Raw genomic sequence first — 144,179 nt, 5'->3', positions numbered from 1 at the left:
AAACACACAAACATCACAGCCAGAAGTTATCTTTCATCTCAGCGTAAACTCCCCCCATGGCTTCTCAGATAGATCAAAGCTGTGTTTTTTAAAGGGAATGCTTAACCAGTCCTGTTCAAAATCATTTGCATGGCTCTGCAGCTGGGCTCATACTCAGCCCTCTAATATGCACTGTCTCGCTGCAGGCAAGAGAACCTGGTAGGTGGACAAGTGTTTATATGCAATGGGGAGGGGCTGTGTGTGCATGTGTGTGTGTGTGTGTGTGTGTGTGTGTGTGTGTGTGTGTGTGTGTTAGAGGCTTGATAGTGATGGGAGCAGGAAAGCGGTTACATTTCATGCACCTGCCCTCATACACCTTCCAGGGAGGGGAGAGAACCAGCTGCTTTTTGAGCACCTCTCTTCCCTTCCACCTAAATGAGACCTTTACCATCTTCCCATCACTGTCCTTGCCATGTCACATAATCTAGTCATTTCAGCCCCTACACACAACATTACCATCATAACATTTAAGTACCTGTACCTATAGGTTACTCTTTTTCTCTTTCCACAAGCAGAAATTCCAGCACGGTTTGCTCAAATTTTGCATACAATATCTCCGGGGTTCTTACACATTTTCATAGACAAAATTTCAAAACATTTCTTTCAAGGTTCCACAATAAAATTTCCATATCAAAAAAAGCATGTGCTTCATTGTGTCTGAGGCACTTGCCAGCCCAGTTCTGTTTTCTTTTCTACACACACAGGCAGGAGAGTCTCACTTTCCACAACAAACGCTGTCGCACTACGTCCCGTTTACACGTAACCCGTTTTAAATTGGGAAAGCTTGGTCAGTATAAGTCATGGAAAATAAGACCAACGCAAGTTTTCCTTTTGTATCAAGCAGAAATGAAGTTGTCTGAGTAAATTTTGCCTTACTTGACACTGCACATTCTGTAATGCGACAATTGCTGTTGCAATGTCGATGCTGAAACTATATATTGCGCAGCCCTAATTGATGAGTATTAGAGTTAAGTGAACAGCTAACTTACAGAAAATACATTTGCTGTTTTGTTACATTGGGTGGAAGATTATCTGCAGAAGATTACTATAAAAATTCTTTTCATTATCCACAACAAAATTTCATGACTTTTCCAAAACTTTCAATGATTTTTACTAATTTCTTGACTTTTCCAGGCCTAGAAAACGAGATTGTAAAATTCCATGACTTTCCCAGGTTTTCCATGACCATGGGAACCCCTGTGTAGCTCTCCCATTCCAATTCGGGGTACAAACAGGTGAGAAATCATGCATGATCACATACACACAAATGTACCAGAAGCAAGTCCTGGCAAGCCCAGACGCTGACCCTGACATTGATGTCCTTTATTGACACAGTGTCCAATAATAGCCCTGGAAGGGAAACAAAGTCTGCAAGGCCGCCATTCACATGCCAGCAGCAGCAGCAAGCCTGCATTAATATGAGGAAGTCTTCTATAGAAAGATGAGGTCATACGGGGAACAGCCTCCCCCTCCTCTGACAAAGACTCCTATCATATAGGGCTTGGTCGACCGGTGCAACTTAGTATTGGATCCATGCAGACCGCTCTGCTTTGATGACACTGTTTCATCAGATGCGGGGAAATCTCAGACCAAAGGTTTGGATTTAATCGTAGCCTGCTGGAAGTGCTCCACACCCAAATAACATGTTGCTGCTGCTGCTGCCAGCAGTGCTTCCCACCACCTGTCATTAGCTTTAGCTGCTGTTTGAAGCTGCCAACTGCCCGCTCCCATGGGCCTCACTTATAAGAATAGTCGGGGATTTCATCTTCATCTCAGGATCGCTTTTCAGCTCATGCCGTCACCTGAGATATACAGGAAGAAGGGAAATGCAGATGAGAAAGGTTTTGGATTACACCTACTGTTTATTTTATGTGTTATGTTTCCAGCAAATTGACTAAATAAGCTAATAAGCTCCAACACAGGACGATCAACGGACTCTTTTAAAACAAATATTAACGTAAGATGAACTTCAATCAATTTTGTTTTAATTTTATATTCAAGTAATTATAAACTTTCAATATTTTCTTCACAGTTTCTTAAACATGAATTCCAACAGGTCGAGGCTACATAAGCATCCTCTAGCCAACAGACCTGAACATCTGACCCAACTGTCAATGGTTGCATTGTGGGTAAGGGAGGTACCAGGCTTTGACAAGACGAGTGCGTGGAATAAGAAAGCGATGATTAAAAAAAATTAAACTGTTCATTGTAATTGCGATAATGCTATAATGTCAGGTTCACACTTGACACGGAAGCACCACAATTTAGAAAGGAGCGCTGCCTGCTTTCTTTCAGGGCCGATGTTAACCGGTACGGCTGTTCAATGCCCTGCACTTATACTCAAATGGCTGCCTCCTTTAGGTTTTTCACTATTCCAATCATAAATGACATGCATGTATCTCAAGTCATAATTCACTAATTATAAAAAGCACATATTGGTGTGGATTACAATTTGCACTAATCAGATTTGAGGGTGAAACTAATCTATGGCTTTCCCAGATGAACGGTAACCCCCTTAATCCCATCCAACCCCTCCTTCTGTCTGCCCAGTCAGCTGTCTGCCTTCTGACGTCAGGCACATGAAATGCATCTATCTACTCAGCATATGTAGTATGCATGTGGTATTTTTTTTCCTGAAGAGGTTGGGGGGCACCATTGGAGCTGCAGAGGAAATCCAGTAAGCGTGGTAACTGGCTAGTCCCACCTAAGAATAGATCAGTTGGTGGACAGACCAAGGGTTAGACATAAAAATGTAGACAAAGGCTTCTGATCAACAGGGCCACAGTAAGAGGTGTTAACACACTGGAATTCTTCACCAGTTTGACTCGACTGATCAGACAGCAGACGGGAATATTCCAGGTAACAGGTGGCAGCTGTCATATCTAGTTTCCTCTCTCTGAATTTTATGCAGCTGTGACTTTCATGACCGCACCACAGTTCTTCACAGTCCTCTGTGCGATCAAGTGTTCCCCTCCTTAATCATGCAAAAAAGATGCCATTTAAATCTTGCCAAAGCCGCGGGGGCCTCAGCAACACAGCCAGTGGTCTGCTTTACATGAGTGAAACAGTAGGAGGGGGCTGTATATTCCTTGAACACCTCTGGAGCTCTGACAGCAGCAGATCCATCAAAAAGCTTTCTTGCGGAGGAAAGTCTGCATCCCACTCTCCTCCACCTCCTGCTCTTCGTCATCGTCCTCTCTAGCTCATAAATCAACCCATAATTATCAGGGAGGGTGGTGACTAAGTCTTGAGACCATGTGGCTCAACAGCTGACCACAGCACAGGGGACTGGGTTGCGTCTTCACTCAGACCCACAGACTTCAGCTTCAAGACATCAGCCTCTTGCCAGCTACACCCAATGACCAAAGCAGCACGCTTTGCCATGTTTCAAAGAGGAAAACTATTAAAAAGAAAGACGAGCCAGAAGGCAACAGCTGGAAAATGGCATTATGGAACCGTGTGGCTGAGATAATCTTTTCAGTTTAAAGAGAGAGTGATACTTCCATGCAACACTGCCACACACAGGGGCCCACAATCTGGCTGAGCGGGAGGACAGATGGGTGAAGCACATAGACAAACACACATCTTGTTAAAGGGAGGCTGTTACGGAAAAGACTGGTCCACCGTGTTCATCAGTTTACCGTGATTGATTTTTTACACAGTGTTTAACAGTCACAACTCTGCATCATATCGTCCCGAGGGTTTAACACCTTCAACAACGTGCACACACACTCTCTTTCTCAGACACACACAGTCCTCAGCCTCTGAATGAGCCCATCTGTGAGCCCCTGTGAAACAAAAGCAGAGTTTTGTGGGTTGACACAGGCAGAGTTATGCTCTTGTTTGCCCCTCAGCGATGTTCTGTCACACCAAGCAGAAGAAGCTTTACAGACTGTTGTCCTCTCTGTCTCCTCACTGCTCTTTCCCGTCTGCGCATTACGACGCTTGTGTTTCTCCCTCTTTTACCTTTTCTTGTCTTTAATATTACGAACAAACTGGCAGACTCTGCACACTTCACACAACCACACAGCGTTTGGGTGAAAGCTGCCCAAGGTCCTCTGAATCTGGGACGATTCCCAACTGACATCCAGAACCCCAAAGGCTTTTTGGAGGAGAGTGTGTTTGTGTGTGCAGTGATCAAGCCAACAAACCTGTTTTCCTTTTTCTGTGCTGCCAGCCAGCACACATGCAACATCTCAGGGCAAACAACAGCACGCAAGAACGGGGGAAAAAAGGAAAAGAAACAAAGGACAGTCTACAAACAGACGGTGGCCATTTAAAAGGAAGAACTGGTCTTTAACTTGGAGAACATATAAACCAGAATGGATGCAGACAGAGGTGGACATTTCGCTCTTTGTAAGACGTGTGTTCAGTTACAGACAGACACGCAAAGAATAAAGCATTCAAAAAACAAATTGCCAATAACCAAACACCATCAGGCCTTGTGCGAGTGATAAACACAGAGAAACTCACACACAGCTTACCAACACTCACGGACAAACAGGAGACAAGTGACACCGTACCTCACTGTAACATTTCCCCCGTAGTTCTTGATGCTTTCTTTCCAGCTAGGAAATAACATCCAGAGACAATCTGGTCTCAGCTGCAAAGATCTGAAACACTCAAAGAGAGACAGAAAGAGAGAGAGAGAGAGAGAGAGAGAGAGAGAGAGAGAGAGAGAGAGAAATCAACTCCCAGCTCTCTCTACTTCTACACCCATAGGCTAAAATCCTCCACTGACATCCCATCAGAGAAAAGGGGAGAGAGAGGGGAGTGTGCCAGTTTGGGTGAATGAAGGGGGAGTAGTTGAAAGGGAGAGAGAGCATGAGTCAGTGAGGCAGAGAGAGAGAGAGAGCGAGAGAGAGAGAGAGATTTAGGAGTAGTGTGTGTATGTGAGAGAGAAAAACAGAGAGTGAGACCGGAGTTTTAAATCTCTAATTACAACTGCTTATCACAAGCCCATAAGCAGCTGGTGGGAATGAGTGACACAGTAGTTCATACACACGACTACACTCTGTTGCGCCTGGATCATGTGTGCGTGTGCATGCTAGGGGGGAGGAGAACCCAACATTCAAACAATGGTCTGAAAGTGAAACCATATATAGTGAAAACAGGACAATAAAGCATCACAGAGCAGATGTGCCAACCAAAAAGACAACTCCTACCTACTACGAAGCACCACTTTCTTCTCATCCCCTTAACTCCAAGGATGGAAAGTGAACCAGAATATTTTATTCAAGTAAAAGAACTACTTGTCCAAAAATGTACTGAGATAGAAACAAAAAGTAGGTCAGTGATTTTACATGACTATTATATCAAAGAACACATTGAAGCAACATCGTAAAGTGCACTGATATCTTGACGTATACGCAAATACAGTAATACCTGTACCTTGAGTGTAAATAAGGTGCCATAGTAGGTATACTGTGGTATGAAAATTGATAGTTCATACTGTGTACATTCCTAGATCTATGCTTTTAAAAAAAATACAGCTGGGCAGAGAATCTCACCTTGTTTTAGTTATTTCAAAGGGGAAACTTTTTACACATAGTTTCCATCACATATAGGAATAAAACCTTTGTTTAAGTTTTTTAAAAAAAATCAGTTTTCATTAATTTAAGGGTCAATGTAACTGACACTAATAATACTTATGTAATAACTTACTACCATGATAGTTTTCTGAGACATTTATCATACCATGAAAATCTAATAACCTTGCAACCCTTTGCCAGAGTGCATAAAAAGTATCAAAATAGAGCTTGTTTATCAAAAAAAAAAAAAAAAAGGTGGACCTAATAACATAAGTTCAAGCTAACCCCACAGTGTCTTCAAATCCTAGAAAAAACCCTGCACACACCTTATATATTCCAGGATGCTGCACTGGATTTGCCTCCATTATTCATTTTTTTCTGAAAAGTATAACAGCTAATGTTTGTTACCTAGCTGAGCCCTGTCCTCATGTCATTTTGCAATCTGTCCATATAATTGGTAATAATTTATCAATACAAGATTTAATTTTTTTATCGATTAACATTTAACAAAAAGAGCCATGGACATTGCAGCAGGTTCAAGAAGCACAGACCTTTTTTAAACCAGACATTTTGACATGTAATAGTGGACAAAGCATGTACGTATTCAATATCAATAATAACTTACATTTAGGGGAGGCCCTGCTATTGTGCATCCTGGCTCACTGGAAAAGCTTACTGAAACACTAAATGGAACTAAGCCATCATTAATAATATCAATTTCACCTGTGTTTTCTTGCTATGACAAGTTTAAATGTCTATGAAATATATTATGAGGTAACCTGTCTCTTTAACAGTATATTTACACACCACAAATGTAGCCAACAGAAGTGTAAAAACATTATAAACTCGACAGCAACTACAGCCCACAAACAAATGAATAAAAATCTAAATAACACCGTGCAGCGCGCGCACACACATCGCTACGTTTCTAGGCAACGCAGTGGTTCAAAACCTTCAGCGATTTTTTCGAGCTAATGCTAGCAGCCAGTGCTAGCTAGCCACGTCCTTCGGAAAATATATGGAAACACGGAAGAAGTTTGTTGTTGTTACTTTATACTATATAAAATAAGTTTGTGTTGTAACATCACTCACCTGTCTGAAGCTGTCGCTGTCAGAGCTCTGTGCACCGCGAGGTCACCCTCAATCTGCTTCAGTTTCTTCCTCTGCTCCTTAGTTCTTCATGCATATTTACATCCGGTCCGCTCAGCCTCTCTGGTCCCGCTGCACTCCTCAAAATCAAAAAGTTTGTCTGCAGAAAAGTTTAACACACCTAGCTGAAGGTAGACGCTTGTAGGCAAATGTAAAACTCATTTTGGAGCAGGAGCAATCACCACCTGCAGCTTAGCAGCATAGACTTGTAGCGTTTATGCTATCTTGTTATCCCAGCATGCACCTGTGCAAGCAGTGATTAATTAATGTAGATATGAAAATAATTCACATTTACAAAAATAGACTAATTATTTATGATTGTGGTGACCATAGAGGATATAGCAATATTTTTTTCCTTTTTTGTTCAACTTTCTTAAAAAGATAAATGCATAGGCAGACGTCATAAAAAGTGCCAAAATGAGAAGTGACAGACTAAAATTGAACAATAAAGAAAAAAAAACAAGCAAACAACAAGGGGGAAAAAACACAAACAGACAGGTTTTTAAGATAATGGAGAACATAAATTAACAAATAGGTTAAAATGATATAGGGTTGAAATAGCTATTTTTCTTGTTATTTAAAGATATTTCATTAAACTAAAAAAAAAACTTCTAAAGGGGGGAATGATTTTGCAAGTTTAGATATGAGAATATTAAATTTACTTATCGAGATCAAGAGGTTTGTCATAAAAATCATTTAGTTACCATGGCTTTCAAAACAAACAATAATATATTTGAGATTGAATTGTGACCAGTGACCAGTATTCCTTAAAATAGGATATATAAATTCAAGATCTGACAAAAATAAGACAAAAATGGTGCATGGGTGGTGTCTTTCTTTTAGCCATGTTTACATGGGTCAGTGGATTGGTCCAGTCTGAAATATTATGAAAACAATTGGACCTCAACAACATCAGCTTTGTGTTTACTGCTAATTAGCAAATATAAAAAATAATAAAAAAGCAACATACTTAAATGCTAAACTAAAATTATGGACTTGATAAAAATTATACCTTCATAACAACAATTAGCATTGACATTGTGAGCACGCTAGCATGCTGACATTAGAAATTAGCTCAAAGCACTATTGTGCATAGGCCTATAAAACATTTTTATAAAATCAGATTTCTCCCATTCTATGCCGTTTTTGACACTGAAATAGGACTATTAGAAATTGACAATACAAATGATTAAAATTAACAAAAAAGGGGAATTCTGGGATGGATAGTAAATACTTAAAATATCATTCATCTGTCTTCTTTTAGGCTTTATCATCAGTGTTTTGTTTGTTGTGTTCATGCTTTCGTGTTTGCATGTTCCTTGTATGTTTTTAAATGAGCTGGTGGAGAGATCTGGGTACAGATAACAAAAAGTTACAGTTTACAGTGTATACAAACTGCACACTCAGTCCTGCAGCCCCTAGATTTGTGTGACGGAGGGGGGGCATTTAAGCACGACACAAAAACAGAGCTAGACAAATGTTGCTGGCTTTCTGTGTGCCTCAGCCAAAGCTCCATCTTGGAGCCATAAAGCCGAGTGTGGGAGGCAGGAGATGGAGAAAGGAAGAGGGGGGGGCACAGTTGTGGCAAACCAAAATCCTTTCCTCCTCTCATCCATTTGATGTGTTCCCTCTCCTCTGTAATAGGCTGAGGTTCTTGAGAAAAACAGCGAGGGAAAAAAAAGCCAAGATTCACCAAGATGAGCTCGAACACAGACAACTTTTAAATCTGCTCTTACTTTTCCTGCACACATGCAGATTGCAAGCCTGCCGTTTCATCGTGGTTTGATCCCAGGCAGAGGCAGAGCCATATGAATTATAGATCAGCTTATATTCCATCAGATCCTATGTAGTCAGATGGAGACGAAATTAAATCAGATCTGTTAAAAACAAATAAACCTCTCATTCTGCCGGGTCAGTCACGTTTTTCAGATCAAAAACAATTAGTGTCATCTTAGGCTGAATCGATTAATAATCTACAGCATGGCAGGCACAGAACATGGTGTTTAGACTTTAGAGTAATGGATGGCACAATCCAATCCAGTTTGTTGATAAACCAAATCCTCACTTAAATGAGAAATCCACGCTGCTGCCAGTTCAGCTGGAGGGCTCTGGATCAGCCTGATTACTTTGGTCTGACTGCTGCAGATCAAAGTAATCCCCGAATACTAGGGGAGTACATACACAGAGCAACCATGTAGTACACCGAAGCATAGTGAGTGTTTGATGTACATTTTGTCTTTAGGGGAGGCGTATGAATGTGTATACGCATGTGCAAATCTATGTCCTCAAAAGCCGCAGTGTGTGTGTTTGTGGTGGTCTGCCGCAGAAACAGAGCACGCTGGGTTTTATAATCAGGATTCAGGGATCACCTTTAGCCCCCGTCATCAGTCAGACCTGTCCTAAAGCTCCCAAACAGGGAGCAAGGGAGGAGGGAGGAAATGAAAAGGACAGATGAGGACACAGAGATGCTAAGGTCCACGTCTAAAACAAGTGATGCAGCCTAAAAATGGGAGGATGAAGGAGACAGACTCTGAGGAACTGATGTTTCTGCAGAAATTCACCCCTCTTTTCTACAAATGAGCAAAATATTCTGTCCTCTTGAGAAATTGATTAATATCAAACAAAAAATCTAAATATCAGGGTTGTTATTTTGCTTACTGGACCTCCTGTGGATATTTTTGCAGTGAAGACTGCCTATTAAAACATAAGAGATTATTAAAAAAAAAACATTATTGAGGGTTGTTTTTCTTACTCAGTTTTTTAAGATTGGTTTGATTCTTCATAAAAAGCTAAGTCTCTACACTCGACAGATGTTTTTATATCAGTGACAACCATTGAACATGGGGGTTGTATGGAGTTTCTATCTATAAACAGTATATTACAGACAGTAAATATCAGTCAATCTCCCCCAGTTTGGAGAAGCAGGCTGTAGTATGACATGGAAGCTAAGCAATGCATTGCTGTGGAGGGGTCAGTAACAAAGCTTACTTTAGCCACCTAAAAAAGTCCCGCCTAAAAAAATCAATATCAGTTTAAGTGTGTACTATATTGAGAATATTTTAACTGCTTTACTTTCAAGTCAGTGATTTCCAACTAGAAAATTAAGTTAATTTATATTGCTATCTGTAAAGCCAGACCCCACTGAGAAAAACAATGATTATATATTGATGATCACAGGAGCTGCTGGTTTACCACTGCCTGTAAATAGTTAGTTTATCTGTGTTATTGTGTGACTTTGGCATTTTAAAGGCTTAGTTCGGATTCACTAAAGTCACACAGTAACACACACTAACTGATCGGAGAAGGCGTAGACCAGCAGCTCCTGTGATTGGCAAGCTAAAATTACTGTTTTTCTCAGTGTAGTCTGGTGGCTTTGACGAGAGCATAGATGGAGAACTGAAGTGATTAACGATTTCCCCATTGGAACGGACTGTCTGAGTGGTGAAAATACGTGTTAAAGTTTTTTGTTGCTGACTCCTATTCACAGCAACACATTGCTTAGCTTCTGTGTTGGACTCCAGCCTGCTTCTCCAAACTGGGGGCGTACTAACTGACATCTACTGTGTGTAATACACTGACTCTAAATAAGTATCCCATTATGACCCTACACCAACAACAACAACAACAACAACAAAAAAAACAAAAAAACAGACCTATCCCTTTAATTATTCTAATACAAATTGTGCTCAAACTATTAATTATCTGCTAAAAAACAAAACTTTACGATTATAAACATTATGACTTTGTTTTCTCGTTTTTTACCCTGAGATATATATCTGTCTGCTTTTTCTCTGTGTGTAATAACACGGCTGTGTGCACTCACCACATGTGTGTGCGTGTGTGAACTATACACAGTGCCAGCATGTGTACACAGCAGGTCTCATTTCCTGATTCTCCGGTCAGATGCTGGTTTCTCTTTTGAGAGGCGAGCCCACAATGACATCAGCTTCCGCCAACACACCAGCCGTCACCATGGCACCACACAAAGACATTTCTGGCCAAGAGGGAGGGGGAGCATCATGCTTGACACGTTTATAGGGGAGGTCTGTGCTCCCCGCTTCTCTTATACCCTCCTCCCCCCTCCTCCCCCCTTTTTTTTTTTTTTGGTTCGTTGTTTGTACAGCCGCCTGCTCTGTTTACCAGATCATCAAAGAGCTTCTCTGACTTCCATGGCTGTAGTAGCCTGGACCTGGCCTGCTCTCTCTATCTGTTTTAGCCTCACAGCATCTCTCTTCTTGCTCTTCCACTAATGGCTACTGCTATCCATTAAGTCCATTTGAAATTTTTCTTTCTCAGTCTTCTATTTTAGACTCTCTTCCTCCCTCCCCCTCTTTCAGTCTCTCTTCTTGTCAAATGGAGCCATGACTCCAAGGGCAAAATGCCTAGTGAAGAAGTGACCACCCACTGGGCTTTGTCTAACTCTTTGCCCCAACGGACAGAGGGCCTGTGTGTGTGTGAGTGTGTGAGTCAGAGAGAGGGAGAAGCAGACGGGGCAGAGTGTGACAGGTAGGGGAGAACCCCAGTGCAAAACTATTCCAAATATCTTTTTAATATGAGCCAGTTAAAAAATATTTGGCTAAAAAATACAAGATGCTGACCTATCTGGGGCAATACAGGGAGGCATGTTGTCATATCTCTTTTATGCCGAGGAAATGAACATATTTTGAAAGTTAATTTGAATAGGCTACTTTCACGTGGTTTAGTTTTGAAAAGTTTAGGCCTTAAATAAAACAAAATAAAACATGTTTTCAAACATGTAATGTGTATCATATTTTTTTAAATTTAAATCAACATGTATGACTAATTGATGGTTCATTCTTTTTTAATATATTTTTTGTTACTTTCTGTAAATACATTTTAGTAAGCAGTTTGTAAGTGCTCTATGCAACAACAAAAAAATCCCCACATGTTCATTTTTATATAATTCTCAGGAAAAACAACTTTTGTATCACAAAAATACATATTTCACAATGTATTTTTGTTTCTGTTTGACAAAACACACAGATGCGTCAAAACCAACAGAGAAAAGTCAAGAAAAGTCAAATGTTAATATCTGCAAGTGAAATGGACAAGTATAAATCTGTGTAGGCAACACATAGAAATCGGGTTTACTAACACTGCACAAGCTGAGTTATATGTGGGTGGGCTTTTTGTCCCGTAGGGGCCTGTGCCATGGAACACACCTCTGCATCCAAAACTGATGATTTTTCTGTTTTAGTTGTTTTAGTAGTTCCCTGACAGCAGATAGCAGCCAGAAACATAGTTCAGACTATATTTCCTGACATTTATTTGTGTTTATGTAAAGTGTATTATATATACTAAGGGTGGGTGATAAGCTAAAAAAAAAATCACACTACTTATATTTTAACATTATCTAAAATAATATGCCAAATTTATGCATAACGGCATTGCATAGTATACTATCACAACACAATTCCCTATTTAATTAAAAACAGAAATAATTGGGGTACCCAGTAGCTCAGTTGAGGGGGCATCGTATGTACAGAGGCTATGTCCTCGCAACAGCGGCTGCAGGTTCCAATTTAACCTTGGTAAAAATAATCATTGCCCAGTCCTACTTTTTTATTGTGCTTAATTATGGAGGTTCATTCTGACACCACATTTTATAGGTCATTTTCATTTACATATTGAATTCCCAGATTGATCGCTTATGAAAATTTGAATAAAATAATGTCAGTCCATTGATCAATATGTGTTTGAATCCTTCTGTGTAACTCCCTCTAGCTTTAAAATGACAACTAATCCACTGAGGACATTTTCCTGTTTACAACTTTCAGGCTTAACAGGCAATTCAAATTCACTGAGCAGCAGCTACTTTGAATATGCAGCCATGCACTGCCTGTACTGTTGTGCCTCAATCTAAAAATAGACACTTTTCACCTGAGTTCGACTGTCGCTACTCAACCTTAACTTCATTTGTCTTTTTGCTGCCTGACAGGATGTTCTGCCACACTGAAGTCATCCTTCTTGTGGCCAACAAAGGAACAACAATCTCCATCCAGATTTCAGATGATGTCATACCTTGTACTGTCACTTTATTGCATCAAAATTCAGTTTGAAATATAGTGTGAAGGTAAGCTTAAATGAAATCATGCCATTAAGATAAAAAATCACACCACTCTTTTTTAAGTGAAAATGTCTAAAATGATAAAGCAGATGAGAGGGACTATTTCAGTAATGCTGCTGCTACAGGATGAAAGACTATTGATCAAAACAGTGTAAGAATGACACACAAGTAACACGTCTCTTACAAGCCAGACTTTGCCATGTCTTTGTGATTATTTAAAGGAAAAAGTACTTGATTCTGATGGTTTTACATATCTTGTCTTGGTGTGTGTTAGAAATGAATATATTACAGCTGTAACTATAAGGTGGATGTATTTTTAAAGGTATAGTTCATCCCCAAAAAGACATTGCATTTGAGTTTTTAAAATATATTGTAGAGTGCCATCTAGCTCTATTATATTCAAGAGAAGGCAGTCATCTCTACAGCTTATATTTCCAACACTGCAACTCACACCAAAACAATCTAGCACTACAAGAAAGAGGGAAAATATTAATTTTGGATTTGGGGATAAACTATCCCCATAAGAGTAGAGCTTGAGCCATCTCATAGTTCCCTTAATGTCCCCTCAGGCTGAACGTGCAAGGAGTCACACAGTCTATCATTCAGCCAGAACAGAAATGGCCACTTCCTGTATTTTTCTCACCTCCCATCACATATTCCCATCACCCAAAGTCACGCGAGGTCACCAGAACTGTGCCTTGTTGCTCACTTCCCTCCAGTCATGGCACCTCTTTCCCATCGCGGCAGCATCCCTTGGGCTCCAAATTGAGGTGGCATACTTTAAGCCAGTTTGACAGCACCCAGGAAGGTGGAGTCTCCAAACAGGGAGACGTTGGCTGTGGAACGAGGGATCAGCAGCTCCAAGTGGTCCCCGGCTTCCAGCTTCACAATACCTGAGGGATGAAAATGCACATTTCAAACCTTGAATTGCAATTGTCATTTTTTCTACCTCAAACAGCTATCAGCCATACTAAACTACTGACACACATATGCAGCCCCCCCCCCCCCCCCCCCCCCCCCACCCACACACACACGCTTGAGAGCTCTACTACAAAACACGGGCTGACCTCCATAACAGCTGCTGTAAAACAGGGTGAGCATAGCTTGACATAAACAGTAACTCAGGCTCACCTCCTGTGAAGCAGGTGTTGTAAGGGTGAACAGGGTTCATGTTCTGGATGCAGCGGAACAAGATCACAGACTGAGGCTCGTCTCCCACCACATTCCTCTTCCTCCGAATCACCACATGACCCATTGCAAAGGTGCTGTCTATGTAGTACACCTGAGCACAACAGAAATACTGGGTTAAATCTATGGTACGAGGCATGGGTTTTAAACATATAAACAGTCTGGTGGGTGGTATATCATTTGCCACTTCATTTATTCTGCGTGCATCGTTTGCATGTTCTTTGACCTTTCTTCAAGGTCTGTTAACCGACTGCATGCTTGGATCAAGCACACCCTTTTTTCCTGCAATGTATGTACACAGATCCCCCTCCTATGTATAATCTGGTGATTAGCAAACAGGCTAGCAGCACCACCCTGTGGAAAAACTATCAAATGACAACAAATACACCTACCTGACCGTACACAAAGTAGAAGCCCTCCTCCCTGACTAGCATGCAGTCTCCATCTGCCTCCAGGGCAGATCCTCGTTTCAGCCCAGCCTGCCAGGGGATACCTGTGTGCGGCTCAGACTTATATTCTGATTCAAGAAACAGGAATATGTCAGAAAACATGTCAAACATTGGTATATGTTTACACACATTTATACAAATTATTTGAAATATATCTAACTGTAATATTAAAGCTCTGTTTGGTAACTTTTAAAAAATTAACTTTTAATACTATTTTCTGAAACTTTCACTACATACTCACTAATATGTAATACAGATAGTCTAAGAAAAGTCATTTCCTTTCTCCTCCTCCTCCTATTGCATCTAATGGCATTTACTAGAGTCTCTGACACAGCTGTCAATCATGATTGTGAACATCGGTCAAACTGTCAAACTGGGCAGCGCTGATCGAATATGAATGAATATTGTTATTGCATTGCCTAGTTCTCACGTCAAATGTTTTCAGAAACTTATTATAGTGTAAAGTTCGTCTAGCCAGTGAGCGATACTTTTAATGCCAAATAAAAGCAATTACAAATCACCAAAATATCACGGCAGTCGGATGTACTGTACCTTTCCTGAAGGTTTTCCTGATACTGCTTGCCAACAACTGCAAGCAAGGCTGAGAAACTGTGGAAAAAATAAGAGAAATTTATTTTTCCATGTCTGTCTATGTACTTCCTCTTTTCAATTTGTTGCAAAATTCCATTGACAAAACCAGCACTTAAGCAACAGTATAGCATACTGTACACTTTGGTTTCCCGAACCCCCCAGGAACTGTTACTGTAACTGTAACTTGAGCTGGTAAGCACGTTCACAAAATATAGTTAATAGTGAGCACAAATGAATGGTATCATCATTTTACCATATTCAACTTCTTCTTTCCAAATGGCTGTCACCAAAACTAATGTGTCATGCGCACTTGGCAATTATTACATTGTATTCAAGTGTACGATGTTATAGACAGTTTTTTAAGGTTTGTTGTATGTATGTACAGATTATAAAGCCCTCTGAAACATTTTAGGATATTTAGCTATAAAACAAACTTGACTTTAAATTGACATAGAAAATATAAAATTAAAGAATGGATAGAAGACCTTCATAGACACATTTAACACTAGAAATATGCCACAGTCTCTACATATCTTTTTGCAAATGAATCAACAGGTTTGTGAAATCATCAATCTTGCACTCCAGGCAAACAACAGAAAATAGCATCATTAACTGTCAAACTCAGGTGCAGCCTAGCACGTCTTACCCAATGTCTCTGATCCAGAGACCAACCTTCTCGTCCTCATCAGGCTGATAGCATCTTGAGACCCGGGTTGGTGTAGGGGCTCTTGGCTGCTTCTCCTACTGATGTTCTCGGTCTGAAAATACAAAGTAAAGTGTTAAGAAAAAGAATACATGCTGCTAAAATGTCTTTATAATCCTGTGCAGATGAAAATGTCCTTTGTTGTCTTACCTGGCCTGCATGCATGGCCTCTTGTCCCTCTTCCCTCCTGCGATAAACCTCCGATTTGAGTCCCTCTACTTCGGCTCTGAGAGCCACCAGCTGGTACAGCGACAAAGCTGAAAGAGAGGAGGAGGTGACAGCAACTAGCGTCAGCAGAAAAACTGGCCAGGACAGTCTCCTTTTGGATGTCCTTTGTCCGGTTCCAGGCTCAACACCTGCCATTGCAGGGCCCATACAATGTCCAGAGAGCTCACACTGGCAGCATGACCTGTCTCAGGCCTGAACTACGCTACGTATGGTTGATGTTTGCTTCTGTCATCAATGTTGTCTCTGTCCTCTGGCTTTACCGCATTGCCTGTTGTAAAAGTATCACTGACTTCCTTGACTTTCGATCTGTCCTTCAGTAGTCTCTTCAGTCTACAGGACTATGCAGAACAAATACTGTACAAAAAAGGTCAAAACAGCTTCCCCTCTACTGTTCCGCTCAGCTAACCACACACGCAGCTTCCTGCCTGACCAACAGCCCTGACAAGTCTCTCCCTTTTTTCTTCATTTTGCTCCATTAACATACCTCAGGTTCCACACATTTAAGACACCATGTGGTTTTTAAAAAGTTGAAACAGGAAGGACAGGTTGGCAGTTGGACACGAGCGACAGTCCGGTAGAGAAATAGGGGAACAGAGAAAAGAAGAAATAGACATTATTAATGACACGGTTATATTTATAAGTGACAGCTCAAGGAGCAAACGAGTACTGAAAAAAGGAAGTACAAAAATTACTTCAACTTTCAACAGCAACAATACATGGCAAAACAAACAAACTTCAATACCCAGAATACAAAAAGTGAAGTGATGCCAGGTTGTATACATGACATTGGAAGATTTACATTGAAATAAACCTTTTACAGCAACAACAACAAAAAAGTCTAACAGCAATTTTAACGTATCAATTTATTGCATGTTACAGTACAGAAAATAGAAAGTGGAAATGTGTGCTTACAAAAGAAGTTGTTGACATTGTTTGTTTTGAAATAGAAAAAAAACAGATACAATGGAAAATCCCTCGTATTCACTGCTTCATACTGATGATAAAGATGAGTCATACAGATGTCTGACAGTACAGATATCCCATCAATCGTTCTCCCAAATCATGGTAGATGGACACAAATTATGTCAACACTGTGCAGGTCCATTACGGAAATATGCCAAGACTCAATGTAATCACATGCCAGCTCGCAAATGCAAATTCCAAACACTTTCAACAGCATTCATTCCTGTCTGTTAACAATTATGAGCAGATAAAAATATGTTCCATAGTGCATTTGCTGAATACCTGGCAAATGATTTTCTTTATAAAAAAAAATAAATATGAAGAGACATTCAGTTTGACTCCATTTCTTTTCATCGACAGGGTGTTGGAGAGTAACAATACATTAGGATAGGATGAAACCCCAATATTGTAGTTGTTACTAATTTTGTTTTAGGCCAGCCATCGAAACAATAAATCAAGTGAATGATACCAAGTTTTGACATCTTTTCTTAAATGAAGGGATTGCACAATGCAAACAAACAGTGTGTAAAGCAAAGCATGAGAAACTAAATGAGTGTACACTCGAGTGGTTGAATTCAGATGTGCTTTCACAACATAGGATGGGATAACTCAGCTTATGATTTCATAGAATACAAAGTGTCTGAAACTATTCAGTGCCGATGGTGGCAAAAAGTCACACAAAAAAAAAAGAGAAAAAGAGAAAAAAGACCATCTATACATTATTTCTCATAAAGCACACTTGTTAACTTTAGACCACAATTTACATTCATAGTAGCCTTTAGACCATTCTTTTCCAAGTTCATATTGACACAAACAAATTTGATCTTTTGATGTTTGTTAAATTTAGCGTACTGTTTACAAACAGTATCAAATATGGCTAAGGAGATCTGTATTTTAAATGGCTTTCAGACCACTGCAGTGCAGCATGCTGCATTTGGAAAGCAGGAGCAGATAACGGTGTTTGAATCATCGGGCTCTGCTCCACCCCCTGGAAGACATGCAGGAAAGGTTAATTAGCTCATTAAAAGCCCTCCAAGTGAGTAAAGCCATTTTGCTATATAAGCATGGGGTGAGACAAGAACAGAGAATCATCCAATCAATAATTATGATGCTGATAACAGCAAACAAATAATCACTACAGTTCATTAAAAACTCTCACACTTTATTTTTAGTTCTTAAAGGGTAGCTTGATTTTTTTTTTTTTTTTTAACAAGACTGTCTTATTACAATAGTCACATGCCAGTATGTATGTTGACAGAGTGGTTGGTTGTTGTAATCGTTTACAACAACCCTTCCTTGTGTAATTTGAGTAAAAGAGATGGGAGACAAAATCTAGAGTTCTTAATCTGAAGTCTCAGTCTGAGTAGGACAAATTATTTTTCTTTCTTTCCAAAATCTATTTTGGAAAACCCAGACTGTGTTTCTTTGTTGATCTGGGTGGAGGTACAGCAATTTTGAAACCCATCAGCTATCGGTCTGATAATGACAAGCCTCTGGCGGAAGGGGCCAATATTTCCGGCATGTTCAATCTCAAAACGGTGTGCACCGTTTGGCTATGGTTTTCAGATTGAACATGTTTCCTCGAAACAGTGCTCAACAGGTTTTGAGGTACGTTTTCTCTAATTTGGTGGGTGTGTCAGATGTGTTACTCAATCAGTAGTGACATGTATATAAATAACAGTCCAGTAGATCTTTTTCGAATATCCAGGCCAAAACTTCCTCTACTGTGCACCAGTCATTGCTAGTCATTTTTTTCTTATTTTATTTCTCTACAAAGAAATAGCTGCATGTGGATTCAGATAAATAAATATATATTTTTTAAACTAATAAAATGCTACCTCATGGTCAGACAATAGTAAATGGGTTTAGAAATTGCATTTTGGCCAACACTTTCCACCCCTCCACTTGGACTATTTACTTGCCGTTCAAACATGATTGGTCAATAGAGCTACAACTCGGATTACAAACAGAAACCACAACACTTCTGATACCAAAATCCTGCCCCATTGCCTACAGACTGTGCATACATTTGCAGAATCTGTTTATAGACACTAGAGTAACAGTAACAGAAGGAGAAGATTTTCTACTAAATGGACTTTACATTGGAAAATATCCAGTGAATTTTTCCCACTTAGACTGCTGAGGACTGCACATTTTGTCACGCATCTCTTTTTGGGTTATCTTGGAATTACGTTAGAAATGTATTTCTTTACAATAAGTAGAGACAAGAGAATTACAGCGACCAATAACATGTCAGAGTACATACGAGCATGTGTTACAGTGTTGTACTAAGACAGACTTGAAGAAATCAGCACCAATCCTTTAATAACAAACCACACACAAAGCAAATGCTCCTTACCAAACTACAGGAGCCAGAGTTCCTAAATAGTAACTTGAGCCCATTTAAGAGTAAAGACGATCCTGTGTGCTAGTTGTGTTTGGACAGGACACAGTAATGGAGAAGATCTCGTACCTTATTAAAATCAAATTTGATAGGCAGAAGTAACAAACATGTCAACATTATTTTACTGACCACTGCACCTCAGCCAACACTTCATATGGCTGAAAATAATTACTCAGCAGCACACATTTTTTATGCTATTGTGCCAGAAAAAAAGGGTATATATAAATATTAATCACTACAATGTCATGTCATGCCAAGCTGCAACAGGGACTCTTAATATGAATGTTCCTTACCAAAGCGGGAGAAAAAAACATCCTTATGCTCCTCAAAGTATTGCTCAGAAGATGTTTGCCTACATCACTCAACACTTGGGTAAATCTGAACAAAAAAGTGCAATGTAATGTATTAACAAAGATATATACAGTATAAGCCTACATGTTATCAGTGTCTCATTTTGTATATCAGAAGTGTATTTCTAATTCCAGTAGTAATCAGTTTTTATTGTAATATTTGTAGGTCCTCATATGATCACTATATTATGAGCAACTGTTTCAGTGATTTTAATTAATTTCAGTAGACCCATTACAGCAAATATTTTGTGGTTGTGAGAAGGTTGTCTTGCAGTGTGGGCATGTATGCTCTGGCTTCATTCATTTAAGGTCATAAATACATGCATTCATAGCTGCAACACAAAAAAAATCCATGAGAGCATTGTCACCCTCTTTTAAAATCTTGAAATAATCAAATCATTAACAAATATGTTACATTTACAGAAAGGTAGAAAGAGTAAAATAAAACAGAAACCCAGACAAAAGCATAAAAAATGTACATTCTTTCCAAAAATCCAAAAGTCCATCCAATTCCTGTGACAGAATTCACTCCCTCCAGCCCATATTCTGTAGTCAACGCTCCCTGATTTCAGATAATGGTGACACTCGCTGAGGGCTGAGCACTCTCCTCATGGGCGTGGCTCTTCAGCAGGTCTTTCATGAACTGCTCCAAAGCAGCGAAGTAGCCCTGACACTGCCATGTGTCGTTGTGCGTGCCCTCTGGAAAGATAGCCAGGCGTTTAGTCCGCGCAGGAGACAGCTCATACAGTTGTTTCATCATGACTGGTGGGATGAGCTGGTCCGACAGACCGGACACAAACAGCGAGGGCATGCGGCACAACGCCACCTGTCGATAGGACAGGAACTGATTCCTGTAGCACCACAAGGGCAGCAGGCGCATGGGCATGAAGGAGAAGAGAGTGGCTGCCATGTGGGGTATGCTGAGGAAGGTGTTTTCAACAATGATGGCTGCTACACGGTGAGGGTTGACCGATGCCAAGCGCACAGCCACAGCACCCCCCAGTGAGCGTCCAAATAGTACAACTTTTGTTTTGTCCAGATCAGGACGGGTCATGACATAGTCCAGTGTGGCCTCAGCATCCAGATACAGCCCATCCTCACTGGGCTCACCCTCACTCTTTCCATAGCCACGGTAGTCCACAAGCACCACGTTGGCTTTCAGATTGACGAGCATCAGCAGGGCGTTTGGTACCCTGTGACCAATATTACCTGCATTACCATGGAAATAAAGGATGGTAGGCGGAGCAGAGGAAGTGGGGCTGCTCTGGTTGCCAGGGGTGACTCCAGGAGGTGTGTCCCCTCCTGTGTAGCGAAGAAGGATGAGGTTAAGCTTCACACCGTCTTTGGTGCGAATGTACACATTCTCGTGCGGGATTCCTGTTGGCATGGGAACATAAAGGCGAGAGGAGGAGGGCTGGTCAGGGAAGTAGAGGAGCACATCCTGGAATTTGTAAAGGATGCCTGCCACAGAGGCTAGGATAAGAGCAAGGAGAAAGAATCCTCCATACAGGTGGAAGGTGAGGATGAGGGCCAAAAGGGAGACTCGACAAGCACCCCAGGACCAGGAGGCCAGAGTCAGGGTACAACGTTCCATCGCCCCCCACAGCCTCCAGGGCTTCTCCATGGCTACACAGGAGCTGAGTCACACAACACACACACTGCAAACACAGAGAGAACCAAAGACAGAGGAGAGAAGGGAACATGGTTGAATATACATGATTAAGGAGCGTATACAGAAAAACATCAAAATTGTATACTATGCAGGATATGTTGGCTTGTGTTGGCTCCTGTTTGTAAACAGTATTGCCATATCTGCATTTTTTGACACTTTGTCCCTGATTTTTGTAGTTTCCTCTTGGATGCTACTGCTCATGGTCTGGCACCTGTTTGCTAACCTTTTATAAAGTCCCGGATGGTCATTCAAGTTTGCCAAGGAATGTCCCTAACACAGCAAATATGAAGACAAAAAAAAAAAAATACAGGCTGAGAGCAGGGTCTCTGCAGATTAATACACTGCCACACACCTATAACAGGTCATTAGTGATGATTGAGAGGGATTATTTTTCTTTTGAGCCCATACATTTTGTAAAAAAGCCCTGCATAGAAAACTTTTATGTTTTAGTGATAAAGAAATGGTCTTACAAAGGACACAAATTCCGTATTTAAAAAATACTATAGATACAAAACATCTGACCAGCATCATAATGCACATTTTCATCATTATTAATTATTTAATTTGTTTGTATTTTATAAAAAGATGATGACAAATACCCATCAGAGCCCAAAGTGATGATTGAAAATTCTTATTTAATCTAAAACTGTAAAAACTAAACGTACATTGATAACAATACAAGGAATGGCAAAAAAATCTGACATTAAAAAATCTTTTACTATTTAATATCTGGTATATTTATGGCAAATAACTTATTATCAAAATTTCCACCCATAAATGTTTACACAAACAGCAGACAAAGTCATAACACCACAAGGTTGTGGAAAACTGTCCGGTTAGCTCACTCTAGGCTATCGGTTATATAAATCCTGTCTTTGACAGGTGAAATGGAGAGGTAAATGCTAAAAAGCAAATACTCGCTTATTTTCACTTGAATTACTTAAAGCTTACTTAATTAGATTAAATTAAATTAAGTACAGGCTATTTTTGATAAAATCTTTTACAGAGGTAAGTCATTAGAATGAAATAAAACTCGGGGTCTAATAATACATTGATCTACAATGATATAGCGATTCAGTGATCATGATTCAAGATTATCAATGAAAAGTAAAAACACTGACACATCTCATTATCTTTGATACACCTCTATTTTGAAATTTCCATCACATGTTTGTGTCACAATCTCCATCCAAGCAAAACTCCTTCCTAAACATTCAAAGAGAGCTAGTAGCCTAGAGCAAGGCAGACAGTAGCAAGCAGCCAGGAAACAGAAATCGAGAATTTTTACTGGTAACGTCTTGTGTCAATCACGGGCCACTGGATAATCAAACTGAAATCTTATGGTGGCTGACTCTGTGATAACAAAAAAAAAGTATTGTTGTCCAAAGAATCAATATATTATTATATAATGCTGATTTACACAGCTGGGTAAAACATGAATCCTTCAAAGGAAAGGGCCTTACACTATTGTCATAAAAAAGTTGGAAGATTTGACCCCCGACAGACAATTGTTTAACACTCTAATAACTAAAAACCCCAAATTGTGCCACAAATTCTGTCACTCAAACCACTCAGCTACTGGAGACAGCACCGTCCATGTCCGTCCTGTTTTAGGGGAAAACTAACCCGAAATACTAAATCGTGCCAGACAATTGCAATTGCAACCAGCTTCATCCATCACTTGACTGACTGTCTGTTACAGGCAGATGGAGGTGGTGGTCACGCCTGGCGCTGGAGAGCCTCAGCATAGCACATCTAACCTGCTGCACCAACTCACGTTTTGGTGTTTTAGGTGTGTTTTAGCCAATTCAAACGGCTGGCAGGCACCAACACTTGAACTGAAACCCCCAACTTTATCTTAGCAGGTGTGGGCAGAGTAAACACAGCTGTAACCAGCATGCAACGTTATGCAGAGGTGTGGCTCTCCAGAAGCAGGAATAAGCACCACCGAAAAGAAGGCGTTAAATTAAACGATAACGTTGCTGGGGAAAATCTACTGATATATTGATAAATATTACAAGGCTGAAAAATAGCTTGACCCCACACAGACAAGGAAGAGATGGTGACAGCTACTGCCAACTTCACGAAAACCAAATATCAAACAGATACAATTAGCTTCGACGAACCATTAGAGGGCTTTGACAGTTAGCGGTAGCCAGCTAACGTTAACTATCATTTGACGTTAGCGACGGCTATCACTTAGCAATACATTTCTGAACTGTCAAAACAAGCTGTATCTGAGACGGTGAAATACCAAGCTCTAAAGTAACTACCCCCAAAACACACGAATCTCTTTAAAAATGACGTTAGCTAGCGTAGCTACGAATTAGCTCCGTAACAAGCATGCTAAGCTACTAGTGTTATCAGCATTGTTTTACCGTTTAGTTTAGCCACCTATCTTTTCAATGGTTAGCAAGGTAGCCACATACTCACCCTTCTCTCATTTTTAGCGCCTCAGCTGCACGAATATTTTGCAAAACAGCAACGCATAGACAGCACGGTCACTGTCATGCAGTTATGAAACAGTTCAGTAATATACAGTGAAAGTTAGCTGGTGATAACGCAAGGAGATTAACTGCCAGTAAACCGGCGAGGCTAGCTGTCTAGCTACACAGCTGGTTAGCATTACTGGTGTAGCCTTCATGAGTTCCGTGTTGAGATCAGCACATGAAACAAGGGTTCCACTTCCACAGCAGAAGAAATGCATTTTTAGATCTTGGGAAAATAAATAAATAAATAAATAAATAATGAAAATTTAAAAATTAAAAATGCATACATAATCATATTAATAGTAATAATAATAATAATAATAATAATAATAATAAGAAGAAGAATAACAACTAGAGAATGCAATTTCTGTTCCTTTCAATGAATCTTTTCCTATGATCTACTGTTTCCTGAGCATCAGTTGGATGTCCTGGTAACGTCGAAATACAAAGTTAAAAACAGGTCTTTTTGTTATACTGACTCACTAAAATAATAATTTCAACAAGGTCTAGAAATGTAAATATATATATATATAATAACTACATATTGCAACTACAATCTGGAGTTAAAATATGCTCCAGGAGCCACTGTCTCTAAATTTTGGAGCATCTTGAAATACTAGAGAGCAGCAACCATAACAAATGTCTCCTATCAATTACATAATATCTATAACATTGTGTCACACATGACGAAACATTCTGGTTTAAAAAAAAAACCGTGCTTTGACTGAAAGTTGAGCTATTACCATTTCATGTGCTATTCATTTTTTTTCCACCAGTGTTGCTATTAGAGAGAACATAATACAGGCAAGTGAAGGTTGATTTAACAGGTTAAAGGAAAAGATGAAAGAAAATAATAATGATAATAATAGTAATTATAATAATAAAAACAATACAAAAAAGTAAAATCAACATTTTTATGGCAGTGGGATGCTACATGAATAACCTACAATGCCACAGTGCACAAATAGACAGGAAATTGTAACTATCATTCACGCATGTTGTTGATGTAAAGTAAGCCTGTAACTTGACAGATTAAATAAAACATGGTTTTACGTGTTGGAGTTGGAACTGACACATCTCACTGTCCATATAAATAGTTCAAAATTTCGATGTGACTGCCAAAACACTGCTGACAGGTACTGTGTGCTGAGTATGTATGTCAACCTGTAGGCTGATCTCAGTAACCTGTTTACTTTGAAGACTGACTCACAGTCTGCTTTGACAATTGTTTGCACTGTATACGGTAAGGTCAGCACAACTAACAAAGGCACAATTGAGCTGACTGATTGGGACTGTATGTACTCAAACTGGTATTTGTCGATTTTTGACCCTCTTCCCACCTTGAATATTGTATTGCTGCTTTTGACAGCTTGCTCACACTCAGTGTGACCTTGGAGGAAACAGACAGATTATGTGCAGACCAGCACAGCTGTTGGCCGTTCAGCTCTGTCCTTGAGGTTCATTGGTTTGATTCTGTTGTGTCAATGTCAGCATCAAAACCCTTGATGAAGCATATTTCTATTCCGGCAGATAAAAACTTCATTTAGTACGCCACCAAATAAAGAAGCATTTCAACGCTAGAAAGATGGTTATTTTAATATCAGTAGCCTGTCTATAAAAGTATGAAAGGAGGGTAGAGTTTTTTTTTTTTTTTTAGCCAAATCAATCATGCATATTATATTTTGTTAAAATGATAACCAAATTAATGACATTTTCTTCATCATCTGAGAAGTTGGGATTGAAAATTTAAAAGTCATCAATTTAAATAGGCAAAACTAACATTTGAGTTTTTTAATCTTTATAGCAGACCCTGGAGGTTTCTCATTTTTCTGTTTCTTTTTTTCTCTACATTTTATTTATTATGAAAACGATTTTTTAAATTATGAAATATTATTATCCAACTTTTATTCTGAAAATATGGAATGCATGTGTTGAATGGTTTTGTTTGAGGAAAAAAATACAGGTATGGAACTAAAATATGTTTCTGAAGATATTTTAGGCTAAAACGAAGAAATATTATAACTGAATATTGGTTCATATTTAGCAGCACGGCTTCGTTTTGCCGTGTGACGATTCAATCTCAGTTTTTTTTAGCGTCCGTTTTTACGACACGGTAGTATGGCGCCCACTTCCTGTTTACAAATTCTTGTATTACAGCCTAATTGTGAATATATTTTACACAAAAATAAGCAATGTAGTAACACAATAGTGCTTATATTAAATCAGCCAAGTGTTACAGTTTAATAATAGTTTGGTCAGAGTTTGAGAGCGCGCGAGAGGGGTGGATATCTTTCTCGATCCGCCTGTTTACTCTTTGTACTCTTTCTCTTGGCGGCTAAATGAAAATACGGAAGTACGATCCGTAACTTTATTTCATGAATTGGCGATTTCGAGCATAGACAACAGCCATAAAGGTATTTGGAGACTACAGCCAGAGAGACAACAAAACATTTTTAGATGGGAGATGGGCAGGTAAGTTGGAAAACAGTTTTTCGTAGTTTATTTTTACACGAAAATGACACGAAAAGTATCCAGAAAGGTCACCTAAAATATAGGCTAGTCTGCTTGTGAAAGCATATGGTGACTGTTCATTAACAGACCTTTTGCACAGGAGACATTTTGACATTCCATTTTTGTCTTTGCGGGAAAAGCACAGGTGTGTTTAATTATAGTAATGATAGCTGCTTTCTACTTAGAGGAGGCCTTGGTATTGTCCATGCTGGCTCACTGATATAGCTAACTTGAAAACCTAATGGAACTAAGCCATCGTTAACTTTACCGGTTTCACCTGTGCTTTTCATACTATAACAAATAAGAAGAACGTGTATGAATGCTGCTTTACTGTGACTGTCATGACTTGCTGATGGTGACGCATATTACATTGGAAATAGTTGTTATTAGGAGATGATGTCATATTTAATGCTTACTAAATTAATTCAGGCCCTGTGGAGTTATGGTCGACACCATAGACTGTATACACTGTTGACTTTTTATATACAGTCTATTGTGGACACCTATTAATCTGCCCTGTGGAGTTTGAATGCACATAAATTTGGTGCAAGTCACCCTGTGCACAGATTAATGTCATTAATGTTAATTTGCTTTTTAATTTTGTTCACAAAACGTTCACAGAGCTCCATTTTATGTGAGAATTTACCTGGAAAATGGGCTTTAAAGGGAAAAATGTTTATTTGAACCAAGTTGTCCAGATTGAGGAATGAAAGCGTGTAGGCTATTTTATTCTATTTTGATTTTATTTTATTTTCTTATGTCCATGTTTTAGCTCCTTTTATTATTTGGACTCAGTTGCAAAAAAAAAAAGAAGGAAAAGCTAATAACAGGGAGTGCTGCATTCTGATGGATTCAATGTATACCGTCAGAGACTGACAGCTGGCAAGTTCACTCTCTCTTTCCTTCGACTCAATTACCTTTGACATGCCAGTCAAAACATCTATCACACACACACACACACATGCACACATGCACACGCACACACACTTGCGCACACACACACTCCAACTCTCATACACACTTACACATGCACACTCTGTGGCTCAACCCTCAGACGCCACGACTCAATTACTTGAAATATAGCACTCCAAACAGCTGGAGGGCTTGAGCTCAATAATACAAATTCAGAGCTGCTACAGGACGAGGAGAGACTGTGATGACCTCGCTGGGAATATGATATCATCAGGCCAGGGGACAGGCTTGTCATTCACCTCACGCGAGGCGCCCAATGGCCAAGCAATTGATACACATCGATTTCTCTGTCAGTCAGCATCTTTTTTGACTGGTGCTGTGACTTTATAACTTCGTGTGTAAGAGTTGCCGTCATTGCATTTTTTGCTGGGTTTGTGAAAGACGTATTTGAGCTCATCTGACATCATTGTGAGTGATGCCTCTTTCATTTGCAAGTCACTGAATGCCATGCACGAGGTGATAGATGTGGTGTCCATGGCTACAATGTAAATGTGTTGTCACCTTGGAGACAGAGCATTGCTTTGAGTCAGAGAGGACAGCTACATAATGGCAACTCTTCATTTTAAACACATCTCAGATGCAGCCAGGAGTTACATGTCACTGCAGTACCTAAAACTGCTTTTTTTCTTTTTATGCTGATTTGTAATTAACAAAGTAAGAGCTGCTGGAGCTCTTCCATTTGTATTGTAGTGTCAGTCAACATGGTTTAATGAGATTGTTCATTCTGCAATAATGGCTTAATCAGCACATTGAAATAAGCAGATGTACCTGGAGCAAAAAGCGCCCTATACACTATACCTGCCAAGAATACATTAGGTGGAAATTGCTGTATGTCTCAGGCAGCAATTAGATGGCCTCCTGTGGTGAGGCGGTTGACATTTCATAAGGGCTGTATTTCCCTCAGCTCCCCTGTAAATAAACCTTCTGTCACATATTCGATGATATCTATCATTCTAATTAACCTGCAGGTTTGTTTATACACATGTCTATATGTGTGTGCACTCCTGTGTGAAATTTGGGACCCAAAGTTCAGAAGTAGTGAGGATTTGGAGAATAAGGGCCCTGAAACACCAAGCCAATAATCAGGCGCTGGGCAGTATTTCACCACTGGTGTGTGTCTGTCATCCTAGCTTTGGTGGTGTGTCCCATACTGTTGGCACTAATCAGCTAATATTGTCTTTGTTTTGGTTAATTTAGCATGTTGAGTCAGTGTTGGAGTCTGCAGCTCTTTTAACCTTCGAGATCTTTAGCAGAAAATATTTGAAGTTGTGTTATTGTTTGCTAGCGCAACGATGTGCTAACTGGCTAATTAGCATATTGAATCCATTGTGTCAGTTTCCTGGTTTCCTTTTTTGAACCATGAATACAGACCACTACAACCTACTGGTGTGCACAGTTATTTCCTCTCATGCAAGAACAGAACCTATATGCTACTTATATGCTGTTGGTTATTACCTTTGCAATGTGTTCAGCTGCAACTTTTTGGCTGAGATACAGCTGACGTGCCACTAGTTCTTTGATATCAGTTTTTCGAGTCTGGGCCTTGAGGTTAAAAAGCATCCATCCTAAGCCAAAACCATTCAGTGACGTATGTATTTTGAGTGTTTCCTAAATACTGTGCAGGTGTTGTCAAGTTGATGTTTTCGTGTGTAATCAAGCTGGCGAAGATGTTTCTCCGTTTGCTTTTATTGTGTCTATTTGCAGTGAGTTGAGCTCTCAGGGTCACCGTGCATTTGGCCATTGTGCCAAAAATAAAGCTGAAAAGACTTTCAGGGAAGAGCTTTTCTTTGGCTCGCCAGACACCTTGAACTGCCTCCACAGTTGTAACATCACTTGCCAGAACTGCTAAATCAAGCAGCCTTCAAGTGGTTTGTTAATGTGATTCAAGTGTTTATTTTTTTGAGATGAGTACGAATGCCAGCTTTTGTCAAATCAAGTTAATGTTATTTATATTGTTGAATATCACACAAATTTGCCTCAGGGGTATTTACAATCTGTATAGCATACAACACTTGCAATCGGTAGACCCTAGATAATAAAATAACAAACAAAAATTCCCTTTAACAGAGAAAAATAAACCTCAGGAAAAGCAGCAGGGGAGGGATCCCTCTTTGACAGATGGGTACACAATAGATGTCCGACATCACAGAGTAACAGCTGAAGGAATAGTTTGACATTAAATGAGAAGATCAATACCACTTCCATTACTGTGCATTAGGCATGAAGCTAAAGCCAGGAGGCTATTGGCATAGCTTAGCCTAAAGTCTGGAAACAGAGAGTAAGAGCTATCTTGGCCCTCCAAAGATCAAAAATATGCCTAGCAGCACCTATAAAGCTCACTCATTAACATGTGAACTTTGCCGGTAGCATATTTTTGAAAAAACTATACTTGCCCTTTCCCCTTCTCTCGGTCTTTATGCTACGAGCTAATCACCTGCTGTTTCCAGCTACAAACATGAGAGTGGTATCGATCTCTGAGAAGGAAAGCGAATAATCATATTTCATGAAATGCCAAACTGTTCCTCTGAGGCAATAACCACCTCAGCTGCCCCCACCACAGTAATCCTCATCATCGTTATCATCATTATTAATCAGTAATACAGTAACAGCTACCTTGTGTCCAGAGCCCATCACATTGGGAAAAGCCTAAACACGTCTCTCTGTGAAGGACATTTTCTTTTTGAAGGTGGTGTAACCATGAAATAGTGTCAGCAGCGAGCCCTATTTGAAAAAGTGCAATATCAAGGGCATGCTGTAATTACAATGTGTTCAATTTGGCCTGTGGAGACTTGAGTCTCTGCAGAGAAGTAGAACCCACTGTCCTTGAAAAATGCAGCCACATTGTCTGAGGGAAGTCAAGAGGTTTCTAAAGGTGCGCTAAACTGTAGGAATTTGAGTGCATATAGGGTCATGGTGATAACTGCTATCCACTTAGAGAGTAAATTCTCTCCATTTAGAGAAAACTCAGTCACTTTGTGAAGGTCAGTCAGACCAGCAGTAATAAGTGATTGTTTGAGTTGTTTTGGGAGATCACTCCTGACTGAGCTGATACCAGAGGACATGTGGACTCTGGTCGCCAGTACAAAAAGACAGGGTTGTGGTCCAGATTAAAGGTTACTGTTTTATCCTGTAGGGATGGAAAGGCCATCTTTCATTTCTCATTTCATAAGTGTGTGTGCATGTCAGTGTGGGTCTGTATGGGTATGTGAATGAGCAAAAATGGTTGGTTTAAGAAGAAAGGGTAAAGAATCTTATTTCTAATTTAGGTTTTTGACCTTTAGTAAACTGATATGAAAAGCGAAGTAAGGCCAATCAGTGGTGTTTGGATAATACAGAAATGATCAAATTAAGAGCACTTACAACATGGCTCTTCAAATTAAAGCTTACACTGCACAAAAATGTTGCTGTACGTGCATTGCTAAAAACAGTTTCACCGAGACCTACATAAAACTTTATTTCTGATGCCAATTTCAGCTGCTTCAAATATATATAGTAAAACCTTTGAAACCTGGGCAAATTGGCGTGATTTCTTTTACAAATATGGGAAAAAGGCAATGAACAACTTCAGAAGGACAATTAGCCAAAAATTAGATAAAAGTACAAAAAAATAAGTTCAATTTTTAAATATCTAATTATGGTAATTATAGGTATAGCTATCTGGACATTTTTCCAAATTTTAAAAAAAATAATTTTCTTAATTAACTAATGTCTTGCCGTTTTAGGGACATTTCTTGCCAAGTTGCCCGTTGCCTTTTTCCCATGTACCCATGCAGTTTGTCAGGGTTCAGAGGGTTAAACACGATAGTCTAAACCTATATGATGCTGCTTCTATGGTTATTTCATGTAATGCGTTGCTTTGTGTCTTTGATGAACCGAACCCACCGGCACAGAAGCTAAGCAATGTTCTCCTGTGAACGGGGGCCAAAGAAAAACATATTTTAACCACCTAAAAGACCAACCTAAAAAAATCAATATCAGTTAAAGTGTACACTACTTTTGCAATATTTTCACAGCCTTATCTTACATGCTAACAGATTGAGGTAGCGGTAGACCATAAACTTCACTGTTCTGTAAAGCGATATTACTATTTTTGTTGATGGATGGTGGCAGCTTTGAGATGACAGCCTCAGTTTTCTGTCAGAGGGCTGTCTGACAGTAAGGTAAAGCAATAAAAACATTCTAAATACAGTGTATACACTTACACTGATAACTACCCGATTAAGCCAGTGTTTGCTCAGCACTGTATAATTTTATATACATTATGCAGGGTTTTCCATCTGGACGTTATTGTAAACAAACCTGATGGTGCTTATAGAATGAGGGTTCTTGTAAATTTCCAATACACACATTGTCATTTACTAATGCATGCCCTCGTGGCATTGAAAGTAATGCTTCTTGTGATGGAAGTGGGAGGGAAAGGTACTCATTCATTAGTGTGTCAGCAGGTCATGCTCTAAAGCGATCCTGCAGAAGTGTGTTGCAAATAAAGACAAATAGCCCAGCTGGGGCCAAATAAGTCCACTAACGCTGAAACAATGCTTTGTAGGCACCACATGTTTAACAGCTATCCATCCAATGAAGATCTTGTTGCATACACACTGGACTGACCGACCAGTGCTACCATTTATACGTCCATCAAATACACGGCAACTTATGTAAGGTGGCTGCAACAAATGTAATTATTATGTAATAATTATGAGTAAATATGGCCTAGCATGTGATTTTCAGAACATATTTACTCAAAGATGGTCAGCGCTCTCCAGGTAGAGGAGGTAGTGTGAAAAAAGACTACACTAAGACAAGAATGATTGAGAGGAGGGGCCAACATACAGGTCCATGCCATGATATACGTGTCCGGTTTCCTATATCTCTCCCTTTCCTGACCCTGTAGTAAGTCAGCGTTATAGCTCAGGGAGCCATGTGATTTAAAGACACGAGTTTCAACCTGTGAATCTGGACTATATATCACTGAGAGCGCTCCTCATCTTCCTCATTTATCTCCACACTTGGCCCTTAGTTGTTGTCTGCTTCAAGCTGTTTCTCCCTCTCTCTCTTGACTGTGCCCTCTCCCACAGTCACACACACATGCAGGGAGACACACAGTCCCAGGCACCTCCCCTCCTCACCCCTGAGGCCCACACAATAAGAGCTTAATGAAAAGGTACTTTACACTGGCGGCTGTGCACCAGGGAGATATCTTTAAATGTCGCTGTTAATGGGAGGAATTAGCGGAGAGCAGGGTGTTATGTGTCTGTGTGTGAACGTGTGCATCCTGATGGCAACGTATGATACCTGCATAAATGAGTTATGTGTCCCACAGTGTGTGTGTGTGTGTGTGTGTGTGTGAGTGAGTGTGAGAGAGAGAAAGAGTGTATGGTAGCTCACCATGGCAGTTCATGCGGTTGATTTATGCTCCCCAGGCCTCGACTCTTATGACCCCAGCTTGATTACACTGTATCACTGCAGCTACTGCCGTGACCCCAATGTGACCCCATAAATTAGCCCCCGCTGCATGATGGGAGCTTGCAAAATCAGATGATGCCGATCTTCTCAAGCTGATTGATTTAACTGTAGCTATAATTTCAGCATATCATTTATTCTGCCCTAGTCTCCTTCCTGTAAATGGAGCATCTCGGTGGTGCAATGCATCACAGCTCCAGCGAGCCTAGAGGACCAGGAGGATTGATGCTCCTCCATGGCTCATTGCTGAAAGGGCCGCTTAATGGTTACAGCGATGGTTTACATGCTTGATAGGCAGGTGTTAGAAAAATGAAGGCAGATCATGTTGCTCCTGTCTTATAATCTCGGCTGATGAAAACATGATACACTGAGGTGGAACTCTGGGTACTTTCTCAAACTCTGGCTTTACACGGATACATAGTTGATGGTGCCATTGCGAAATTTATCACTTTTGACCTTTTCCTGAACTTTACTCTGTCTGTGGCAGATATTTACAGAGCCTCACAGAGAGGAGCTTGACTGATGGAGAGAGAGGGATAAGTGTCCAAGAGAGAAAAGAGGGTGGTTGTTTAGGGAGGAAGGAGGTCACAAGTGTGCGTGTGTGCTGCTGTTGATGAGGCAAGCATCCTTGATATCACAGCAGCTTTTAGGGAGCAGTTAGCAGAGCTGCAAATAGGCGGATAACACAATTAACGGTGACACCATCTTTACATTTAACATGGCTCCTGGGTAACTGGATTTACAGTGGCGCACCTAACAAGCAACTTGCGAACAGCCGCTAATGGATGGCACTCCTCCTTCGATTGTCTCACTTAGACGTAGATTTGAAATTGCCAGGAGAAGCACAGATGTGTGCTGTGATCAGAAGTAGAACAAGCCACTACAGGGAGAGAGGGAGAGATTTGCACGTGACTGGTAGACTGCAGAGTGTGTCTGCAAAGTCATCTGAGGTCGGCCAGTCTGTGCGATGAGATAGATGATGCAGAGTAAGGGCTTAGGCCGAGTACAGCACAGTGCCACGCGGGCCCGGGCTCGCACACAGAACGAACCACCATGCATACTAGATTAGATAGTGACTGAACCCTGGCTTTATTTGCAAACAAGAAATCCACACAGAGAGTGTTACCTGAGGAGCTGTACTACTCGATCGCAAGACTAAGAGTCTACAGCCCCATGGCAGCTCTGTGAGGGTGTGCTTGGCAGACCCCCAGGAAAGCCGCTAATTCTTGCCTCCAGTTTTCTGCAGCAAAAAAATCTTGTGGCCCAAAAAGCATTTTTCTCTAAAGCCACCATTGTAAATAAAACTAAAACTCTTGACAAGATACCTCAAACTGCAAATAAGGTCAATAATGATTCTTTCTATTTTGATTTTTTTCCAAACATCAGTTATGGGTCTCGTTAACTACTAATAATCGGTATCGGCCCAGAAAAACCAACATCAGTCAACTCCTATCCCATGCTGTGCAAGTAAACCTAAAAGCTGGGAACGTTTTTGGCGTATGCGCCTGTTGAGCTACTCCACAGGAATGAGTAGCACCATCTTGGCATCTGGTATCTAGTTATCATTATAAATCTGTGGTGCTTGAGCACAGTGGTGCCTTGAGCAGAATTCAAATGTTAAGATGCTAACATGTTCGCAATGACAACACTAACATTTGCAGGTATAATGTTAAGCATGTTCAACATCTTAACAAAGCATGGAACCATGCTAACATTTGCTAATTAGCACTGAACACAATGTACAGTTGAGGCTGATGGGGATCAACCTCCCAGGAACAGCACCAGGCTTTGAAACCAATTTCACATAACAGCCAACCAAAATGTAGCTAAATGTATGTAATAAATGCTGTGATAGTTCACTTAATGAGTGAACACATTGACCTTTGTGGTAGTGAGGCAAAGCCAGGGGTCCTCCAAAGTCGTTAGGATTCATCCTTTGGGGACCATGAATGTTTCTGAACAAAATTTCATGCTGATCCACTGAACAGTTGTTGAGATATTTTAGTCTGGACTAAAGTGATGGAGCAACAGACTGACTGACAGCATACAGACAGGCACAGCTGGTATGATTAAAAATGATAACAAAGCTGGTCCAGCACCAAATTAGATGCATAAGGCTGCCAAAAAACAGCAAGAGCAAATTTAATTGTAAAATAAGTCACCTTTGCTGATTATATTTTATCGGATCTAAGCAATTTCCACTGCAGATCATTTTTGCAATTACGCAGTATGACAGTGATGACATGAGTGAGACAGAGATTGAAGCGATGAAATTGGTATGTAGCCGCGTGATTAGCCCTGTGAGCTGTGTTATAACACAGTGGCAGGGACTGCTCGGTGATGTTGTAAGGCTCAGCACGCTAACACTCAGAGCGGAAGAGAGGAGGAGAGGGAAGGAGAGATGAGGCTGGGGGATTGGAGCGGAGCTACCCTGGCCTTTCTCCAGCCCCATCCCAGGCACAATCTGGGTAGCTGCTGTATGTTTATTCCTGTGAACACACCACTCCTACAGGATGAGAGGTGACTGGATCTCAGCACTGGATGCAGCTCAAGTTTCACGTTAGCCTGGATTTGACTTGATAATACATAACCCCTCCTCCTGTCACACACACACATACACACACTTTCCTGTTGGATCCAGGAGCAGACATATCCCTTTCATCAGGAGGTGCTTTTCTCTAACAGCACAGATTAGTGAGAGGCAAATGCATTTAGAAATGCCAGGCTCATTTTCCTTGCTCAAACACTGAGCCTTTACTGCGCTTTGCATTAATAAATGGTTCATCCAGGGCCTTCTATCTGTTGTCCCATTACATTTAGCCATATGAAATTTTTATATAAGCTCACATCATATGAGGAATACTGAGCTCAAGTGATACCAATAGCTCAGTGCAGGAGAACAGCTCCTTCAAATCAGTTTGATCTCTATTTTTAAGTCAGTGGAACTTAATGTACAGATAGAGACTTGGAGGAGAGGATAGACAGACGGGGGAGGTAATGTAGGTTCAGCTCAGGTTGGTGTTGACAGCAGGGATGCTTGGTGACAAAAACCCCTTTGGGCTCACTCTGCTGGAGTGAGGAGTCTCAGTCTCAGCCCTGGAGTTCCTGTAAATCCTGCCTTCTGCTGTTTACACTAGGGCTAGAGCTGATGTTACAGGGGCCCGCTCCTTCCATCTGGAGGAAGCAGGCGATGGGGCTGATCAAGACACTCCTTGAATTCAAGATCCCCCGCAGAAAAAATGTGCACATATCTTTGGTTTCATTAAACATATTTGGGACATAAATTAGTTTGCTTGAAATATTTTCTGAATGCTTTTTTGTTTGAATTTTGTATTTTTTTAATTTTTTTTTGCCTATGGTGCCCCCTTTTATGTGGAATCAACTAAAGTAGTCTTTTGCCACGTATGACATTTGTACCAGGCCCCCAGAAAGTGTGCTGGACTTTGAAACCAAGTTGACATAGTGGCTTAACCATGTAGCTACAACATCCAGCTGTCACATGATGCAATTTGGCTCAAAAGGACTTTTTTCCATAGACTTAAATTCGAAAAGAGACTTCTGTAAATCAGTGGATACAATTTTTTTCAGTGTCAAAACATTGCAAAATGGCATTCAGTATTAGGATTTAATCTGTTTGGTCCAATAACATTTTAAAAGTCTTAAAGAGCTGCACAGTTTAATCATTTTATCCCCATTCAAGTTTGTGGAGGGCTTAACTAGATGTTAGCTGCTCGGCCAGAGAAGTCTCTAGTGCTCCTGCTCTGTGGGCCTACCAGTAAGGAAGATGTCAGTTATTTTATTCATGAAGCCAAAAAAGTCAAACTTTTTTTTCCCTTGATCCTCCTTGCTTCCTTGAGTGACTGGGGAAAATGCATGACCCTTCCTCCACCATAAATAACCATATTCACAGTTTATAGTGATGATAAATTGCGTGATTTTAGAGGTTTTTAAATGAATGAAAATACAGCCATTTAAAGTATTATGTCCCTCCCCTAAACTAAACTTAAAAAAACACAACTCAGTCTTGTCAGTGCTTAAAAATATTTGAAGTGCCGCCTCCATTTTGTACCACCTTCTCCCCTATCATAGATAATAAACAGTTCCTTAAATGTTTAAACATGTAGTATTTAATTCTAGAAATTAATAGCTGATTATCAAATAAAGATGCTTTGGATTGATGGTTCATTTCAACTACCAGCCCAGGGTCTTTGGTATTGTGCAACCTGGGAATTAGACTCAAAAATCAACTACCTTTCTCCAGAGTTGCAAATTGAACCTCAAAGATAATTTCACATTACAAATCTTGTGCAAAAAATAAAACATTTAACTTACTGCGTCAAGAGACAGTGTTTTGAAAATGTTATGCTGTTAGAGAAAGAAAAGTTAAACCCACTTTGTTATTTTCATTTCTACAGCGTGTCAGTCTTTTCCCAGAGAGAGCAATCACTCCCGGTGTAAGAGATTGTGTAGAGACTACGAGATCATCAGGATACAGTGTCGGGCCATCAGTGATGTAACATCAGGGTAAGAGAGGATGACGACAAACACACATAAACACGTTCAAGGATATTTTGCTCATATTTGATAGTGTTTCATATGACTGTTGTGATAGTGTCATTGCCAGAAGATACTCCCGACAAGAATTTTGTGTGTTGTACAATTTTTAAAATCAGACCACAAGAGGGCATAAAAAAGGTATAAATAAGCTGCTGAAGTTACTAGTCAAACATGACAATTCACAAAATACTGCAAGGGGCTTGACATCCGTAGATTTTAGTCCAACACAAACAAAGTCTCTGCCATGTATTTGTATTCTGCATGTTTCCTTGTCGGGGTAAAAGCTGCCTTTCCTGACAGCTACATTTCCTTTGAAGCGGGAGGCAGGTTGAGTGCAGAGATCTGGCTGTACGGTGGGAATATAGGCTAGGAATCCAGGATCATGGATATGGGAATAGGCAGTGTCCTTGGGAAAGTGAGCTGTGTTGATAAACTGCTTAGAGATTCCTGGAATGGAAATGGGGTGAGCCAATTGATCAGGAGAGTAAAACCCTGAGGCGGAGCAGAGGTGGTGCTGGGTGGTACGTTGAACTGCATGACGGTATCTCCATCATCGGCCTAATCCCCCCTCGAGTCCAGTGACCAATTGAGCAGTCTGCAGAGTGTACATTTGTTTCATCACATACGAGCAAGGAGCACACCAGTGAAGCGGTGTATCTAATCCCATCCCATGGTAAATCAAGTATAATTTACATCACTGCTGAATATTTGGCAAATCGTGCTCAAGTGTTTCAAATTTTTACATGTTTTCACCTCCAGGCAGCCATTGGTTTCCATTCATGCCTGTACGGTTGGAAATCCATTGGTTGACATTTTTTGGTTATGTAGTCCATCACAGTGAACAATGCATTTGTTTTTGTCAAAGTTGTATTATAGTTGTAAGGAAAGGCAGCGCACACCAGTTTAAGAAATGTAATGACATATCACATATAAGAAGAGAGGAGATGTTGTGACTACAATGGACTAAGATGTGTATATTTCAAGAATATTGTAATTGATTTTTCATACCTTAAGTAGCTGTGTGAAAAGTTAGACAAGTACATTGAAAAATCTAAAGCTTTATAGAATATTTGGTCAACTTGTCAGCACCAAAATTACACCTGATCTGAAGAGCCAAAACTTACTAAGATATAATAAAATCAAAAGTATTTTAATATACAGTAATTGTTATTACACATATATTACACAAATGACCACCTGTTATCACATAGTGACGTAAGTTCAATACTTATGCTACATGATTTCACTGAGCAAGTCCAATTCACTAATGTGAGATGCGGTTGAAAGCGTCTTGGGCTAAAGGAAAAGTTGACTCCCTAAATGACCATTGCTATATCAATTCCTATCTGTGTTAAGTTGAATTTAAACTGTGCTTTTCTTGTTTGCCACCATGCTGAATGAACAAATGATTTCAAAAATGGAGAAAATTCTCGATTAATTGAAGTCGTACGTTCCTGCATTTCACAACAGCAAAACTGTCAAAACATCCATTTAAAAAACTCTCATAAAACGTGTGCAGTTTAATCTAAGTGTCATTTATTCAGTCATATGCCCAGTGTTTCCCAAAAACACAACCTTTTCTGATGTGAACTGACTAGAAAGTAAAACTTATCAATGCTTTCTAAAAAAAGCCAGACTCCGCCAAACAGTAATTTTACCACTCTGAACACAGGAGCTGCTGGTCTACTGCTCCCTCAGTTGGTAGTTTGTTTGTGTTAGTGTGTGACTTTGGTGAACCCTAACTAATGTTTTAAAACACCAAAGTCACACAAAAACACAAATGAACTAAATGACTGAGGCAGTGGCAGACCCACAGCCCCCGTGTTCAGCTTGATAAAATAACATTTTTGGTCAATGGAGTCTGGCTTTGAAGAGAGCATTAAAAAGTTTTACTTTCTGTTCAGGTCTTTGTCAAATAGGACTGTTTGTTTGGTAACTACTGAGCATATGACTGGATAATGGAAGATTATACTGCACAAGTTGTGTGAGAGTTTGTAAATTAATGTATTGATTTTACTGTTTTTACTCTTGGACCCCAATGACTTCAATTCATCAAGAATTTATGTCAGTTTTTGGATTCTTTATTCACTGCTGAGGCATGCCAAAAAAGGTTTTGTTTACAAATTCAACCCAAAACAGGGTGAGTAATTGATATACAAACCATTAATCATGGGGTGAAGTGATCCTTTAATTTTTTTTTGTCAAGCTAATACTCCTATCGTCGAGAATGGACTTTTGCATTCAGCTAATAATTATATTAACACACTGGCTCACACTCAGAGCAGCAGAACACAAACAAAATAGACATTAAGTGTTTAACACAAACATACGGTAAATTTGCAGCTCCATACACATATTTGCACTTGAGTGGGATAATGCACTAATCCTTAAATCACACATCTTGTCAGTTTGTAACATCCAGTCAGCACAGTAAGCCGGGGCTGAGGGTGCTGTCTTCCCCGACCAATCAGAGAGGCTGAGCCTGTCTCTTTCTCCTCTCTGACGTCAGGCAGATGAAAGCACAGAAAGAGAGTGAGACTGAGAGACAGAAGACGACAGCGAGAGCTTAAAGAAGAGTCATATCAGAAGAGTCGAACGGGGTCAGCTGAGTGGGAGAAGAGAGAAGAGAAGGACGGAGAGAGATGGTGGCAGGGAAGAAAGAAAATGCTGACAGATCATCAAAAAGGGAGAAAAAGATGAATAAGGAAGAGGAGGGAAGAGAATGAAGAACATGCATCTTCAATCTAGAAAGGGCGAACAGGAGAGGGGAAGAGATATAGTGACAGATTCACTTAAAGAGGTCCAGTTCCACGCTGACACGGGAGGTGTGAAGGTTGTGGATTTGACACAAGTTTGCACAGTTGGCTGATGTCACCTGTCTCTTTTCTGTCACCCAATTCTCTTCTTCCTCTGATTGTCGTCAGATCCAGTCTAACAGCCACCTCTGTCTTCCTCTGTAGCTGTATCCCTCTGTCAGGAATGCCGATAGGTGGGGAAACACATCATGATAATGAGATAGTGAACATCAGGGTGCAAAAAGCTTAAAATGCTCATGAAATATTGATTTGTTTAAAGAGGCAATGTTGTCAGCATCAGTTTAAGCTTCCTGTGTGACTCAAGGAAAACAATACAGAATGGGGTTACTTTTTATAGTTGGAACTGGATCAGATTCAGACTTAAAAAGCTTCAAACTGAGTGCTGAAAAGGCGATGAACCCTCCACTCGGTTATTTTGGATTTGTTTATAAAACATTTTTAAATAGGCATTTATAAATAGATGTTCGAGCTTTGACAAGCCAGACAGAACAATGATATAAAAATAGATAAAACAGGAGGGTTTGATATTGAATGATACATTTATTTTCTACTTTTGATTTCCTGCAAAGTTAAACAGAAAAAGAAGTGCAATACACTCAATTCTGCACATGTATGTACAGATGTTTCAGATTGGACACACATGCACAAACACACTTAAGATCCCTGGCATGGGTAGTGGATGAGTCATGTCTGCCAGCCCTTACTGTTACTGTGATGGCTCCAGATTTAAGGGCCAGCAATCTGCATTCATCTCACAGACACACACGCTCTCGCTCTCGCTCTCTCTCTCTCTTTGGCAGTGACTCTCTACTCTGTCTTACTCTTGCCCTCACACTACTTCTGTCTCCTTTACAGACACATACACAAACAAACACACAGGTAGGGAAAGTGTTGGGAGTGGTGTGAAACTGACGACTCTCTGCTGTGCCAGCCAAACACTCCATATGTTGTTGATTGGCCACCTCTCAGGAGCTGACATAAGTCAGGCGTTCAGCTCGAACCAATCAAAATGCAGATCTGGAAATGGTATTATGAAACTCCTGGCAAGGTCTCCTATATCCATCCATACGTCTCCCGATTAAATTGCAGGAGGGGGGGCAGAAGCACACGTATGCACAAACACACACACAGTCAGGGTCAGAGACGGAGCATAAAATTGAGCAACTGACTACAATTTAAGGAAGACTAGACAATCCCAGCCGAAGTAGGACATCTATCCCCGCGAGGCATGATCACAGCATCCTGCAGTGACATAATATGTGAGAGCAATGAGTGATGAATGATGAGCATTCAAGCATCCTTAGCAATGACACAACAGATGTTTGCCACAACACCATCCGCTGTTACAAATTCAGTCAATGTTCCCACCAAAATTCAGGCCCTGTGCAGTGGATTTTCAGCTATGATCAGAGGTGAATCAGAGACGGAGAGGTTTAAAAACATCATGCAAATTCAATCTCCTTGCATGAGCAGCACCTGCTGACATTTGGTGATAAATCAGCAAATTACGTTAGTGGCAAAACATGACCCCACACACACACACACACACACACACACTCTCAGAGCATAACAGAGATGACCTATATCACTGGCTTTCTTCTTCTTCTTCTCCTTTTTGTTGTGTTTGAGGACGGTTTCACAAAGCAAACCCCTGCGACACTAAACTAAGTAAACCACAGCTTCCGCACAGATAACATCGAGTGTATTAAGTCCTGATATCTCACAGGAAAGAAAAACACAATGTAAAACATTTCATTTATTTCCCATCACTGTTCAGTATTTTGTGGCATAATTTTTTTTTGGCAGGGGGACACCGACTGCTCTAAAACTAATTGGATTGGTGTTGGATGAGCACTTTTCCCCCCTCAACAACAAATTGTAGAATAAGTTGCCTCCCGCCCTGCCTTAAGCACGAATTAATCAGGTAATCATCTCCTGTCTTATTCCCAATATACAGCCCATTAACATTAAGCAACAATCTCTTTGGTGGCACTCCAAGCCATGCACACTGACAATGATTAGTCGCTCCGAGGACGAGGATAAATACTGTAATTTACTTTCAGCACCCTAAGAGCAACTACCTCTCCCTCCCCACTTTTTCTCTTTCTGTTACACACAGGTACATTACATACAGAGCCATACTGTAAGTGTTTGTTTTAAACCCGCTTACCAAACACAACAGAGCTGATAAGATGGGACCTATGCAGGGAACAAGTACATTATATTGTTGAACCTACAAGCACAAACCCTGCTTGCTCAGCTGCCAGTTGTCAGTGTTATCAAAGCTTTAATTTCCCTAGCAGACCTATTTATATCTGTGTCTCCTTTGGGGAAGAAAAACACTGTTCAATTTGAAAATTTACAGTCTGCATTGCGTGTATTAAACGAGCGAGATCAATGAAATCCAAATGACTGGAACAGTTAGAGTGATGTCTTAACTGCATTGTTGTTCTTGTGAATGGACTCGCGTCTATCCTGCACCAAAAGCAAGATGTCGCCAAAAGTGTGAGTTTGTGCCCTGCCAGGACAACATTTGGGGACTATTACTCATGAAGAGCAGAGAGGATAGCCTAAACACCCTTAACCACCTTTCTGTGTGTCTGTGCTCTCTCTCCCTCTCCCTCCCTGCGCGTGTGTGTATGTCTCTGCGTGTGTTTGTGTGCATATAGGTAATAAGCTGCTCCGCCACTGCGCAACGATGGAGCTATCGCAACGATGGAGATGACGCAAACCGACCCAGCTCTCCGAAAAAGTGTTTCAAGACGAACATGGCGGCAACTTAACCGCGGTCCAAGATGACAATGGCCAACGGGAGACAGGATTCTAGGCTTTCCGCCCAGGCACCGGACAGTGTGCGTGCATCGAAAGGGCTCGTTGCTCTCCTTTAAGTGAATCTGCAAAGCGAACGGCGGGGCAGACGCGCAGCATCAGCACCGAGAGGCTCGCAACAGCTGGTCTCCCTGCGCCCCCGACGAGAGAACAAACCCGGGAGAGGGACGGTAGGGAGAGGGGGGCATGCGGTCAAAGAGGACGCCGTTTCCCCCCGGAGAGCCATGGAGAACCGGGATGCGGCAGCGCGAAGCTTAATCTGTGCGGGCGCGCTAATTGGATCGGAATAGCACCGATTGCTGCGGGCGCGATAGAGGAGCGCCCTGGACCGGCGGAGGCACGGCACCCCACCGTTACAGAGGAGAACCAACCGGAGTCCGTCTCCCCCTCAAGTCAATGAGTATTGTGGCAGAGCAGCCCCCGCGGTGGAGTCGGCCAGGGCAGCACTTTCCTAAAATATGACCAGGGGTGCTTGGATGCGTCGGCAGCATGATGAGGGCTTAAAATACTGGTTTGCACCCCGAGAGAACGAGAAGCCATTTACCGAGTCGGAGCGGGCCCAGAGATGGCGACTGTCGCTGGCCTCTCTGCTCTTCATCACCGTCCTGCTCTCTGATCACTTGTGGTTCTGCGCCGAGGCGAAACTGACGCGAACCCGAGACAAGCGGTCGGACGAGGGGCTTGCATTTACGGACATGGGCGAGTACCCAAACTCCCTCCACCGACACCACATCCCAACATCACCTGACCCCAACCGTCTCGCCAGAGGGGAAAATGATATTTTTCTAGGGAATTCTACTCTGTGGCGAATGGACACCTGTCATCCAGACAGCCTGTCCAAAGACTGCTTTACTTTCACGGACGCGGCGACCGTGTGCCGCCTGGGCCTCTCCGGTGGAGGGGAAAAGGGGACACAGTTGGCGTACGTGAATCTGAGCGATTTGTACCTTTCTTTTTGTAATACCTACTCACTTTTGGATTTGTTTTACGGGTTTACGAGTCCGGAGGTTGTGAATTGCACCCTGGATATGGCCATGGGGGTGGACCAGGATGGATGCACCGAGTGTGTCCGGGCTTATCAGCTTCTTGACCAGCTGGCGGAGGACAACTACCGGGAGTTTGAACTGCTGGTTCAGAAATACGAGACGGATGCATACTCGGTTAGGACGTGCATGGAGGAATGCAAGGTAGGACTAACGAGGCACGCACACGCACACGCACAAGTGCATTTAAGGGGGTGGGTTCATAGTCGTCATGGCAACCGTTGGGCATATCTGTCAGTATATTGGTATTCATATTTTTTTTTTGTAGAGATCAGGCTACCGGTGCTTTTTACTGCATCAGTTGGCCTGTCAGGGTTTACACAAACACACTGCTGCACCACATGACAATAGCACTGGGGACCAGAGGACAAGTCTCCTGCAGTCCTTCAACACTCTTTCTCCTTCTATTTTCCCCTTCTTTCCCTAATCCTTTAACCCTTTGACACCTGAGAGACATCACTTTTCTTTTGCTGCTTTCAGACACCTCTCACAGGTATTTAAACCTTTGAACCCTAAGCAAATTGGTGCGATTTCCTTCAAAAACATGGGGGAAATAACAATCAGCTACTTGGCGAGAAATGTTTCACAAATTGCAAGACATTCCTAGATTTAGAAAATGATTTTTAAAAAAGCTAGGGAACTATATCTAGGGGGAAAAAGCTAGAGAAAAATTATGTTACAAAATTATTATATTTTTAAACACTTTTTTGAATGTAATTTCTTTGTTTGGGGTTTTTAAACTTTATTGTTCGTAAAACAAATCTTAACTAATTTTCAAGTAATTTTGTTGTACTTTTTAAATTTTTTTTTTTTTTTTTTTACAAATTTCTTGCTCATTCTGGGGTCATGCATTCTTTCATTGCTCATTGCTTTCTTCCTATGTTTTTGGAAGCAATCCAGCCAATTTGCTCATGTTTCAAAGGGTTAATATGGACTACTTTGTGAACTGTGACTGTGGAAGTGATGTTTGACATTTGGAGCAAAAGGCTGCAGCTCTATCAGATGAGGGGAGAGAGGGCTGTTGAGTGGTGCTCATTTCAATATCGTTAATAGCACACCAGTGATTTCTGCACCTAATCCAGGCTTTGTATTGTCCCCGGTTTGCTTGTTGTTTCAATAACATTGCAGCCTTAGACAGCACATATCTCAGGCGGTGCATTACATGTTGTGCATGTCAACAGCTTAACATACCTGGGTCTACATCGTCTCACAGAGAAACACTTCGTCTTGTGTTACTTTAGGCATCAAAGCCCACTCGGCTGTGTTGAGCAAAGAAAATGTACCTGTAAATAGTAACATGGTGGGGATGCACTGGTTATTACACTTCAATCTGGATCATTTGTTGTGCGCTGGACTGTTGCAGAGGCTCCATCTCCCCCAACAGCTGTGCATCCCCCTGTGCTCACTGGTTAAAGAAAGCCCTGCAAAAGGCCTTTCAGGAGGACATGCTTGTTCCTGTAGCTGTGTAGTTATGAAACAATTGATTTAATTAGTCTGGCAGTGACGTATGGTTGTTTTTGTTGACTTTGTTGACGAATTTGCACAGAGAACAGCCTCATATCTCAAACAAAGCAGACACTACATGTTTTCTGTCTTTCCCACCTCTATCTATATCTGATTAGCTAAATCGAGTGGGTTCATGTGTTTCTGTTTGGCTGAAAGCACATGAAAGATGGAAAATATGGGTTATGCGGGTCTTTCATTAACAGGGTGGAGAATTGCTGGTATGTTAAATATGGAATGTAATGACATTAGGAATGTGGAATATGGCCTGACAGGAATACAAGAGATTTACTGTATGTTAGTGAGGCTTGTAGTGGCTCTGGTACTGTGCTGTACCTATGCTATAGCTTTAATTATGCTTGGCAGATGAACTTTTCACCCTTGCTGTAACATGTTCTCATATTAACCAATTTCCTCGTCCTGAACATTAACATTTTGAAGATTTATAATTACAGTAAAACATGTCCATGGCCAGAGGAGCTGCTGCATCACCACAGCAGCACTCCATAGTAACAAGTCAGGGAGTGAACTTTAGAAAACAGGAAATCTTCTTTCAAAACTGCCCTTGTAATGATCCTGCAACCCAAACCCATTTCTACGAGATGGATGTTGAAGAGCGGCATATGGTGAGAGTGCTGATAATCCGTGTGTGTGTGTGTGTCAAAAGGAAGGACAGTTAGTGGGAAGATATGCAGACGATAAACCTTCACAATGGATTCAAGTGTTGTTTACATGTCTGCTTCTTGTAACTCATAATTTAATGTTAGGCCTGTTTGTCAGAGACTGTGTGCATGCATGTACGCATGTGCATGAAACCGCGTCCTATAACATCTTATAGCTGCCTCCTTCTTGTACCGTCTAATCACGAGTGTGCATTTGCACTCCTACTCTTTGCTAATGTGATCAGACTCAGGCAGGGCTACAGCAGCCTTTTAGCCCCTTTAGCCCAATCTGAATTGCTAATCTGCTCCAGTGTTCGTGTGACCTTTGTGAAAGCACAGCACCCCGGGCCTGCATCGCAAACCACCGCTACTTAAAGAACCACTCTGCTGGACAATAAAAGGACATTAGACAGCTTGAAATCATAATTGTTGCTATTCACGCCTATCTCTCTTATATCTCTAATCTCAGACATTTTTGCTTCTTCATCCAAATTTTAAACAACCACTTAAAGTGTATTTTGGAATGGTTTAAAGGGACAGTTCACCACAAAATCTGAAATACATGTTTTTTTCTCTTACATGTTTATCAATCTAGATTGTTTTGGTGTTAGTTGCCAAGTGTTGGAGATATTGGCTGTAGAGATGTCTGCCTTCTCTCCAGTGTAGTGGAACTAGATTGCCTCTGGTGCTCAAAGCACCCAAAAAAACAACAATAAAATAAAAATAAAAAAAATAAAAATAGAAAAAAATTCAACAGTAACGTCTCCAGAAATCATGCAATTATGATGCCATTAATTTTGTCATCTTGTGCCAGGGTTTCTCACACTTTCATTTATTTGTGGCGGGCCACCACATTCAAAACACCCGCCGCCACAATTAGTTTTAGAGCTGGGCCATTCCTTAAGAGTGCTGTTGAAATACACACCCTGTTCAGTTATGCATTGCACCACACTCGGATATCAGAGAGTAACTGTTGTCACAGATGGGGTAGAAGAACACCAGGCGCAGTGAAACGTTCACTGTGCAGGGTCTAAAAGTTTACTTTTACTCACTCAGCAGTAGCATCTCCACTTGTCCATCGATCTGATCAGCTCTGACCAGATCAGCTATCCATGACTCAAGCTGCTGCTGAGGGATAAAAATAATTAAGGATGAGTTTCGCCTCTGCCGCATTCACAGACAAAAATGTCCAAATTTAGAGATGGGGTACAGAATAATAAAAAAGGGACTTACACACAAGGTAACACCCCCTACCCCACTGTCGTCAGCCACCGCCACTTGTGATTCTGTGGGAAACACTCAGAAAGCAGACATCATTACAGCCGATATCTCCAACACTCTGTAACTCACACCAAAACAATCTAGACTGATAAATCTAGGTATGAGGGTATGAGGGAGAAATATGAAGCTTTGATTTGGGGGTGAACTGTCCCTTTAAAATGAATTTAAACTGTATCATCACGTGGTATTTGTTTATGCTGTAGACGTGTGTTGTCAGTATTGTTTATGTTAAGGGAATAGGAGAACAGGTAAGCAGTTGGATGAGAAGAAAGGAGAAGAAATAATGGTAAATATGAGGAAGCCTATGCAAATTCAAAGAGGCATCAACATCAATAACACAAATACTGTAAACAGAACACACACACACACACACACACACACACACACACACACACACACACACACACACACGCACGCACATAATATGACATAACAAGTCTACTAATCTTCATGGACAGATGTAAACTGCTGATGTCGTTATCATTCAAACCAGCTAGTTTTCATCAGGATGCTGTTTGGCACTGGGCCGCCCTTGTTTGCTGTCAGAGAGTGATGTGTTACTAGAGTTTACTGGCAAGTGTTACCTGTGTAGCTCAAGCCTCATAGAGCATATTTCTCTGTGTCATGGACCTCCATTGTTGCCCGAAATGTATTAAAAACACATCAGTGAGCCACACTGTTGTTCTAGGTGACATGTTTCTCTGTTTCCATGAAAGTAGGCCCTGTAGTTTATTTAGAGTCAATCCACATACCCCGTCCTGCTGTCGTGAATACTCATTAGAGCTCTGAGTGTGTATTTATCTGTTGGATAGTCCCCAACAAATGCACTATATACTTCTTTTTGCTTATCATTTGATAAAAACTACAGTGCACAGCTGTTTTAGAAAATGACAGAAAAAACAACTATACATTTGTGACATGTTTTTAAAGATATAAATCCTTAGAAGGAGCAGATCGGGCTGAGTGCCAAAGACAGAGTAGAGAAATTGTTATTATCAGATGCTGCTTTTGACTGAGTTGGGTCTTTCTTGATTTGACTTGGGGCTCACAGGCCCCACTTCCTGAAAGTGTGTGTACAAATTATTACCAAGACCACAGCAAGCACGTATTTTTATTAACTCACTCTAAACCAAAATAAGATTATTTGGTGAGCCTTGTTCTGATTGGCATCTTCCCTAGTCAGACCTAATTGAGACTCGACTCGAGCACTACCACCCCTGGCTATATCTTCCGTCTTTGTTACCTGTTTTTTTTCTGTCAATACCTTTTCCTTCTTCTGTTCTTTACACCTTTTGATCTCTGTATGTACCTGTTTATATCACACAGACATGTGGTTATACACACACATATACACACACACGCACACAAAGAGCCCCATGTGCAGTGTTTCCTGCAGGTCCAGACCTGACTGTCCCTTCCGGTGTAATTTAATTTGCACTCCCATAATTCTCTGCTTCTCTGGTGGCTGTGTCTCCAGGGCTCTGTCTCAACATGTTGATCTCCTTTCTCCCTCTATCTGTCATTGTCTCTCGCTCACTTTCACATCCTTTCCCTCTTTGTCTTTCCCCCATCTGTGTCAGAGCTCTGAGGAACCAACCTCACATGTACACATGTGTCCAGTATCTGTCTCTACATCACCTCCACCCCTCTCTCCCTCCTCCTTATAGACTTACTTCCCATCAGGGGCCTTGTTTTCGCTCTCCCTCTCCCTTCCTAGAAATATGTGGGTGTTGAGCTCTCTTTTGCTGCTGGAGTGATAGATACTGATCTAGGTTAAGGTCCTTTCCTTCCCTTGAATTACAGCCCTGTCCACACAAATCCCATCGTGTGCTCCCTCACCCAGTCTCTGTCCCTCTGCTTTTTAAATCACCTTTTCACCTCTATCACTTGTTATTTCTTCAAGACTTTTCAGTTAAGCATCTATTTAATTTAGCTGTTTATGTTTGAACAGTGAAGATGGGAGGACTGTGTTTTACATGAATTAAAACAGAAACAAAAAGTGCCTGCTAGAGTCTTAGTGTATGTCAAAGTAAAACCATACAAAAGATAAGACAAAACTTTATTGATAATTTCGTGTGTCAGTGATGACAGTGCTTACATGTTAATGTTTAGTTAAACATGGTCACTACCTTTGTTTTTTGTGCGCTAACATGCTAATATTGGCTAAGTAGCACTAATCACAAAGTACAGCTGAGGCTGTTGGGAATGTCATTGGTCTTGCAGGTATTTTGTGTTAATCAAAGAATTTGAACAAATTTAAATTTGATCTGATGATGTTTGAAGGAAAAAATCAAGTTCTGAAGAAGACAAATCAACCAGGCAACAAAAGGACTTGATAAAAGTAACATCTAATTCATGTATACATGGGTAGATCAACAGAGCAGAAGGCACATCAGTGAATCTATAACAAGAACAAAGAACGGGCTGGGTGTTCAGACATAAAGGTGTCTGATGAAAAGATAGAAGTGTGTATGTGTAAGCATGTGCGTGTCTGAATATGTCTGTCTGCTGATGAGCTGGTGTGTCGGTTTTGTGCTTGGATGTTTGTGAGTGTGGGGATGTAGATATGTGTATGTTTTGACAATGTGAGATGCAGATGAAGCAGTCAAAGTCAAAGTCAACTTTATTGTCAACTCTGCGCTATGTACAAGGCATAAACAGGATTGAAGTTCCATTTTTCACAGGCCCCCAATGTAAACATGCAAGAACACAAACAAAAGAATAGAAAAAAGTTTTTAAAAAAGTACTAAATATACGTAATAAAATTACAGTTAAAGTCCAGGTAAAGTGATAATTAAAATGTGTTCTGAGTTTGTCACATCACAGATGTGTAAACACCTGGTCAAATTTGAATGACCAAAAAAAATCGCGAAGTATGGAAAAGAAGGTCTCAAAATCATGAATAAATGCACAGTATTCTCTGATCTTAAACTCTGGGGGCGTGTCAGCTGGAGGACTGGAGACCACGCCCAATCGCTGGACTATGCTAATGATGCTCCTCGTTTTTATACTGCTACATTGTCAGTGGCCGGGTTATGCTGAGTATAGCTTCATTGCATCATCGAGCTATGGTTTTAGGCTCGCCCAAAAAATTTTAAACAGGAAAATGGTGAAAAAACAGTCAACTGTCGAACTCCACAATTCAGTACTATATAGTAAAGGGTCTTTGTAACATGTTTTCAGCAATCAGTTTCCAACATTTAGAATGTGTTTTGAAACAAATCTCTAAATTCACTTTACTCTGACTTTAAAGAAAGCCACACAAATTAAAAACACACAAGCAACAACTTCAAGTTATGAAACCAGCTCTCCAGCTCTCAGTATGGATGTGGTGTAGCTCACAATGCTAACACCTGTAACAGTGCTGAGAGAAGACGCTTTTACACAGAGATCGCATTATAGGTTTTCAACTAAGTCCCCTCTTTTTACTGCATTTTTACACAGAACCAAACAATGGCGGTATCATTCCGCTGCATCGCGGCATCCCGCGATCTAAAGAGGCATGATGGGTGTGATGTTTAACACACAATCTTCTGCCTCTGGTGTGATTTAACATACATGTTGGTGGCGCTTTCTAAACAATCTCGCCTGGTTGTGAATGTTCGTAAGTGCACCGAATGAGTTTGTGTACCTGATTGTTTGTTTTATACTTGAGGAGCTATGTTGAAAATTCAATAACACATTTATTTAAAAAAGTTGAGATTGTGTGATACAATTGAAAAGCTCCAGAGGAGTTACTAAATAAGTGCGTGGTGAGTTTGTTTTTGTCAGTCCATCTAAAAATTCACTCTGAACCAAAACAAAGTGAGGAGAACAGCAGGATCAATAGTACCCATTGTCGGGGGACCATAAATGTGTGTACAAAAATGTGATGGCAATCCCAGTATTCGTAGAGATAAGTGATCAATCAGCAGACATTGCCATCCCTGGAATGGATATTAAAAAATAAATAAATGAGAGCATGTAGCACATGAACAATTGCCCTGATATTTTCAGCTCAAAGTAGATATATATGCAGTATACAGGATTTATATATTTCTATGAGTTTTGGACACATTCAGACGTAGAAACATACAGACTCAGCGTATGTTTCTGTTAACACATTTTGCTGTAATATGAGTGAATGTTGTGCTAAACGAACAGCTTTTCCATGTAAATTAAATAAAAGTAGGCTTTGATGGAGCACATAATGCTCAGATTATTCTGCTATCAACGCAGACAGCATGGCCTTACTGCAAGTCCTGCACTTTTCTCTCTCTCCCTCAAATTCAATTAGGGCTCTGTTGCTTCTCGACGCAGCTCAAATAGATCCAGGGAAACTCCCCTTCATATGAGCTGCCAGTGTTTGTTTCTCCCCAGGCAGGAGATAAGGGAATGTGTCTGTTCGAGAAGAACACAGCAGCACTCCCATGGAAACGCCTCCTCGTCGTCCTCGATTCCCCGTCTACGCAGCACAATGAGACCATACAGCTCCCTCCTTCGCTGCCTTGGGCCTTAGCTCCAATCAACACGTCCACACCCATTTCATTCTATCCACATATTTTTCTCCTTTTTTTCGGCGCTACTCTGAAAAAAGTCCTCTCCCTCATTCAGAGGAGTGCTGTCCTGTTTGCCTGCTGCGTGGGTACCTTTTAGGTCAGCTGAAAAAAGTCAAAGAAAAACAGTATGTGCCTGTCTATGTGTGTGACTGTGTGCAGTAAGAAGCTGCATGCATCTAGCCAGTCACTGTGGATCAGCCCCACTCATAATGAGATAGAAAGTTGCAGTAATGCATCCAATTCAATCAGATCTATGGCATAAACAAATTATGACTTTTACAAATGCACACTTGCTATCTGTCTCTTCTCTCCTCTGTCTCACTGGTATGCTTAGTTGAATGATTTGATGAGTGGGTGATGTGTTATGTTTGATTTTCTGTGACAAAGTGAGGAGAAGGAAGGAGCGAGAGAGAACGGAAATGGCTGCTATTGATAACTGACTCCATACAAAATGCATTAAACTCTCCGATAAAATCGGTAAACATCAGGCATTTATTTATTTAAGAGGATTTTTTTGTGTTAGACAGCCTGTTTCTATATCAAATAATAAACGTCTCCACGACTTACATAGAATATCCGGTGTGCTTCTGTGCAACCGATTTTGCACTTGTGTCCAGGATACGGCGGATGTCTGTTATTTTAGTTTTATGCAGTGTTAGTTGATGGCAAACAAAAGGAAGATGACAATTAGATTCACAAAAACCACAATGTGAGGAGACTGATTTTAAAGCACAAACCATTAGAGATACAGAAGTGCCACTATGACAGCCCAGCACTGATTCACATTTCTGGTCTCAAGGTCTTTTGTGTTAAGATGCACATCTTAATTTAGTTCTTGTGCGTAAGCATGACATTGATCTGTAGACTCAGTTGTTTATTTGAAAGGAAGAGAAAATGTGCCTTTTAATAGAGTAAGTCATTGATAAAAGTGGAATTCATTTAATCAGAACTTCATTGAAGGGATTTATAAAGCAGAGAGTGCAAGTGAGTGCTCCATAGACACTATTTTTAGAGCAATGTCAGTTTGCTTTTTGATGGTGTTCATATTGGGTGAGAAACTGAATGGAACAGTACATTACATTTCATATCCTGAAGGTAAAAGCATCTGAATTATGAGTGCAGGTGAACAGGTTCTTCACATGAAATTTCTCTGTACAATAGTTCAATGAATGAAATGTTTGTTTATTGGTCTTGGGGAGTACTGTATATGTCAAAAATATAAAAAGCCTTTTGCGGTTCCAGAAGGTGCTGCGCTAAATCTGATATATTGCTAATGTGGGTTGGATCTGAAGCAAGCCCTAGAAAGCCGCTCTTCCAAGTTTTTCCAATGGCCACTTGTGGTATTGCGGTGAAAAAATCCCCCATGACCTAAAAAGCTTTTTCCCCATAGACCGCCATTGTAAAAGACACATCAATGAAATAGTTGAGAGATTGCCTTGAATAGCAAACAAGGTAGATTATGACTCTTTCTATTGTGATTTTTTTAGCTGTTGAGGTTCATATTTGTAAAACTTCACTCAAGCCGAGAAAAGCAATTTAAAAATCAGTGACATTATCACAATGTAAAGTCTATGAGCTGAGCTAGAACTGGCAGGCAGGGCTGTTGGGAGAAACATTGCTTTGCTTATGCAGTAGGCCTCATGCTGCAGAGGTAAACCCGGAAGCTAGAAGATGTTTTTTTGTGTATCTGCTCCATTGGTGCCATCTTGCTATCCAGAATCTCGTTATTATAATACATCTATGATATGAAGACTTTAAGTTTGAAAAATAAATAAATCTGAAGATGTAGAGTTAGAAAGAAGTGGCCTTTCAAGGGCCATAAGGAGCCCAACAATATTTTAACAAAAGAATGTTATCTTGGAGTAGTTGTTTATCACCCAAGAACATTGTATTTGAGTGAGCAAAAACTGTATAAATTAGGCTGCTGCATGTTTTTCTTTTTCAGTCAGCATCTGATTCATGTGAATGTGGCTTCCTGTATATACTGTTGATGCTGCTGGAAACTGCCCAAGTTGACTGTAGCTTTTTGTCACCTCCCCCAGCTGCAACCACCAGACGAGAATGGATTCATCTTAAACAACATTTTCTCAAATCTCCAACCCCTTCCTGCTTACATGCAGGAATCGCAGGGTAGTTTGTTCACTTCAGCTTGACTCTTGCAAAAGCACTTCTTCTCAGGCTGTTTACAAATCCTACATGTCCTCCGAAACCACCCTAAATCATCTCAAGCCTGAACTTAACCACTGTGAAGCTAAACCCATACTGGGTTTGCATGGGACATTTTCAGGCTCCTATCTGAATTCATGTTCTCTTTGTTTTGTCATTATGGTTTGCTATTCATTCTGTTTTTGTCATTTCATCATCTGGGTTATGTGCTGACTTCCTATTGGTTCCTGCCGCTGTATGGGTGGGGCCATATCTATAATGTGAATGTTTATAAAGTGCTGACGAAGACTGGTAGTGATCGAAAGATGCTGTCTTTTTTAACGATTTGTGCACTACAATAGAGGCATTTTCATGTATTTCCTCCTTGTTTTTTCCCCCATGTTTTTCACGTGTTTGGAATGCCTGGATTTCATTCCTGTTCATCCTAAACCTATAGTAGATTCATTGGTGGTTGTGGTTAAGCCTCATTGTTTTTAGTATTTAGTTATTGTCAGATAAAATACAGGGCACCACTGTTTATGATGTATAGTCTGGACTTGGGGTAAGAGGGAAAATTTGTAAAAAAAAAAAAATTTCAAAGCTGACCTCAGACCCTTTTGACACTTAAAAACTTCAAGAGTCTCTGGTGGATCAGATAGCAACAGCATGAGATACCAGAAAAGTGTAAATGCCAAAAAGAATGAAAAGCATTCTTGCCAGATACTGAAAAGGTATCAATACATCTATCTCTCCAAGAAGCAAATGTAATTTTGTGCTCCCAAGTGTAACTATGTCAGTAAGCGGCCTGTGGAAGCAGCTATTTACAGGGCCGATTCCCTGTGATAATGGCAGCTGAAGTGACACTGAAATTACACTGACATTTTCCATCATTGTTCCTGTCACATTAAAAGCAGCAGGAAGAAAGCTGTGATTGCAACACATAAGGTCAGACAGAAAACATAATGTGCTATTGTGGTGTTTATCTGATCCCTGATCAGTGCGACCGCTGAATGATCTGTGTGGGTTAAAGAGCATTGATCTGTTATCGGTGAGAAGGGATGTGAGTAATGAAGAGCAAAACTTTTGTCTTGTTCGTTAATCCAAATGAGTAATCCATGTGTTTTGGCTGGTTCTTGGATAGTTGTTAGCCACCTAGCTAAGCTACTTATGTTTTTGCACTAGTTATTCTTCTCCAAGTGTTTTTCAGCCAAATAACTTCATGTCTGTTGCAACCACCATTTGGACTGAAATCCTGATTTGCATGTAGCTTGAGAAAAGCTGGTATTGCAATCAGTTGGAGACACATTACGTGTCTGTGTGTCAGGAGAAGTTTATTAAATTGCATCTGGATTTCACCTGCTTAAAAGACACTTGAAATGGGAACAAAAACAACAAGATCAAAAGGGAACTGACAGCAGCAAAAGTGAAGTGTGCTGAGAAAGCTACAGTCTGAGCAGCACTGGCAGAGAGACAGAAACCAGTCTCAGTTCCCAGACTCTGGTGACATTCTCACATTACTGAGTCATCATCATCATCAGCCGCTCACAGCATGTCCTGATTCAGGGAGAGCAGAGCAGAGGAGCGAGAGAAGACAGGCACACATACATGCAGCTTCATGTTTATAAACTCACACAGACTGTGCGTACACAGCGCAAGCAGACACATACTGCAGCATAACCAACAACACACATGGGAGAGAGGCTGACAGCGATCAGGTGACGGGAGCAAACAGAAGAGGGGTGGAGAGGGAGAGAGACTGACAAATGAATGGTTAGATTAGAGGGAATACCCAGTGATGTGTGCAGCATGATGGGCTCATGTCAGATCCCCTGACATACTGTATTTTCTCTGGGTTTTGTACAAACAATTCATTTGAGCACCTGGTCGTGCCTAATCCTTTCAGTTTTAATCAGGCTAGTGTTTCTGTCAATGGATGAGTGTGTGTGTATTTGTTGAGTGAAAGGGGAGCACGTTTGCATGCATGAGTGCATTGCATAGTGGGATATTGTAGTCGTTTTCATCCGTCCATTTGACATTAATTTGGTGAGAGTGAGAGAAGTCTTAAAGAAGCTGTACGCAACATTCAGTGCATTAATAGCAGCAAGCAACTATTTTCTTTGTGAACGTATAGTGAAGTAATGACGTCCTGAGCAGTAAAAAGGTCGAGCTCCCTCCATGTGTGTTGTAATCCGAGCTTCTCTGTTGTGGTAGCTGGTCTGGCTGTGCGTGCATGTTGGCGCATGTGAATCTCCGTGTGTGCGTCCCTCTCGCTAGCTAATTGATGCCACTCTGCACTGTGCTTAACAGCAGTTACCATTGTATAAGCACAGCTTTTTTTTTTTGAAGAGTCAATGTATGTAACGAGTGGAAATTGACATGCTGTCCCTGAATGGCTAAAATTGACACAGGAAGGGTACCCAGCATGTATTATTTTAATGTGATGGACCAAGCATTATTCATAATGCAGTTGCATAATGCAACATTGACACTTGGTGAGCAGCCCTTTCACGGTGGTATGAGACAACATGCACAGCAGCATTTGCTGATGTTCCAGGCAACTACAGTAGTAGGCTATAAAAAGCAAGAAACCACACTTAAACAAACTCAGACACTCAAACTTAGCACTTATACCGAATGTCTGCTGTGTCCTGTGTGAAACCAATAGTCAGTCAAGTTATTTTAAAAATGGCATACTGTGCAAGCATGTGTAGCATACACTGCTAGAGACATAAATTAAACATGTAGACTAGGGCCTGTTTCGTTGATGTTTCCATGATGTTTCTCTCTAAATCTAACCATGTGCTTTTCTTGCTAAAACCCAAGAAAGTAAACATGAAAATTTAGTTTTTTACACTCTATGCATTAAACAAGCAGAAACTGCAAGTTTGAATGAAGGGTACCCAGCTTGTCATATTTTAATGTAATGGGCCCAAGCATGAGTTAGGAGTAAGGATGTATTGGGGAAACAGTTGTAGTTACATTGGTGGGATACAGTCTTTTCACGTTAATTCTTGAATTTGTTAAGCAAGATATTGTGTGGTAATAATTAATGAGCTTTAATGGTGCCGGTGGTGAAATTTTCCTGCCTTTAAACAGAGCCAGGCTAGCTGTTTCCAGCTGTGAAGCCTGTTGGTGCTAGCTTCATATTTGGCATAGACAGTGTTAATCTCTGCATCAAATTCTCAACAAGGGAACAAATAAGGGTATTTCCCAAAATGTCGAATTTATCCTTTAAAGTTGTATATGATGTAACTTGAAAGTGGGGACATTTTCATTTTATAGGTTGCAACTAAAAATATATTTTTATTCTAGATTAATCTGCTGATTATTTTCTTGATTAACTAATTAATTATTTTTTGCATTAAATGTCAGGAAATGATGAAAAATGGCCATTATAATTACCCCAAGCCTACGGTGATACCTACTTCAAAAAAAAGCCCTTTGTTTTAGTCTGTGTGCTTTTGATTGCCTGTGTTTCTAAAATGTGTTTTTTAGGTGGGGTGGAAAACGTCTCAAATAGCATTTAGGCAATATTACACTAAACGCCTCCATTCAAACCAATGCAAATGAGATTGTGTTGTCCTCCTCACAGCCCTTATTATGAAGCCAAAGAGGCTGATTATTCACATCATTATTCCAGTGGCACCTAGCAACCACCTCACCCCTGAGGAGCCTTTCCTGGTGTGTGATACACGCTTAAAGTATCTATGTTAGACCTACGATACGTTTGGTGGTCTGTTTTTGTGAGTGGGCTAAAGCTAAGCAAGTAGTATCCTCACCCTGCACCTCCTCCAGTCTGATACAGTAATTTGATTGTGGACAGGGAGGGGCAGAGAAAGAGGGAGAGAGGGAGAGATTATTGATGGGTACAGATGGAACATGGAAAAGGAACAAAGCAAGACAGAAGAGGAATGGAGGGGAGCTTGACCTGATGATGAGGGTCTTATCGGCATCTCTTCCTAATGGTTTTTCGCCTGCTGCGTGTGTGTGTATGTGTGTGTGAAGTGGATGGATGGTGGAGGGGTTAGTGGGGTTTTTCACCTGCTAAAGTTTCGCTCTTTGTCTAAGACTCTTTTGTTCATTTGTCCTCAGCCACCATGTGCCATTTGTCAGCTGCAGCCTCTTCACCCTTTTACACCATCTTTCCCATTTTAATGCTTATTTTTCTTTATTATTTTTCTCCCGCTTGGGAATCTCGTGAATAACATGTCTGGTGCTTTCGTCCCATCCTGTTTTGTCTCTTTTGATGCAGTTTTTGCTTTACAGCGACATTGACAGACCCTGACTGATTCTCTTTAAATTATTCATCTGTCATTGACTTTTCAAAAGCGCTGAGCAGGAACTGGAACACTCCTATCCCTTGCTCCCACACCCCTGTGACACTGTGCCTCACTTTTTTTAAGCAAACTCAGACGTGTGCCCACACACACACACACACACACACACACACACACACAGGCATGTGTGTGACCGCCACATTAACAAACCCAATCACCAGAATAAATGTTGACAATATACATTTCTGCAAACCATGGATATATATTACATTTGTATGTAGTAAATATGTTGAAACGTTTCGTTACTTCCAATATTAATTTAATGTCGTGACAATGCTGTGGCTAAAGTGTGGCTGATTTAGGCTCAAAATCACTTGGTTATAGTTATTAAAAGATCATGTTTTGGCTTCAGATACCTGGTATTGCAGCTATAACCACCGCTGGAAATGTCCTGAATTCACCTTAGAAAATACCTGGTTGTTGTTGTTACAACGACCACTGAGTTTGTTCTAATGCCACCTTTAAAAAAAACAAAAAAAACATGGTTGTTGTTGCCACAACCTCTGCTGGAAATGTGCTGACATCACCTTAAAAAATACCCAGTCGGGGTGACCTCGAGCTCACTCAGTAGAGTGTGTGCCCTATATGGCCGAGGCTTCTGTAGCAGCCCGGGTTCGAGTCTAGCCTGTATCCCTTTGCTGCATGTCATTCCCCTTCTCTCTCCCACCTTTCCTATCTTAAGCTGTCCTATCAATAAAGCAAAAAATGCCCCAAAATATAACCTAAAAAAAACGAAACAAAAAAAAAAACAGTTGTTTTCACGGCAGCCACCACTGGAAAAATGCCAATGTTGCCTTGAAAATACCTAGTTGTTGTTGCCACAAACACAGCTTGAAAAGTACCTGGTATTGTAACAAAAACCACTGCTGGAAATGTGCCAATGTCACCTTAAAAATACCTGGTATTGTCACCACAGTGACCGCTGGAAATGTGCCAATGTCACCTTAAAAAATACCCAATTGCTGATACAACCACTGCTGGAGATGTGCTGACATTGCTTTAAAAATACCTGGTTGTTATTGTTGCAAACACTACTGGAAATATCACGACCTGCTGCTGAAAAACACACCAGTGGACTGCTGTTGTTTGCTGCTCGGCAGCAGCCTTGTCTTGGTGTCTTCCCCCTTCCATCATCCCCTCCTGATGAGAAACTAACCACATATACATGTAATCTGAACAACATCACTTTAGAGAACATACAAATTTAAAATACCCATGGTTTGCACAAATGTACAATGCCAACATTTTCCTTTGGCGGCTGGACTTATAAAAAGCATGTGAGCACGACCAAAAATACTCACAAGGGACATTTTCAGGCCCTTGAGAACTTTTATGGAAACAGGCGTCTGTACCTTTCTGATTCTTTAATCTCCCTGTCAACCTGCGCACGTCCTCTTTCCAGCATCAAACATCAGAGGCGCACAACAGTAAATAAAACAGTACTATGTCTCATAGCATACAAACACAGCATCTCAAGCAAGGTTGACGCTTTGTACTCTGCTTGATGGTTGCAGATCTTAATTTTAGTCGCTGAATGTTTTTCCCGGGATTTCATCAGAACTGGCCATTTATGTGTGCCTGATGTGTCAAAATACATACACTGAATTCTCATCTTTTTCACTATCACATACCCATATACCCAGAATCCTACAGCTGAGACAGCAGTCATTGAGTGTTAAGACAGTAAGGATGAGCTTAACATAAAATTAAGATTTTTACGGTGTCCGGACTGCCACTGTATGTGTGTGTTTTTATGGCGCTAACCTGGAGGGCATGAATGTGTTTTGGTGTAGATATCATTTCCTCACTGTAATCCTACACAGTCTCCTTTCCATTCCTCTTTCCATTTTTATCAAGGTGGCTAAACGTCACATGATCGCTGCCCCTGCTCGTCACCTCCTCCTCCTCTCCCTATCTTGCTCCCTGTAGCCCTAATCCTCCTGTGCAGGCTCTTAGCTGGATAAAGCTGTCTCCCATCTTTTCTCTTTATGGTAGGATTTACAGCAGTACCCCTCCATATCCCCCTTTTAGCACTCTTATGGTAGTTTCCAGTGTGACGGGCCGTGCTCTTTGAAGAGCCTAAGATTCAGTTGCACAAGGGAAGGAAATCTCTGAGGGTCCAAACTCTTACTGCAATGAACGGAAATGAAGAATAGAAAGGTCAGGGAAGGTCATCTTGAAAATGGAGACAATATTGATTCTAAACTGGCCTTGTGACACGCTGTTGAGCATTTATGTTTTAACCAGCTGTCAAGTAAACTGTTCTATAATGGCATGTGATAGACATTTTATTTTTGGCACAATAACGTTTAGGGCTTTCCTTGCCCTGTTCAGCACTGTTGAAGTACCGGGGAGGGGGCTATCAGCAAACTTCCTTTTTTTTAAAAAAAAAAATCTTGTTTGTGTGTGTGTGTGTGCATGTAAATGTGTCTCTCTTTTATTATTTTGTGTCTCCTCTCTAAATTCGGATGTTTTTGATCTGATTGATTTGATTTTGATTTTGTGGGTCCAAGACCATACTTACTGAGACCAGAGAGAGCTGAGACCGAGACAAGACCAAGACTTAAATGTGTGTGTGTGTGTGTGTGTTTACAATTTTCCTTTGATTTTTATGAAGGGTGGCAGCCATTATTGGTGACAATAAAACCAAACTACAAATGACGTACGTGATTGAATGGATATCAAAAAGGAAGTTTTACATCCAATCACAGTAATATGTTAAATAAATTGTGGTTCGACCGGTCTCGATTAATAAAACAGGTCGCTATTGAGACCGAGACCCTCTGAAAGTGGTCTTAAGACCAGTCTTTCTTTGAGAAGTTTGAGTCACAAGGTAGATTATTGATCTGTCAATCCATTCAGAGCTGATCAGATTGATGGATGAGAGACGCAGCTGCTGCAGAGGAGAGTAAATGTAATCTCACCGTAATGAACGGTTAAGTTTCACTTTCACTGCGCCTGGCGTTGTGCTACTTCATCTATGCCCAGAGTATGTGCTGTGCTCCGAATGTGTGTTGCTCTGAATAACCAAACAAGACATTCCCACAGCGCTCTCTTGATTAACTGTCCAGCTTTAAAAATATAAAATCAATATGTGGCGGCAGATGTTTTAATCGTGGCAGGCTGCCACAAAGAAATGCAGCTGTGTGCTGCTGCTTAGTCAAGGTGGAGAAGTTAACCAGATTTGCCATACTGACTAGATTGTTGCAGATTGTCTTGTAAATGCACAGTTTGAAGAGACTTGCGATAAAGTATAACTCTGATCTTTGTGTAGCTTGTTGAAGATTGTTTTCCAACACGCAATTGTGACCAGACACACCACTAAAAGGTGAAATTCATACTTTGCTTTCAAACAGTACTTTTACTTTTAAAAGAAAAATGACTAAGGATGAGAAGCTGGATTGACAAATGCACTTCTTGCTAACTGCCCCACTGCTGTTAAACTGCAGCGCACATCCACTTCCCTGAGCTTTTCCACGAGAACTAAAGGCCATGGGCCTCCAATTTCCATTGTCCACCTTTTTAAATGTGATTGTCCTCACTTTCAGCTAGCAAGTAAATGTCTGGGCTCCTCATTTTTCCTCAGTGTCCCCTTGTCCTTGGTGTCAGTTAGTTGTGGTATGCATTGCAGTGCTTGAGCATAATGTGCCTTCATTCCTACAGTATAATCTAGTGTGTGTGTTATTTCATTCCCGCAGTGCAGTGTCTTTGAATAGGACAGGATGAAAAGGAGTTGCAAATTCGTCAGAAGGATTTTCTGAATTTCTAACATTCAGGATTTAATGATTTGTTTTTGTGTTGGTAGCAGTGTTGGTGGGATATGATTCGGGGAAGGCATTTTACTGTATACGTGACTGCGCTTGTGTGTGTGACTGTGTGAGTGAGTAAGCGAAAAGGGAGAGTGAGAGAGAACGAAGGCGACTTTCACAAACTGACTTATTGATTACCCATTTGAAAGCAGGGGTGAGGTTTCGGACGAGAGAGATTGGGAGGTGGAGTCGTCAAGAGAAAGGAAGACATGAGGTGGAAAGAAAAGACAAAAAGAGAGGGGGATGGGTCTGAGATTGACAATAGAATGATACAGATGATGTTCTGAAGCACATGTGGTAGGAGTGCGGACACACAGGGGGAGGGATGGGGATGGGGAATATAAGGGCTTGACCTTACACCCCCCCTGCCCATCTGAGATTGATGTTCCCAGTCAAGACACACAGATGCTGGTAGCGCAGCTCTGGCATAGGAAATGATGGTGATTGATTGATAGGGGACAATGAGGGTCATATCCTGTGCAGAGGACAGTGGGACTGTTGCTGACAGAATTACTTTGGCTCTCTCTTTCTCTCTTTCATCTCCTCCTCCGTCTCCATCAGTCTTTCCCAACTGAGGCTAAAGCTGCATGTCCAGGGTACAAAGTCAGTATCCTCACTAGCTGATGATGTATAGAAGACATGGAAATAACAGGAAGAGCTAGTTAGTACACTATTACTATATAAGTAATCTCTAAAAACAGATTTCTGTAAATGAATGCAGAATCTGAAGGACAAGATTTTTTTGTATCAAAAGTGTTGTGGTTTCCATTTGTAGTCTGTTTGCAATCGGAGTAGTATTGGCCAATTACTTTTGAGCTGGCTTTGGGTGCATGCAGGTAATCAGTCTGTGTGTAGAGGTGGAACACATATCTTAAAATGCAATCGGCGATCCTCTCGAGCTTTACATTAGGTTTTTCAACATTTGTTTGAATTCATATGCTGATGTCTGTTTGTAGAGCATAGTGACTTCGTGTATATAGTGTCTCAAGTAGTTAATTGGACTGTAAACAATGACTGGGCGCAAAGAGGAGGAAGTCTTTGCCTGGATATGTGCTATCCAGATATCTGCCAGCTACACCGATATTGTCAGTTAACCCCAAAGGGTAAAATCTTTATCAGACTGATAGCTGATGGCTTATGTTACTGTATCAGTAAAATTATAATTCAAATATTATAAAATTGTTTAGGTGCACTAAAAAACACCTCAAAAGGGCAACAAAATAGTCCGATTTATGCTTGTAGTGTTTGTGTGTTCAAACATCTTGCTTTTCGTTTGCAAGAGAAAAGAATGTGAGAATGAGGAATAACCTCCTAATGATTAAGGCCCTGATCAGACAGAGCTTTTTTTGCAGCTTTCTGTGTTTTTTTTCCATTGTTACTAGACAACCACCAAATCACCTGTCCTTAGCTTAACCACTATTTTGCTATGAAGTAAAATCACAAGTGGACAGGCGGAGGGCACTTTCTCCGGCTCTGATTGAGGGTGAGACTACCACCAGCTGGTCCAGGAGCTTTGCCCAGATGATGGTTGTTTCAAGGCTAGGATGAGTTGCGGGCAGTTTAACAATCTGCTGTCAATCATCAGGTCTCATTTCATACAGTCTGTGAAACGTTAGAAATTAGTTGTGGCGACATTCGATCAGATATGTTCTGCAGCTTGCCTAGGGCTGCATTGAGGGTGACCAAATGTTAGCTTCACACAAACCGTATACACTATTATTTGTTGTCATTGACAGCATAAAGCGCCTAATACTATTAATCACAAGTTCTGCTTGGAGTTTGGAGTTGCTGGAGTGTGAACTTCCCCAAACCAAATAAAGACTAGAGACACTCTTAAATCTGATATTTAACCCATTAGCTACCACAGGCTGGTTCTTCCAGTCCCAAACGGGTATATTTGAAACATAATCTGTAACCCCACCTAATAATATAGTTTTCTTTGCAAATAAGACTAGGTTATTACTGTACATTGGCATGGTATCGTTTGCAGCTTATCTTAGAGCAGATAAACACTGTTTAGTGTATTTCTTACCCCTTTGCATATGTTTTTCATTTTTGGAAAGGTAATTTTCAGAATAACCAGTTCAACACATACACACGGTTCAAGCTGTAGAGTTAACTGCTGTTGTGAACAGATACAGACTTAACAAATAGCTCTGAGCTGCTGTGAGCAGCGGGGATCAGAGCTGGTGCTGCTCTCAGTGTGTTCTGTGTCCACACAGAGAAGGCTTCCCTCGGCATAATTACATAATTACAGCTTCTGCATCTCTTCACCAAACCTCTTCACCTGAGTGTGGCTCCATTTTTGGTTTATTTATTTATTTTTCTCACAAGACCAAAACTGATGCTAAAGAATGTAGTTTAAGTGAAGTATCCACGCAAAGTTTTATCAGTATCTAAATATACCATTAGAAAAACTACATGGAGGAAATCTCCATATATAATAGCTAACTGCTAAAGTCACTGTCAACACTTTAAGTTTCACAGAAACGCTGCCTTCACATTAGATTGTAGGCTAATTATAGTAAAACACATGCAGGAAGTGGTAGCCTTAGTTACCTTAGCTTACAGCTCTAAATTCAAATTTTAATGTGGATCGGGGACATTTGGCCGATACTTGAACTGCTTAATGAGGTCAGTAGTAGCCGAACACTGCCAAAAACTGATCCACATGTTCAAACTGGTGCATCTCAACTCTCTTCCACTGCCTGCCTGGATTTCTCTGTCTCTCCCTCTGTATGTGTCTCTCACTCTTGAAGCTGCATGAACAAACAGTAGCACAGTTCAACAGCAGAAAGGAGAAAATCGCAGGTGGAGCGCATGATGCTTTCACAAGTCTTTGCTTGCTCGAAACTTCAACTCCATTTATGTTTGTTTGTCGACATGTGTGAGTGTGATCTGGGCATGTGCGTGGTGTGTAATGTCCCTGTGTGTGTGTGTGTGTGTGTGTGTGTATCATTGTGTTCCTGTGTGTTCTTGGGGCTCAGTGTAATCACAGCTCTAATCTGTCTGGCAGGAGTCTGTGTGTGGGTGACATTAAAGTTCTCATTAGCACTGTAACTCACCACCAATGTCACTGTGAAGACACCAACGATACATCTACTGCAGCAAAATCTACCCACCATGTCTGTGTGTGTGTGTGTGTCTGTGTGTGTGTGTGTGCGTGCACGTAAGAGAGAGAGAGAGAGAGAGAGAGAGTAAAAGCTTCTTAAGTTAACAGTTCAAATGATTTCTTGCATCTATTCTCATTTTCTTCTGTTATTCGTTGTTAATGTGCTGTCAATTTCATTACTCATGTAGTCAAAATTAGACAAAACAGCACACAAATGCTTTGGTTAATCATATACACTATTAAAAAGTGGTGTGATGTACCGGATAAGATAAATTGTCTCTTGCTGCACCACATTTTCATTAAATAACTTAACAGTTCTCTTAATAGGCACACTGTTTGACTTAGCTTATGCTGAAATAATGCAGGATGAATGAGAAAGAAGAGGTGGAAAGAAGGAATAGTTGGGAAGAAGGAAGAGACCGGTTGCCATGGTAACAGGAAACAGGCTGGAAGTGAGTGAAAGACGTGGTGTGGACCGGTTTACTGAGTTGAAACCACAACAATACAAGGTCTTCCACTGCTAACCAGAGATGCTGGCTGTGCAGCTGTGTGCATCTCTTTTCCCCTTGTCACCCAGATATTGGCATCCTGTTTCTGTGGCTGTCCCTTGACCCACCTCTGAATGCTGTTTGAATAAGCATGGCTGTGAGAGCTCTGCACCAAGTTAGCTGAGTTGTTTGCAGCAAGCATATTAAGTAAAAGAACCATAGCGAGTGAGAGAAGTGGGTCAGGGGAGGATATGGGTGTCTGCGTTCAGGCCGGTTCTGTCTGATTTCACGCATCCGAGCTAATCAGCCTCTAACACTTAGCATCCTCGCTGTCTCTAGAATGCTAACACACATGCAGGGGAGAGGATAATGCTAACATGCTAAGCTAATCATCTCTGTTGTGCACAGAAAATATACCCTCTGGAGGATACTGTGGTGTTGTAAAGTAATCCAGCATAGCTTTGCTAAGAGTGTTGCACTGAGAAACTGATTCACAGCTGGTCTGTGTTTGCATGTGTTAGCATTTAAACGCACGGCCAGGTGTCTCTGTTAGCTGCAGCTTTGAAACAGAATGGATGTTGTGGTTCCGGATGGTTTTCCCTGAATGAATGTTTTTTTTTTTCTTGAAACAAGCAGGTTTAGTGAAAAGGGCTGCAAAAAGTGAAAGCAAGAAGGAGTGGAGGGAGTGATAGCAGATCCATCAGACTTGTCTCTTGTGTCCTTGGTGACGCAGATCTGCAGTTTTTCTGCAGCAGGAACAACAGAGAGGGAGAGACAGAGAGAAAAGAGAGTACATTTCGAGGGTCAGGGGCTGAGACAAACAGTGAAGCTCAGGGAGTGAACATTCAGCACCTGCAGTGGGACTTGGCTGCTACAGTAGTTCATTTTTTTCTGGAGGAAATGGGGTCTCTGATTTGCATTATGCAGCATCCTTGCTGCAATGCCAGCTCTGCTGCAAAATACAAAGTTGACAAATATCAGCTTTATTGTCAGTAGCTGGGCTTGATATAGTGTTGAAATGAATAGATTTGTTTTTTGGCCTTTGGGCTGAGCCATGTTGTTTGTTGTTGGTGGTGTGTGTATATGTATGTATGTGTAAGGGAGGGGTGAATACAAGCCCAGAGCTGCAGTTTTGGAGTTGAATCTTTGAGACTTTTTGCAGAGATTAAACAATGAATGCAGAAAACTGAAGCAACTTGATGATGCTGGAAACGTGAGGAGAAGTGCTCAGTTACTTCAAATTCATCAACAGATGTCTTCTTATATTTTGAGCGTTGGAATCAGTGTTGTAACAGGTTGCTTATGATCGATCACTTTTTGACAACCCCGTCTCCTAGAAATTTTGTTTATATGTTACTTAACTGCTTTCTTAATTACGCTGGTTTGGCAATATAATCTTTGCCTGATTTATTTAAGAAACAGTTCTTTCAGAAGATGAAGCAGAACACTTATTTGCTGCATATTTGTGGGGTGGTGATGGGGTGGGACAGCCATCAACAAAGTGCAGCACATTGACATCAGAACTTGGGGCTTGTGTCTCTGGTTAAGTAAGGCCACAGACGCATTGTGGTTAAAGTAAGGGAATGATAGTTATGTTGGTTTAATATAATAAAAAGAGAAATAAAAACATAATGTGAGCGGATATCTTATTCTTAGCTTGCCTATTTTACTCAAAAACAACTGAAATTTGTTAGTAAAAATGTTGCTGATACTTTGAGTATCAACATTTTTGTAACTTGACAGGTACGTTAATTAGACACATTTCCTTGTTATGTTAAAAAAAACATAATTACATTACATTTCCCTCAAAATGTTTTTGCTGCTTCAAATTAGTTGTGTATAAATTTAATTTCTAGGTGACGGGGCTGTTTTCAAAGGTCTTGGTATTGTCTTAGACTGAACAGCATTTTTACCCTGTCTTTTCTTGGTCTCTGACAAGAGGGACTCTGGATTTTATTTCAAACAGCGACTAGCTGGGGCCCACCGAGGCAAACAAGACGTTTATCCTAAATACAAGCAATGACAACCAAATTTTGAAGTTTAACCAATGTATTCACCATTACTCATTAAAACAACAAAAATAAGCAATTTATTTATTGGTTCTGTTGTGAAATAATACCTTAGTCTTTTATTGTATGCTAGTGTTGCAAGTGTTGCAACCTTGCTTAACCTAACCAACCTGACCAACCAAGGCAATGAGCTCTAGTCAGCGGGACAGTGGTGGGTCATACCTTTGCTATACTAGAAAGCACAAGTTTTTGTGAGGATGTTGCTGAACTGCCTGTGCAAAGAAAGGAGTGTTGAATAGAGACATTTAAGATGATTTCAGCTCTTTGGTGTTCTTTTGTATTTGTTTGCTCACAGAAAACAACAGAAACTGACCACATTCCCTCCAGACTCTCTGGTCCTGGTCACAGTGACTTAGTGTTTGTTTAAGTGATCTTGAATACAACACTGGTAAGACTCAACTACCCCCTCTATGAAGCAAAAACAGCCTTGCAGCCAAATTAATGATATGAAATAACAGTATTCTCCTGTTTTAGAGGTAAATGAGGGAGCAAGAAGGTTCATTTAGTCATGCAGAGTTGGCTTGATGACAGCCTGTGTTTTTTTTTTTACCATGCTCACCTGCTGAGTGGTGCTCTTGTAACAGCAGCATATTACCACTTCAGCTATGTATACAGTTTCACTTAAGCAGGCAGATGCTCACTTTTACTGCCAAATGCCTCCAGTTTAATCGAATTTACTACTTTTACTGCACAAAGGAAAACATTAGCAAAAAATACTGAATATACAAGATCTCTATAACATAATGAAATCAGAAAAATTGGATTAAGGGTGAAGAATACCAAAAAATTGGTTTCAATCCAGTTTTAAGTACTCACAGGGCTAGTATCATTAATATTGGTGCTTCTAATTTTTAAAACCAGCTAATGTGCTATCATGTCGGAGAGAGAAATGTGTCATGATTTACAGGCGAATGCATTATTAATAGGCTCCTCCTGAATATACTGTAATTATCACAGAATAATTGGCCAAACGTGAAGTTTCTTATGACTGTCCTCTGTTAATTACTAAATCACATGCATGTTTAAACACAAGACAGGTTTCAAAGACAAGTAACAAATGTACATTATATGAATTTTCTGAACTGGAGAGGTGATCACTGCACGCATGGAGAGATGCAAATATTGCAGCACTAACAAGTGTGTTCATGTGCCCAGGATGTGATTAATTCATTTTTCTAGTACAAACACTCAGTATATGTCTTTGTATTGGTAGTATCTATAGTTTTGGGATCAATCCACCCATTTCTGTGTATGTATGTATGTTCTGTGTATGTCAGTGTATCGCTGTTTTCATGTAACATAGATAGTACTTGCACGTTTTAGGTTTTCAAACAGTAGACATCTTTTTTTGGAACTTTGCTACCCTTGAAATATTTTCTGTTTTACATGACATCATCCACACCTGCCTGAATGAGATGCTTCTCAGATCAAGGACATCAAACGTCATGACTGTTTGTCTGTTTTCACTTTAAAATATTATAAATCCATCTGTGTTCCGGTCGCTTCACACTTCTGACCTTACATTTATATGTTAACTATTGAACATCGGGTCATGTATGTACAGTATGCAAATGGTTTATTGTAATGATGGGATCAGGTGAGTGTGTGGATGTGAAGTGTTAAGTGTTTGTAATAGAGAGATGAGAGGAGCCAATGGGTCGGGTGGAATGGAGGTTAAGCATGAGGGGATGAGTCGGGGATTGAATGAGGATTGATGAGGGACCAGAAGCTGGGATGCACCAACTGGATACTTCGATATTTCAGATTGGGCCGATACTGGCTTAAAAAACTGCATCAATTTGGTGACAGTGGGGCCAATCTATTGAATTGATTTTATGTTTGCATGTGATTACACAGACGCACACTAAGTCATTTGTCAGCGGTGCACCAGTAGACCGCATAGCTGAGGGTGCAACCAACAACCTTGTCAGATGTGTGGAGGTATTTTAGATTTATATCTCCATATTTATTTGTTATATTGTGTTTTACAAAGTTTGGAAAGCAATGTTTTAGTCAAGCCTGATCTTACCTTAAGGCCCAGAGACACCAAACTGACATCAAAAAACCAGTGGCGACAAAGGCTGACTGTTGCGTTGCCTCATGTTGCCTGTGTCAGGGGCCAAAAATTTGCACTGAACACATCGCAAAGATGACCGCTAACGGTGAATTCGAATGTACATTCTGCACCTGTGTAAGAAGAAATAAGTACTCGCCATTGCAGCAGACAGCAGTAGTCTATTCGTCATTAAAAAGGGAAACTGGAAGACTGACAGGATTCAAGTTGTTAGTAGGCCAGTAAGCACATTAACAACACAACTCATTGTGGAAAGATCAAATAATATTCCATGTGCACTGGAGAAAAATAGCACACATTTACTTGCTACTAAACAGATCAATTATTAAATATCATGATATAACAAGGTTGTTTCCATTTCTCGCCCTCTTGACTTTAGCCGTTTGTTTACTTTCCTCATTTCTGTTTCTGTTCTCGTGAACATAACTGAACTGCCAATCAGAGTCCATTACTCAGCTGACTTCGGTCAGCTGTGACGGCGATTCAGTGGGGTAAATAAGTTGAAAAATTAGCCAGCAAAGGGCAAGTTCCAAGGTTTTAGGACACATCTCAAAAAGTAGGGCAACAGACGCTCATGGATGACCTGACATTGACCAGTGGCCAACCATCGGCCTGGTGTGTCAGTGCCCTTAGACTCAGCTAAAGTATAAAACGTATAGGTATGTAGCAATTGAATTGGAACAAGGCGGTCTCTGTTTCTGAAGTTAAAACACTAAAAGTGTCAGTGTAAGTATGAAGCAAGATGTATTATTACCATATGAGGGAAGATGTTGGACGGGGTTCATTAAACGTATGCTTTCTCTCTGCCTGTTTAAAATTTTAACCAGCCATCTTTAAGCTAATCCAGTCAGAGTGGTTCTATAAATGGACCACTGAAAACTTTTGCTTAATTAATAAAGGTTAATGCATTCAAGATGGAACACTTAATCCTGCAATACAATGGCATTTGGTTGAACATTCACTTTCAGTATGTTTGATATCAGTTTCGTCAATATTTAATGTAGAGAATGAAGGAAAATTCTAAATGGTCTTTCTGGGTCTTTACCAGATCTATTTTTCAAGGGGATGAAGCATTCTGTACTTTTTCCTCCACTAGTCATACAAGAACGCACATAGAGAACATGTGGCAGATGTTCTGGATTTCCTCACCATGAATACAATATGTTAAAGTAGGAAAATGGCTCTTTGGTTCAGTAGTAAGAGAGAATATGCCACAAGGCTGAGTGGCCTAGCTGAATTGGACAAGCTCCTATCAATCATTAACTTAAAACAGTGTGTTGGAAGTAAAAGTTCCTCACCCGGAAGCAAACAAAATACAGGTAGAAATAGCTTTGGAGGTGCAATCATAAAGATAGTTTTGTAACTGTAGCACCAAAGAAACTTTCAAGTTAATGAGATCTATGCCTTATAAAAGAAACATAGCCACATTGGGAATCAGATGATGGAATAACATGACATACTTAAGGCAAAGTTATCTTACACCTGCAACAATGATTTTGCATACGTAAGAATTCATTATATTCAACAATATTTGGTTGTGCCTCGAGAAACTCTGACTGCTTTCGTTTTACAACTTACCTGTGTACCTGAACACTCTGGATGTAACTTTTGGCTTAAGTTCAGGAAGGAAGATAATTATCATCGCACCAGGTCTCAGCTCCTCATTAATTAAAAAACTCACTGAGCATATGTTCAAGGGCTGTCCCTCAATGGCCATCCGGGCTAAAGGGTATTAAAACAGTACAGGTCATGTCTTTCTACCATTGCTGTGTATTTGTCTTATTTATTTATATATTTATTTTTATGGAGAATGTCCATACTAGGGCTGTACCAATTTGTTCGAAACTTTGAAGCTTCATATATAACAAACACGTTCAGAATTCTAAATCAACATTTGAATGCTGTAAAGGTTTTTTTGTATGTCCAAACTCAATATTTCTTCACAGTTATAGACAGGGTGAGACTCCATATAGCTCACAGTGGAAAGTAGACTTGTAAAATAGACTAGTAGCTTTACACACAGGAGGTCCTATAGGGAATGAGACTTAGCGATCCAAAGACTGGGCCTGCTACAATGGAGCAACCCTTTAGTAAGCAGGTTAGGTAGCTGTGGATTCCTCCAAGTTGGTGTTGTTGATGGTCTTAATGCAAAACAGCGTTGATAATATCTGCTGTCCTTGTTGGCTAGTTAGCTCCCATGCTAAAAACAAACTGGGTTAGCAAGTAGATTCAATTGTGGCAGCCTATCCTGACAGGGAAAGCCTGATAGGGCAGTCCAGGTTTATATTTTTTCATTAAAGAATGGTTGATTATATATATATATATATATATATATATATATATATATATATATATATATATATATATATATATATATATATATATATATATATATATATATATATATATATATATATATAAAAGACTTAATAGGATTTTTGTTTTAGGATTTTTCAAATTTTGTAAGGGTTATGACCTTGTGGAATACGACGACAGACAATTGGAGCTTCATTTGAAACCTCAATTGAAGCTTAGAATGTGAGCATATGTAAGAATATGATTCGCTACAGCCCTTAAACCTCCTGAATTTCTTAATTATTATTCATTCTTGGGCTGGTTGTGGTTCAGGAGGTAGAGTGGATTGTTCTTTTCTCATGATGTTGGCGGTCTGATTCCCGGCTTCTCCTGTCTGCATGATAACCTGTCCTTTTGAAAGACAATGAACCCCAAGTTGCTCCCAGTAGAACAGCCAGTGCCACGCATGGCAGCTCTGCCACCATTGGTGTATGAATGTGTGTGTGAATGCGTGAATGAGAGTGAAATTGTAAAGCCCATTGTGCAGTAAAGCTGAAAGGCACTACATAAATGCAGTCCATTTAGGATGGTTTCATGAGCTTTTTGTCAGAGTTCACGCCTTTTTCTACATGAAGTGATTTGACATAATGTGCACCTGACATGAGAGTCAAGGACACTAATGTTTCCACATTGTTACTTTTATCTTACATTAAACACTTTTAAAATTATGTAAAAAATGTTCCATTGCATCATGTGGCAGGTGGTGTGATCAAAATAATTATCATCATTTCTGACAGTATCGCTGTAAACATTCAAACACACCAAGATTGAGACTCCAGACTTCCTGTCTGAGCAATTATTCCACCAGTTCTTTGTAAGCACAAATTTGACCGTTGAACTTTATATTTTTTTAGTTGGATGTTTTTATTCTACAGTAAGTTGAATTAACAGAACAAAAGTAAGCCGGCTAACAACACACATTTTGTGTGTGCTTGCTGTGTGTCTATGACAGGTTTTAAAACTATCCAGAAACAATTCTTTCTATTGTTTTCCTCCAAACCCTCTCCTTTTTACTCCTGTCTCTGCTTTTCATGATGTGAGTCACACAGCTCCGAACATTATTTTCATAACATTTTCAACTTGCGCAAACGTGTCTTCACCTCAATTTGCATTACCTTGAGCGAACCCTCGCCAGCCTTATTTTATATGAAGTCTTGTGAACTCACTTTTCACTTTGAGATTCCAACTATTCACTAACTAGGAATCATGTGACAAAAACAAAGATTTGGAATCGAATATAACTCTAGTCATTGTGTGCTTTTGAGTGAAGAGGGATAAAATACAAAGAATAAGTTTTACGGGGTATCTATGAGATACAAGGCGACCTTCAAGGTGTGAGCACAATTATTGTCTAAAATGAGTAGAACAGTGGTAGTAGTAGATACAAGTGAGACAATAATGTGAACTTCAGTCTGATGAGTCATGAAAAGATTTAAAAAGTATATGAAAACAAACTGCAGCTCAGAGTTAAGGAAACTAATCTTCTCTTTGTCAGTGTTTCAGTATAAACATATTTCATTCACTATATTGATATCATGCTTGCTATTTTGTTCAACTGGCAAACTGTTCTCTTGTTATTGATAGAGCTCAAACTATCAGGGACTATATCAACCATATTCTGTGTAAAGAAGGGAATATAGCCACCATGATGTCACCTATTGGTTTCCAGTTTAGCATTGTGACCATCTTTGCGTCAGAAGTTACCATATTTTGATAAGAGGTAGAGCCGTGGAGGAACGAGGGGTGAATCTGACTTAGAAACTGAAGACACTGCCGTGGTTGCAGTTTGTCACGCCCTAAAGCATACCCTGCTTTATTGTCTATTATACAAATAATGGTATCATGATTTAAAAAGTGAACATCATGCTGTACTGAAAAAGATATGAAACTAGCGATTGAGACCATTAGAAAATGTTTTCTGAGGTAATTAGGTCATTTTCTCATAGACTTCTATAGATTTTCTTTTTACAACTCCTGGAGTGACCTCCTGCTGGCCATTACAAAGAGTGCAGGTTTAAGGCACTTGTGCATTGGCTTCACTTTTCTGACTTGCAGGTAACATTGATTTCAACAAGTGAATCTTCCAAGAATGCACCGTCCATACGAAATTAGACAAAGTATCATGAAATGGTGTGTTATGATAGGTTATGTATATTTAACACTTCATATATCTTACGAATTAGTGCCTTTACCAGTTATGTTATATTAAAGAAAAGAATTGCGTTTGGACATTATCATGTTACACACTTAACGTAACGTAACAACGTGACCTGTTGTCACATAACATAATGTACGTAACTTAAAGTAACGTTGACTTTTGGTTTTGCACGGGGCACAAGCAGCGGTCTCCTGGGTCAAAGTCCTGTGTTTGTTTGATCCACCCCAACCACCTCCCAAGCAGACCTAGTCGCTTTTTAAGATATGTCACCTCACTTCCTCCTTTGTTGTTGTCATGAAAAGCAAGAAAGCTTGCAGCTCATAGGTCCAGTGGTCATAGCCACCTGACTCATGATCACATAGATGATATATGAATTAAAGAGCTCTACTTTCTGTAGATTACAGTAAATCAGAACAGTCTGAATTTCTGTCTTCCTGGATTTGCAAAACCTCTTTTACATCTCAAATTTGGTTTTAATGTATGAAACTATTATAATTACATTAAAGGTCATAGTGTTTCTAGAGTTTATGCAGAGATTTCTGTGAAAGATGATATTAGAGCAGCTGTGATAACATATCACACCTGCTGCTGCTGTAAGTTTTTCCCCTTAGCTGTCAGAGGTTTGCCTGTGTAAATGGTTGTATGTGTTTGTATGTGCTTGTGTTTGTTGCCCTGCACACTCGCAGACAGAGACAGACGGAGAGATAGAGAGAGAGACAGAGAGAGACAGTGTGAGCCGTGCACCTGTGTATGTTTTGTCCTGTGTCAGTGTGGCCTCTCTGAAGCCTGATGTTATCAACCGCTGGTGATGAAAGGTAGACTTTGTCCTTTCCAGGTGTCCCTGGCAGAGGAAGAGAGGAGAGAGAGTCCTCCGTGGGCCCCACTGAACATTTGTGATTGTTATTAAGCTATTTCATGCTAATCTCAGTTGAGTTTCAAGTCTAGGCATGGGTCTGAATCGAATCTTAAATCCCTTTGGATTTATTATCATCCTTTTGTATAATCTCTCACAGGACCAAGTGCCTTGAACAGTCACCATGATAATGAAGCACCTTGTGGCTGCTGAAGACTGAGTAATGTTGTCTTAATTGGCTAAATTGCATTTCTTTCAACCTTTTGAAATTGTACAATGACAGGCTAATTACAGATGATATGGTGGAACATGTGGAACATATACTTGGTCGTTACTTTATTAGGTACACCAAGCTAAAACTATTGCAGTCTAATACAACAGCCCTGTACTAAATGCTACATTAATGAAGGTTATAATGGTGTGTGAGAAGCAACTTCATCGTCGATTTTTGGCCATTTTTTTGCTACAGCTTGTGGTAGTTTTTCTTTTAGATTTTAATATTTAGTCTAACATCATTGATGTAAATATGGTGGAAAAAATATCTTTGGAGAAAAAGCTAATATTTTTTCGACATGGTTTTAATTTTGACAAACATGTCTCAAAATATGCATGTTGATGTGATTTCTTACAATCTGATCAAAGAGCAGCATATAAAAAATATTAATCCTGGGCTATATGACAAATGCACAATAAGACTTAAAAAAATCAACCTTTTTTCCTTTAAGGTTTACATTTTAATTAATATGCACACTAGGGTTGTCCCAAATACCATTTTTGGGCTCAGTAGCTTCAACAGTAATCTAGACCAAAAATTCAAAGCTTTGGCTGTGGGTTGGATGGGGGTCGGTTGCGGTGTTTGCCTATAATAATATCAAATCCAAGACAATACTTGACAAACCGTTGTTAAACAGAAGCACAGTAGCTCCAACAAATTTAAGATTTGGGAATCATATTAATCAGTTTTAGTGTTTACAGACCGTTTATGGTGAATTGTTAGTTCAGCGTATGCCCGCATAGAAAGAGCTGACACAGCAGCGGCTAGAATCCGACACCAAGCCTTTAAACGGTCCCAACAAACTCACGCCAACACAGAAACAGCTCGACTGTTGTTAAACCCATTAATAACTGTTTGGTCATGTTAGCCATGTAATGCTTACAGTTATCCTTGTGTGTGTGAGGATGTGCTCTCGATATGTGGCGGTCAACATTTGTGGTAGGTTACTACAAATATTAATGTATGGATTTATATTTATTTATAATTTCTTAATTGTCATTTCTCAAAAATAAAACTACAAAAAAATACCTAACAAATATTCAAATCTGAAAATTTAAAAACCAATAACCAATCCAACAAACGATTATCCTGATTCTCGAATATTGGGGTCCATCCCTAATGCTCAGATAATACATAGAATTTTACATTAAGCTCTAATTCTTAAGGTTTAGGTCCTGGTTAATTTAGGAACAATACTGGTCACTGAAGTACGGTTTGACTACAGTAAATGTTCCCTGAGCAGCTACACTGTCAGAAATACAACAGGGGAGCAACTGTGTGTCTGTTTACAGTGCAGCCAAAAAAACAAATGTTTTTCTAATAAAGAACCTGATCAATAATAATTTTGACCACAATCCGATTTCATGGTGCATACAGCATTTATAGTTTTCCAGCAGAACACAGTGAAGTTAGTTACTTACTAAGAAGTTATGCAGCTAGTTGCCTGCTTTTCTCCACCTAACAGCTAAAAAACTGATCTGATCACAAATAATGCAGAAAATAATGAACATCTTGTTTTGCGGATCATTTTTCATGAGCGATAGCAGAATCAGTAAGTACAAACAGGGCGGCACCAAACACACTCCCCTTATCCTCAAATGATTCATCCTTTTCAACATTGTCCTTTCTGGTTTTATCCTCAGAAAACCTGCGTGTTTGTTCCACATCTTACTGCTTCTATGTATTTGTGACGTTGAACACATCCGGAGGGGCCAGGGAACAACACAATCCACAGGCACTCTGCTACCTTTCAGGGCACTGAGTTTATAATAGGTGACGCACCCTGTGCTGAATATTTCAGTGATACTGCCTTCTACTGGGAAGGATAATACTTGAAATGAGAAGGAAGCTGTAAGGAAGAGATGGACCATATGTCTGATTGCAGTATCTGATCATGCTGTTTGTCAATAAACAGCTCTTGTTTTCCAGGAAGAATAGTGCGTAGATCACTGTCTTCTCCTTGTCAATTTGTATTGAAGAAGCTCAAGGGGTTGAAAGATATATTTGTACTTTACTGTCATGCTTTCTGAGGTTTGGCTTGAAATTTGGTGAAGGGATTCTTGGTTGAGTCCAAATTTGCTTGTGATTCATTATAAATCACTTGATTAGAGGTCTTAAAATTCATCAGAAAAAATAAAAAAATCAGTAAATCAAGACAGCCAGGTGTATATTTAGGCTACTAGTGCCCAAAGCTGATTGAGTACTTAAAAGCGTTTTGCTTTTGGAAGACTTCCTTTTGAATCAGTGTTTGGTGTGCCCATAGTATAAGTTGGCATGTCAGTATCAGTGAATCAAACTGCAGTGGGACTACAACAAGTGAGGGACTAAATTACTGTCACTGTCGAACAGACAAACTGTCGGTGTTGGCAACTGTCTGTATATGTGGTTTACCAGGTGAGAAAGATATACAAAAGTAAGTTATGTCAAGTGACTCTGTGATAAATCAGAGTGGCATATAGTTGAGGGACAACTCACTAATGTACTGTACTAATGTACAGTTGCCTCATGTATCGTAATAATAATTGAAATAAATTACAAAAAGTGCAAAAAGTGGGTAAAAAGCAATATTTGTGCAATAATTGTGGTTACATGCACATAAATCACCTATTTATGATCATATTCAGGATCTGGTGTTTACCTAAGCACAGGGAAATTTGGTTATTCACATTCCACGTATAAACCCCAGTTTCTTTCAGAGTACTCCAGTAGTATATTGCGGTTTCTCACAAATGTATTATGCTATTTACATGCTCACACACATAAATATGATACTCTAAAAACCTGTTTTGACAAAGTGCATTATTCTCTTTGCATTTAAGGAGAGAGAGCCAAGAGCTTTGTCAACTAATATGAACTCAGTGTCTTGAAAGGTAGCAGGAAGCCTGTGTGTTATGATGAGTCCTGGTCTACACCACAATGTTCAACGTCACGCATAGTTGCAGCAAGACGCGGAGGGAACACACAAATATGCAGGTTATCTAAGAATAAAATTGCAGGAAGACATTAAAGAGAACCAGTCACTATTTCTTTGAAGGACTGATCCCTTTGTAGTCTCTTTTCAAAACCTGGAATAGATCAAGAGCCAAAAGTTAAAAGGGAGATTATTCTGCTAATAAATACAAATTGAGTTCAAGTTAATTGTTTCATTTACTATTTAGTTTTATTAATGAATGAACAATGAAATTCTGTTATTTCCCCAAAGGGAATATTGCCTTGCACAATTGAGCGTCAAAAACAAAACAAAAAGTATCATATGACTTGAATTATAATGCTCCAACTTTTGCACTTGCTCCCAAGTTGTGCTTCACTTTTTGCTGCTACAACAAGAAGTGAAATTTCCGGACTGTATATGTTAACCTGCTTGCTCTTTTGTGTCTGTGTTGCTAATAAGTGCTTTTCTTTGAGAGAGTTGTGGTAGGAGGTAGCCAACTACTGTTCAGGCCGCCTCATCTCCCCTTGCTGTGCACCCCCTGCTGGCTCAGCTGGTCTGGAAACCCACCTTAATATAGATCAGGCACCTGGGAGAACAGCACGGGGTCCTGGCCCTCTGGCCTGTTCCAGAGCTTTATTGATAGGCACCGAGCCGAGCTGCCAATATCACAGCAGTACATGGACCCAGTTGCTGTTGTTTGTGTGTGTTTGTGTGGCTCCTTTGTGTACTCTGTGTGTGTGTGTGTGTGTGTGTTTTTTTATATTGTGGCACTTTTACTTTACTCTTTTTTTATGTTTTTGTTTTCTATCTTTGTTAGTAGGTTCTGTATTGAGAGAAAAATGCGCACACACACACACACACAGAGGCTAACATGGGATAATCTGCATTGGAAAGTACAGTAGCTGGTCATGAAATATTCTCATTGAAAGAGTGTATCATTAGACTCCCTTCATTTTTCTTTATACTTCTGGCTCTCATTTTTAAATGTCATGATTTACATCATCTAAATAATGACCATAATGAATCATGGAAAATTAGAACACGGCATACACATGTACATCTTGTAACTTTACCCCCGTTCTACAGAGGTTTGACCTCATCTAATCAGTATATAAGAACATGAAACATCTTTGAAAAATGGGACTAAGGAGGATGGGTAATGAGAAGCATGGAAAGAAAAGTGTAGGAGGCGGCAGACAGAATAGAAGGAGAATGAAGAGATGCTTAATATTTCATTAGTTAATTAGAGACTGTGCTACGTTCTGAGTGAGTGTGCTGTAGCTCTAGGCTCCTGGGTGTCATTGTGGCCGGCACAGTCATCACTTACTGTACCAGCCTATTTCCGATGGCCTCTACTTCACAACAAATACAGTACTGGGACTAGTTCTTTTGCCACAGTTCAAGGGAAAGTGCATGCAGAAAGGGAGAGGTCTTTGGAAGCGAGGTGCAGTTTAATGTGCGACTTACAGTCAGGTGAACATTGTGCAGACAGTGAATGGTTTGGTGGTGGCGTTCTGATATCATTGTAGCCGGAGGTGTCCCGTGCACCCAAGTAAACTTTGACAGAGTAGAAAATGATGTAATCTTTTATTAAACATGGATGGAGGACATGCTAGAGGGTAGTTACAGTCTGCTATCAGTCACACCAGCTCCTTTAAAAGCAGCGTCTCACCATGACGTAAATCCTTTGTGCATGACTTCCTCAGATATTGTGTGTGCTCTGTGTTTAATGAGTCCTGAGGATGTTATTTACCACACATGTCTGATAAGTAAACTGAAAGGCTGTAATACTGAGGTATATCCAAATAGTCTGATGTGCACAAGTGAACATACGTATGCGTAATGAGTTTGCAGTACTGTGGTGTTGCAAGCACAAGATGCAATCGTCCGTCTTCCATTTATCTTAACTTTACTGTGCATTACTGATCTTATTACCACACAGTAATTGGATTTACTTTGTTTACCTTGTATTATTCATAGTCTGCGTGAAACAAAAATGCATAGTATATATGTGGTTGTTGGGTTGTTTTGGGGAGTTGCCTGTAGGTGTTTCTCCACCTTAATGTGAAATAATCAGCAGCAAACATGTTTGTGCTCTTTGCAGTGTCCTGTTTACCTGGTTGGAGCGTGTCGGTGGTGCACAATGCAAAAACAATCATACCTTACACCAAAACTGCAGTGTGCCACTGGATTGCCAATTATACACCTCTTACAGCTGTTGCACCTGTTGGTCACCCCCTTTGAATGTTATCCTTCCATTGAATGGCTGTTATCATTAGTTATCAGCTTTGTTGATTTGGGTTAGAAGGACTTACTATTTTTTCATATGTTCGTGAAATTTAACTGGGTTATACTGTATATAACAATTTTTGTGTGGCACAACTAAACCAACTACACAAGACTGACCTCTGTTGTTGGTAAAATGTTTGGCATGCAAAACATCCTCAATATGGCCTCTCCAGAATGAGCTCAATAGTGTCCATATCTTTGACAAAACTGAAAATCACAGCCGGGATTTCTAGATTCCCTGATATGCGGTAATACCGTGACATCGCCCAAGCCAAGGACCTACTATAACTGCTAGTAGGTTCAGAGGGCCATTATCAGCCCATTAAAATGGTTATAGTTCGGTTAAGTTTAGGCACCAAAACCACCTGGTTAAGTTTAAAAAAAGATCATGGTTGTGTGTTAAGATAGTAAGTTTGTTTCGTAACATGATGTAACTAAGGCCAGTTGTGGATGAAGTACCTGAAAGACATACTTGAGTAAATGTACAGATATTTTACCAGAAAAATGACTGGTAGAAATTAAAGTCAGCTTTGGGAATATTACTTGAGTAAAGTCTTTAAGTATATGATATTTACTGTACATAAGTATCAATGTAACTTTATGTTTAATAAATGTACTTAAGTATCGAAAGTTAAAGTACAAGCAAGAAACTCTTCCTTCAATTACTTGTCCAACCCCTCCTCCCTACCTTAGTTCTCTCCCTATTTTGTAGAAAGTAACTAAGATGCTTAGGGGAAATGTAGTAGAGTAAAAGTAAAAGTTGACAGAAATAATACTAATAAAACAGCACTCAAGTAAAGCATAGATACTCCCCACATTTGGGTTATGAACAGTGGTCTTTAAACACACACACAAACACACACCACACACACACACACACACCACACACACACACACACACACACACACACACACACATATACATAGTCAGTCTTTATACTATCATCTGACTTCTTCCTTTGCTCCTGTCATAATAACTATGGCCAAGAGAGTTCATCGTCTATGCTCCTGATTTTAAGGGATAATGATCTACTGCAGTAGTAGTTGGTGTAGCAAGCCCCATCTATTCCACATCTATTAGGCTGATAATTAAGGCCCATTCAATCAAGTGATAAGCAGAAAGAAAAGGGTGAAGGCATGTACAACTTTGTCTGTCAAAGCTGAACTTCTTTATGCATCTGTGCAAAAATGTGGCATAGAGAGCCAAGAAGAGAAAAAGTGACTACATGATGTGAGGACAATGGAGGACAGAAGGGCAGCACAGAGCAAAGGCGTTGGGTTTCCTCAGAGAGAAACCATAGAAATGCCACAAGTTACCTCAGGCTTCTGGGAAGCAGCAGAGAGAGAGAGAGAAGTGGAAGTGTGTGTAAGAGGGAGACAGACAGACAGAGAGCAACACTTGGAGAGATAGATTTAGCTTTTGACACATGGTTGTTAAAAAAAAGAGCCTATTTTCCGTTCAACTTTTTCTGATTCTTAATTAAGTCTCATTGCTATTTTAGGCATAGATGTTAAGACAGAGGTGATAATGTGTCTTCTCTTTTTAACAAGCAGGTTGTGATGTGAGAATGTCACTCTGGGTCCAAAAAAGATACCGATGTCTCAGTGATGAGTCATAGTCATCACAGTCAGGAGTGTTGGAATGAATAGCTCTTGGTGTGTGTGAGCAGGTAGACAGAGATGGGAAATGTTGACCAGGTCTCCCTTTAGTAATGAGTCTGAATATTTGGCTGCAAAACATTGTGAAAACTAATAATTACACACACATGCACACACAAATACAGGAACTCAGATGAAAAGCTTTGTCTTGTTTTGCGAGTCCCATGTGCAATAACATCTTGCCAGCCCATGAATAAAGTTTTCCACGGAGAGCAGAGCAGAGAGAGACTGATGCGCATGAGCTGTGATTGATGGTTTATTGAGCTTATCAACCCAGAGGGGAACAGAAAACCTAATTCTCCAACTCTTCTCTTCTCTTCTCACTGCAAGACCAGAAGGAAAAAACAAAGAGAGCAGGGACCAAGGTCTGCATGTTAATTACAAGTGTATAAGATAAACCCAAGTGCATCCTGTGTATGTGTGTGTACTTAGTAATAAAGCACCGATACGAGCACAATGTGAAGTTTGCAGCCCAAGGAAGTCACTCATTCAAAATAAAAGGTCTCATCATTAAAGGGCTAACATGTAGCAGCAGTAAAAGAATCACAGATAATGCGACATTTTGGATCAATAGCTACAACATTTTGATATAATAATATTGTCACAGTAAAGGAAGCACATTAGCCTGTGGGATCTTAAATATAATAGAAATTTAATCTTACAATTGGGTAGCTGTGGCTCAGAGATAGAATGGGTAGTCCTCGAATTGGATGGTTGGCGGTTTGATCCCCAGCTTCTCCAGTCAACATGTCGAAGTGATGGCTGTTCCATCAGTGTATGAGTATGTGAGAATGTATACAAAAACTGAGCAGCAGGTGACACCGCTGTGTGAATAAGTGAATGTGACTAGTGGTGTGAAAGTGAGTAGTCTAAAAGGACTCGAAAGGCGGTATACAAGTGCAGGCTCATTCCATTTACCATAATTAGGGATGTCAAGAGTTAACCTAAAGGAGAATAAATTTGACCAGTTGTTATATAGGTTATAAGTTGTTGTATAGGTTAGTTTTGGTACTCTTCAGTAGCACCAACTAGGTCTGGTGGAAGCTAGTCAGCTCCGCAGCTCATTTGACGATTATTACTCGTTATGCCATCCTGACCCAAGAGCATTGTTGTTAAAACATTTTCCCAATCCTCCGGTTGTCACTCAAGGACCCCTGATGAGTAAGCAGCTCAATTTTTAGCCAGAAACCTCCTTAATACTGTTAACCATTTTAACACCATTAGCTGTGACAACATGGCTGGTGGTGCTAACGTACTTACCAATGCTAAAGGAGTTTTGAGGCTCAAGCTAAAGCAGCTTATTAAATGGTTCTGCCTGGTGGGAGACCAGAGGGAGACTCCCATGTGTCCACACTAATTGTCATTCAGTTACATTGTGGGTAAATGGAAGAATCCAGGTCAGAGAAAGGTGAATTACTGAGGCAAAAATAAGACTTGTGATTAAGGCGAAGTGTAATTCAAATTCAACATATCATCATACTACAGTTTGAATGATGCCCTAAGAAAACGCAAACACTATGATTCGTATGAAAACCTTCTGATTAGTGTCCCATTGAAGATGTTTCGTATTTAACTGTACTTAATGTTACTGTGGTTAACTTTAGGAAAAGAAACATATGAAGACGTACCTTAAAATGACTCAAAGTTCACGTTTCCACACACACGTCTTCTGGGGAAATTCTTGTGTTTTGTGACCCATGCACCCTCCTAACCTACCTTCTTATGGGGATGCTTCCTTCTTCAATTCCATTAGTGTACGTGATCGCAGCGTTCCCAAGTATGTGGGTTAAACATGAATTACTGGCTCAAGAACACATGGGATATGCACACATTTTGATGCATCACTTTTCGTAAAAAATGCATTAGAACGGCTCACTCTTTATGCTGACGAGATGAAGTTTAGGTGTTTGTGTGGTGATGTATATGAGTATGGGGGTATGCATGCTCGATAATGTGACAAATAATTTTGACACTCACTGCCAGGTATGCTTGAGACTCTAGGAAACAAATGCTACATTTCCCAATCCTGACAAGGCCAGAGGAGCCTTGAGGCTTCCCTTGAGAACTGGAGAGGACTTCAGCTGTGTGAATACAGTTCACCTCAGGACACAGTAGATAAATGAGGACATGGTTACAATGTGGATGATCTTGAAGTAAATATAAAAGATATAAAATGATCATGAAATATAAAATGCAAAATGATATAAAAACATGTAAACTAATTCATGTCGTATAAAATGATACTTCAGAATAGCACACAAAAACCAACTTACAGTTTCCATTGTCTCTAGAATATAGAAACTGTGCATGCAAGTATCTGAAAGTGCATCCAACAGAATCAAACAGTGTTTAAGTTTCTGTCAGGTGAATGACTTTACATAACCTTGCATGGCTTGTGTGTGTGTGTGTGTGTGTGTGTGTGCGCATGTACGCAAGCGTCTGACTGGCCTCCAGCCATTTTCTCAGTTTGTTATGTGAATTTGCATGCATTTGGTGTGAGCCTAAAGCGTAGCTGCAGTCAAAGAAAATGCATCATGGCACGGTTCCTGTGAGAAGTTTGAGGGCATTATGCAACCAAGCCATCGTACTGTTACAGTATCCCAGGCAACACTTTCATATGCACCACACCTTCAACATTTTAAACGGCTGGGACTGTATGAGCTTGAGCCCCCTTTTTGCACTTCAAATAAATTTCCACTCAGATCTCTGCTGGCAAGTTTTGCGGTTTCTACCTGCAATGTTTCCCTGAGCAGAATCTATATCACGTAGGGAAATTAGCATTCTACAGTAGCTTTCACTCTCACATCAGGGTGTTGTTGCTGCTGTTTTTAGCAGCTTTCACTCCTACACTCCTGGTTCTAGCCAGTTATGACTCAGGACTACTAATTGTCTTCATGGCATGAAGGAAGCCTCGGGGGGGGGATCAGAAAATAACCCTGAGTGATAACTCACGTTCATACTTTTTTTTTTTTGGCCAGCCCGTTGTTTCCAGGTATATCATGTGATCTAGAGTGTGTGTGTACTGTAAGTGTGCGTGTGTGCAAATATTCTTGCATGTTTCATTATGATGCACACAGTATATGTGTTTATACCCATTATCCATTTCTGTATAGAACTGTGCATACCTTGTGTGTGTATGGTGGGTGCGGCAGTGTAACTGGGATGATTTCTGCTATTGGAGTAGATAGTGATGACCTGGCAGTGGTGTTATTTGGCTGAGAAAAGACTCTGGCCCTCTCCAACCCTCTGCTGTACTGATTACTGACTCCTGACTCCTGGCACACACACCCTAGCTATAGGCCAGGGCAGCTCCACCCCATAATCACTATTGATTACTGATAATCCGGTTAGGAGAAGGAAAACTGCCCCTGTTTTGGCAACGGGGAGAAGATGGCATCAGTTATATGAGCTATCTTACAGTAGCGCTGAGGCAGGAAGGATAGAAAGCATACTTTATTTTAAAACCCCTTTCAGATATTAACAAAAATGTATTTGCAGTTGTATGTCCATCTCATGTTTTAATAAGGCTCTGAGTTACTTCTCCATAAAATCAGGGCTTATTTGATATGGGGAAAAAATCAGGGGGAGAGACTGAATGTAAGCACTGCAGTAACTTTGTCTTTGAATTATCATCTATTATGCACAAAGAAAATAAAGTCAGTTAAACACATAACAAAATAGTATTAATGTGTATTTAAATTGCTAGAGGGGATTCTTCTTGCGTCAGATCAGTCTATAAAATAGACTGAGTATAGTAAAGTAAAGTAAAGCATTTTTTGTCTTTGTGGTGCAATAGAAAAAAAACAACAATTTATTAATATAATAATCCAGACTTGAGGAGATCTAATTATTATCTGTCTTAAAAATTAGACCACATACATCATATGAGCAAACAGGAATCAAATGAGAGTCAAAACTTAATGTCTTTTTTTTAACTATGCTTTGTGGCTGTCTGATTGTAGGCATACAGCATGGGCATGTATTGAGAAAATTGTTCGGGTTAGTTGAACGAGTATCAGCATTACCAGAAGAGGTGATGAGACTCACTCGTTCGCAGTTGTAACAAAGGTGACCTGTGGAGTTTTCATGTTATGTTTACATTCAGTGTTTGCCAAAATGCTTTGTGGGTGTAGTTGAGGTCCAACAAATGTATGAAATGCATCTATTTCCTCGTAAAATATTTTTTTTAAACTATTTTTAAACTTGTTCCCAACTTACAGTCCTCTTCTTTTGCTGCGTTTGTCATAATTTCCACTGTATAGCTCGACTTGACTCGATTTACTTTTGGTACCCGGTGCTTTTCCCAACTATGTTCTGTGCTTATGGTGCTTCTTTAGTGTAAGTGGGATTCTTGGCTGATCGTCGGAGATAACGCATGAATCTGCTGTGACACCATCTTTAATGCGATGGTGCACATTGCTCCATCCAGGTAAACAACTAAACAGAAGACTGCACTTGATTTAGTGGGCAGCCTTTAAAATCTGGGTTGAGTGAATTTTAAAAATCGTGGCCTCTACTGATAGCTGGGTTATTTAAGAATGGTGAGTGTCCACAGGATGTCCCATTTCGCATGAGTGATGATTCTCTCTGACCAATCACTGGTCTCCAGTGTTTGAACTTCATCCTCTAGTATTTGCTCAGCTCACATGGAACCTCAACTGAGGTTGAACCAAAAAAAGTACCACATACCATGCAACTTTTATCTAATGGAAAACCAAAAAAGAATCCAAGTTAGTCAAGTCGAGCCAAGCTGTGCCATGCAGTAGAAGTGAGGCTTTTGTGTGTTGAGCCTGCATTATTGAACACCATGCAATCAGCAGCCTTTGATAATATGATCTATCAACAGTTTGATATCATATATTTTCGTATTGCCGTTTGAGATAATCAGATAAAAAGCAGAAAAAGATATTTTGAGAAAGAAGAATAGAAGAAAAGGAGACTGAAAACAAAAGGAAGGCAAAAAGACAGAGGATGAATGGTTAAGAAAAACAGCTTCAGTTAATCTAAAGAGTGGGAGATGAAGAACGGAGAGATGCACTGTAGGTGTGAGGATAAACTGAGTAAGGCATTAACACAGATGTTTTTAGCACAAACATTTTAGCATTATGTCACACTGCAGGTTTGGTTGAATGTAAAAAAAAAAATAAATGGGGAAAAATGATGTTAAAAATACTTTAAAATAATACAGTAACTGTTACATTCAAAATAAGCTTTTAAACCATCTCAAGTTTAGACTTAAAAACATTACATTGAAAGAAATGACATTTTGCTCCATATAGATTGTTTGCTATGTATTCTGGTTAAATGTGAGGATGCAGGCATCTGCGCTGTGTGGCATAATCCTGGCCATCAACTCCCACGCTCTCTGCATCTCCACAGCATGGAGCATCCACTGTCTGTCAACACTCTAATGGGAGGCAAACCAAACAACACAGAGGGAGGGGGACACGAATATACACAAACTACACAGATAAATGGATATTGGACCAATGTTTTACAGATTGGAGCATTGTGAGTTATGCTGATAATGGATCCCGTTTTAGGCCGTTTGGACAGGTGGGGTGGACTTTTTCTTGTGTGACATTTCAGCATCAAGAGGCTGTATCAGTTTTTAATGTATTATAAATGCAGCAGCTAGGTCAAAGGGTAGAGGGATTGGAGAGTCATTACAGCGGAAACTGTTGAAAACAGAGAATAAAGCTCAAAAACTAAATAACAGAATGATGTAAAAAGAGAAAAATTGAGCTTCATCACCTTTTTTCACTCTTGTCACAGTAGAGTGGAATTATTGCTGAAGTGGTGATTAAGGGACTGAATATGAGATAATTGTATTTACTGCAATGCACACATGGGGTCAATAATAAGAATGAATAATGTTGCATAGCGCAGTTGGCAGTGTACAGTGCTGCAGGGCTGGCCCATGTCCTTCCTGTTCTCTGAACACAGGGTCCCATTGGAGTCTGAAGGCAGAGATGGCAGCTAAGTGGGCTCTGGATTGATGTTCTCCTCAGCAAAGCACTGCAGAGGCCTGACTCTCGCTCCCCTCTACCCCCCCGCTAAACCTCTTCTTCACTCACCTGCATTGCACCAGTTATTTCTCACCTCCAACTTAACATCTCCTCCTGTCCTACAGATTCAGTGCTCTGGAGTCCTCCCGCCTCCCTCTGTCCCTCTATCTCTCTCTCGGTAAACACTGCAGCGCTTCATTCACGTGTGCTCAGGTGTGGGCTGACTTCAGGGCGAAGGAAGGCTGATAATCCTCCTGTTAGCATTGATTCTGAAATACAGACATAAGCCATGAGAGAAACTATTACATTTTTCCACTGTAAGAACTAAACGACCCGGAACATGGAGCTTCCCAAGAACTTCTATGAACCTGTAAGGTTCTGGCTCCAGGTTCTGCCTTGTGTTTCAACAGTGGAATTTGTTAGATAAACATTATTTGAAGGGTGACACCTCTTTGGATAGGCCATAAAATTTAGTCCTTTGGGGCATAAAACCAGCCCACTGCTTCATTCCCTTCAGATTCAGAAGACGGGAAAAGAGCAGATTAAGAATCTAGTGGAGAAAAGATGCAGTGATTTTTTTTTTTTTTTGTCTTCTAGAAAAAAAAAAATATAGCAAGCATTTGGTCACATGCTGCTAAGTACAAAAATAGCTCACCATTGGATATAATGTCGAAAAGAACTACGTGAATGCTCCTGGGAGATATTAAACTAGTACTGTGCTGTGCAATACTACACACACAATCTGCAGTGTGTGCCATGTTGCAAAAGCCCTACAACCCCAGAGTAGGGCTGGGTACTGTTTACATTTGAACTGATACTGGTTCCAGTTCCAGTACCTGGAATTCGGTACAAGTACCAAACGGTCCCTTTTTGTGGTACTTTACTTTCTCTGTGATAACAAAAGTTACATTTTGGATCAAGTTGCAGGGTTGACGTAGTAGACTAAAAACATATTTTTTCTCCTCTGCTCTATTTTAATTACATATGGAGCTTATCCTCTGTCTCTTTCTGCCCGTCTGCTTGTGTGACACTAGGCTATCACTAAAAGGATTTGGAAAAGAAAATAGACCAGACACCAAAACAGTTTGGTGGAGCTCCATGGCTGGCTTCCTAACTGCGGGGCACTTTTGACTCCTCTCTGAACCCAGTGACTCCCTGGAGCTCCATTGCTGGCCTTGGATCTTCATAGCCGGCCTCCAGGCTTTGGTTCACTTTGCCACGCGTCTGCTTCTTGTCGCCATACACACACAGATGCACTCTTAGGTACTGACATTTGGCAGCGATGGTTTTTATGTGAATTGGTTCTCAGTAGTATCAGTGGATTTATAGTCTGTACCCTAAAAAGTACCTAGTTTGGTACTCAACTCCAACCCTGACATTAACTGAACCATGACGGGCTACTGCTTTTCAAGAGCTCTGCCTAGGGATACCGGACCCAGCTCTACACCATCAACCCCAAGATTAAATGGCTGAAGGGAGGAAAAGCAGGGAGACCAAGGTGTTTGTCCTTGTGCATGTGTGCGACAATAGTGTGTGTGATTGATCATGATAGTAGGATGTGTTTACAGCATTTGGTAAGCCCGCTGTAAATCAGGCTGCTTCTTTTCCCCGTCGCTATGGCAATGACATCCTGATCCACTCTGGGCTGATTTAATAGTCCTGAGGGACCTCTAAACACACGCCATGGATGCTCTCTGGGCCCCACTCACCAGGCTTAGGCTGCCGTAAATTCAATCAGTTACTGGTTAGAGCACCTGTGTGCACTTGGGTGTGTATGTGTTTGTCTGTGCAGCTTATCAATGCATGTGTATGTATGTGGGTTTGTGTATTTTTTTGCACTAAACAAACAAATCATTTACTGAGGTAATTCAATCAAGCAGTCAGTCTTGGAGTGTTAAAAAATGGAGTGCTTCTGGTTTGAGATGATTAGTTTTCAGTTCAGCTGTCATTATGATCTGCCTTGTTTTCAATTGCCGACTTCCAACCGACACAAGCAGACTCATATCATCCCTATGACAGAACATTTATTTTCTTTTAATTCTATAAAGATGAATGAAATCTTTTCATATACACACTCAATCAAAATACTCCCGTCAACAGAGATGCATATACCGCCTGTCCTACTGGGAGTTAGCATTCCAGCTTTTAACTTTAGCTGAACTAAATGAGAGGTGAAATAGTCAAAAAAGTTGTAAGCCTAAGGCACTGAAGTGGTTAACCTAGGACATGATGAACCTAAAGCAAAGACAACTGCAATATTTGTGCGTGATAGTAGGCGGGTTTCCGCAAATTGAAATTACAAAAATAAACTATGCCTATAATATAAACATGTCAGTTAAAAAAAACCCAAAACAAACATTTATCTCAAAAAACTTTTTACACCCACGTGAGGTGTTATTGCAGGTGATTTGAAAAAGGCCATATTGAGCAAAACTGCAGTGGAAACACTTTTTTTGCTTTTATAAGTCAAATGATGCACTTGCTATTTGCTTGTCGGTAGGAACTAGCTCCCTCGTGCATGATGCAGCAGGTGCTACAAGAGGTCTTATTGCATCACATGACACTTCAAAAGTTGAGCGGATCATCTGGAAGTTTTGAATCCACAATGCCTCTGTGAAATTGTGGACTACTACCTCCAAGAAATCCCTCATACATGGCCGCTCACGCGTATAAGGGGCTTGCCTTTCCATTCTCACTTGCATAACGCCTATATCGCCTTCGATTGGAATCAATGACATGCTTTCTTCTGACATGTTGTATGTAAAAAAGTTTATTATGGGATTTAACATAGAAACATTAACCCTTGCCCATAAAAAAAGATATACCCAGTCCTAATCTTCAGCCATAGAAATATGTGGTGTGAAAATAAATGTTTTATGTCAGCACACAAGCATGGGTCTCTTTTACTCTCTAGCTATCTCTAATGCCCCTGATCTCTCTCTCTCTCTTTCTCTCCCACACACACACACACACACACACACACACACACACAAACACACTTACACCAGGGGGAATGAGATAATGGCATGGTGCATTTGTTTTGGCTCAGTTTGTTAACTGGTATTAAACGAGACTGACTGCAGTACATGAATCAAGACCGATCTACAAGGAGATTGCTGAAACGACCCTGACCAGCACTGTGTATCTGTGTGTGTGTGTGTGTGTGTGTGTGTGTGTGTGTGTGTGTGTGTGTGTGTGTATTTCAGAGGAACCATGTCATCAGATAAGCCTAATAAGCTGAGTGATCGCATGTTCATAAATATCCCTCTGCTCATTTATCAGTGAGAGCTGCTGTACAGCAACATGTAAACACTGTTAGTGTGGAATCATTCAATTTGATGTAACTCAATTTATTTCAACTATTTGCATGTTTTCTCCATAAACAACTTGTCCTGAAGGCAGATTGCAGTGTTTAAAAGACATTTTCAGTGTTTACAACTAGAAGTTAAGATCATAACATTATAAAAAACAAATACCAATAATAAAACACCATATAAGGATAACCAGTACATTTGTTTCATCATATATGAGCTGCAGTTAAACTGTTACTTTTGCATTTCAGAGCCAAAAACTGTTTAAATTTTAAAAACAGAGCAATAAAAATGTTTATAAGTGTAAAATTAATACAGCCCAGAGTATTTTTACGCTAATCACTGGTGCTGTTATGGCTTTTACATTTTTAACATTTAATAGCAAAAGTTCCTCATTTACTTTTCTTTTACTGGTATCACACATTATCACCAGTGAGTGATATTGACAAGCTGTCTCCTCTACTTTTTGCTGGTGCATTGCTTCATTTTGTGGAGCCTTACTGACACTTGAAACCCCCCTCACAATAGTCATGGTCAGTGTTTGAAGTTTCTGTTATGGCTTGTATGCACTATGCTGCCTATCTGTTTCCGACCTCTGCAGTGGACAGTGTATTTTTCCATGCTTTGAGCTAGCAGTGTGCAGGATACAAATAAACTGGAACGCATTGCCCCATGGTGTCAGTGGTAAACAAACAAACAAACAAACAAAAAAAAAACATTTAAGAAGATAACAAGACATATAGATAATTGGATTTGTTTTCTCACTTGATAGTCCCAATCTCTTACAGCCATCCATGATGGTTGACCTCATCTCAGTTTGAACCTCCCACTTTGACCACATTTCGGTTTTCTTGCTTCAACAATTCAACAATTAATTTCAATTGATTCATTTTTGGATTCTTTGTTCACCTTGTGGGCAGACAAGAAAAACCTAGTTTTCTTCCCTAAATCATTGTCAAACAAGGCAAGTAACTGATATCGATTTCATTATTTTGGGGGGTGAAGTATTACTTTAATATCCATATTTCTTGTAAGAATCAAGTAGTGTCGTCTTTGGTTTATTATAGATCAGGGGTGGCCGACGCTATGACAGAGGTCTGCAAGTTTTCATTCCAACCAAAGACTCTACTGCTTGATTGGGAATGTTTTAAGCAGAAATAAGGAACTTGCAGGCATGGCACATGGCAGGCTACGTCTGATCAACCGCACAAAGAAAAGATACACAGTTCTGTAATCTGTGAATCTGTTTGAAAATCTTCAGTTGTAATATGGCTGTTTGTCTTTCAGATTAGGCCAAGTAAAACCTTTCTTTTTCTAATCCTCTCCAAATTTTACTCAGATTGCAGGGCGATCCAGTCATATGACTGCCATCGAGTGTTTGCACACACATTTACTTTTTGGATATTCAAATGTTCTGCACTGAACTTGGCTGGCACATGTAAACACCATATTGTGTTTACAATATGCAAGATGAGCCCATATTTTAAATTTTAACTGCATAGTCTGGTGATAAATTTAGGTTTTATACAAGGAGAGACTCCTTTGCACTGACACATAGTATTTTTTTCATATCGTCATTTGATAGCTTTATTAAAACATTGTGCTTTATAAACCCATTTACAACACACATATAAATAGTGCAATGTTCCCCCACAAGTACTATGGAAAAGTTGTTATTATAAACTTTACTTACAATTCAAAGCGATATTACAGTTTATTGCTCCACATAGTCTAGTACAGCTATTTGCACTGTTATGTACAACACATTCTCACTAGCAACTCATCAAATTGGGCAGCATGGTCAGTAACCCCATGTTTCAAACTATGACACTCTACATATCTCTGTAGCATCAGTTTCACACACTCGGAGTGTGCTTGCCAATAATTGCTTATTTCATGCGTAAGGTCCTTTCAAAATAAACTTACATATTTCAGGAAATGGGTTATGGGTTGTTATGGGTTGATTTTAACTCATTTTGATATTACTGAAAGTAAAAAAATATCTTGTCTTATGTATCAAACGATTTTTTAAAAATACATTTTAACAATAGATGTGTATCATAGCTTAATGCTTAAAATAGGTTTAATGTCGTCCATTGTATTTTATACTGTGGATTATAAGTAGAGTTCATAGAGCATTACACTGAAATGGAATATTTCGATTTTGCGATATTAATGTCTATATTTACTTTCCATCGATACTATAATACACTCTGATAGATTATAAATGTAGCACTTTACAGAAAAGTGTAACCATGGAAAATGTGGTTATGCTTTTCACCTCTCACACTTCCTAACAAGTGCTGTTGTTGGATCTAGGTCTGCTGGTTGTCATGGAAACCACTCTTTTCATGCCGGGTGATGTACGACTGCTTCCTGTTTGCTCTCCCCCTTGGACATTTCGGCTTAATCGCCTGGAAACAGGCCAAATATGAATTTATGAAGCAAGTTAGGCGGCATGCAGTAACGTCAAAACAGCAGCAAATTTAATGTACATACACATTTTGGGCTGTAAATGTGGATGAGTTGTAGTTGCGTAGCTCTGCCTTTGACCATGTTATTGTGGAAATACTCTGCCTTGGCTCCAGCTGACTCACTTTCCTTTATGGAGGTAGACGGATGTCTTCTTCAGCGCACACTGTATCTGACCAGCAGCTGTCAGCTCTTAGTTCTGAGGCTGAGGATCTGTCTGTCCCTGTAAACATATCAGACACAAATGCACATACATACACTCACACTTCCCTTATGCTCCTGTTGCATCAATCATGCTCTCCCTTCAAGGGAAATGTAGAAGAGCTCCAAGCGATAGCCTCAGGACTACAAGGTGGCTAGAAAGACATTTCAGCCTACCTTAAGCTCCTCCATAGCCAACATGCCAGTATGACTTCATCAGCAAACATGTGAGAACGTAAATGATTTAAAGGAATAATACACTAACACTGCCACACTGTCAGACAAACAGCACCTTGACCATGACTTAATCATAAAGACATGTTTCTGTGTCTCACAAGAATGTTTATGAGTGGATTGACATGTAATTGGCCTGAGAAAGTTCCCTTTGCACTTGGCATTTTTTCATATTGAGAGGTTCCTGCCTGTCTGTAAAATGAGATGTCGAGGTAACCCTGTAACACACACTTTGTCTGATTTTTGTCTGGTGACGTGATGATTCTGAATGTTGGAGGACAGTGCAGGTCAGTGCACCGTATAAGGCTGAAATGGTTGTTCTGCACCAGGAGTGTGCTATATCAGATCATTCACAATGATACTGGTCTAATTTTTATAATTATAAGAGAAGGTCATATCATGATAATGGCAATAGTCCAACTTGTTGACATAATGACTGATAACTGTTACAGCTGTTAACTTTAAATGAATATTTGAAGGCAAATTGTTATGTTTATGCTGACATGTAAAATTTTAACACTAAATTTGTTGCAATTGATACCGAAATATTTTATATTTTAGTATTTTGTCATATCATCAATGATATTGTTATCACAAATACCCTGAAATATTGTGATATTATTTTAGGGCCATATTGCCAAACCCTTTTCTGCACTTTTTTGCGCTGTTATTGGTATGTCTCTGTCCATGCTCATGTGCTGTGCCAAATGCTTCCTTCTTTGCGAAGGATGGTGAACTTTTACATCAGAACTTTGGATTCACCTCCAGACTTCTTATCAAAAGCACTTTTTGGTTTAGGTTAGGGAGAAATCGCAGTTTCAGTTAGATGTTACTAAAAAAGATAGTAATAAAGCCAGAATGCTGTAATCATTACAAGTAATTTGGCAGAGGCTTTTATGTAAAAACGATAGGTACTTGCAAACTCAGGAACTCAAGGATCAAGAGCTAAATGTCATCAAATATTGGAGGTGAAACCTTTCAAATAAAAAGCTAAAAGCGTGTTCAGAGAGCTGCGGCACATGTGCTTTTTTTCACCCGATTTGCAGTAGAGTTTAATAGAAAACACACTAAATTGAATCTGATTTATCAAAAGTCTATGTCAGTTTTCGGGTGTTAATTATAGTGGCAATTTGTGGACTGACAGAAAACTGAACAGCAACTATCTCAATAATCTGTTAATCATTTAACTTTATTTAGTTAGAATTAGTTTTCAAGGACAAATGCACGGATGGCATTTGCTGGCTCTAGCTTCTTATGTGAGGATTTGATGCTTTTCTCTGTTATAGAAGATTGTTAATGGAATACTGTGAGTTTTGGACCGTTAATGGAAAGAATAATTTAAATAAGTCACCTTGGGCATGTTTTACTATTTGCTGACATTTCATAGTCTAAACAATTCAGCAGTTAATTGGAAAAGTAATCGACTGACTAGTTCAAATTGAAAATAATCATTAGTTGTGTCCCAAAACAAGTATAGACTACTTGCGAGATTCAATAACGTAATCTGCGAGGTTCAATAGGTACAAACCCATCATGAAAGAGGAAGTGATACTAATCTCTCCGCTGACAGCTGCCTCAGAGGACACATCAACAAGACGTACTGTGGTTTGAATAAGGGCTGCAACCTTCGCTTGGTCCAGACTGGCTCAGTAACACATAAAGTCCTGTATATGATGAGGCAAATCTTAATTATGAATACAGTGTTAACAAAGAGAACTGATTAACGGTTATAGATGTCATTACCATACAGAAAATAAATGATCAAGCTAATTTTACTGAGTCACAGACAGTAAAGTGGAGCGGGTTTACAGGTTCTCTTTAGAGGTTACTGAAAGTCATTCTGGGAAATGTAAAAAAATGAAAGTACAGCAGGAGGCAGGCAAAAAATAAATTAGACCACTTTATTTGAAAATAACTTCTGGCCTCCATTGAACATAACTAATTGATGCTATTTGTAAGCTTCCTCTGTGACGTCCCGCCTCTGGTCACCCTCTCTTGCTCTGACATCTGACCTTTTCCCATGAGGCTGCACTCCAATCACAGAAAAACAGGAAGAACATTGCCTCTGACAGCAGGCGTTACGAGTGGCCTCATGGGAAATGTAGTGCTGGCAATCTAAAGTGGGGTATGAGTCACCATCTGTCTCCCTCACTCAGTCATTACACAAGTGCTGCACATGCGTGTTTTGATGTGTGTGTTTGTCAGTGTAAACTGTGATTGTATTTATTTGTCCTACATCTATCGTGCAGTCTGAATCTGATGACGGGATATTGTGAATTGACCTTGTAACGTACTGGGAGAGTCCGGGATGTCATTCTGTCTTGTGTGTTTGGGAAGTGCCGTCGGTACTGGTAGCTGTTGATGTACACACAGAGAGGATGCTGCAATAAAGACACACACACACACACACACACACACACACTACCTCAAGGCTGAGACTGTCCTACTGTGTCTCTACTTGCCACCACGTTTAGGTATTCCAGGCAACGCTCATAGGGTATATTGACATTCCTGTCTCATTGCTTGCTCCATTGTGCATTCTGTGAGAGCTAACCCTCCCATCCCTCCCTCCCTCTCTCCTCTCCTCTCCTCTCTCTCTCTCTCTCTCTCTCTCTTCTCTCTCTCTCTCTCTCTCTCTCTCTCTCTCTCTCTGTCTCTCACTCTACAGAGCATCAGACTTATTATCCTCACTCACACTTAGCTTTGAAGCACAGCAAGACAACACACGTCAAAACAAGCACACATGCAAACACACACGCACACAAACAAACAGCGAATACTGTTGCACACAATATATAAAAGAAACGTTGATGTAGTGACCTCGTTTATGTGACCAGTTTACTGATTTGTCAGTATGTCAGTTAATCATGATGTCAGTCTCCTTCATCAAAGCTGAAGGCAGGGCTTGGTGTTAGTACAGTTGAATGCCAGCTAATAATGGCAACCCAGTCACTAGAAGATAATGTTGGCATTGTATGTGCAAACTATGCATATATGTTAGATTTGGTTATTTCATATGTATCATAATAATGTTATGAAAGTGACATGAGCTAACTTTGTCATTCAGAGTCTGAGGGGACAGTGGAGGGTGAGACACCTAGGTGAGATGCCTATCAGTCAGCAGACCACTGTTAAGGACCACTGTTTGGGTCTTTTAGACCTGCCAGAGTAGTACCGCAAAAAAACGGGTTATTTTACAGAGACATCAGTGTGTTTCCACTTAGATAGTCTCACAAAAAAGGATTTTTTAATTTTATTTTTATTTTATGTTTTTTTTATGGCTGAGTTTTCTGCCATGAAAGAAAAATAATTATTTATTTAGTTATTTATTTATTCATTTTTAACCAAAACACCGCCATGTTTTCTGCCAGGATAGTGCCATGAAAAAATGGTTGTTTTTTACATCAACATCGTTTTCAGCTGGGGTTGTACCACATGATCTCTCCCTAATGTTGAAATGTAAAGTTTCACAAATCCACTAGATTGTGTAAAAACTTACACATGGAACCTGTCCATGGTTTATTACATGGTTTACCTCTCGCTGAGCACAATCAGTCCTGCATGTTTTAGTTCTCTCTGCTGTAACACAGCTGAATAAAACGATCAGCTCATCAAGCAGCTTCAGAGGTTCATAACGAGTTGATGATTTAGATCAGCTGTGTGTGCAGAGGAAGATCTCAAACATGCAGCACTAGTGATACTAAAGGAGAGGTTTTGGAAACACTGTTCTAGTGATTCACTTCATTATTGAATAGTACTAGTCTACAGGAAAAATCGCGGCTAACGCGCTCACAATGGCATTGCAAACATGCTGTTACAAGCAGATATGTTTTGCTGGTATTTCATGGTAAACAAAATATTGCCACAATGTTTTGACCCAATTATGGTGTTTCATGGAACATCAGTGCAACACCAAAATGATTACAGCTGCTCCTAAGCAGGACATGAATGTATGTAACAGATTTAATGACAATCTATCGCATACGTGTTGAGATGTTTCAGTCTTGACCAAAGAGTTGGCCAATAGCTTGGCTGAAAACGTAATAAATAAATAACTAAAATGTATTTGGCACATTATCATAATTGTTTTGCTCGCTTATAATTAGATGAGAAATTACAACATTTTAAAGGCTGGGTTCTTTTATGAGTATCACAAAACAAGGGGGCCTTCAGAGGTTTGGCTTACACTTTCTTTGCACTCTTAAGGTGCAAAAAAAAAACCCAATTGCGTGTTGTGATTTTACACTGGAGATTCAGCCCTGTGTGTGCTGTGTGTTACAAACTGTGGTAGCTTTACAGGATTTTGTTTATTTATGCTGTCATTTTATGAAAATAAATAATGGAACAGGTGGTATTCTGCAATCTATCTGAGACATTTTGTGATCAAGAATAGTGAATTTCAAATTATTACCAAGACCTGTAGGATAGTCAGTAACCTTGGTTTACAATTGCATACCTAAGCCAAGTTGCATCAGTGCTGGGAATTATAGAGCTTCAAACTAGCTTTGAATGGGTTGTAAGAGTTTTTGAGAGATAATGTGAATTTCTCATTTTTTAAGATAAGCTGTGTGACCCAACAAAACCTCAACTTTAAATACCAAAAATCAAGTGGCAACCAGCGGAGCTGAAAATGAACACAGAAGTGCAGAAACTGCAGTTCTTCTTATGGCCACTTGAGGCTGGCACCAGAAGTGAGCCAGTACCCATAGACTCCCGTGTTAAAATGCTCAACTTTACTATGGAAATAAACATGCCTACAGTCAACCTTTTGGTCTCTATAGCTAATTTCTGCCTTTATGACATGCGGGGAGTGGATTTTCAGGTAACTTACCTGTTTACATTTTAGTAAGGCTTAAAAATGCATATAATTAAAAGCAGGCTGCTTTGAGTCACAGGCTGTCTGCTGATAGTGTCCTCGGCTTCTCAGTCAGATTCATGCCTCGCTCCTCCACAGCTCCAGCCTGTCGCTTAAATATAGTCACTTTCTGACTTCAAAAAACCAAGATGGTAATGGCCGAAATGCTGAACCAGAGGCTTGAAAACAAGAATGACCTTAAAGTAGCTACGTCCATTGTTTTTACAGTCTGGTCAAAATATGCAGTTTGTTGACGTCCTTTTGAACGCCACATAGAGGCATTTTCTGATCTAACATTCATCTTGAGAGAACAGTCTCATTTGGCAAGTGAATAATATATTTTGCATTCTTTGTATTATGTTTAAAATTATGTCATCATTGGTCAATATTTCACAAATGCAAAGCTACAGTTACCCCAGTAAATGTACCATGAAACTATTTAAAAGTGATCACCCGGAGGTGCTGCACAACCCCTTACCTCCAAAGGTACATAGCTGCCATAATAGAGAAAAACAAGGACTTTTCAGTTTACATGAGAAGAATAGGGCTTATTTAGATTTTGGGAGATGGTGTTGGGCTTACAAATGCTTTATTAAGTCACACTCTTTTTCTAGCTGTGTCCGATGATGAAACAAGGGCAGTAGGACAGGAACTATGGGCTCTTAAGTTTTTGCTTGTCTCCTTCCCAGACAGGCATTTGTGGCTCAGCTGCTTGTTTATCTCAGTGCTACAGGTGCTGTTAGGGAAGCCACAAAAATAAACTTAATAAATATATTCCTCTGACAACATCAGGTATTCGTGATTTCAAACGATTCCTAATTTATGGAATTTGTTTTTATTTTGTCGCAGGAAATAATCAAAAGGGATAAAAAGGAGACACGAAATTGAAACATATAAATAAATAAATAAAATGAAAATATGAATTGGAAAGGACTGAAATAGAAAGTACGAGTCATAAGAATTACACGCACTTTATCATGTAAACAGACCTTGTTTGTGTACGTGCACACATTTGCACACCTTCAGGAGCTGGAAGCAATGTAGCTTACTCGCATCATGCTGGCCTGTGATGTTGGTTTGTTTATGTGTGCCAAGGGAGTGATAACCTGCTACTGTAGCTAACATTTCTAAACAGCTCCAGCAGCAGCTCGCACTGAGAAAATGAATGGGCAGATTTCACCTGTGTTTGGTTGTTTGGCGGAGAGATGTGTTTGAGGCAGCTGGTCTCTTTGTCAGCTAAAAACACTCATGGGATTATTTATTTCGACCATGCTGCATCCTTATCCTCTCATCCACATCACGCCTCTCAACAGTTGTCAGAAGTTGGCATCTAAACTATCGGTGAGGAGACATGCGGTCTTTTCTTTCGAGTTGTTTTAACTGATGAGAACCTCAGGACACTTCTCCTTTGCTGCTTGTTACATACACGGTAAAGCTGGTACGGAAAAAAACTGAAGCAACTACAGCAACTGTTTGAAATCAAGATCATAATCTTGATATCAAAACAGCCTAAATCAAGGACAACTTTTGTCAAATTTTCAAACTGCGTTAAGCTACTTTCTAGGTGTGACTTTTTATATTTATTGAAGCACTTCTCTAGCTTGGGACTAGGCATGGGTGGTATCTATTTTTTTCATATCTAACTGAAATTTCACCAGGATATATGCTATATGAAGGTATCAGTGTGCAACGCTAATTATGTCTTTATCTGTCACAGAAATCAGTAAATGCAACTCTGTTATACTCAACCTTTCCTGTTTCTATTTCAAAATAAAAGCCCTCTGATAATGTTTCTCTTAACAGAATCCCCTCAGTTGTTGACACAAGGCATTTCACTGTGAAACGTTTGCAGGACTGTGTTGTTGACAATTCGGTAGCCTGAACAATGACAAAATGAGTGGAGTATGTGTTTTTAGTGTGGAAATACAGTAGTTAAAACAGTAAACAGCTCTGCAGCAGCAGTGCAACAATAAACGTAGCCAGTGTGGACACACACTGCTCAAGCATGCAGTGTGGCCCAGGCATAACCTCCAGGGCGCGTGATGCGTACTGCATGTAAAACATTCCCATGCTTAAAACTAGCCATCTAAAATCCTGAGGAAGTGTGTTGTTTGTATTGTTTACAGAGTAACAGCCGACTGCAGCATGTATAACTGTGTAAAACAAATCTGAACTACATAAAAAAAGGCTCTTATGTGTACACACGTTAGCAAGCATATGAAAAAACATAGTAATGACGCACATCCAAAAACCGTGTGAGGCAGGTGCTGGACAAGAAAACGGTCTGCACACTGTAGTTTCCATCCACAAGTGACATTTTGAGCTCATACTCTTCTTGATCTCTTCTCTGATATGAAAAGCCACCATCTTGTTTTCGTCTCTATATAAAGTATAAGAAAATAGGATGTCCCTTATCACGTCTTCTATAGGACATTGTTGATTGTTAGTTAATGTCCTATAAAAGACGTGACTGGGGACATCCTGTTTTCTTATATTTATTACAGAGGCACCTCTACATAGATAAAGCCATATGAATTGACAGCCTCTGGCCTGATGCCATTTCTTATGTGCTTAGAGGTATTTCCTATTAAAAAAAAATGTAATACATGTATGGATCCCTATATACATCTGGGTAAAAATTTCTGGTGTATGTTATTTCTGTACGTGTTATTCGCAGCATGTATTGTTTTCAGCAGTTAAAACATGTATCTGCAGATACTGTGTATGTGTGATGTGTCTGAGGGGACTTTTTTTTCTCTTGTACCACCATGTGTCCGTCGTGTGATCCAGCTTTGGTATTTAAAAATGGTGCCGTCTCATATCAAACTAGGTCTGATAAAGAGTGTGGGCTTGAAACGTCACCTGTGGATGTGTCAATAAATTGCACATGTTAGCGTGCACACACACACACACACACACACACACAGTCCTACTAAACTACATTAAGCGATTCAGCATTGATCAGAACCCCAGAGACCAGACCTCTTAGCTCTTTTATTAATAATTGATACAGGCCAGGAGAGCACTGGGGCGCTCATCTTTACTTAGCATATTAAGGTAGGAACCTTTTCCTTCAAGGCTTAGAGGCAGAAGCCACTTATGGGCGGTTTGTTGCGACTGCATTCGCATGCTGATGACATTTAGCTGAGCGCAGAGTCAGGGGACCTTATTTAGATGATGGAGACATTAAGACATGGCTGTTAGCTGGCAGACCAAAGTCATAATATCAAACCCAATAATGTGGATAAGTAGAGTGAATCCCCGGGAGATGTGCTTGTTTGCTCTATTATCATACACATTTGTCATCGCTGCATCTTTTATAGAGGAAGTCCCAGGAATAAGCTCCAGTTAAGAGGAAAATAACTCCACACCAGTGTCTGTTGTGTGTTTATTTATTTTTTTTTAGAAGTTGAAAGAGGGATTTCACACGCTGCTTGTTATTGAAAAATTGACTTCCCTGTGTTGTTCTTCAAAACAGGTAAAGCTGAACATAGATTAAACAAGTTTGCAGATACGTCTAATGATTTGTCTCTGTTTTGAGTCGCTAAGTTACACATTTATTTTTTCATTGTGAAAGTCACAGTAATCCAGAGGAGGAGATGTGACTGTGGAGTGAAATGAGAGGAGGAGTGAAGCCCGCTGGTGTTTATGCAGGCCTGCAGAGCTGCCAGGCGGGCAGACAGACAGCGGTGGTGGTGGTGAGAGGGGGGCCAGTCACGTACAGATGACACAATCCGCTGTGATGCCACCAAGCTGGCACTGGCAAAGACCAGCGAGAAGGCAGGCGGGTTATGTAACTGCTTGAACACTGTGGAACATTTAAGGCCATGCTGCACCTGAGGCAGCAGATGCACGTGTTTTCAAACAACCTAAATGTTTTTGGTGGGCCAGTGAAGTGTCATATGTCATGTGTCATATGAAAACATAGTGCGGTTGCTCTTAGCCTGATGCAGCCCCATGTCCACAGTCCTGCATGACTGTCCCGGAAATCTCGCTGAAATTACAAAAACTACAAACGTACTAAAGCCAACATTGATGTAGAGCCCCTAACATGGACGGAAGAATTTTAGCGTGACCAATAATTAAGTTGGTATTAGAGATATAAAGGCGAGGATGACACAGATATTTTTACGGCTCAACCAGCATAAAACAGAAGTACTGATCATCGGTTCAGAGGCTTAAAAAGAGAAACTGGCCTCTAAAGTGAATACACCAGGTCTCAACCCAAGACAAGAAGCAAAGGATCTAGCAGTGATGTTTGATTCTGATTTCAATTTCAAGGCTGATGTGCAGCAGGTCACAAAAACTGCATTTTATCATTTTTAGAAGGTCTCCAAAGTGAGGCCATTTCTGTGGCTGAGCAACACAGAGAAAGTGATGCACGCATTTAATGATCAGCAGGTTAGACTGTTGTAATGCTTGTTTCTGGTCTGCTGAAGAATTCAATAAATTGGCTAAAATATATTCAAAATTCTGCTGCACAAGTGCTGACGAACACCAAAAGGAGAGCACACATTGTGCATATTTTAAAGTCTTTACTCTTTTTACCCATTAGTTTTTATATTGATTTTTAAATTATTTTATAAAGTTTACAAGGCTTTACATGGCTGTGCAATAGACTACCTCTCAGAAATGCCTTCAGTTTATGAACCAGTTAAGCCAAGATCCTTTGATTCCTCTATTTTAGCTGTTCTGCATAGTGGAACAAAAATATTTGGCGGTAATGCTTTCAGCCATTATGCTGGAGCAGCCTTCTTTAGAAGCTGAAAAGATTTTTAAAGGTAACTTCAGTATTTTAGTTTGGCTATTATGTAGTGCTTTATAATTTTATGGTTTTATTTTTCATTTATTTATACTTATTTTGATACCACTGTTATTATTAATTTTTCCTTCTTTAATGAAGATTTTACATACTTTTCATGGTGATTTTATTTTATAAACATTTTACTGTTTTTTAAAGTGCATTGATGGTTCTTTATTCATGTTAGTGATGTCCCAGTCGAGTTTCTTTGTCCCCGATCCGAGTCATTTGATACTGAGTGTCTGTCGACACCCAGTCCCGATCTGTTACTTGTATTTACCTTAATAATACAGGTGAACAATGCATACGTCAAGTTCTTTTAAGTTGTTTAAATGAGCCAACAAAATAAACAAACTTAAACTATTTTTATATGGCTTTTAACGTGACTCCACTTAGTGCAGTATTTTTCGAGAAAAATAACAATAAACAAACAATGTCTTTATAAATTGCTATCAACTCCAATTAGTGTAGTAATGTAACACTACAAATTCCACTTCAAAGTAGTGGTATAGTTGAACTTAAACATTCAGTCACAACAAATAAAATTCTGTCACAATTCTGCTTATTACAGCATTATAGTAAATCAAGTTTACTAAAAATTATCAACAAAAATTTTCATTTACAAGTTAAGTGGTGTAAGTTGAAACTAAAAAAAATGTTTTGTACTTATTGGAGTAGCAGCATCACAATAAAACCTGAATATCTGCCTCAAATCGTGCTCACTATTTACTACACCTGTGTGACATTGGACGTAAACAGAGGATAACCTCCCGATCAATTAAAAAATGCGTTGATTGGGTTGTATAGCGATCCTTCTGATCTGAGCAGGACATCCCTAATTCACATACGATCTCTTCCATGTGAGCTGTCTGACTAAAATATGAATCACAGTTGTTACCTGTACTTCAAACTAGTCACCAGATACAAGAAAAACGTTAACAGTGCAGGCATCGAACTTTATTTCACTCCTGAACACCATAGGGTTGAAATTCAGGTGAGAGCACTGCTGACGCTTCAAATCTCGTGCCTGCAGTGCACCATATTCAAAACGACACATTCAAAAAAGCATTGCTTCCAGTGGTCATCTGGATTCATTTTATGTAACCCTCAGAGGACTTTACAATCTGCAAACAGGTATCAAGCCTTGAAAAGAGCAAACTGGTTATAAAACAGTTCAGACGAGTGTAAGCAGGGGTGAGACAGGTATATGTGTTTCAGCAGATTTTTAAAAAACAGTATCCTGGCAGTGTCAACCCCGTGATTAAATCCATTCAGAAGTATTCCAGTGTGATAGAAAGGGACTCGCTACATTTTTGTATGAGTTAATTGAGTCTTCCTGAGCATTATATCCCTGCTCGATGGAACGCAGCAGACAAAGGGTGTCCTCAGACCACATTCACTGCCCACATAACACACTCATCAGTAAGAAGGCAAAGAGCTCACAGCAGCAGTGCAGGAGTCATTGTGCTCCCCTTATGACAACACAGATCCTCACACATCCTCCTCTGACGCTGACATGGCTTGGTGTGTGTGCGTGAGCCTGCTAAGCCTGTTTATTCATGTATGTGCATGCATGCACGTGTATGTACACCCTTTTGTGCATAGTATGCGGGGGAGGAAGAGGAGGTGTCAAGCACACAGTGGTATCCAGGAAAAGATTGTTCTGTTCTTGTAGATGTGTGTGGGAGGACACTGTGGAGTGGGGTCATCTGGGACCGTGGATTCTCAGGGAATTAAAGAATTACTTACTCTGTTTTCAATTTAAATGCAAATGTTGGGAATGTGAGCTCCTAGAAGAGAACAGAGACACCAGGAGTGGTGATGGAAGTGGGCTGTGTATTGTTTGTGTGTACAGGGACGTTTAGAGGCCTGAGTATATTACCCGTGACTAGTTGTTGTCAGTAAAGATCTCCGAGGGCAGGACCTGGTGGGATCATTATAGCTGCCAAAGAGCGACCTGAGGAAGGTCAGCGCTCTCTTTGTGCCAACAACAGCATGTGCAGCTTTGTTTCATTTTCAAAAGCTGTTGATTAGTCCATTCATAATGTCAGGGTAACTCTGTTAGCTACAAGTCCAGCCTCTGAAGCCAGTGGAGGACAAAGCATATGTGCGCTCTTTATAAAAGTCTGCCCTGCTTTCATAAATTCCCAGGAGTAACTCTTACAGACTCATTTACATAATGGAATAGAGCAGACTCATTGGAGATTGTGAGTCTGCAAAAAATATGCTCCAAATTTTCAATTTCATAAAACACATTGTCATGGCTCAGCAAGCTGCATCTCCATACTCAAATACTACTCTGCCACACAGAATCTATCATATTTATGCCCCCCCTTTATTTGTAAGATTTTAAGGAGTAGCAAATAAGAGGGCGTAAATGAGCAAAAACACATGAGAGGACATGAAAGAGAAGGAAAATGGTATGAAAATTGCACTGAAAATGGGAAAAGGGGGCAGAGTAATCGTCAAGGTCAGGAAAAAAAAAACATATGCGGGTGAGTGTAACACTGGGAGATCACTGGAATAAGAGAGATTAATTGGTTGCCAAATGTACAGTCTATCACCAACAGATGGTTCATCTCACTGGGATTATTTGGAACAGCACAGTGAATGATCAGAGCCCTGCAGGTAGCATACCATTGTGGCTAAAGCTCGTACCAAATTTCTACAGGGAACATTTCAGGTCTTAATGACTAAGCAAAACAGCCTTTACACGAATAATTAAACAAATCTAGGTTATTCTTTAAAGCCCACACTCATTTGTTGAAAAAGTAACGACTAGATCAAAGTGCAGCACACTGTTAAGATTCCATGCAGGTGATTTACTTACATGGATTTAGGTATTTTTCAAGATTTCTTCAAATTCAGCCTGATGTGTTTTGTTTCTTTGAACACTTTGGGTTTTTGACTTGAGTTTGAAATTGTTTGTTTATCTGAACAAATTTTGTCCACACAAACGCCTACAACGATTGACCCACCGGCGGGTCAGCGTGGCTGAAGATGTTATAATCCAGTTGCCACAGTGAAATGTTGGCATATTACATTGCTTTTGCATTATTTTGTATGTGCAAATTGGATTTTGTGCAATATACTTGTGTGATGTGTACTGTTTTTGTTTGTTTTGTTTTTTCCCGTGAGGGCATTTATGTGCGCAGCAACCATGTAGTCCAGGACAAATTTCCTTAAGGGGACAATAAAGTGTATGCTATGGTATACTATAGTATGCTATGGTATCATATTTCTACTAATGGCAGATTTTCCATGTTTCATATGTATGACGTGCAGATTACATGAAAAACAGCTGAGCTTCTTCTCAGGATGACCAGGGGATGGTGGATATATTTTAACAACAGGTTGGGACTTTTCTATTTGTGTTTGTAGTGTTCAAATCGGGTATTTGGGAGGGCAGGTATCTGGGCACTGATTAGATGGCGGGAAGTTCGCCACAGACTATCCACATCATTTTGATACAAAGCTGACCGAAAATCAGCAAAGTGTCCCTTGAAGGCACGTCAATGAGCAAAACTGTTACACCCTGAAATCTTTCTTTATTATCGATCATTATAATTATGGGCAGGTACACCGTCCTGCTGCTGAAAATATTCCCCAACATATGTACTATTTACTCCTTTTTGAGTGACATTTGCTGAACACTACAGTGCATTTCTCAAAAATGAAAGTATATACGGTATTATGACCCATATTTAAAGATTTATGTCTTCAATAGAGATGAATGAGCTCGGGGCTGAAAGCCACGGACACAGTGAGTCAGAAAACACAGAGAGATGGACCTGTGCATCGTTGGTTTTGGTCTTTTCACAGGATTTGTTAACTGTAACACAAATACAGAATGTTGCAGCTGATTCTGGATTGAAGAGGTCACGTGACTTGACTTGTGATTGTGCTAACAGCTCGACACCAGCCACTGTTCCTGGAAGATTTATGTGAAAGGGTCCTGAGCTGATACAACGTCCACCTGAGCAGACCTTGAACTGCGGGGAGATATAGGCTATCAATTACTGAAGCTAGATATGGGTTATCTTTTATTGCTGTACACAGAAAAAGAGTGTCGCACTTTCATCACGGCAGACAGTTGGTGAGAATGTTCCTCATTAAGCAAGCCCTCCATGAGTGGGTGACAGTGATTAGTGCTGAAGAGGACACATATACTTGATGAGGCTGAAGTGTAGTATCAGCTTTTGTTACATGGAGCTTGTGTTTGGAAGTGGAGCAGAGTGCACCAAGAGTTCCTGTGTTCTCTCCTCCTCACAATGGAGGCAGCAGAGTGGAAAATCTCTGGATTATGAAGAGCCTGACCCAGGGAAATGCACACACACACGCACACACACACACACAGGCACACACACACAAACATGCTCCACTCACCCCATTTATGTAAAACTCAGTGCACCTGCGCTGTACACACAACATAGTGATCATGGGTATTGCAGGTGTTGCAGTGTTACTATTATGGGAAACGGCTGCCACCCCTAAGCTCCTCTCCTCCCTTCTGCTCTCCTCTCATCCTCTCATATATCAACTCCCCTAAGCAGTGGTGATTCGGGCCCCCAGGCTAGCTCTCTCCCAGCCAATGACGCTATTAGATGGTCCATTTTGTTATCACAGCTCAATGGAACTACAGCCATGTTCTTGTCTCAGATAAATATTGGATGTGACGAAGGCAGCTTCGAAACACAACTGTGCACCTTTCTGTGCCACCCTCGCCCATTATCTCTGTTTTTCTCAGAGTGTAAAATATGTATTCTGTTACGCCTGATGTAGATTGATGATATGAGATGACAGGGGGGTTGGTATGAGTAGGCCCTTGAGTTGTAATAAGCCAGCAGGTAATGGGACGCAGCCATGTTCCTACACAGCCTCTTGTAATGGGATCTATAGCTCAGATTAATGGAGCTGTCCTCGCTTGGTCTGAACATATGATCCACTTTCACCTCAACAGTTCAGTATCAATCTGTTTTCCAGCAGATAAGCAAAAAAAAGTCTCAGGCATTATTCAGATCTTCTTGTTTTATTATTTCCTGCTAATGTGAGGAAACTATTTATCAAATATATTGTTTTATTCCAAGTTGCTGTTCTGGAGTAAGGCATGTGCTGCGTTGTAAATGGGGAACATCAGCTAAATTAAGACTTACAATATGTTCTTTCCATGACTTAGGCAAGTTTAATCAATATTTGTGAACATGAGCTACTCTCCCAAAGCCAGAAACCAGAAGTAGGTCTCGAACTTGTGATTTTATGAAGTATAAAGCACCAAGCTGCTCCAATGAATGAGCTCCTGATTTTGTGGACCCACAGAACGTTTTTTCTTTTTTATAAATAAATGAGCTTCATTTTATTGTCTCAGAATACAGTATGCAGTCATATACATCCCCCTGGGAGCTCTTAGTGTCATCTAAAAAACAACTTTCACAATTCATCATCTGTGGAGCACCTCACATGACATGACATAAATTTGTGTTTTAGCACCTGGACTGTCAGACTGCCTTACACCTTTTTTCCAATATACAGCAAGCGAAAAAACAATATGCTACAAGCTTAACTTTCAGGGAGCCGATCAAGCCCTGATCGAGCCAAAGCAACGGGTTACTACTGTCCTTAACAATGAGCTGGAGGTAAGCACTTTTTCAAACACGGGACACCTGATGTTTGCACGCTTGATTTTTTTATTGCACCCAGTTAGGAAGAGGTGTTAGACCAAAGGAATAACATGCATGTGATTGAGGCACAGTTATCCTTTAAGTTGCTGTTGCTATGGCTTTTCCACTCTACTTTTGCCAGTATGTAGTTTACAGTGATAATAGTGGTGAATTCAAATTTTGCATCTTAAATCTTTTAACTGCGGGTCCTTGATTTTAGACAAAAGTAGACAGAAAAAGGTTTTTAACTTCTAAATTTTGCTTGCTGAGATGACTACTTCAGTAACACTTATAGAGTTTAGTTCTAGCTAGCTGGCTTATCTTAACTCAATAAATTAGTTGAAAACTTTGTCGGCACTTGACTTTTTAAGTCAAGACTTGACTTTTTTTGTTTCTAGCTCACTAATATGAAAATAAGAACCATAGAGAAAGGTCTTAATATACATTAGATGGCTAACAAAAAGCTAGGGCTTAATGGTCCTATGAAAAAAGTAGAATTTCTTCACTAGGTGATAAATCATGTGCGAGACATAGAGACAAAGACGCAGCTCGTTAGTTTGGGTAGCTACAGTAATAGAGTGACATATGTTGAGATGAGTTTGGTAAACTCATCTCGACATATGTTTCCTGAGTTTGGCAAGCTCATATTGGGTAAACCTCTCCAAATCCAAGACACAGCGCAACAGTATAAGCTTCCCACACAGTAAATGTGTTGGTCAACGTTTTTTTTACTGCCTGCACTATATAGAAACATAAAGAAATGCTAACTCTTGGCCTTGGAAGTGATGCTACGTCACGAGATGAGCTAATCAGCCAGTCATGCTAACACTACACTTGATAAACACAGTGTTGTTATATATTTGTTTTTGGGAAGTTATAAAAGAACAATCCTTTCAAATTCTTGAAGAGTTTGGTTCTCAGAGCCCATGCACACTGCTTCAGGATCTTGAAATATCCAAAGCTTGACTGGCCTACCGTGCCTAGTTACAGTTGCTCAGAGATGATTGGACAATTTTGGAGGGGAGGGCTTTAGCAAACAGTCTGCTACATTGTGTAATTCTGAAATGTTAGCTTTTCATTCATAGCTGTTTGTGCTTCCAGTGTTTTCTTATGAGATCACTGCTCTCTCCTCAGGTTGACACGTTTATGGTGGTCATGGATACACACTGACTGTGCATTTGGGTGCATATCTTCTAAGGCTTTGACTGCTAAACTCAACCATGATAATATTCTCCGAGCTATCATTATAATTCAGTGTAAATGTGATGCTTCTCCCTGCAGTAGGCCTACCAGCAGTGTGGGGGCTGCTCTGTTCTGCTCTCCTCTGCTTGCACAAACTCTCATTCTCTCCATGATACAGAGCTGCAGCTTATTCTGGCAGCAGCAATCAGATTAATAAGTAAACAAGCTAGTAATTGTCCTCAATGAAATATTCAAATGATACGGCTGTTTACTAAAAGGACACTCATCCCGGAATTTCATGCATTAACCACCCATGATGGTATGACATGTCATTACAAGTACCATCTCTCTGTGTGTGTGCCTCCCGCTCTCTCACCTCAGTCCCCCTTTTGCACACGAGTGCACTCTAAGGCCGTCTGTGCGTCATTTCTCTTCAGTTGTGGTGTATTTTAGATTAATGTGCTGCAGAATTATAACTTATTGCTGACCAAAAATACCAATGAGCTTTGCAAAACACAGCATCATCCCTGGTTCCGTTGATACATGCATCTACATATGTGGCACCGCATGCATCACATCTCCGTGTTAATCCCTTTCATCTTGCAGTGAATGTGTGTGTGAGCGCCCATGTATGCTTGCGTGCCTCTGTGATCTTGCTTTCTGTCTAAGCGCAGCATTGCAGAGCACAAGCTGCATACTAACCCAATCATTAAGACATAAATGAGAACATCAGAATCTATCTGCAGTCTCGCACACAGCAGTCCCGAGAGAGAGAGGCAGAGGGAGGGAGAGAGGTGGGGGGAGGGCTGACCAATTTATCTTCAGTCTCTCCTTCCTCCTCTTCTAATGTTTGCATCTCCCCATTTCTCTCTTGCTCTCCCATTTCCTTTCTTTCTCCGACAGATAGAAGCACAGGGGCGGAATGTGGCCTGGTTGAATATATCAGACTCAGACTTTCTGCCTGTAGTTTTTAGTCTAATTGGGGGCAGCAAAGCTGCTGTGTCTCAGGCTCGGCCCAGACGTTGTGACCCCATCGGATTCTAACATTCCTTTCTAATTCTGTCCTGCATTTCAAACATTGGCCAATCCTGGCCCACTTTCCCGTCCATATGTGAGATAAAAAAAACATCAGAGAAAACAGAAAAAATGGAACGCCATGATAGAAAGGGAGTTGGATAAAAATGGTAGCGTAGAAAAGCTACCTGTCTGCTGTAATGCTGTTGCTAGAAAGAGTCGACAATGTTGCCTCTGTGTAAAAATGTGTGAGTCAATAGATGTTTGCTTTGGATGAGAAGGAATGTGCGAAAAAGAAGAGATAGGTGATCTTTTAGCAGATGCCATGCTGTAACCAGAGAAACCAGTAAAGATGGGAATAAGAGGGAAACTGACAGGAGAGGACATGTTGAAGGATTTAGGGGGTTGAGACTCAAGTGAGTGATTCATCAAGGTCAATACAGACATTCCTGACCTCTCTGGCTCTATTGAGACCCAGTGCTACTGGGGATGATTCCCATGGGGACCATTGGCTCTTCCTTCGTGGGAAGGATTGCAGGATATTTTGATTGGTGCTATGCTTTGCTAGCTCCAGGTTATACGATGATTCAGAACTGCAACAGCTGGAAAACAGAGAGCAACGAGAGAGTTCACTGCAGTGACGTGCTCCACATAGTGTTTGTGCATGTATGTGTGTGTGCTGTATATCTGTGCGAGCATGTGCATACATAATTGCGCACATAAACATAACGTGGAGCATTGCCCTTGAGTTTGCTCCGTATTTATGGGATAATGCTATTAGAAACTAATCTCCTAAGAAGCGTTGCTGACAAAGCATGTTTTGTTTGACCTGAGCTGTTCTAAAAAAATACCCCAAAATAAACACATACTTTTGCTGTTAATAATGATGTGTTTACAGACTGACGTTCACAGTCATTTTTTCGCAATGTACATGAGAATATAGTAAAATCTTTGCTTGATGAGCAACTCCCCAAATGCAATGGCGCTTCAGCCACTTTAGCCTTGGAAATGTTTCACCTAAACTGTCACGCACCTCTGAACAGGCTCAGTGTTGAAAGCAACACCAACTGACAAAACTAACAAAGCAATTCAAAGTAACAGTGTATTATAATGTCGGGCTGGTAGCACGGGCGGATTATGAGACAATGGGCCAAAATGCCTCACCACCTCTTGGAGCAAGATGCAGACATTGTGGTGGTTTTGCTACTTTTTTGTTCTTTTATGTCTCTTTGTTGTTCTGTGTCTCTCTGGGGTCATTGTGTGTCTTTGAGGCTATTTTAGGTCTTTTTTTGGCCATTTTGTGTCTCTTTGTGTCTCTTTGAAGTTGTTTTGTGTCTTTTTGAGGTCATTGTGTGTCTCTTTGGGGTAATCTTATGTCTTTTTTGGTCAGTTGTGTCTCATTTTGGTTTTAGGTCTCTGTAGTGATCTTGTGTGTCTCTTATAGGTTTGTATGTCCCTCTAAGATATTTTTTTTGTCTTCTTTCTTTAGTGGTTTCTGTCTCTTTGTGGTTTTGTGTCTCCTTGTAGTCATTTTGTGTCTCATTGAGGTCATTGTGTGTCTCTGTCAGGTAGTTTGAAATCTTTTTGGTCGATTTGTGGCTTTGTGTTTCTTTGAGGTAATCTTGTGTCTTCTTTTGTCACTTTGTGTCTCTTTTTGATTTTAAATCCTGGAAGTATTTTTTGTGTCTTTTAGCTCATTGCATATCAGTTTAAGATAATTGTATGTCTTTTTTGGCAGTTTTCTGTCTCTTTGTGGTTTTGTGTCTCATTGAGGTCATAATGTATCTCTGTCAGGTAATTTTATGTTTTTTTGGTTGTTTTGTGTCTCTCTGAGGCAATTTTGTTTGTCTTTTGGGTTGTTTTGAGTTACTTTGTGTTTTTGAGTCTCCCTGTAGTTGTTTCTTGTCTCTTTAAGGTCATTATGTATCTCTGAGGTAATTTTACATCTTTTTTTGGTCTTTCGTGGTTGCCTTGCCTAAACTGTGTCTCTTTGCAGTTTTTTTTGCATCTTGTCACAGTCATTTTGAGTCTCCTCCTTGTCAGTAAATTGAGTGACATTTGGCAAGTGAAGGCCAGGGGGTCCCTGAAACTTTGAGCCCCTGCCTTTGCCTGTTAGTCCCGTTAAGTAATCCATCCATGGGTGGCAGGGCGCATATATCAGCCTCTGTTTGGCTACAAGACTAAATAATTCTGTATATGTCACCTCTATTCATGAAACCATGATCCTTCCTGCTTGTGCCCTGCCTTTTATTATGAATTAGAAGCATTATATTGCCAAAGCAGGCTCTATATTGTCATACACCGACACCAGGCACAACCACTATATACACTGTGCACCATAGCATTCTATAATCTGATATGAGGGGTGGAATCGATAGCTATCAAATGATATGGTGCCCTGCGGTTAATTTAATTTTTGCTATCGCTGCCACCTTTAATTAGAGGGTGCTTTTAAGGTCACATTATTTAATTCAACAACATATTCAAGTCAAATTTCTGCCCTTCCATCCCAAATGCATTGTACTTCGTGGCTTTATCCTTATGGTTTGTCATGCAGCTAGAAGCAAAGATGCTGGAGACTTTAAAAGGCTTTTCATTGATTTGATAGTTTCTTTTAGAGACCATCACAATGTGTTATAACCCATGCAAGTACACTTTAAAATGTGCATGTGCACTATCCATGGCTTGACATTTTCAATGGCAAGATATGTTCATTATCAAGTGCATGGATACATGACAGTGATGTGTGGTAAGATGTCAGCTTGACTGACACACAGTTAAACCGATATTGACTTAAATGAGGTTGGTGTTGAAGGCGATATTAAATCAAGTGCAGCAATGAGTTTAAAAAATCAGCAGTGAGTAAAATTGCACTAAATCAACTTCCTTAAATTTCTTGTTGATAAATAAATGTCTGGCTGATCAACTATAATCATAAAATGATTTGTTTACAATTTCATCTGATCACCGTGAAATCATGTAATTTGGGTAATTGGTTGTAACACTTGAGTATTTAATTTAATTGCATTTAATTGTATTCAACATCTAATATGATAACGTTATACTCAATTCACCATTTAATTTGCCAGCTATTTAAATGAGTCAGTGTTTAATTGATCATTTTCGTGACCTCCAGCCAAGTCTGAGGACAAATTTGTGAGCTGTTTTGATGCTAATATAGGATGTTAAAGCATATTTATTAGAATGAATGAGTTTATATAAAGAAAAAAAAGGTAGATGTCTGATATCAGAACAAAGTCTATTGTGAACTGACTTCCTCTCGTAAGTGGTTAATTTATTGGAAGACTAACTTTTGTTATTTTAATTTTAGCGCTGAAAAAGGGTAACTATAATCTAGACTAAGATCCGTGCCAGTGCATGTGATTCCAGTCCTCTAACCTAACCTTTGCCCATGTTAAATTAATGTAAGCAGATACAAAGCTCAGGATCAAAGGACCTTGGAAACATGCAACACACTCTCATCTCAATACGTCACATATTGCCTCTTCGTCAGTGGACTTCTGGATCTACATATTACAGGTTATGTATCCTTCTGCATCTGCTGTTTATGTTTCAGGATGGTGATATCTTGATGTTAACGAATGCATGTGGTAGGATGATGCTACATGTGCTTATATTTAGGCAAAAACAATACATGGCAACCCACGGAGGAACATCAGCAAATACATGCTGGCATGGATGGTTAAGTTTAAGCAACAAGGGCACGGATGGTAAGAATTAGAGGAAGGAGGCACATGGTAAGGTGTCGAAAACAAAAAACCCATCACATTCACATGGGAAGCAGTAAGGGATCACTGGACTCCTGCACGAAAGTTCATTGTTTGTGGGACACATCCTTATATTACAACGTTACCAGCAGTGTTTCAACCTGACGCCGCTCTGCCGTGTTTCATGCGCAATCAACACGTTCTGTTCGGCTACGTTCTCAAGTGACGCTGCCCGTGCGCGTATCATGTGGACGTGGCAGGTGCTGTCTGGCCGTACGCCAGCATATGATAACAATGCGATGGGTTCTGTCCAGCCTCGTTCTCAGCTGACGCCGTCCAGCAGCGTTTCATTTTCACACGAAAGGTGCCTTTTGGTGTTTGCACTTAAGCAAAAAGCAGTGACAGCGGTGCTACTTTCCGAGTTCGGAGTGAGAATGGACTGCAATATAGGGCCTTCCAAACAATGCATCTCGGGAACGTATAGGACCCTGGGAACAAGGGATCTTTGAAACAAACAAATTCCACCAACAGCCATAACCTAAAAAATGACCAGAGTTAGTTAAATAAAAACCACTGTGAAACCCAATAAACAAAAACTTAACATTTTGAGCTTTACAAAAAAAAGAATTCATTGCAGGATGTTGTTGTATGCATTTGATTGTACAGAATTAGCTAATAAACTGGTAAATTTAGTGACTGCAGGCTGGATTCTTTGAGAGATTCAGAGTTAATAAGGTTCAGAGTGAAACCTCTTATCAGTGGAGCTGGCCTCTACACAGGGTATGTGTGCTTGTGTTTGTGTGTGATGTATTTTAGCAGCCAGTCTTGGGTTCACAGCCAGCTTGTTGCTGGACCTGTCCAGACAAGACCTCCATTTTCGTTACCTCCTCAGCTCTGGTAGCTGCTCATCTGATAATTAAAAAGTTGATATCGCTGATTTTCTGCCGTGTTCAAGGAGATTGCCCATGATGTATGTAGTGTACGTGCATTTTTATATGTTTGTTTGCACTTTTATATGCAATAAGGATACATAAATATAATTTTTTTGTTTTGCTCCAGGCTTCACGCTGGCAGCACCTTATTTGTATTCATACGAAACGAAATCTTCTTGCCTAATTCTCATACTCACACTACAGTGCATAACATACTTCATCTCATTTTAAAACTACACAGGACAATAATGTATGCCCTACTTCCATAATCATATTGACAAATATTGTTTATAAACACTGAATCCCCTAAATCATATACAAAACCATTTAATATAATATACAGTATAAAGGGGTCATTTCAAGGAGACAGTGATGTCATTGCAGACAGGAAATGCTAGAGAAACGGGTGAAGTATTTGTGTAGTTTTTATATTTATTATAAGATTATTCTATTTTACCAGCTCAAAGGGGATTTGGGAGACTGAGAGGTTGACTTTTAAAGTTCACATTAGTTATGGGGAGGTTGGAATAAAGACAAAAAGATTAAGGACACACAGTTTCTTGAATAGATTCACTGCAGTAACTCCATCTTACAGCACAGCAGCTCTGGCTACAAAAGAATGAAATTTTAGCCATGTTGCAACTTTGTTAGCCTTGTGAACGTAATTGAACTTATTCCAGTATCTTTATATGAAAAGAGAGGATAATGCTGATTTCAGCAGAAACAACAACTCAAACAGGACGTGGACACACAGTTACTGTATGACCTTGGAATTATTAGGTTCTCTTTACACAGAGGAACAATTTTGATGAAAAAAAAAGCTGACAGTTTAGTCTTAAACTGTACACAAAATCAAAGTATTAATTACTGAAGCGGAGATAAACTTCAGTGACACCCTTTGAAGATCCTTCGCTCCCCTCGCTCTGACTTTATCTTTCATGCCTGCACCAGATAAACACGGATGGAATGATTTTCTTTTTATGAAGACGTGAATAGCAAAACATCTGAGGGGAGCTATTAAAGGAAATGTTTGTGTATGTGGATTCTCACATATGCATATGTTTGTACTGTGCCCATTGACCTTTAAAACAAAAAGGTATTTAACTGACCAATGTAGGGGCACATGGGCTCAGTTTTAAGCGATCTGATCCACAGGACCTGAAAAGGCTGGCCTGGCCGGGGGAAAACTCTCTAATAACAAGCTATTGACAATTGTAACTCTGTCTCTGTGTTCTACATGTGTGTCTGCTTTGCCTGTAAAAGAGACAGAAAGAGAGCAAGCTAGAGAAATAGCACAGGAAAGCTAGAAAGAGAGCACAGTGTGTGTCTGAAGGTGAGTGTGTATATCTGTTATGTCTCTGCTGGCAACCTTGCGCCAGCCCCCCCTTCCAGGCCATTTTTCATCCAACTGCTGCAGTACACACTGCAGAGGGAGACAAGGGGGGAGTGAGGCAGGGTGGGGGGAGGCATGTATAGCAGCAGGAGAGATAGCAGTTGCGCGAGGAGGAAGGGATTTTCCTGTGATACTGTGCAGTTATGGTGAACAGTTGTCTGTTGGTGGGATTACTTGCAGTGTTTAACAGGTTTGCATGGCAGGGGGATGCAGGAATGGGACGCCACAGAGGCAGAGAGCTGAGCTGCAGGTACACGTTACACATGCATACAAGCATGGCCCAGTAGAGTTAACAGCAGGCTGTATGACTGCAGTGGGTGTTGATTCATCACTCTCACTCACAGTAGGCCCATCTTGCTGATAATTATCTTTGTCAAATTAATTATCAGTGTAAGTGTCAGCCTGACAGTGCCGATGAATTACATCCAGATAACCTCAATTAATCAACAAAATGAGTTTTAGGGCAAATGTTTTGTGCATATGGATATGCTGCCTGTAGAAAATGTCCTTTTTCTTCTTCATTCATCTTCATCCTCGCATTCAAAATGTCTCATCGTCGCCCCGTTCTCCGACACTCTCTCCGTCTCTGCTCTCTGTCTCTGCTCTCCGTATGCTTGTAATAGAGGAAGTTTAGGAGTACCAGGAGCACCAAGTTTCAGTACAGAGGGAAAATCTTAGTGTCCCGACCTCTGTTTTTAAGACTTTTCTACCTGAGCTGTTAACTTCACGAGACATTTTGCTGTATGATGTAGGGGCAGCAATATCTGTACCAAAGTTCATGGCACTCCATCCAGTAGTTCAATCAGGAGAGACTTGAATTGATTTTTTGACATAGTGCACAAAAGGAAAGTTGAAGAAATATAACAAGAGACTTTGGCAATTACACCCCATCATGACCCCCTTAAAAACATGATGTTTTTAAGGGGGTAGTGGTGCCATGAGCTGTTTAGGAATATCCACTGATGATGGAGTATAGACACTGGTGGTGGTGGTGAAGGGGCGAAGAGCAATGGCTGTGGATCTGCATGAATGTGATGTGGAGCGGACTTCTGATGAGCTCAGAGGAAGGACCCATGGGTGCTGGTTGTGATGAAATGTCGACGTGAGTTGAGGATTGCATTGACTGAAATGACAGCTGACAGCAGCAGAGAAGGCAACAGTTTTAAAATTTGACAGCAACAAGATGACTTGCTTACTGAGATTGTGGCAAAGCCTGATTGGTGTAACTGAAAGAGTGAACGCCCTCAGTAAACTGATTGAGTTGGAGTGGGAATAAGGACAAAAAGAGAGCAAGAGAGGAAAGAAAATGAATAAATAAAGAACGCGTGAAAAGAGTCTTCCTGACTGAACTGCTGCCAAGTCTCATTTGTTATGTCAACCTGCTGGTGCTATAGGGCTTTTCCATGTGCTGGTGTGGCTTGACCTGGTTTGACTCAGCATGTCAGCCCAGAGTGACATCTCCATGCAGCAGGGTTACCTGCTTGAAGGTGTGTCTTCAACTGATGAAACACTTGTTCTTGTGTGCTTTTTTGAATCTTTGAACCTTTGAATGTTTTTCTGTCTGCCACGCTGGTGTTATTGTGGTCAACAACTTTATTACTGTTGTCAGAGATTGTGAATTTTCTTGTATGGATGTACATCTCCCTCGCAGGGCATACAGTGTCTCAGAAACATAGATGTAGTGCTGCAAGGGAGCACCCGAATGATGCTCCACCAGTTTTTTCTCCAAGTGAGGAATTAGAATATTTGCAGTTGGCATTATCCAGTCAATAGAAATTTACATTTTTTCATATACATTTTTAAAGCAGCAAAGCGTCATGCAAGAGTGACAATTTAAACAAATGCAATGGTCAAAGCTGTCATAATCACTTTTTAACAGTGTTAATAGATTCATGATGTCAAATCATTGACAAATAATAATTTTTGCCATAACCGCGCACCCATAATATATATATATATATACCCAACTCTGTAGATGGTCAGTTTAAAGTGGTAATTGACATGCAAATTGATCCGGCATGATTTGACTAAGCACGGACAAAAGTGCCAGGGAAATATATATATTCTCTAAGACTTTTGCACTGTTTTTCATCATATTATGCTGATAATAATGATGAGGCCCATGAGACAGTCTGCTTGGAGGTGGTCAGGTAAATTTTTGGCCCAACTCTGTAGATGGTCAGTTTAAAGTGGTAATTGAAATGCAAATTGATGCGGCATGATTTGACTAAGCACGGACAAAAGTGCCAGGGAAAGTCTGAGGATCAACAAAATTATACATATTCATCCTCTAAGAACCATGAATATCTGTACAAAATGTAGTGACAATACATAAAATCTAGAGCCAGTGCCTAAAAGTGTGTTTATTTGTGAATAAGGCCCAAATTATAAATCCGATGTGAAATACTTCCATCTTCACTTTTCTCACACAGTTCATGATTATGAATGTGTGTGTGTGAGGGGAGCTCAGTGGTAACTTTATCATCTGGTCTATTAGCAAGTCTCGGAGGCTCACACCTGCACCACCTGACACGCTCTTGTAGGCAGTGAACACCTTCTGCATGGAGGAAATTCATTCTTTCATTATTAATTCACACACTGCCATGACCGTATCTTTCATTCATTAATTTTTCATGCATCCCTGTACCGCTGCTATTTTGCGATGCAGCACTCATCATACTTGTTGTATTTTTCCCATCTTACATCGAAACATGGCCCAGCAAATGTCTCAGAAAAACAGTCTGGCGAACTCGGTGCAGTCTGTAGTCTGAGGTTACTCTATTTTTACACACATGTCCTCCTCTGTCTCTCTGTCGGTTTGGATATATCCTCCTTTTAATAAGCTCACTTAACATAATACTGTATGTCCTTGGTGTGTAGTAATTACATTAGCATGGCTTTTGTTTGCCAAATGAGCAGCCCATATTAAAAGGACATGTTTAGTAGGTTGTGATTGCGTGTGTGTGTGTTTTTGTCGTGCATCTGCCACAAACAGCAGGTGGGTCATAATGAGAAACCAAGCCTCATGTGTCCACACAGTCATTCAAATATAACATGAATGTAATTGAATAGGTGCCTCTCAGGGAGTTGCATGCGTGCTTTCTGCGCCACTTCTCTTTTCAATCAATGCTTTGTATTGTGGTTTCAGTCTGCCGGCAGCCTCGCTCATCCTTTTGTTTTAAACTGACATTCTCACTGTCTTCTCTTACCACCTTGACTAAAACCTTCCTGATTATTTCAGTCGGTTTTTGAAATCATTAGTTACATTTTCTCTTTATTACTGCTGTTGACATTGTTTGTGTGCTCACCAGGTGCTGACGCCTTAGGCTAGCCACTATGCACACACATGCATGTTTTCACTGCACATAAAAGGAAATGCACATAAATACTTTGCAGCCAATTAAATGTTATCTGCTTTAGTTAGCAGAGTAGTTCTGCCATGATATTGATTATACATGCGCTTTTCTAGCAGAGACCCATGGTTTGTTTTGTCTTTGTGTTTGAGTTCACGCTTGATTACATTCATTGACGTACCTACGTGTTTAGCCATGCACGCCCGTTTGTTTGTACATTTGAATGCGGGTGTTGTTTTACAGATTATATTTTGTGTAACATTTGCGATTTGACCCTTCAGCCCCCATCTTGTGGTGGAAATCCCATGGGGAATTGCTGCTGCTGCTGGTGTAGGAATTAAAGCGATAGTTTACATGCTGGCTCCTACTAAAGAACAACCTCTATTTGACCCCTTACATCTCGGGCTGCCTAAGTGTCACTGCCTGAATGGACTGCTCATTTCATCCAACACTGTGAAGAGCTTACAGAATGATAATCTGTGCTTCTGTGGACTTGGTGTAGGGAATTACATTTTCATCAGTGGACTGTATACAGTACATAGGGTCGGTTAAATTCATTTCAATACTGCTGAAATAAATCTTGAAACATATCTCTTTGTTTATACTCCTGAGTTCACTTACAGAGTTTACCATTTCTAGTTCTTTTAAGCACTCAGAGGGAATAGACTGAAAATGTGTTTTTCACCTGTTCTTGTTGACTGTAAAATAGGGGACATCAGGCCTGGCTGTCACATGTTTTACTTTCATTTTAGCCCTTTTAAGACTGTATCATTATTAGTTTCCCTTTCCATTTGTAATGGAAGCCTAAAATGTCAGGTGGGAATTGAGCAACCTTTCTGTCCTTAAGCTTATTCTGTTTTAAAATATGGACTATCAAATATGTCTTGTGCACTTGTGACACCCATGCCCAACGTCAGGTTGTTGTCACACACAATGGGGTTGGTTGCCCCTAAATCAGTATAATAGAAAAAAAATAGAAGCAATATTTTAAATGATTTTAAAATATTTAATTTTATTGAAAATGTTCAATAAAATACAACAGCCTAACCGGCTTAGACATTGATAGAATATGAGCAACCAACCCACAAGAAAATTTGATAAGTATCCCTAAATATAATTTTTTGCTAGCGACTAAGCTATGTTGTAGCCTAGCTAAGAAGAAGCATATCTAAAGCTCCTCCTTCATGCTCTTTAATGATAGTAATAAGGCCTTTTTTAAAAAAAAGTGCACATGCTATAGGGTCGCTACAAAAGCTGCCTTTGTATTAGTACACAAAATCAAATAATGGTGGCATTATGTCGCTCCAGTGTTCGACTTTAGACGGTATGCAGGCATCTCACACGCAAAAGACATGTGACAGGCATGTTTAACGCAACGGCGTCAACCTCTAATGTGACATATAACATATGCGTCAGCAGCACTTTCTAAACAGTTACAATAGCAGTTAATGTCAACAATAATCAGCTACCATCCTTGTTATATGGCAGCTGATCACGTCCTCTGATTAGAGGGTAAGGAGCTCCCAAATCTTATTGTTTTCCCAATTTGCCGACATTTACTGCTGCTGGTCTTTTCTTTGAGTTCAAAGCTAATGCTGCTAACTGCTTTACTTATGGTCGCGCACATGTTCCTGTCCAGCTGGCTGTCCCTTTTACATGGACGCAGATTCATGATTGCACTTTTAATTCAGAACGGTGAGGTGACATAATGGTGCTTTATTCCTGCCTTGAACAAGCAGTGTAAAGGGGGCTTTTGTTTTATTATTAACCTACTGTGCAAAAGCCAGAAGAGAAACATAGAGGAGCTGAATGCATTTTGAAATAAAAAGTACTCAAAGTCCCCTCACCTCAGTGTTGAGTGTCTGCTCTTGAAATGACCCTGTAGTTGACCTCTGATCCCAATTCTGAAAATTACAGCATGAACATTTTTAACAGCACTCTCTTGGAATTGAGATCGAATGACTGAGACAATCAATCATGTTCTTCCTCACTTTCTGCAGCAGGCCACCAAATAACCTTTGATACTGGGAGACAAAATATGGGTAATCAGTTTGAACCAGCATATAAAAATAAAATACAAAACTTTATTTTCCTGTAAATGTCTAAGAAAAAGTAGGAGGTGCGGCTTAACCTCAATTAACAGCATTTTCAACATTTCCTTATGTTTTTTTTACACCCATGCCCCAGTCTGACAAAAGTTAAAAGTATGCTAATGCCAGGATATTGTGATGTACACTTGTCCTGGTTCATTATTTAAGCTGAGGATCATTTAAATAAGCAGAGCAGAAAAGAGGATAAAAGAAAAGAGGATAGCCTAAATGCATCAAAGCAGTGAATGGCTTTGTTAGTTGTAATTGGCAAGGCAGCTCATGAGACTCTGTTTATGTGCCTCTTTGTACTGTACTGTGCAAATGTATGTAATGTTGAAGAGAAATGAGTGGCAGTAAAGTGTTGCTACCAGCCCCCTCAGCCTCTCTGTCAGCAGTTTAGCTAAAACCACAAGTCCAGATAAAACATTAAAGACGAGGCACTGACAAGGCAGGGCCATCCGGGGCCACTTAAAACCAATACCACAGGGCAGGGTAAGGCCTTCCATCAATTACAACCTTATTAGCCCAATCGTTATGAAATAATCCAATCCAGGAGACAGCTGAGTGTCAACTCTGCAGATCACTGAGGCAAGAAAGAGCCGGGAGGAGAGAGGGGCATAACAAAATGTTGGCAATACAAAAAAGGCTATGGAGTTGACCTGAAGACTGTATTGTAGAATGAAATAAATCTTTTCCATTGCCTTTTTTCAAAGCAAACTAGTAGTTTTCCCACATTATTTGAAAATTCATTTAGTAGCTTTTTCCTGTGTGCCTCTTTCAAATACTTCACAGGAAAAGCAACATCAAACCACGAGGCCTGTGTTATGAGACTGTGTCTCAGTTGCACCCTGAACGGGAAAGGTGACACAATGACAGAAGTTCAGCTAGCAAAAGCGGATGGGAGATGTAAAAGGAAGTGAAAGGTGACAGAAAAAGGAGAGTAAAAATTTGAGAGCCAGCTGGCTGACCTCTAACTCACTGAGTCAGTGATTGAGGAGAAGGCAGTATTTTACTCTCCCCAAGGGGCTTGAGAGAACACTCCAGACTAGAAAAAGTTATATAAAGGAAAGAAAGACTCAATCCTGCCGCTATCTCTATCATGACACTCCTATCCCTGTCTCTCTCACTCGTCGTCTCTATCTTCCTCTTTGAGATTTGACAGCAGGATGATAAATTACCAGTCATGCGTCCACAGAAGACTGATGGTTGAGGGAGTGGAGATCTCGTATGCAGCAGCGGTGGGCCTCACTAACTGGGACTGAGCGCAAAAGGATATGACTGTGTGGCAAAGGGCCAAAAAGAGCTGTGGTTTCTACACCACAGCTGTTGCATTTCAAACAGATGTTCTGAAGACTGGCGGGCTCACAGGGCACGCCTGCCCTCATTTTTGTTCTAGTCATGTGGTCTAAGTGTCACCTAGATCTGACCTACTGTAGTCTTTTGTCCTTGTGAATAAGCAGTTCAAATACAGTGCCAGTACATTCAGTGCCATAGCCAAGCTTCCCCTGGCAAACCCCATCCGGGACACACACACATTATTATTGTGATTCTAATTATTGTTTTACACAATAAAAAATTAAATTAATAATAATATAAGCTACTAGTAAAAGGATACAGTTGAAATTTTCTTTTTTTTTTCTTTGCCTTAAATGATTTTTACCATTTCATTTTCTCTTACTATAATGCTTTTCTCATACACGTCTTGAAATTTGATTTTTATGCCTATGTGTCGACAATATTCATGGCTGCTTTCGGGTTGTCTGTCTGTCCCATTTCTGTGAACCCAATATCTGAAGAACAGCTTAAGAGAATTTTTTTTCAAATTTGGCACAAACGTCCACATAGACCTGCTGTGATGAACTGATTAGAATTTGGTGGTCAAATGTGACCTTGTGTCCAACCCATCCTTGTGAATGCAATATCTCAAGAATACACTGTTAAGAATTTGGTGGTTAAGTAAAGGGTCGAAGGTTACAATGACATGTTTTTGGCAATAATTCTTAAGCTAATTATGTTGATTTTTTGTGCTGCCAGGGGGAAGATGCTTGTCAAACATCCATGTTTTCACAGACATAAGATAGGGGGCAATTTGGTACAATCCTTTTTTGGCAGCGCCCTATGTGGCCGCCTATATGGTGTATAGGAAGAGCCGCCACTAAACACTGATTTCAATTTTACTTTAAGGAAATGTGACACGGGCGGGAAAATGGTTGCCACACTCAAGTCTTAGCCAGGGGGCTGCTTGAGGCATTGTTTTTAATGATAATCTTGTTAGTTGTGATGTTATTCATTACTCAGCTTTTCATTTTTTGATTCATGTCCGAGCCTCAGTGCAACCACACAGACCTTGACTTTAACATTGTTCCCTGAGATTTTGCTGAGTAGGGTAAATGTCTGATAAATACCAAAAGAGGCACCACTTGACACTCACTGCCAGTGACATTGTAAGTGAAACAGGGTGCGTTGCTGCATTTTGCGCTGTTTGTCTTTATCTCCCCATGCTGACAGCAACAGGATGAGAAGTTGTCCAAACACAGGGAACAGGAGGACATGAGGTGGAAAATGTGTTGCACAAGTGAAATGCAAACAAAAACAAAAAACGTGTACTCTCACTCATACGTGGATGCTTATATTCACACATACACAGACGCACAGCATGTTAATGATTTAGAAATAATCATCTACTGCTGTATGCACAAGATGTGACATCAGGCCACATTTTAATTTGTGACATTCACACAGTGATAGACTAGAGAGAAGGGCAATGTAAGTGTGTGTGTGTGTGTGTGTGTGTGTGTGTGTGTGTGTGTGTGTGTGGTGTCCTCAGGAAGCAACCTTATCTTTGACTGCAAATCTAATTATTGGCTCACAGCAATTTACTGTACAACATCTGTGCATGTGTGCAGAATGTCCGTATGTGCACGTGTTCAATCATGCATAAAATATATGCCTCTCAGTCTACAATGAGCGTGACAGATGACTCAACCGAGCAGTCATGTTATGTTGAAGCAAGATTTACATAATGATATAATGGTATGATAAATTTCAGATGCTAAAAAATGACATCTCAGTGTGGCCATTACAAGCACAAAGGATACGTGAGTACCAGACAATAGGTACTTGTCACAATAAAGACAATTGTTAAACCTCTCTTCATTATTCCAGCAACATTTTGACTTACAGTAATATGCCCCCACTCTAGTTCTGAATAATTTACTAACATGAATCAAAGGCAGACGATTTCTAAGAATAGTTTCCTGATGCATTGCATTTTTTCCTCCTCATTTGAATCACATATTGCTTTTTCCTTTTCCTATTTATATGAAGACTAATTTGTAGAATGACACACAAGTATATACTAACGCTGTATTACAGAGCAGTCAAGAAACATCTTTGTGTGGAAAAGGGTAGCAACATATGAGATTTTCATAATAGGATAACAATCTCAGAAAATATATCAGTTTTAGTTTATAGTTTTACACTATCATCATCTCTTTATCATTATTATTCATATTATTGTTGTTGTTGTTGTTAGTAGTAGTAGTAGTAGTTGTAGTAGTAGTAGTAGTAGTAGTAGTAGTAGTAGTAATTGTATTATATCAGTTACAATGTCCCTTCATTCATCAGTCTCAGCCGAGTTTGACAACCAGATGCTGCCCGACTTTTTCCCTCTGGCATGCAGAGTTTGAGCTGATGCTGGGCCAGGTCATTTTTAAGATAAGCGCCCAATGATGGGAGTGTTGGCAGCCAGAATCCGGACAAATAAATTGGCCCGAATCTGGGGCGTCATTCATGCCGAGTCTCAGTTGAGTTTGGCTATCGGATACAGCCTGACTCTTTTCTTCCAGTGTGTCGAGTTTGGGCCAGTGCTGGGCCAGGTCCTTTTGGCTCCCTGGAGAGTGAAAACAGAGGGGGGTTTCTTTTTTTTTTGGTTGAACAAGCACTTTATTATAATTGAAACCAGAGTGAGCGGGGTTTGGCCCTCTTTTCTGCCTTACATTACGTACATATTATGAGTCACATTCACACATTTACACACATTTGCTCATTGGTGGCCGTGGCAACCATTCAAGGTGCCACCTCAGTTTTAAGACACTCACATGTGCTCAGACACTGATGAAACAGCTTTTGGGACCAATTTGAAGTTCAGTATCTTGCCCAAGATTGACATGTTGACTGGGGATCAAACCACAAGCCTTCCGATTAGTGGACGACCCGCTCTACCTCCTAAAATACAGACGCCCATATTGGCTAGAATGCAATTATCTACACTTTAAATAATAGTTCAGTTCAGAAAGCAAGTTTTTACACTTGCATACACTTGGTTAGCTTCTTTTACATTTATTACTATATTTCAGACTTTAAGTAATCATTTCATTTTGTGTTCTTGTGTATATCTCTTTTTTGATCTGTAGTATTTATGTTTGTCATATTAGCTTACACATTCGATCTCGCTACATTCTTCTCTTTCTGGCACACACACACACACACGCGCACACGCACACACACACACACACACACACACTTGCTTGGGCACAACCCCAATAGCAACATATACGGTGATTATCTATGGGGGAGTGATATGGTTTAGTGCGCTGTTTTTAAGCGCCATGATTAACTTTAACAGGTGCTAGCTTGCCTTGCTGTCCCTGGAGTGTTTCACAGGAAATACCAGCTAATTGCTGCAGGTGATAATACCGCACAATGAAGCCGCTAGCTTATGACATGAGAAAAGATAAAGGTGCTAAGTAGATCATTTGTCCCCACTTGTAGAGTTGCTAAAATGGGTGAGAAAAAAACAAAGCAAATTATAGCACACAAACATCAACATTATGAATGCAAGTCCTGTTTTTATCATGCATTTGAAATAATCTCACATAAATAATTTACTGTGCAATTCCTTTTTAAAGGGACAGTTCACCCCAAAATAAAAGAAATACATATATTTCCTAATACCTGTAGTGCTAATTATCAGATTGTTTTGATGTGAGTTGCTGCTAGGAGTGATAGGAGTGATAACAGGTTATCTTAAATCTTAAATTATTATTTTTGGTGTTTTAGGTACTTTTATCTTCACATTAAGATTGTAGATTACTCAATTTTACTCTTATAAAACAAGTCCCAGGTCCTATAGTGCATCACATTTTACTCAGGCTGTGTATAGTGAAACATCCATGTATTTGAGGATCACTGCAAACTAAAACCTTCTCTGAAAACTGTGAAATTTAGCTGCGGCACACACTGATGCAGTTGTTCTGAAGAGGAGGTTGGGTAATACTGTACATTGACCGACAAAATGATAACTGCCCAGCAACAGTCACATTCATTAAACAGTGGATTTCAGGATCACCAGGATATCTGCTCAGTCCTGTGTGAATCAATAGCTGCAGAGGTCACGGATGATGCACATACATGTGAGAGAGTGCATGTGTGTGATTGCATATCATCTGATGCAACCCTCCCTAATTCATCGATATCCTCTCTCTGCACCCCCTCCACCTGTCTCTCTCTCCCCCCTGCCCTCACCTCTCTGTCTCCTACCTAGATGGTTTATAAGCCCTGGCTGTGTTCTCAGTACTTCCAGACCACCCAGATGCACTGCAGTAAGCGAATCCCCTGTGGTCAGTACTGCCTGGAGGTGCAGCAGCGGTGCCCCTTCGTCCTGCCCGACAATGATGATCTCATTCATGGAGGCAGCCCCAGTTTTATATGCACAGGTACAAAAACTAATAATCTCACACTTTATTGATTCATCTGTTTTTATTTACCTCCTGTGTTTGTTTTCTTTAAACCCTATTTTAAAGATTAGCATCACATGCAGCTGCCCAGTCTAACTTTAGTGCTCAACAACCTTAGTGAGCAGTTGAAGCAAAGCGCTTTGTTGACTGTGTGAGGGATGAAAGAGCATTACTTCCCTAAATCCTGGGATTCAAAGCTACGAGCAACAAGCTTCTCCAACCTTTTCTGCTTCTTTCCATCCTGTGTGCTATAGATCATGTTCTTGGCCTGAGTAACTTATTTTTACCCCAACCTCTCCTTTTCAAGTGCCTGATCGAACACAGTTACAATAGCAGTGGTAGAAATCTTTCTCTGTGAAATGGGACAATCTTGATGGTGTTTACGTAAACAGACGCAAAAATTGTAATACAGGTATAATCACAACATTTGCCTGTAATTTATTTGATTGAAACAGAAAAGCATCGATGCTAGCAACAAAAATTGCTCTGGAATTGAATTAAGTTTCAAAATCAATCAACCCATCAAACAAGTCATCACATTAAAAAGAATAATGCCTAATACTAGGCCAATAGCGGTGCTCTGTCGGCTAAAATCAGCAACCTGTGCTCTTCCCCTGCTATTCTGCACTGATATCAGAGGAGCAACTTTGCTCCTTAAGTCAAATCTCTTATACCAAAGAGGGGTATGCATCATGGATATATGTTAAAATGTGGGACTGTCATGCACAAATCAGCAACAACAATGTAATATTAGCTAGTTGATGACTTTAGACTTGACTTGACAAAATCAAGATTTGCAATTCGTCTTGGACTTTAACACCAGTGACTTGTAACTAGTCTTAGACTTTAGCCTTTTGACTTTTAAATACCTATAACCTCTGGTCCTGCATGTTTTGGGTCTCTCCCTGCTCCAACACAGCTACTTCAAACATCAAGTGGCTTCAGCAGTTCATAACGAGCAGATCATTTGAATCAGCCGTGTTGCAGCAGGGAGAGATCTAAAACACGCATGACTAGAGGTACTTGCAGAAAGGTTTGAAAAATGCAAGTCCAAATTAAAAAGTATCATTTAAAAATGTCAATTCTTGGATCAACTAAATGTTATTCATTCCCAGTCAGTCAACACTTCATTCTCCAGATCCACTTTGTTTGAACCAGTCAGCCAGCATCCAGTCAAGCTGCTGGAGAGAATAGTTACTGAGTGCCATTTGGAAAATTCAGTACCAAAGACAATTTTGTTTGCATACAAAAACAACGGGTGGTAAACAAAACATTAATTTCAGCATGCAAAATGTGTAGATCGAAAAATGAGTTGCAAATTCCAACAAACTTTTAACAAATAAACATGAATTTTGTAAATTTAATAGATTATTAATCTGATGTTAAAATGATGTTATATTTGGTAAAGAGGTCATTGTTACTTGCTTAGGACTTGAACTCAAAGTTTAGGACTTGCGACTTAACTAGAGACTTGTCAGTGTTAAGTTGGGACCGACAAGTCCTGAGTCAAGTCAGTTTGAGTTGGGATTTGAGTGCAAAGACTTGACACTTACTTGTGACTTGCAAAACAATGACTTGGTCCCATATCTGACCCTAATACATGGAAACAACTTTCAGATAATACAATGAGTATTATAATTTAAAATCTTTATTAACAAAGAAAATACACATGTGGGTTTCATTAGTTGCCTGAGCAGCCATCTGTCCCATGATTTCTCATAACACTTGGTTTTGGGTGTGCATCTGAAAAAAAAAAAAAACATCATTTGGAGGGCCATTTTGCTGTAACCCTTCACCTTACCCATCTATCCCAGGAAAACTGGAACACCCTACCCCTAGACGTGAACACACAAAACGGAGGGGTAAATGCTAAGTGGCAGAATATTGAAAATTGGGATAAAGTATATCTGCACAATGATACTTGTTCAATGATACTTCAATAGGAGACAACCCTGTGACGGTCACACAGTGAACACTTGTGACATTACAGTTACAGGATGTTCTGTGTTTAATCACCGGACTAACAGGGTGATACACGATAACAACAAACTGTAGCCAATTTTTCACAGCACCAAGTGGCAGCTGTACAACGGAGCACTGTTTGTACTGCACTCTGCGGGTCAGTGCTTGTGCCTATTTGCAATATTCTGGGCACACACACACACACACACACACACAATCTGAATCCTTAATAAATTGTCGTAACAAGACTTTTGTGTCCACATACATGAAAGGTGAGTGAGCGAGAGCATATTAACACTGTGTGAGCAGATTTTGTCCCCAGAACATGATTAATACAAACACACACACTCACATCACATGTTGATGGCGTCCTCTAGTGGTCATATTGAGTATCAGGTTACATTCATGTAAAGTATGACAGAAGAAACTCAAAATGTTTTTTTCTCATTTGTGTAGGCTTTTCTGTTGATTGTTTGGACTGATGCTATTAATTCACTAAACAAGGCTGCGCTTGCTGCTCTCTGAAGTTAATGAATAAGACTGGCAATATTCTGTTATATTTTTTTGTTATTATCAACAAAAGACCAGAACCAACACTTTGTTTGTTTGTCTGTTTTTTAAATAGTCATCGAAGCCTACCTGTAGCTCTTAGCCCCATACCTATTCCTTTCACTGGAAGAAATCTTCAAAAATAGCTTACATATGTATTTACAATCATTGCCATATTTTGGAGAAAAAAAATGTATATGGCACTGTTACACCCCACCCTTGGGCGGCCTTATGGGGCAAATATTCCACCACTGACCCAAAATAACCATATAAGACACCTTAAAACAATCAAATCCACGGGAAGCAGCTCCTTCTCAGGCCAGGTGCACCTCTAGAAGTGATGCACCTCGTTAGGTGATGCAGCACACCTGGGCAGAGCTGCAGGAGTAAAAAAGGGACAACACCAAAGAACATATACAGCTGAAACAGCCGTAAATCTCTGCTCTGACGAAGGGCACTAGAATGAAACATGAGCGTGTTTGTTTGACATGGCCAGAATAAATTGTGAAATTGAGTTTAGGCAACTTTGTCTTGATCTGTGTGTGTGCTACCTCTTAACCTTTGGGTATTCAACATTAGAAATACTTAAGATTTTAAAGGAGCGTAGACATTTTTCCAGAGCAGCTGGGCAATGTGTTTTCTTTCTCAAATGGTACTTAGGGAGTAAATAGTACATTTCTTTGGGACTATTTTCATCTGTGGATTAATACACATTTGCTGCACTAGTTAGTTCATATGACTGTGTAAATGGGGATTGAGTCAAAAATTTACTAGAGTACCTTTGTTCATTGGAATGAAGACATTTGTCTCCCAGTGTAAAAGTGCAGCTCACTGATGTATTATAAATACTTTTTGGGCAATAATAGAGATCTGTGGCACATAAGAATAAACTATATGAGGCCTTGACTACATAGTCGGTACTTGTTTTTGGATCATTTAAATGGTTTTAGTCTTTCCATGGGCTTTGCTGACTAAACGGTAAATTGAAAAACTATTTTCTTACTTGCAGTAGAAAGGTCTTACCAATTTTAAATGTACATTATACTCTGTGCACACACGCTGCTGAATAAGTAAATGAGTGAGATGACAGCAGCTGTTGCAGAACCACAGGCTGCATATTTTACTTCTGTATGTGTGCATGTGTGTTTGTTTTGTCACTAACTCTGCAGATGTGGTTGCTTTAAATGCAGATTTATCAGAAACTCGCTGTAATTGCATAGTTCCTTTTGTCACAGTTAAGCTGTTGACAGTCAAACTGTGCTGAGTGGGCACACACCTCCTCAAAGTTCACTCCTCACATTAGCATGCACACAGGCCATGACAAACCACCCTTTTAATGTCATGTGAGAGTGTCAGATCAGCTGTTTGCGATTTCAGTTCAGAACATTATGATGCATAATCTTTTCATATGTATTTTGTCTTCCATGCTTCTTAAAAAAGCACAAAATATGTATATATTTCTGGAAAATTTCGATATGGAACCCATAAATCAAAACCACTTCCATAGTGTATCTGTAGACCAAGCAGCAAAGGTAACAGTAATCACAGTAATTTATGGGTTTCTGAACAGAGTAGAAAAGAGATATTAGAGGTGCAGCATTCAGAATGGAGAAATCACACATTCATTACAACCTGGTGAGACGACTCAGTACACTGTGGCATAAGTGAACATGAAGAGAACAAAACACAAACAAGAACACATCATCACATTTAAATATCACAAATATCTATACAAATATCACATATGTCACATTTAGAAACTCTTGAGTAGTGGAAAAGAGCATTATCTAACAATTATTGTCAATACTGATTAATCAACAAGTGATTTGGTCTATAAGATGCCACAATATATTAAGAGCCCAGTATGACATAATCACGCAGCTAGTTTAATCTTAATCTTTTTTTGCATTTATGCTTGAAAAAGTGATTATTGACCATATTGACGATTCTATTCTTTTAATTTTCTGTCAATTAACTACACAAATAATTGTTGAATCTCTCACAGGCTCCGCCCTCTTCTGGACTCAAAGGGTAATACTCTCCTCTAATCCCGAGCATACATTTACCTACTGAAATGAGCAAAAACATAGCCACCCAATCAGGGCCAAGCGGCAACCGGCGGCTGAAAAATGAAGCCAATTTAGAAGTACCAAAAAGAGCAGTTCATCGACCGGCCACCTGAGGCCAGCTTCAAAACAGAGTAAATCCCACCCGCATGTTAAAATGCCCAACTTTACACCAGAAATAAACATGTTTACCGCTCGGTACAAAAAGTGGTTTACATTTACTAAGGCTTTAAATTATGTCAGATCCGCCTCTTGCTCCTACAAATCTTCAACTCCTCCAAATTTAGAGGAGATTTGCGACTGCTGACACGCTGAACTCGAGGCTTTAAAACGACAGTCCACAACCACTGGGTGACATCACGGTAGCTACATCCATTATTTATACTGTCTTTGATCAGGACGTGCTCGCCTGAATATTTGTGAAGCCCACAGTTTGTATGCAGCAGCAGCAGCTGGGCCCCCAGGTAGAGGACTTTGTTTGTGCTTACAGCACTAGAGTTAAAATATTGTAAACTTCATCTTGGCTCCAGCTGCAAATGAAACACAAAAGACCTTTTTTAAGGGACATTTAAAACTAATGAGCATGTGCAGATGAAACACTTTTTGTTGTAAAATTTGGTGATTTTTTTTCTGTATTTGCTTGTGTTTTCTTACATTGCAGTTCACTGAGTTATTTGAGCCACTGTGCTTTTAAACCAATAATTTCAAGAATAATCAAGTTTATTGGGAAAAACTATCGTTATTATTGTCATTTATGTGTTTGGTCCTCAAAGCAGTGCTTGTAGGTGAAGCCGTAAAGCAGCAATACTCTAGTCAAAGGTAGCAAGTACAGGATTAATAAAAAAAACGCTACATGCAAAATCTTTCAGACAAAATGTGCACTAACTGTTTATATCTCCGCTACCGCTCTCTTCCCCCCAAAACAACCCCCAGGGCTGCTGGAAGACCATCCATCAGGTGTTGACCCGGACTCAGAGTGCTGTGACGTGCGGTGGGACTTGAAAGTGGACAACCGTTCCCGGGGGACCCTGAAAAGAACTCACCCGCCATGCCAGCACCGTACCTCCCTCAGCTCCTCGGCAGCCTGCAGACTGTGTAACAGCCGGCTCAAACTCTGCCTGCTGGTCCTCGTCCTCCTACACACTGTTGCCAGCCTCACTGCATCCCACAATGCAACAGGACTGGGCCTCCCCGCCATCACGCCTCTGGAGGAGAGCCCCGCCAACGAGGAGTGATAGAGCTGCCAGGAGGAGGTGAGGTTGTTGGGGTGGGGGATTCCCCTCACCATGGCAACCAGTGTGGAAAAATACAGCTACAGTTGTGCGAGCGGCTGGCGCTGTGTGCCTGTGGACATTCTGTAACGCTTTCTGGCAAATGGAAAATGTGGGACGCTTTGAGACGAAAGACACACAAATCAATCAAAACAAATAAATAAGTAAACAAACAGACACACTGAGGGACTCGACCAGTCCCTCAGATAGAAAGGGGACAATGCCACAGCCTTTGTTGAGTGGGAAGGTCGGCTTCCCCATGGCTGAGTTTCTCTCACTACGCTTTTTTACACTGTGTTCCAATTATTGGTTTCTGTTGCACTGGCTGACTATGGAATAACACAATCATATTCTCTTTCTAATGTTCATCCTTTGTGTTTGTTTCTGGGTCTCTCATACAGGAAGAAAATGTGTTCTCTAAATAAGACAGATAATGTATAAAAAAAAATTAATTAGCTGCAAGTTTGTGTGTGAGATGGTTTGTGTTTCTAGATGTGCGCGTGAGTATGCGTGGGCGTGTGTGTGCTTGTGTGCATGTCTTAAAACGTGTGTGTGTGTGTGTGTGTGTGTGTGTGTGTGTGTGTGTGTGTGTGTGAGGAGGAGTGTGTGACACGTATCCTTAAAGTCTAGCTAACAGGCTGGTGCAGCGATAATGTTTTTATGGAGCCCCCCCCACCACCACACCCAGATGTCACTTAGCTCTGCCATGCTGGTTTGTTGGCCACAATCCCATTAAAACTTTACTGGGTTTTGAATGTGGTTCTGATGTCCATAATAAGCACTGTGTTTAACACAGGTTTATGGTCCTACACTTTGTTTCATGAGATAATTTTCACCTATAAACACTGTTTTAAAGGATCAAAACATTTCTGTAATTAGCATCAGTAAAAAGCTAACACCCGGCTAAACTGTGAAAAACAAACAAGATGCATTCCTGCAACATCATTAATATTTCAGTTTTATTACAACTTGGAGCCTTTTTTTTTATAGTTTTGACTGTGGTGCCTGTTCTGGTACTATACTCACCATGTTTCTTGCTTTCTGGGAATGGGATGACTCTGATAAAATTAGGTCTGACAGGCGAAGAGACAAAAGCAATCAGTTTAAACAAGCCCAAAGCCAACCAAAAAAACTTATATGGAAGATAAAGTGAACGCTGAGTATGTATACACAGTTTTCTGTGCCAGATATCAGCTGTTAACGTTTTGGAGTATGATTTTATCACAAACAATAAAACTGACAGCCAAAACTATAAATGTAAGACCCAAGCACTATTAATCCAGACTGATTGTTTTAGATTCAGGCACTATGATAGGGCAGAGCCAAGTCAACAAAATCTGAATCAAAATGATTTCACATTGACAATAAATCTGAACTTAAAAAAGTTTAATATGATGTCTGGATTTTGACAAGGCTGCATATTATGTGTTGAATGATTGTGGCTTAAAGACGCTGAACTAAAGCATTAAGATTTGCACTCTGCTGTCTTTTGAATGAAGATGAACAAAAGCAGCCCATTTGCCAGAAACCACAGATATGTAACATTTGTGCATTGTGATGGCGGATGGCATGAAACCGAGGCAAGACAGCTGCCAAGTAACAGACCACTGCACCAACCAAAACCAAAACCGGATGTTTTTTAGTGAGACAGCACAGCAAATCCAGCTGCGGTTGTGTATTTTAAACAAATACATGATATTTTCCTAACTAGAACCAAGTTGTTTTTATGCCTGAACATAACCATTTGTTAACCACATCATTGGTTAAATGTAAAGTTACAGCATATCAGCTACATATTGTATGAAAAGTAGAAATGTTACATTTCTGTGGTTTGCAGAAATGTAAAATTTCACTACTTATTCTGGTGATTTGGTTGACTAAAGACAGGCAGAAGCACGTGATTAGATGCCAAAGAACCCATAGAAAGCTTGTTCTGACAAAATTAGAAGGGAATCTTTACGTTGGTAATTCTTTGCCCGTTTCCTTTTAATGACACTAATTTACCAAATATAATACCTGGTTTAACTGTCAGCCATTATAGACTGGATAATAACATAAATATGTTGCAGTATATCTTGTGTAGTTCAGTTCTTAAAGAGTTAGCCTCTTGTTAGCGACTTTTTTAATTACTGCGCAGGATGCTTTAACAAAAAGCACAGTCAGGATGATGTTATCTCATAGAACAACACATGAAACTGTGTTAAGCTTGTCTTAACCAAAGATGTTATTTCAGGTGTTTTACCAAAACCCCATTCAGATTGTGGTCATTTTTCAGCAACATTGCTCTGCAGAGTTAACTGACATCAGGATTATAGCACTGGATCAATAAATATAATTCACTGTTGTTCCAGACAAAGAAGCTTTGGTTATTTTAAAGGTACTATCCAGTCAAACTAATGCCCATTGCATAAAGGTGACGGTTGTTTAAGGCTCCTTTTTAGTCTCCTCTGCCTCAAGAGCCTTTTCTCCTTGAAGTTTAAGTACTCAGAATTTTCTTCCATCACCACCACTTGAAAACAAAAACTAAATTTAATGTTTGCCCTGAAACCAATACTGACATCTATATGAGTGGTGTCATTTTAACCTCAGGCCTTTTTATTCACAAGAACAACGATGACTGGATGTTACCTTTACAGACTTTTTATAACTGGTGAATTGTAATTCCCGAGCAGTTATGATGAATAAAAAAATGTCAACATCTCACTATGAACGGTAGCATGCTACTTGCAGTAGCGTGCAGGAAAATCCCCTGTCCACTGATAGGTATATTACACCACTCCCTGGCCACACAGTACGTACAGAAAGACACTCCACATATCACCAACACTGAGTCCAAAATGGTCCGTTTGTTTCTGTTGAATCAAAACTTGTAATCGATTCTCATGAACTGCATGTGGAGGCTCTCTGCAAGGTTACGACGGCCTCTTTTGTTGATTGTCCTCAGCCCCACTCTGCAACACATCTGATCCCAAATCAGCTCCTGTAGCATGCCCACTGTCTTTGTATTTTTCTCCTCAAAACATCAAACTAATGTCTCATTGAGTAAAGGGCTTATTAAGATATACAGTACAAACATTATCATCCAACACAGTCACACACACTTGACGACATGCACATCCAAATTGTTAGCAGACATAGGGTAAAAACATGGCTCACTTCCTGTTTCTTTTTTACCTGCAGTGCAGAGGCAGTCCACTGGCTGCTGCTGGAGAGCAGGAACAGAAATCCAGAGAGAGGAGCGTGTCATTGTTTGTGCAAGCACTAATGGCATAATCTGATAATCGTCTAAGTCAGCTGACACTTATGTTTATTTTCTAAATGTTGACCAGCATGTAAACAGAAAGGAATGGCGTGACCTTAAGGGCTGACTTCTTCTTTTTGTTTCTAGATTTTTATTTTGTCTCTTTGATGAACAAGGCTGTGAGATCAGGTATTCGAAAACAAACAGATGTTACTGAATGCTTCTTTTTTTTTTTTCCACTCTCAAGTATGTTGATTACCCAAACGAGATGTCCAATCCGATATCTGATGTCAAGAATTTTATTACACAGCTTATATGAGGATTTAAAATTCATCATTATTCACATTTTCACGTCTATATAACCAGTATATTGGCTTATTTTCACACTTATTCTGTTAAGACCCTGCCCCACTTTCACCATTCCTGCTTGCATGATAACTACTCATTGTCATTCAGCACAGCACACCCATGCCCATCTTGGATGACCGCAGTCAGTGATAGAAAAATGCTGCTATTCTATTGGTCACCAGTAGATGGAGATATTTTTATTCTTTTATATTGCTACCGCTGCTGAAGACCTATCACACCAGGACTGTCATATACAGGAGTCAGAAAGCTGGAGGAAAAAGTGATGGGCCTGTGGGTAAAAGTGTGCTGTTGTGTGTGTATGTGTGCGCGTGTGTATACATGCAGAAATGTGTGTTTGTGTCTGTCGCTAATTGCAGTGTGTTCTCTGGAGAGCTCATTAGTGTTGCTGCGTCCTTGGGGCCTTCAGGACAGGTGTGGCAAACCACCGCTGTCTTTAGACCCACGGGGACCTGCTACATTAGTTGTCTCACTATTTGCCGCAGTACCTAAAGCTGCATGGACTGTAGGATGAAACCATTGTACTGTACAATGTGTAATAACTGTGTCAGTGCCCTGAGACCCCACAATGAATAGCGTAGGGGTATATTTTTTCCCCTGCACTTGCCTCATAGAATATCCCTCGAACCCTTTGTCTGAAATGAGATGATGCACAGAAGGTCAGAGAGAATGAAGCAGACACAAAACTGGTGCCAAAGCAACCCTTGAGTAAAATAAACCCAATTCAGATCTGATAGGACACACAACAGGAGAAAAACAGGGTCTGAGTGCCGGAGAAATGTGCCATGTTAGCAGTACACGGATTGCATCTCATAAACCCTCCACCATGAACACATGTAAGGGATCTCTTCAAGACATACATGTGATTTCATTCTGCCTATCATGTCAGCAGTTGATGCCGTGATGACATCACAAACCAACTGTCGGACATGCATTCATACAACAAACCTGCATTCGAAAGTCATGCAGAGGCTGCTTTACATGCAGGACTGCATCCTCACTGCGGTTGCATGGGTTGCAAATGCTGTGTGTCGTCCCTCATGCCGCTTTCAGACACATTCGCACCAAGGACGGACCTTGTGTGCAAGGTTTCTTCCAGACAATAATAGAATTAGATTTGACTGATGTAAATCTCTGATTTGACTTTTGTTGGTAATGCAGGCATGCACGCAACAGTTACTCTGCTGTGATAACTTTATTTTTCTGTGTGTTTTGGTTTGTCACTTTTTACTGCATTATACTGAGAAGAAATTGTGTAGGGTCCTATAGATTCAGTATAGATCCCCGACAATGGTCTGTAGCAGTCGTAGGGTATGGTCTGTCACATTCCATAACACACCAACCTACAAAAACTATTTTTGTGTTTTTCCCCTACAGATATAGACTATGTATGCCTCTTGCCCCCCAACCCCCCTCCCCCCTGTGCACCCACCACCAAATGGTATGTACACAAATATTGCCCTCTGTCACTCCCTCTCAGCCTCTCTCTGTTTTCACAATAGTTCCGTTCTCTATCCTGTGGATCTATGCAGAAGCCCATTCCTTTTTTGGTTGTAAATACGTTCCCTAGTATGCTGAACAATGTATGTCTTTGCGTCCAGGTTTCCTTGTGTATTTTAAGTTGATGTCATGCTGTTACTTTCTTATTCTTCTTCTTTTTCTTCTTCAATTTTTTTTGTTTTGTTTTTTTTTTTTTTTTTAATTTTGAGCGTCTGAAATCATTGATGTTAAAAGAGAATGTGGGGAAGTTTAACCAATAGACTCACTCTCAGCTTCGCAACCTTATTGTGAGAGGTTGTGGCTCTGTGTGTGTGTGAAAGCGAAAGATTTATGATAATAGAAATGAAAAAGGTTCAAAGTCATATAGAAGTATCATTGCGATTATGATTATTATGATTACTATTATACTACCAGTATATTGTAATATTATAGATGCTTTAGTTCAAGTAACTTCTTTAATTTTTTTACAAACAACTTTGATGAAATGATTTATAAAACAGTCTCACGAGTCATGATCTTTTCGAAAAGTATGAAAACTACTGCTACAATGATTAAAATTGTGTTCTGATGAAAATAAATACAGACATATAATCTGTTCCTCTGCTGTGTTTTTGTACTATGTGATACTGTTTCAGTCAAGATGCAAAAACAGCGATGAAAGTTGGATGTTTTTGTATTTTTATGTAACAGGCTTTCATAAACTGCTTGTAATAATGGAAGGGTTTGTACCTCAAAGAAGTATTTGAACTTGTGTGCAGAAGACAAGCCAAAATAAAAGTGTCTGAATCTGCAATTTTCACAACAACCCATGATGATGACACACGGAGCAATCACATGACATATTTACCACAGAGGTGCTGATTCTGACGAGAGCTACTGACTCCTAATAATGCTTTTCCTCCGACAATGAAGTCATGTTCACCAAAATTACTGTATGCTGTCAGCTGCCTGAAGACAAGAAGAAAACCTAAAAAAAACACACCTGTTAATAAATAATAATAATAATAATGAAGACGATGATAATAAAAGCTGGAAGTGGAATTGAGCAGAGTCCAAGGAGATTGCATGCATTTGAATTGCTCACTACTTTTTCAACCGACCGCAAGCAAAACTCTTGATGTTATTTAAGATTGTTGATGGTGGTCATCACTATATGCTGATGCTCTTTTGATGTATATAAATCTACTTTCACAAACAAGATGTGCTTCACATGATTACATTCGTATTGAATTTTTATTTTGTTCAAGAAATGTAATGCTTAGTGTCAAAAGTCATTGTGGAACATGCAAAGATTCAAATCACCTGCATGATGGCACAAGTGGGAATTGAGCTCATAACCTCAGCATTGAAAGACAACCACCTCACCATTCAACCAATGAACAAATCAGATCACATCAACAGTATTATCAAGGCCCCTAGAGACCAATAAACCTAGGGTATGGCCACAGTTGTGGGTTGGCCCAATAACATGCTGAGTGCAGTCAAAGGAGTTCAAAAACTCACTAAACTCCCTCGCCTTGTTGTCCCAGGTGTTATCCATATGCAAATTGAAATCTTCAGAAATTAGAACTCTGTCGTAATTAGTAAAAGCAAATAGAGAGCAGTTCTGATATTTCAGGAACAAATGAGGCTGTGTGCTCTGGATAAATAGTTATCAGAAGCACAGAAGAACGATTTTCCAGTAAGAAAGGGTGAGAAACTGCCAAGATGTAGCCACTTACATTTAAAAATATCAGAGAAAATAGCTGCCAGTCCTCCTCCTCTCTTTCCCTCACATATCATGTGGATAAAGCTGTAGTTTGCAGGAGAGGTTTCACCTAGATTCTTTAGCCAAGTTTCTGTTAGGCAAATAAAGTATAGCTTTAACTCACGGATAAGATCATTTACAGAAAAGGTCTATTTTGTAAGTGCCCCAATATGAGGCACATTTAAATCACTATCATGGCTAGGCCTTTTCACAGAGTAATAACATTTAAGAGGGATATTAACAAAATAAGACGCTCCTCAAAACACTCTTTGCTCTAGTCTCGCTATTGGAGATGACAGTCATAATATTACATTCATCGCTGTACACAGAATTTGACAAGAGATGCCTGACGCTGGTGAGAGCTAATGCAGTTCTGTGAGCTGCCATCATGAACGAGGGAGAAGACTGAGCATTCGGTGAATAAACATGTAACTGACAATAAAATCCATGATTTCTCTCCATGCTGCAGGCCTGTAATCCCAGGGTCAGTAGGTGCCAGCTAGGGTGTAATGACCGGTATCAACAGCGTGAGGCAGCAATGCGCCAGACGCGCCGAGTCTGCCATAAATCCCACAGAAGAAGAAGAAGAAGACTCACGTGAAGCAGCACCTGGGCAGCACGAGCAGTGTAAGTTTGCCGTTAGCTTTCGGCTACCAAGCTAGCTGGAGGGGGGTCCAAAAAATATACAGTTGTCAATAAAACTTTTGCGGGACAACGTTGGGAGGGGACCGCTGATAAAAACGGATTTCCTGCGGTTTTTTTAAAAGGCCAAAAAGGTCATTAAACTCCCTTTTAGTCAACTCAGACTGCTGACCGGATGTGTCCTTACAGCCTACCTGGACTATAACGCTGTGTATGAAAGACACGAGTGGACATAGCATGCCGGGGACTTTATCCAGGGTAACCGGGCTCAGGGCGACGTGGACCCCCGGAGTGTCGGAGCACAGGATGGATAGTCGGCCGGAGACTCCTGCAGCGAGGAGGCGGCGTGAAGGTTGAGCCCGAGACCAGATTTGAGTTGACCGAAGAGCTTGAATCTTGGGTCCCGTTCCCGTTGGAGCCCAGTCAGAGACCGTTTCGGTACCAGCTCTGAAAAAGATTGAAGTTAGCCAGGGGAGGAGTGGTAGCAGAGTCCGAGACCACCGGTTGTGGAAGCCCAGAGGAGTGCGACAGTGAATCGGAGGCCCGCATACAGGATACATGCCTGGACTGGGTTAATGCGATGGATTTAAGATCATCGATCAACGTCTCTTTATCCCGGATATCTTCCTTTAGGCGGCGGATATTGGTGAGTAAGCCGTATTACATTTCTAACACAGATTTGAAGGCTGGGTTTCAGATGTGGTTGTGTAAGCGTCCACGATTTTCCCACGCTGTCAAACTTGGACAGCCGTGGGGGCGTTGCTTGGTTTAGTCCTTAAAACAATTTAAACTCCAAATACAAAGACACTAGCTTCCATATTCGGCTAAGATATGTTGTTAAAGTCAGCCAAATTGAAAGTGGGTAAAAACGGTATAAAAGGTCACTTTCTTGGAGAGCTCCTGCTGATTACGCGCAGGCGCCAACGCATGCGCATCTACCCTTTAAGTAATGTCTCCAAAATGGCATAAAAACGTTATAGTATAGTATGTCGTCCGCAATGGCACAAAAAAATCATAGTATAGTATGTCGTCCAAAATGGCACAAAAAATCATAGTATAGTATGTTTTCCAAGTGAACATTAAAACGTCATAATAGTGGTTGACATAAAAAAAAATATAAAAAGTCATATTAGCCCGCCATCAAAAGATAAACAAAAAGTCATAGTATTGCATTTTAACAAAAATATCAATGACATCAAAAATGTTATCAAAAGTCATGGTATAGAATGCCATCCAAAAATAATCAACAAGTAACTTACCTACTTATTTTTTACTTAACCTTTTACCATCTGTTGT

The 144,179-nt window shown here is 40.2% G+C and overlaps 3 protein-coding genes across 3 annotated transcripts; 1 reads left to right on the top strand and 2 right to left on the bottom strand.

Moving 5' to 3' along the window:
* Window positions 1-12,750: 12,750 nt before the first annotated feature.
* Window positions 12,751-16,442, bottom strand: tnfsf13b (TNF superfamily member 13b). Its single transcript, XM_042494309.1, has 6 exons — window positions 15,889-16,442; window positions 15,682-15,793; window positions 14,997-15,053; window positions 14,388-14,512; window positions 13,939-14,089; window positions 12,751-13,700 (listed from the first exon to the last, which is right to left on the bottom strand). Exons 1-6 carry the CDS (start codon window positions 16,111-16,113, stop codon window positions 13,588-13,590), a joined length of 783 nt encoding a protein of 260 aa, XP_042350243.1. The 5' UTR covers window positions 16,114-16,442; the 3' UTR covers window positions 12,751-13,587.
* Window positions 16,443-20,116: 3,674 nt separating this feature from the next.
* abhd13 (abhydrolase domain containing 13) lies at window positions 20,117-23,978 on the bottom strand. The gene is made up of 2 exons (XM_042494307.1): window positions 23,789-23,978; window positions 20,117-21,341 (listed from the first exon to the last, which is right to left on the bottom strand). The coding sequence occupies exon 2, from the start codon at window positions 21,305-21,307 to the stop codon at window positions 20,252-20,254; it is 1,056 nt and encodes a 351-aa protein (XP_042350241.1). The 5' UTR covers window positions 21,308-21,341; window positions 23,789-23,978; the 3' UTR covers window positions 20,117-20,251.
* Window positions 23,979-42,852: 18,874 nt separating this feature from the next.
* LOC121949338 (transmembrane protein FAM155A) lies at window positions 42,853-135,898 on the top strand. The gene is made up of 3 exons (XM_042495001.1): window positions 42,853-44,176; window positions 129,347-129,518; window positions 135,050-135,898. Exons 1-3 carry the CDS (start codon window positions 43,448-43,450, stop codon window positions 135,349-135,351), a joined length of 1,203 nt encoding a protein of 400 aa, XP_042350935.1. The 5' UTR covers window positions 42,853-43,447; the 3' UTR covers window positions 135,352-135,898.
* The last annotated feature ends 8,281 nt before the right edge of the window (window positions 135,899-144,179 follow it).

Source organism: Plectropomus leopardus, chromosome 10 (genome assembly GCF_008729295.1).
Source record: "Plectropomus leopardus isolate mb chromosome 10, YSFRI_Pleo_2.0, whole genome shotgun sequence".
In the NCBI taxonomy this organism is placed as follows: Eukaryota; Metazoa; Chordata; class Actinopteri; order Perciformes; family Serranidae; genus Plectropomus; species Plectropomus leopardus.
Note: the sequence above shows the minus strand (reverse complement) of the source record. Positions and strands in the feature narration are given on the sequence as shown.

Excerpts from the sequence above, each read along its gene's own strand:
- abhd13 (XM_042494307.1), bottom strand. The coding sequence starts at position 21,307 with ATGGAGAAGCCCTGGAGGCTGTGGGGGGCGATGGAACGTTGTACCCTG.
- LOC121949338 (XM_042495001.1), top strand. The coding sequence starts at position 43,448 with ATGACCAGGGGTGCTTGGATGCGTCGGCAGCATGATGAGGGCTTAAAA. Across the intron at positions 44,177-129,346 it reads CGTGCATGGAGGAATGCAAG|ATGGTTTATAAGCCCTGGCT; the intron begins GTAGGACTAACG and ends TCTCCTACCTAG. Across the intron at positions 129,519-135,049 it reads CCCCAGTTTTATATGCACAG|GGCTGCTGGAAGACCATCCA; the intron begins GTACAAAAACTA and ends AACAACCCCCAG.
- tnfsf13b (XM_042494309.1), bottom strand. The coding sequence starts at position 16,113 with ATGGGCCCTGCAATGGCAGGTGTTGAGCCTGGAACCGGACAAAGGACA. Across the intron at positions 15,794-15,888 it reads AGGCCATGCATGCAGGCCAG|ACCGAGAACATCAGTAGGAG; the intron begins GTAAGACAACAA and ends TTGTATTTTCAG. Across the intron at positions 13,701-13,938 it reads CAACACCTGCTTCACAGGAG|GTATTGTGAAGCTGGAAGCC; the intron begins GTGAGCCTGAGT and ends TTCATCCCTCAG.